Raw genomic sequence first — 141,240 nt, 5'->3', positions numbered from 1 at the left:
GTCACCAGTGTCACCGGTGTCCCCAGCCATCCTGCTGGGACGGGAGCCAGTGCTGAGCGGTTCCCTGCCGGCGGTGACCTGGGGCAGGTGCAAAATGGGTGCTGCGGGATGCTGGCAAGCCATCTTTGTCATTTCTTTCTTTGTATTTTTCACTCCAAATTAGGTAAAAATAGTAGGTGACCCTGTGAAGCCGTTAGTAACTACAAACCACCCACTTACTTAGGTGAATCTGACATTGGGAAACGCTTCGAAGAGCAAGGCAAATGCAAGGCGAGCTGCTTTATTTGGGACCATGTGTGCTAACCAGTTTGGCACCGCTCGATTCCCACGTCCCAGCCCCTGCAGCTCTGCAGGAATCACCCCCCAGCCCCCTGCACCGGTCTGGGGGCTCTCGGCTGCGGCACCCACCAGGGAGGGCGCCAGGTTCCATCTGGCCGGGAGCTGCGCGCGAGCACGGAAACCTACGCAGCGGTGTGGGAAAGGCTGGTGAATGATTCTCAGAACGTTTTGCTGCGACATTGCCCTGTGCCGGGTGGAAGGTCTCGTTTCAGGCAGGGTCTGTGTCCCCACCTTGTCCCCCGCACTCTCCTTGCCTGGGGCACCCCAGCAAGGGTCCCCCTTGCCAGGGAGAGTTTTAACTCCAGTTTCCTACTTGAGCGAAAGGCTACCGAACCGCCCGGGCCTGAGTTATCCTTGGTTTATGCCGGCTTGCAATGTAACTCTGAAATTAAATCACTTACAGGATGCACCTTACGCTTGCAGTCGCTGATCCTGAGCTGCTAAAATTAAAAGTGGTTTGTGCGAGCGGCCACAGTGCCCAGGCTCGGTCCGACACGCCGCAGTGGAGGGATGGGGGGACTTCGAGGACTTTGACAGGACTTGGAGCAATTCTCATAAAGAAATAAAAGAGCACACGGGTCTCCCCCAGCGCCCCCGACCCGGGCTGCGCTCTCTCCCTGGACGCTCCTGGTCATCCCCACCTCCGCAGGAATACACCTTTAAACCCATAAAGTCATTAGGATTTCCTAAGAAAGCTCTCCGGTTCATAAAACAGGAAAGCAAACAGACCGTTTCTTTATGTACCTGCAGGAGCGGAAGGCCAGCTGTACGCCTCATTCGCTGCCGTCCCCGCTCTACAGAACCGGGGGGTTGTACTGCGGTTTGCGGTGGCCCGGGGGAACCCAGCGAACCCCGGGGACTGCACGTGGGTGTCCAACAGGGGAGGCCCAGACCAGGGAGAGCCTTCCTCCTGGGAAAAGTACCTGAGTTCAAAGAAATAATGACGATTTTTTGTAATTTAGTGGGTAGAAAAGTGTTTGAATGAGCCCTGGCAGCTGCGGTAGCGATGCAGTGGGGATGCGCTTTGGGCTGGAGGCACGCGGCTGGCAGGATTCGGAGGAAGCACACGCTTCTGTGCCAATTATAAACAGCCAGTGGGCCAGACTTCCCCTGGTTTTATACAGAACATTGTCAAACCGTTTCAATTAGCGTATTAAACAAAATAAACCCATTATAAACCCAAAATAAACCCAAACCTTGCCATCTGACTTGCATTGCCAATGTATATTCCCTGTCCCTAAGGTCTCCCCCAGCATCCCCATGGGAAGCAGACAGAGGGAAACCCAGGACCACCCCCCCCGCCTCCTCTCCCCCCGCGTCCTGCGGCTCTGGGGGTGTCTGGGAAGGAATTGCACATTGTGGACAAACCCTGCCTGCGCCAGGACCATCCGAACACCATCGCCGGAAGGTGCTCCTCAGCCCGCTGCCACTCCCACTGTAAAATCAGGGGCCTCTTGGGGTTTAAGATTGTCTTTTTCCTTGACAGGAATCGAAATCCACATTTTTTATTGGATTTTGGCCTGGAAAGCTTTTCTCACAATTAATCCTCACTTTATATATATCTAAGGACATGCTTACGGAGCTGCCGCTCTCTTGTTTCTGATTAGTTGCTGTTGAGAAGCAAAGGTACCTGTTAACTCGCCCACGCAGCTCGTCACCCAGCTACAGCCCAACAGCCGCAGGAGATGCCCAGTGACCGCAGCACGGGTCAAAATCCTACTTAAAAGCAGAAGTGACAGGTTTGGAAAGTATTTTCCTCTACGAGTCCCCCTCCTCTGTGCCTGCCCCTTCTTTCAGGGGATGCTCCCATCCCCACCTCCAGGTGCGCAGACACCAGGAGGGGACACCAGCGCGCCTGGGAGGGAGGTGGCAGTGATGGACAGAAACGCTGGCCATCACACCATCCAAGCATGCTCTCATAAATAAATAAATTGCGTTCAGCAGTACATCCATGATGTTCTCTCCTTGCTTCCTCAGAGGTGGCGACCTCAAATTCTTCTGACCCTCGGTATCGGATCCCTGTCCCTGTGCGGAGGATGAGCCTGGAGAGGCGAGACCTCCACCTGAAAACACCGCAGAGTTCAGGCATGGCCTCAAACACAGGGCTAGAGACTTGGCATCGAATTCACATGCAAACCTCAGATTCAGGTAATTTTAAAGCTTCAAATGTGCTAAATCAAAAAGCCCTCGTGCTGAAGTAGGGATATAGCCCCGTGGATTTCACGTCTCCAGCAGCAGACGAGGGGTGAAGCCCGCTCAGGCTCCCCTTCAGACATTCCCATCTGCGTTCCCAGCACCGCGCCTCTCGAGACTCACCCCCGGCTTCGCACCAGCCACGACCTTTCCCGGACTGGGAGCTGCCGGCGCCGCTGCCGGTGTTGGGAAAGAGCGGTGAGAGTGCAAGGGCTGGCGTGCCAAGGGCTGGGATGCCAAGGGCTGGGATGGCAGGGCAGACAGCGGCGTTTCGCCACGGCCCCCAGCCATGGGAGCACCCACGCTGGCCCTCCTGGCTGCCACTGTCACCACCCAGCTGCAGCACAGCAGCCAGGAGTTTTATTCCCAAAGCGCTTCGGATTATAGTCAGTTTGGACCTGGTTATAACCACGTGTTATATATAACCAGACAGATGGAAAAGCCAGTGCTGGAGTGCCAGATGTCACTTTCCCATTGGATTTATCCTATTTTTGTACCCAGCAGCCACAGGCGTCCATCAAATGTCCCACAGCCAGATAAGGCACCACCAGATCCCACCTGAAGCCATCCAGGACATGCTTCAAGTGTCTCAATTCTCTGCTTCAACAGTGCACTTTATTTGTGCTTATATTCACTTCCAAAAGCTTTCCCGCCTGATTTTGCTGGTAGTTCAGCTGATACGGGTGACATACGGGAGAAGATTCAGGCACGTCAGCAAGGTTTGACAAAAGACAGCTGGAAGAATAACCTCTGTATATCTTTCATGGACGTTTGCTGGATGCCGGTAGAGCTTGTTTTTAATTTTAGCTGTTTGTCAGCAATCCTTTTTCTTTAGGACGCAATGTTACTTTGGCAATGCTCCTCAGAGGGATCTTTGCTGAAATACTGGAGATGTTTCCTAACAGAGCCTGGCAGGCGCCGTGGGACGCCCGTTGTGCAATGGAAAGGGCGATCATTAATTACCGTCCCGCGCAGGACCCGTCAGAGGTAAGAGCTGGAGCTTAATTCCTCCAGACATCTCTCGTACATGCCTTGGTGAGCAGGGGGGGACGGGGTGCCCTGAGACTCATTTACCTGTGCCATCCCCTCGCTCCCGAATTCCCTCTGGAATTCCCTGCCCAGTTCCCGGGGCTCGGCAGCAGGAGCCGGGGGCAGAGGCAGCTTCGTGCCCCGAGCACCGCCGCGCTGCTCAGCAGCAACGTCCCAGAAGCTCTGAAACCAGGGGGCTTCTGTTCCATTATTCCCCATTAAAGGGGGCTCTCCTTCCTAGAAAGTTGCTGCTTTACAGTAGAGGGGGGGGAAAAAGCATTGAAAAAAGCATTAATGGGGAAAGACCATTGAAAATGTCTGGATAGCACTTAAGTTTCAGATCTTTATTTAAATATTGAGCACGTGGCAGTTCAGCCAATGCTACTTGCAAAGAAAAGGCGGTAACTAACAGAGGCAGAGAGCGGGCAGCAGCCCCTGCTTTCGTACCCCAGGGAGCGGTGGGGAGCGTCTGAGATGGAACCCAGCCGCCTGGATAAATTACCTATGTAGGAAAAGTTCACCAGAAGAGCCATAAAGGGGATCTCAGCAAAGCAGTTCAAAGAACTTTTCATTAGGAAACTCAAAACTGAAAAGGCTTGAGCTAGTAGGGTAAGCCGTAACAACCGCGACATCAATTTTCACTGACGGGGGTCTCAGCAAAGTCCTGAAGGTCTGATTAATTTTCCTGCCCTCTCCTCCCAGCCTCTCCAGTTGCTGCCGGAGGGTGGGTGGGTGAGAGATGCCCCAAAGCCCCACAGCAGAGCAAAGGGAGCCGTGCGGGTCCCCGGGGCCGCGCTGCTGGCTGTTGAGCTTGAGGGTTGCAATGTTTTTGGAGTATTGAAGATACTAAGGACGTCTTGGGACACCAAGGCTGGTGCAGGGCGATGCGCAGGCTCAGCGGGGGAGAGGGGACCGAGGCTGGGCCATAAGCGCCGGGTTCCTGAGGCCACCCAGGGTCCCTCCTGTGTGGCCCCGCTTGGCCTTGAACCCCCCGATCTCCAGAGGGCTGAGGGTCTGAGCCCCCGGACTCGGCTCTGTGCAATACGCTGCGCGTCTCCACTGCGGTTTGGTGTACGACTTACACAGGCATTCCTATTTTCTGCCGAAGACCGGAACACCGTACACATGTATTGCACCATGCCGCTCGTCTTGGAAACCTTCTCTTGCCTCCCTTTGGCAGCGACACGGGCTGTCGTAGCCCGTGACAAGCTGAGGCTGCACCTTGGCTTTCCCAGAAAACTTATTGAGCACAGTAAATTAAGCACAAGAGCAACAATTTATTCCTTTTTTGGGAAGCTTTGAACAAAGGATTATTTTTTTTTATCTCCTTCAAAACATCTCTGCTGCTCACCGGTCAGTAACAAATCCTCCCCCACCAAAGGTTGAGGAGAACCCAACCCGTGGCGGCTGAGCCTGAGTCAGCAGAGAATTTATTCGTTCATTGCTCACTATTTATGGGGGTTTTAAATTAAGTTTTCTAATGTTACTTAATTTTTTTCTTTGTGTTCTTAATGTTACTTTATTTCTTTTCTTTAAGTTCATCAGTGTGCAAGTAAGGAGGATTTCCAAGGCAGAGCAGGCCAGCGGTGCCCAGTCCAACACACGGTCATAAAACGCTGTTCTCCAACACTCCGTATGGTCACACTGGATAAAAACATTCACGCGTTTTTTTCAATCCCATCTTGCTTTTTTTCCTTCCCCTTTGTCGTGCATTGTGAAGATACCTCTGACTTTTCCCACTCCAGTGCCTATTAAGAACTGCCTGAGCTGGTTGCCCGTTTCGTTTCCCCGGTGCTGGGAGAGGGAAGCTGCGGGTGGAGGAGAGGAGCGGCTGGGACACCCCGCCATCGCCTGGCGCTGGAGTGGGAGGTTTCTCCCTTCCACAATGTCCCACAGACTCGGAGCCAGCCGGGAAACAAAACAACTCCAGGCTCTGAACTTCAGGGAAACTTGAGTACCTGGAAAGAGCCTTATCTGGCTGCGGCTCAGAGGCACTAAATCGTCAGGGGCCGGCTCCTCGTGTCGGAATGCCTCGAGAGGCGGCAGCATTCAGCTGGGGACTGACTTGATCAGAGGAAGGATTGAACACACCCTGAAAAAGGAGAAAGAAAACCACAAAAAACCCGCAAAAAAGGAACAACAAAACCACCCCAAAATCAGGAAGTCTTATTTCGCAGCTGTGTCTAATTTCCAAATCTACCTCCGGTTCCAACTTTTGTTTTACATCCACTCAATGCACCGGAGCGGGAGAAAGGCTGGGCCTTGGTGAAGCCTTTTCCAGAGCCCTGGTGGGGATGAGCCCACCATTCCAGGGCGTGAGGCAGAAGAGGCTTCTGCTGCAGCCGCTGCGACCGTTACCTTCACCATCTCCCACACGGAACTTAGGGGCAGCGCTACCACATCTGGCATTTGTTTTCACACACAAGTATTGATTATTTTGGCTTCCACGTCCCGCATTAGAGCATCACATCGTTTTTTTGCTTCAATGGTTAATGTTTTAGGGCTGTCTATTGTTTTTCTGATACTTCTTCAAAGATTTTTAACGGGGGAGAGCTGGACCGGAGGGCCTGGGAAAAGCTGCTGACTTTTCCCGGGGGCCATGTGCTGGTGCTGGTCCTGTTCTGGTCCTGGCAGACCCTCCGTCCTCCACCCGGGGTGATGCTCCTCATCCCAGGATGGGCACCGGGATTCTCCACAGGGACCCTGCTCCTCCTGACCTTGTCCCGCTTTGGGAAAGACATCAGACTAACCCAAGGGAGGGCTACAGACATCGGCTTTTAAATTTTAACACTCACATGTTTTCAAAGCAACCTAATGCATTTGGGGTGGAAATTCAGACAGTGCTAAGCTGAGTTATTCCATTAGGCTGATTTCTACAGCTTCAGAGAACATAAATAGTATGTTTACCCATGTAAAGCTATTGCTAATTCCAAAGAAAGCCATCTGAAAGGTGTTCCTTTTATTCTAAGTGTTTGCAGATTGAAATTAAACCAGTGTTGTACACACCAAAGAAAGATAAATTAATATTATTTTTTCATTTTCGCTTTCAAACATAGCATTAAATATTAACCGAAGTGTATTTTTCAAAACACGTCTATTCATTTCCTGTGCCGTGCAGGAGGGAATGGCCTTTAGTGTACAAGAGGAGCTTTGATGTGTTTAATGAAGCGCTGCACTAATAAGACCCTGGAGCAGGGTCCAACCATCAACCCAGCACTGCCAAGTCCACCACCAACCCACGTCCCTCAGCACCACGTCTGCCCGGCTTTTCAATCCCTCCAGGGATGGCAACTCAGCCACTGCCCTGGGCAGCCTGGGCCAAGGCTTGACAACCCTTTCCGTGAAGAAATTTCTCCCAATATCCATCCTAAATCTCAGCACCCAGCATCCCCCCAGAGTTTCTTTCCAGCTTTTCTCAAAACCTCATCACTTTGATGATTTGCACCTCGCGTTAGCAGCTGCTCTGTCTACAGCTGGGGGTTAAACCTATTTATTGAGCTTCTCCCTAGAGAAGAGGGGGACACAAGCTGCTCCCTTTGCTCCTGGGGGCTCAGTCCCGTGGGGGTGACCGGCCCCATGAGCACCATCAGCTTCGACAGCCATCGTGTTCCTAACTGGCATTTGCCCATCTATTGCTCTCCCTCCCCACACCCACCCGGGAGGAGAGGGGCGGCTGCTGGCCATCGCCTGTGGACCCGGTTTTCTGTGCCTTCAGAGGCCTGCTGCGCACCCCGGCTCCTCTGGGCGTTAAACCATGGCCTGGAAACGCTGCTGCTTACCCCACCACAAACACCCGTGTAGGTCCACGCAAACAGTAAGTGAGCAAGGGACGCCCTGGCGCTCTGCTCCGCTCAAGCCACCCTCAGCAGCAGCTACAGTTATTCGCGAAGGTGCGCCGGAGGGGGAAAAATACCCCAACTCCGGCCATGGGGAAACTCATAACCGAGCTGGGGCTGCCCGTGGGAAACGTGGGGCTGCGGAACATTTCCACAAGCACCAGGAGCCCCTGCCCGGCACGGCAGCTCTGGGCCACCAGCCCCTTTCACTTGGAAGGGAAAGAAGTGGTTTGGGGTTGGTTTCAGAAGAATAGGGGCTATTTTGAGCAGGGGAAGTTTTCAAGATACTCTCTGTTCAAGAGTATTATCAGCCTGTGGGTTTTGCAGGGGGAAAAAAAAAGTTTAAAGAATTCATGTTCATTTTTGTTAATGCTGAGTTGCACGTATCTCTGCTATACCAATATTTCACTGATATGTATGTAAATTTATGCGTATGTGCTTATAGGTAAAGTCTCAATATCAAATAGAACAAGAATGGATCAATTAGCAGATACTTTCTTATTGTTTCTTTGAAAAACAATCATGATTTCTCACATATTCTCCGTATTCACAGCAGACTGGGGTGTGTGCTGTGGGGAGGATATATCGCACCTTCCGACATTCACAGGAGCTCGGTTCCTCCTGGAAGTGCAAAAGATCATCCCAGCGGGCCGAGGCGAGGTTCACTTCTTCCTGCGCTCGCTTGCCACGGCTTTTGCTAAGAAACCAACAAGTGCAGAAACAGCAACAGCTTTGGCACAGCGTGGTCCCGGGTTACCGAAAACAAGCCTGGCTGTGATGGGGCCACCCGGCAGCCCTCCTGCTGCGGGCTGGGTGCTCTGACACCATCCCATCCTCTTCCTCGCCACCGCGGCGCGATGCTGCAGGTGTGCGGCAGCGTTAGTCAGAGCAGTAACTGCATCCGGAGACCTTCATCTCCTAATTCAGCTCGTTTTCACCCTGCGGGGGTGATCCGGCTGCTGCAAACATACAGCGCCTGCAAACAGCGGCAACACGTCTAACGCCATGGCCAGCAGCCAGCGTCCCTGAACGAGCAGCGCGGCCGCAGCACGGCCCTGGCAGGGATTGCTCGGGGACAAAAGGCACATTGGCCGTTACCACCGCCCTGGGCTTGAGGTTTGCTTTTTTTAAAAAAAGAAAATTTAAAAAAAACAATAAAATTGAACCATGCAGATATGAGTAGGAGAGCCAATCTGGCCAGCTGGCCCCTAGAAATATGAAAAAACCCCTCAGAGCAGTATATTGTGTTGTGGCCAGCAGCACCCTGGCTTGGAGAGCAGGGCAGTGAAAAATGGCTTGATACCGCTGCCCCTCGTAACTCGACTGAGGTGCTGTGCCTTAAGCAAGTAACATAAAGTTAAGAGAGATAACTTCTGAGAAGAACACTTATATTCCTGAAAGACATTGCCTGGGGCAGAGCGAGCCCCCAGCCCCAGCCCAGCTGCAGCCCACAAAATCCCCGTTTCAGCAGAACTTTCCTCTGCGTCCCAAATACAAATCCACGGCACTGGGCAGGGGGCATGAGAGAAGTAGCGTCATGCTGGTGAGACAGGCCCTGGGTTTTGGCGATGAGATGGTTAATTAATAGTGAGGATGGGAGAGGTCATTGCCCGAGCACGGCGAGATGAGGGGCTCCTTGGCGGTGGCTCCCTTGCACAGCAGCTGGCAGCAATGCGCACCGAAACGAACGCTCCAAAGTGAAGAGATCACAGAATCATAGAACCACAGAATCATAGAACCACAGAATCATAGAACCACAGAATCATAGAACCACAGACTGGTTTGGGTTGGAAGGGACCTTAAAGCCCACCCAGTGGCACCCCCTGCCCTGGGCAGGGACACCTCCCACCAGCCCAGGTTGCTCCGAGCCCCGTCCAACCTGGCCTTGAACCCCTCCAGGGATGGGGCAGCCACAGCTTCTCTGGGCAACCTGGGCCACTGTTTCACACCCAAGCGAAGAGATAACGCCAAAGCGCTCATCCCGACTGAACGCCTCCTGGGGCCCATATGCCTGTGAGGAGAAGCCCAGACGTCACCATGGATGCTCCAGTGAGAATTTCTGACGACACAGCTAACATGCCACTTAGTTGTTTCCATGGACTAAAGATATGCGTAGAAAACACCGAAAATTTATAGTGCTTGTACAAAAGACCAAGGAACAACTTGACCTGGGCTACTAACACAATCCTCCAAAGCGGCAGACATGAAAGGGTCCGGAAACATGGTGGTGATTAATTGGATGTAGGACTCCCGTGGCAGAGAGGGTGGAGGAATGTTGCCCTGGGATCGCCCTTCCTTTTTCACGGACACAAAAACCACAGGACTCGTCAGCAACACGGCTGTGCCTCCTCCTGCAGGGATTCCTCCGGACCTGCCCCGACAGGGTTCTGGGTCCCCGAGGATCCGCCTGGGGCTGGCTTCTGTTTAACAGGAAACATTCCTGTTAAATCAGGCGAATCAAAGAGGAGAGAGGTCGTTCCACCGTGGCCGAGCCTGAGCCGTGAGTGCTGTGCGGAAACCCGGGCCAGCCCACGAGGTGCGGTGCTGCAGCGGCGTTACCGGCTGCTCCAGCCGCTCGCCCTTCATTCTCATAGCCAAAGCGATTCACAGAATTTTCCCCAATTATATGATTTTTCTGAAAAGAATTTTTAGGAAATAATAATATATTCCCCCCCGCACCCCCAAGAGCCCAGACTATTTTAGCCATGTATTATTTCTGCAGAACCCGACCATAAAACTTTAAAATGAGTCTCCTGAGGTTAATGAGTTACCCTAGCGCACATGGGAGAACACCAGATCCAAACATTCCCACTGCTCCATATGGGGCTGATTACATCTGGGGCCGCTGGTGCCCCCCCATCCCGCTCCCACCCGTGTTTCCCCATCTCCCCGTGACGGGCAGACCCGGGTACCGGCACCCAAACCATCCCCGGGGTTCTGGGCTCCTCGGGGTGCCCCAGCCCTGCCCGGGGGGAGCAGCCCACTCCCCTCCCTGCTTCATTCCCTCCTCCTAAGCTGTCTTTAAAGTGGAAACGCGCGAGCTATATCTCATAAAACACCAGTATTTGTGGTCCCCTCTGAAGCTACAGGCACTTTGTATCTGCATCCAGAATTTGAAATATTAAAGACCTTAAAAACCATCTGTCATGAATACATCAGCCTAGCATCAGTTCGTGCCGCTTCCACAGACATGGAAATACAAACGTATCTAACGAAATTATAACCGCCTGTCACAAGTATGCTGTGTATTTGTTTTTATGCAGTTTTATTTACCTCTTTGCACAACAGTACTTAAATCTAAGAGAGCTCAAGCAGAAAGTAGTTACGCACGTGTCTATGCGTTTGTTCACATGCAGGAGTATTGATTATTTAGCAGTTAGCCAGTTGCTATGACACCAAACATCACCCATCCACGAGCAAACAAGCGCTCTCTCCCGTACTTCATAAATACCAATTATGGTAGAGCAGCTCAAAATTTTCCATTCGGATAATCTCATCCAATTTCTCCCCCATCTTCCCTCTATATGACATTCTTTGCTTTCTATTGAAAATTTACCTTTTTTACCTACCTTTTTGCATTTTCCTCAGTCTCCAAAAAGCAGCCCATTTACAAATTTCATGCCATTTACAGACGCGTCACCATTTCATGGTGCATGTCCCCGGCGTCCCCTGCCCCGGCCACAGGGAGATGCAGAGCCAGCATCTCACAGGATGAACCTTTGAGCTCCCTGGGCTGCCCTGGCCCAGGAATTTGGGAGGGTGGGGAGGGCAGTGGGGGTGGGAAGGGGAGCCGAAGCCACAATGCAGCTGAAAGCCTTTAGCAATTTTCAAAAAGACTTAATTAAAACCAAATTAACGGTGCTTGGGTTAACACAATGCCGCAGCAATCTGAACCAAAGCTGCTACACCCTCTGGTTTAAGGCTTGCAGTAGTCTGTGCTGCCAATTTAAAGCCAATAAAGCAACAAAATGGACTAAAATTGCTAATTGGGGCATGAGTAACCTGGCTGGTGCTGCATCCACCTTGCTCAGCCCAGCCCAGCCCCACGGCCGGGGGAGAGCCGGGAACGCTGGCGGGGGCACAGCACTGGAAGCTCCCCAGACACAAGGGCGCGAGGCATCCCGACGCTTCTTTAAGCCAGACATTAAAAAAATGCACATACACGCACACGCTTTTTTTCAGAGATTATAAACCGCCCTGCGTGCGAGGGCAAAGCTGGCTGACGGGAGCTGGCTGGTGGAGCACCGTGGCCTTGTGATGGGAGAGGCCAAGAGGAAAGAGGCCAAGAGATGAAAGACCATCTCTGGAGTCCCAGGAGCACAAGACCAGGCGCCGGAGAGACTCACCAGAGACAGGGGAGCTGGAGGGAGACGAGGGCAGAAGGCGAATTTGGGAGACAAATCCCCAGCCCAGTGATTAGCACATGCACCTGGTGCTTCCACCGCATCCAAGCTGATGAGCTCAGACTTGAGCAGCACCGAGACGCTAATAACGGCGTCTGGGGAAGATCAAGCCAGCTCCACAGCTCCCAGCTGCTGCTCTCTAGCTCGGCGTCTTCCTCAGCTCCCGGCAAAAGCAGAATAGCTGCTGAACCTAACTTGAGCCTGGATCACATAGAGGATGGGTGGAAACTCAATCAATAGGTAAATAAATAAACCCCTACCAACTGATAGAGCTACACTGTCGTTTCAAAATTAATTTACTTCTCTTTCCTTTCCCCTTCACCTCATGACACTGAAGCCATGCCGCAGATTTGGCTCCATCACCGTGCTCGTACTGCAATCGCAGTCCTCGGGGGTTGGAAAAGGGCGACTTTTGACATGTAAGATTGTCTTTTGTGATCACTCAGCCACATGAAAACGGCAAGTTGGCAGATATCCCCCAGTACCAGAGACTGAAAAACCATCAGGTGCATAATCCCATCAATATCGGACTCCAACAGCGTCTCGGAGAAGCACCCCCTATGCCTTTTAACCTCAGCCCTCTAAGAAATGGTCTAACTTAAACTCAGTAACTTGAGATATCCTTTAGAGTTTATTTCTTCAAAGAAATGCAATATCCCTCTTTCTGTCCAGGCTGGAAGGTCGTTGCTTCTAATTTTACAAGATGCAGGATGGAGGAGGGGAAGTGAAGGGTCTGTTGACATGGGAATAGTTTAAAAGATATTCCAGAGCTGTGTTCTGGTGAGATTCAACTTATTTTTTAAGCACCAGTAGATTGGTTTTGTCATTATAAATCAACAACAGAGCATTTGATTCGGCAAGATCTGTGTACAATACTGGTGATGGAAAGCAGTGAAGAAAGTTGTTTAAAATAAAATAATAAAAAAAAAAAAATCCAAGTTTTTTCACACTGGTAGCAAGCCAGGTTATGTTCTCCTAAATATCCTGCCAAGACATACAATATATGACAGTCTCAGCTTCCAGAAATGCAGAAGACCGGGCAGCCTGCGGCACTGCTGTGACCTGAGCATGTCACGGAGCGTGTGAGATATGGAGGACCAACATGGACTTTGTGGTGGGTCTCAGCCTGCAGAAGCTGGTGGAGCTCGGATGCCGGGGGCCAGCATGGAGGAACGCCAAGGGGGCTTTCCAGTGGGGACTGTGGTGGTGCTCAGAGGGGACGTTCCCAGGGTCAGCGCCCCACACACGCTGCGCAGTGGCTGCAGGAGGGGCTGTCCTGCTCTGCTGGGCATCGTCCTGCTGCCCCCCAGCTGAGCACTGGCCGGGGCTGGGGCAGCCGTGGGAGAGCTGGATGAAGTACGAGAAGCATCTGCCAGGAACTGGAGCTCCTGGGGTTCCGGATGGCATGGGTGGGGAAGCCGAGAGAGCAAACATCCCCACGCAGGGCTCCTCCTCGCCTGGGAAGGGGCAGCAGTGCGGGAGCAGCACCGGCCTGACGCCAGCCAGGGGTGTGGGGAAGGGAATCTCCGGTTTATGAACCATCCTTGTGCAAACCAGTTCTGCCTTCCTCTGGCTCTGAAACCACCCCCCTGCTCCACTGGGAAGAGGACAGAGGGCAGCTCAGATCCAGGGCTCACATCAAGAGAAGGGCAGTGTTTACTTGCCAGAAGCACTCGCGATGTCATATAAGCCCTCCCAGTTCAGTTCAGTTTATTTAATATTTAATAAAGTCTGACTGTGCCAATTTTTCTCCGTAAATCACAGATTTTTGAGCAAATTTTCCATTCACAGCTGTTTACTTGGGGTTCAGCACGCCAGACCGAAGAGGTTGAAGTTGAACGTGTCAGAAAGATAATGCAAAGTTCTTCCACTAAACTGCTTTGAACAAGAGGCTTGACGGCTCCTTTCTCCCCACAGAACTTTGCTTCTTCACAAATGTAGAGAAAAATAGCTTTCCTTTGGAGGTCAAAGTATGAAAAGCCTTAGAAAAGCCAAAGGGGGCACAGCTCTGTATGTGTCTGGAACCTCACATGAGAAGAGACGTAGGGTTTGAGTTAGAAGTGGGTGTGAAGATCAGCACAACTCTGCGTTGGTGGCAGCCCAGGGCACCCTAAACCATTTTTAGGTCTAAAGACGCCCCACATTTAGGTCAGTCTAAAGAAGGCCCGTCTTTAGGTTTAAAGATGCAGGCATCTTTTGCCAAGAGAAACCAATGACTAAACTGGTTTGTAGCTTTACTCGCTCATTGGTCATTCCAGCTTCGTGCCAGGCACAGCCTGGGCTAAACCCAGACCTCACCTCAAACCTGAAAACACACTGGGTGTGTTTTGCTGCACGTGGTGACCTGGAGCGGTGGGAGAGCCCTGGCCAGTGGGGGGATGCTGCCCAGGGCCACCAAGCACCAGCACCGGTGGTCCTGGCCTGGACCTTGACAAAAGTTTTCCCCAATGCACAGCAGGAAGGGGAAGCTGAAGCAGTTCTGGCAATTTGCCATCAGCCAAAAAAAGTTCAAACTTGCCACCAATGGTGATGGACACCCTCCCCTCCCACACAGCTTCTGCACCAGGGTGGCCCTCATCTGGTTATTCACTGACAGAGCTTCCTTGGAGAATACGGAGAACATCTACTACACCGTGGGGCCAGCCCTTGCCTCCTGCTCAGCTCCCACGTCGCTATGGGTTTGAGCACTCCCAGCATTTTGCTGAAATGACACCAAACGCCCACCGTGAAAATAAATTTTTTCAAAGCGCTATCAGCTTGTTTAAACACGATAAATCTGAGCAAAATGTTGTTCCTCTTGAGACAAGCTGAGAAGAACCATAAACTTCGAGAGGCGACTTGTGAGAGTGCACAAGTGGGCAGGACCCAGGCAGGACCCTCATATTTCATCGTCCCCGGCCTCTTCTGCAGCCGCTGCCAAGAGCCGCCTCTGGACGCCGAAAACACCGAGTCTGGCTCACCAGGGCCAGGCAAGTGCTCAGAGCTCCAGACTTTTGTCCTCAGAGCCACGGATGCGTGCTTGGGCTTCTTTTTCTTTTTTTTTTCTTTAAAGATTTCTTTAATTTTAGCATTTAATGCGAATACATGCTATGGGCATAATGTCCCTGTGGAGCTGCAGTGCGGGAAACGGAACTCTGGATGCAGAGCGTTATGGACAGGCAGCCAAGCATCGTTGACTGCACTATTCACAGAGGAGGGGAAAAAGCACGGGTTAAAAAGGAAAACAACTTGTTTAGAGAGAACACTGTTCCCCCTGGGTGATCAAAGCTATAAAAGCACTCTGAACTGATCCGCTGGGCGCCTGCAAGGTCTCACGACAAAGCGGGGTACCCAAGCCTCTGCCATGGCCAGACTCGTCTCCTTCAGAGGGCAATATTTTAACCATTTCTCCTCAGAATTCGGCTCCTCCAGCTTGCACCAAACTCTGAAGGAACAAGTCTAAGGGGAGGGGATGACTCCTCTCCTCCCTCGCGCTTTCTCACTATAAACCTTAAAGAAATGAGCTGAGAAGGAACCAGCTGACCCCGACTCCAGCGTCCCCTGGGCAGGGTGTGGACAGCAAGCTCTGCAGAACGGACAGATGGATGGATGGATGGATGGATGGGTGGGTGGATGGATGGACGGACGGACAGACCTCAGCCTCCCACGCCACAAAGCTGAGTTTTCCATCGCCTGCCCGAAGCACCCCCTGTCACCCAGGGGGACATGCCCTGGGCAGGACTAGGTGTTGATGCAGACACTTTGATGGGCGTGGGGGTTAAAAAAATGATAAAATAATAATTTAAAGAATCACACCTGCCTGAACCCAGAGGCATGCAGGCTGCAAGTGCACCGTGTCACCATAAACGGGAGTCAGTAAATTTTGTCTTCATTATCGATCCATAAAAATTGAAAGCAGATAACTTGTACACGCCTGGGGCATTTTGTACATACTTGCTTTTGCATCTGTCTTTTCCAGGCAATATTTACTTCTACTTATTTGTCAGCAGAGTGAGTCAGCATTACCAACACACATTTGATGTTTAATGTGAAGCAACGTGTTTTTACAAAGCATTTGAAATACTCATTGGAGGAAACAGGACACCTGCTCGCAGGCAGATTGAAACAGGCACAAGACACCCCCATGTAACTACTTTCTCCACGTCTGATTTCTTGCATAACCATATATCTGTAAACTTGTATTCCCGGGCAAGTTTTACCGTCTGATAAAGACTATGTCTGTGTCCTGTTCAGGAGCACCAACTCCCCCCTTCCCGAGCACCAGCACCCCCACCCAGCTCCTCCCAGCTGAGGTGAACATCACCGGCCACCGATGAGGACGTCTGGATCCTGCTCTGCAGCTCTCAGCCCTGGGACTATCACAGAGATTAATTTCCTTGCTCTACAACAGACCAGTAAGAAAAAAACACCTACCCAATCTGGAGAAGAAATTTCCATGTACGAAAGTTTTCCAGATTTAAAAAAAAAAAATAATGTTAATATATGTCACTTCTCGCTGTAGTTGTATTTCACAGATGAAAATTTTCAAAACAACTCTGACTTTTACTGTAGGACAAACGTTATGAAGATATTTTTTTTAACATATTTTTTGAAAGAATCAGCTGTTCCATCTCCAGTCTGAGTCCGTAACCTCAGAAGGGAATCTATAAATACCTTCCGAAGATGACTTTGGGAACCAAGAACTGAGGATTGATTTGAAACAGTTGTTCTATACACTCAGGGGAAATGCAAATCCTCGGCTTACAGGTTATTTCACGTTGGAAGGGACCTCCGGAGGTCTCCAGTCCAACCGTCCGCTCAACGTAGGGTGCTCTGAGATGCTCAGGACCTCACCCAGCCTGGTCTTGACAGCCTGCATGGATGGAGACTGCACGCCGTCTCTGGACAACCTGTGCCACTGCCCCACAGTCCGCGTGGGGAGAAAGCTTTTCCTTATGTCCAGCCTGGACCGCTCTTGGTTCAACGGACACCCGCCCATGGCCTCTCATCCCCCCACGCACCGCGGTGAAGATCCTGGCTCCGACCACCCCCTCCAGGCTGCTGCGAGGTCCCCAAAGCCACCCCTGCTCTAAGCTTAACAAAACCCGCTTCTTCACCCCTGCTGGCACAGCCAGTGCTCCATCCTGGGGGCCTCCACTGAACCCACACCAGTTGACTCCCATCTTGCTTGTACTGGGGGCCCCAAAGCTGGCAGCGGTTCCAGATGCGGTCTGACGAGGCGGACGATCACCTCCCTCCATCCTGGCCATGTTAACACACACCGGGATGCCGCTGGCCTTCCTTTCTCAGCTCAATTTAATCAAAATGCAAATATATAAAGCCTTTATCTGACACGAAGCCTTTCTCATCTCCTTGTCCACTGCAACACGAGATGTTGTGCTGCCAATTGATATACTCTGAAATGTGGCTGATTGATAGGAATTGTGTGATAGGAATTGTGGAATTGTGATAGGAATCTGCTCCCCTGTGGCTTGCAGGAGAGCAGAGCTCGCTCCAAAGCCAAGTTTCTGTGTCGAGTGCTCGGTCGGGAATACGAGACGCTGCTCACACATGCTGAGCCATGATCTTGGCGCTGTTTCTGCTCCTCTCCAGCCACCGAAGCCTCCCTGATGCTGCAACATCTACAAGAGGTTACAGCACAACCCCTCTGCAGCAGAAGCTGCAAATACTAAACAGGGCAGGAACTCTGAGGCTGAAACCTGGGCCCTGAAAAATAAAACAAATCCCAGCAGTCTGTGCTAATCCTGCTTGCTTCAGCAGCTCTGCCGTGGAGAAAACATTCCCTGCCATGGACAGGAGCCTGGAGCTGGGCTGCAGCCCCGAGCTGTGATATCAGAAGGTGTCCAGACACTCCCATTAGCATTAGCTTCTCTTCTTTGTTGTATATTCAGAATATCAATCTTCCAAAAACCATAAATTTTGTATTAGCTTTTCACTAGAGTAACATGATGGGGATGTTTATGTGCACCCACATCTGACCCTCAGCCATCCCCAGCAGGCTCTTCCCCTCCTGCACGCTCTGGGAACGTCTCTCAGCACAGCCGGGAGCCTTCCGTTGGCTCCTGCAGCCCCGAGGAGCCCAGCCCCGGGGGCGAAAACCAGACAGCAGGAGAAATTCATGGGCTCTGGGGCTGCTCCAAGCCCCCCCCCAACTCTGTCCCTTCCCTGTTGTGGGGGCAGCTGCTCCTGCTCAACCTCTCTTGGTGGGTAAGTGAGAAAAAAGAAGGAAAACGGGGAAGAAAGGGGACGGGAGCCCTCCCCAGTGCCGGAGCATCACGGCAGAGCTGCCGGAGGGTGTCACCGCGCAGGGTGTCCAAGCTCCTCACCCCATCCCATCCTGCGGGGTGGCAGATGCAGACCGGGGGAGGAGAAGCATCCCCAGCGCTGCCTCATGGCAGGGGTGAATAGCAGAGCAAGCCCGGGGTTGGGGAAACGGCGGGGTGAAAGTGCGCAGGATCAGCCCACGCTCTTTTTGCTTTTCCTCTCTCCTCTCTGCCCCCGTACCCTGCAGTCCCAGGGGTGTTCACACAGTGGCTTTGGGTTCGGCTCTGTAAAGGCCGAGCATCGTTAGGGAGTGAAGTACCGGGAGCCCCGGCCGTCCCTGAGGCAGCCCGTGCTCCAGGACAGCCCGGGACGGAGCCCGACTCCGGCAGGGACCATCTCCTTCTCCAGCCAGGAGCGGGGGCCTGGCTCCTCGCCAGGCAGCAGGCAGGCGAAGGGAAAACATCCTGCCCCATGTCAGGAAAGTGTGTACACAGGCATGCAAAGGTACTAATTTATTTTTTTTTAAAACAGCATATTAACTGAAACCATAGTAAGTTAGCTTCTCTCTTATTTTATGCCAAACCCGGTGTAAAGTTACAGCTGTGCTCTTGTGGTGCATCTGGCCAACACGCTTTATGCCACATCCTTCCTCACCCCGTTGTTAAGGCTGAATTATTTTTGTGTCATCCCTGCAGCGAGTACCAGGAACAGCAATTCTCAGCACAGAGCTGTTGGGCACGACCCCGGCTCTGCTCTCGGCTTTCGTGCTCCCCCTCCCCAAGCACAGTTTTTCTGGATTCGGTTATGCATCAGGTACATAATTCACCAATAAGTAAAGGAGAAGATGATGGAAACATGTTTCAGGACAATGTTATTCTCTTCTCATTTGTAAATAACCATCAGTTCCCATATTTTCTTTTTATTAACATCTATATTTTCATTTTATTAACATCTATATTTTCATTATATGCATTTATCCATTTCCAGCAGTAAATTCATTTCCTTGGGTACCCCCAGACAACCAGCAGCAGGTAAGTCTCTTGTGATTCCACAAACTGCATATCTTTTGGAAATTCCAAATTCTATTTTTCCCCACGAACAACAGCAAGCACTTTTCATTGCAAACGAGGAGCGTCGTCACCGCAGCCTGTGCAAAATTATTCCACCAGTCTCAGCAGGTTTGGGAGAAAACCAATTTCGCCCAAATAACAGCGTAAGGAAAATGTTCTTTTGACTCAGACGGCACAAATGAGAAAAACTGCCAACGTGAGGGCAAGCAAGCAGCGGTTGCAAAGGATAAACAAGTAAGTTATGTGGCTGCCACCGGTGGCCTCACCCTGTCGGGTACATTTTAACATGCAGCAGGAAAACCTGATCCCGCTCCAGCCGGCGGCAAAGCTCCCTGCAGCTGGAGTGCACCCGGCGTGCACCCGGAGCGGCCCCTGCCCCGGGGACCCTGCTGGCCACCAGCCCCGCCACCTTTGGCCAGTGCCAGGCCTCCTTCCCGGCCCGGGGGACACGGTTGGCCACCCAAACCCTCCGGCGCCAGTGTTCCGGGGCGTTAGAGGGCACTTTCAAGCTGTCCCGGCAGCAGCAGCCGCAGAGTCTCACCTCCACCTTGCCCAGCTCCGCCGCAGCCCCAGCGTCCCCCAGCTGACCTGCACCCACGGCGGCGTGCCCAGTGGCACCGCTCGGGCGCCGGACCCCCCGCTGCACCCCTGCTATCACCACTCCCAGGGGCTCACCCCCAAGGCCGCCCACCCAGGGGCGAGGAGACCCATTTGTCACGCACAAGTCGGCCGGGAGCTGGTTTCGCCCTGGCGGTGCGCCTGCCTTTTCTGAAAGCACCGCCCGCAAAGGACAAATTATCTCCGCTTAATCCCCGGGAGTTTGGCGGGGGGATTAAGCACAGGAGGGCGGCCCCGTGCCACGACACCCTCCACGCCAGGACCCACGGCACAAGGGGCCTGAACAATGTCCCACGTGAAGTCGGGGGAGCCCTGCTGGGAGCAAAAAGGGACCCCAGGCCCCAGGTGTGCACTGAGAAATACCTCCCCGGACACAGGGGAGGTCTGCGTTTACTGCCTCTGCTTTGTTTTCCCTGCAAATTGAGGGATGATCTGACCACGAAAGGGTTTGTCCCCAGTTTGAGCACCGACAGAATTATAACAACTGTGGACCAGTTCAAACCCAGCTCCCGTCTGTGCCCTTATGCCTGGAAAAACACCTCTGCCTTCTGACCCATGAGCCACAGTTTAAAAGTATAGGTTATTAAACTGCATCTTTAATGACTAAGTCTGGAGGCCCTACACTAAATTTGTTGTTTTAAAGACTAAACCAGAGCAGAAGGCAAATGGCAGTGCCTTGGTGCTTCTTTTTTTGTAAGGCAGGGAGCCGTGAGAGTAAAACAACCGACTGATCACGAGACGTACCTGCACCCGTGGTCGGCAGCCTCAGGGGAGGCTGAGGCATCCCTGCGTGGCTGGAGGGCAGCAAGGACCGCCACTGCTCCCGGGGCTGCCGCGCTCACCTGAGACCCTTATGAGCCTCACCCCAGCACCCCCCCTCCCCTGCACTCCCTCTCTCCAGTATCCAACCTCTCCAGCATCCCCCATCCCCAGCATCCCACTCCCCAGCATCCCACTCCTCAGCATCCCACTCCCCAGCATCTCGCTCGCCAGCATCCCACCTCCCCAGCATCCCCCATCCCCAGCATCCCCCATCCCCAGCATCCCACCTCCCCAGCATCCCCCATCCCCAGCATCTCACTCCCCAGCATCCCCCATCCCCAGCATCCCACCTCCCCAGCATCTCACTCCCCAGCATCCCACTCCCCAGCATCCCCCCTCCCCAGCATCCCCCATCCCCAGCATCCCACCTCCCCAGCATCCCACTCCCCAGCATCCCCCATCCCCAGCATCCCACCTCCCCAGCATCTCACTCCCCAGCATCCCACTCCCCAGCATCCCCCCTCCCCAGCATCCCCCATCCCCAGCATCCCACCTCCCCAGCATCCCACTCCCCAGCATCCCCCATCCCCAGCATCCCACCTCCCCAGCATCCCACTCCCCAGCATCCCACTCCCCAGCATCTCACTTCCCAGCATCCCACTCCCCAGCATCCCACTCCCCAGCATCCCCCATCCCCAGCATTCCACCTCCCCAACACCAACCATCCAGCCCTTTGCTGTGGGCTCAGCAGACCACCTCTCCCCCACCCCAGCACCACCGAAACCCACCACCGTGATGGGGCTTTGTCTGTGGGCCGTGTTCCTCGTTAAAGAGCAACAGGGATTACCTTTAACGAGTCCACTGCAGGATCACGAGTCACGCCAAACAATTCAGTGTGTTAAACAAATCCAGCTGAAGATGTGCCAATTTTTGCGCAATATTGATAAAACAAACTTTTTAAAGTGAAAGGTATGTTTATGCAGTTGTTTTATGGAGACATTTCAATCAAAACACTGGAGCACGTCCCCAGGCAGGCTGTGACGTCCCCGTCATCGGGGATGCCCGAGCCACCTGGCAGCCCCGCTCCAGGAGCCCCTGCTGAGGCAGGGCTGGATCCAGGGGCTCCAGAGGCCCCTGCCCACCCCAGCCCTCCTGCGGTTCATACTTGGACACGTTTTCCTTCACTACCTCTCACCCAGGACCCCACACCAGCCCCATCCCCCCGCCAGGCAGGGTCCCCCGAGCCCCTCCAGCCAGCCCGAGGGGGCAGTCGGTGCCGCAGCCGAAATGCTCTACCACGTGTGCCACAAGAGGCACCCCGAAACCCACAGATTTTCCACACAGATTTTCCAACTCAGCTAGGGAAAGCCCAACGGGTATCCCACCTCCCCTGCAGGCATTTAGAGCCGTAGCTTTTATACTGCAAAAAGTGAAAGTTTTCACTGTGGAAGTTTTTATATGCCCTAAGAAGTGAGTCAGTTGGGTCAAAAGTTCAACAAAGCCAAGTGCAAGGTCCTGCACCTGGGTCCACTCTGGTGAGACCCCACCTGGAGTACCGTGTCCAGCCCTGGGGCACCACCAGCAGAAGGACACGGAGCTGTTGGAGCGGGGCCAGAGGAGGCCCTGGAGATGCTGGGAGGGCTGGAGCCCCTCTGCTGGGAGGACAGGCTGAGAGAGCTGGGGGGGTTCAGCCTGGAGAAGAGAAGGCTCCGCGGAGACCTTCCAGCCCCTGCCAGGCCCTAAAGGGGCTCCAGGAAAGCTGGGGAGGGACTCTGGAGCAGGGAGGGGAGCCACGGGACGAGGGGGAAGGGTTTTACACTGCAAGAGGGGAGACTGAGATGAGATGTGAGGCAGAAATTGTTGGCTGTGAGGGGGGTGAGCCCCGGGCCCAGGTTGCCCAGAGAAGCTGTGGCTGCCCCATCCCTGGAGGGGTTCAAGGCCAGGTTGGACGGGGCTTGGAGCAACCTGGGCTGGTGGGAGGTGTCCCTGCCCAGGGCAGGGGGTGCCACTGGGTGGGTTTTGAGGTCCCTTCCAACCCAAACCATCCTGTGATTCTATGACTCTCTGTTGGGCAGTGGGTGTCTGTGGCATCACAGTCCAGCGCGGCCAAAATGGGCACCCAGACGCAAGCGCGGTGGCCCCGCTCGGTGCTGAGCCCCCTGTGGCTGCGGGCTCCAGCTCAGCGCTGACCCAAAGCACCGGCACCGACATGGGCTCTCGGCACGTGCCCGACCTCTGGGAGAGTTCTGCAGGGGTATGGAAACGATATAAAGTAGAGAAATGAAACAGCTCCTTAAGCACGGATAATTTAATGAATAATAGCCTCTTGGAGGAGTAGAAAATAGCAGGAATTCGTAGTAGTGAAAATTATTTGCTGTTTATGGGAGGTGCAGTAAGGAATGTGACACAGCCCGGGAAAAACACAGCATAAAACACAACCCTGGTCATAACAACTGTCAGCACATCCCGCACCCCCCAAACTGTGGGGGCCGGGGGCGTCTCACTGCCCCACTGCCAGGGAGCGTGGGCAGCGTCCCGGAATTTCGGCAGGACTGCGGTGCCAATGAGGGCAATGCTTTGGCTGCCCCATCTCATAAAGTAATTACATGATTACAGCCGGATCCGGAACATCCTGAGTGGGATGGTACCTGAAAACCTCATTCTCTGATCTTTTCAACTCGAACCAGGCGTAACACAAAGACACGATCCAAATAATCGCTCTGCTGCGGCAGCCACGGGAGCAGTGAATTCTTCAGCGCTTTACACTAGTTTTGGGGCACATGCCATACCAAATTTAACTGCCTCATCTCAGCTGGAATACGTGAGGACAAGCAGGCAGGCAATAAAGATACATTATTGCTCTACAAAACAAGATAAATATCTCTAGGAATATATATGTGGCCTTTAACAAAAGTTAGCATCCATCCCGTCTGAAGTGCGCTGTAATTATTTTGTGCACGTCAAGAATGCCTCTCTCTTTATTGCATCCATTTTATCCTTCTTCTCCCACCGCTGTTTTTGTAACTTCTAACAATCCCTTGAAAATCGGAGTTTGTGTTAGAAACGAGAAGGATTTTCAACATAGCAGCAAGGAAAGGTATAGGATAAACACGCTGCTCCGTGGAGATTAAGTGCGGAGGACTGTCTAGACAGCTAAATTCCTATGGATTCCATTTATCGGGTCCGTCACGCCAAGATCTCTTTTGTTTCCAAAGAAGGTCTGGCAAAACCTTCCCCCAGCCTGCCCCACGGCTCCGCAGCCCCGGCGCTGGGGGAGCGGGACCCCTCGGATGCTGGCGGGGCTCAGGGCAAGGCATGTGCGAGCGGCGATGCCCGGGCAGCCCCGCATCTCCCCCTCCGCCCCTCCGGCCAGGGGCTCGTCCAGCCTGCCCCGCAGGCCACGCCGGGGTTGTCGCAGCGGCATTCCAGCCCGGCAAAAAGCCTTCCCAGGAAATCCCGTTTCACCGGTCTCCAGTTGCAGCTCCTCAGAGTGTGTTTCCATTGCAGCACGTAAACTCCTTTCTTTCTAATTTATGCAAAATAATCGAGGAAGTTGTTACTTCAAGTCCCAATGGTCATGAGATTAATGAAAGCCCATGATTTATATGCAGCCTTACGTCCATCACGTTACCAAATTTTCAGAGTTGCCCAAAGTCAGCTCCGCCTTCTGTAAAGCCGAGCAATAAAACGACCGTCATAATCTCACCGTGTTTATGTGTTCCAGTGAAGGAATCCTGGGGGCAGGGTCATGGTAAAACCCCCCCAGCCCAGGGCAGCAGCCCGGATGAGAGGGAGATCCTCTGTGTCTGACACTCACAGAAACGTCCAGAGAGGCTGGCACGAGAGCTTGGCACCCCGCGGGACCTAAAGGTTTTGTAGCTGCAAAGCAAGTCTGAAATGCGGAAGACCCTCCATGTGCCTATTGCGGACCCCCGCGGGCAGCCCTGCCGCTGGCACCCGGGCGCAGCAGGTCACGGCATCACAAACGCCGCGCTGCGTTCAGCAGCCGGAACCTCAGGAAAAGGTCAGCAAATGCAGGACTTCACTCTCAGTCATGTCTATTAAAAATGATTGTTAGTCTTCAGTGCTAGGGATCAATCAACAAGTCCATATAGAATTAGTAATAAATTAACTAGTTCGTTATTTGCCTGCAAGACAAAGAAGTCTACAGAGATACAGATGATTTACTGGGCCACGACAGTGTCTCACCTTTCTAATGAGCAGCTACTCCGTAACTCTGTATGTCTGCTAATAAAAGCAGTGAAAACAGTAATTCCGTAGCACTAGAAAACCAGTATTGCTGCTGTAGTCTAGGGATGGTCCTCCTTTCACATCTGCAGAAGTCGATTTTTAAAAGACTGACTGAAGAAAGGAAAAGGTCAAGTAAAGGAAAACCCCCACTGCTAGTTGCACTAAAAACATTTACTCACACACAAACCAACCAACCAACCAAACAAACAACAAAAACCTCCATTGTATTTGACCTGAAAGAGAAGCTGGACAAACCAAAGTCACCTAAAAATGATTTTTACGCTTATTCCGTTAGCAAAATTACTCCTGTTTGCACAGACTCGGGGGAGGCGGGGGATAGAGGAGCATCCTTGTGCCCACAGCAGCAGGATGGTGACCTGGAGGTCCGTGGGGCTGGGGCGGGCACCTGCGGCCACGCAGCCCCGGGAACCCGCAGCAGCCCCTTCGGCGGCGTGAGGGAGGTGTCGTGCAGATGGGGAAAGGAAGGAAGATGTCCTTTTCCCGCAGTAAATTAAAATAAACACAACTAACTTCTCCCCCAAGGGTGTCAGGGGAGAGCCGAGTCAGCAGCTTTTCAATATTACCGTAAAAGCCACCTGCAAAGTGTCGCCAGCCATCCCAAGAGCCTGACTCCATCAGCTCCCCCTGCTCATCCCTGCCCGTTCCTGCGCCTCCAGCGCCTCCAGCTCGCCGGCCCTACGCAGCACTGCCCGCTCCCGCAGTCCAGCTCCGCAGCGACGGGCTCTGAAAAACCCCAGCCATCACAGCGGCATTTTAGGTCCATCCCCGGGGTCCCCCGTGCCGCAGGAGGAAAAGATCCGGGCTAGAAACAAGCCTTTTCCCTACGGCTTCACACCGCTCGCTTTTGCACGCCCAGGGCCCGCTGGCTGCGGGACCACTGCGAGCCCCTCCTTGCACCCGACATCCCGAATTCCTTCCCGCAGTCAACATCTCTGGAATAAAATCCTGCTGCTATGGCAGCGAAGCCATGATAAACAGATTATCCCATCTGGAAGCAAGCCATATATCATCCAAATTCTGCTGCGGTGCTCCTCCCCCTGGGGTCCCTGCTCTCTCCCCTTCCTCTAAAAGAGGTGGATTTACGTCCTTCCAGGCGCAGGGGCAGAGGGAGCCGGGAGACGACCGGTTGGCTGGGTGAGGAATGCCATTCCTGCCTGCCATTGCTTTGCTTTTAACAACTTTGAACTTCTACGAAGCTCTCACGCTGGAAAGTCAAGCCACCCTCCCGGCTCCAGCCTGCCAGCTTTGCAACACGCCTGCTTGCTGCCAAAATCACAGCGTCTCTGCCTTGCTGTCCCTGCACGGTCACGTGCAGCTAATGCCAACTCTCTGTGGCAATTAACATCTGTATTAATTACCATGTAGCTTTTTGATGCAGCAGAGATGCACAAAAGTAGAGTCAAACCATACTCTTGTAGAAAATCCGCACAGGGGAGCAGGAACATCCTGTTTTCACTATTATGAGATGGTTATATTAAACAGGACATAATTATGTTCTCATTAGTTACGGTCATCCATGTTTATTTGTGGGATTAAATACCTCTATTCATACCACAAAACTCGACCTAGCCTAAAAAAAAACCCCAAAGGACAGTTTTCCCCTCTGAAATTGAAAAGTTTTCTGTCTGAAAAGTGCCAAAGAGCTAATAAAATCCACTAATAATCAAATAAGCAAGTAAACAAATAAGCAAAACTACGATGAGATCCCAGGTGCCACGGCCATGGCACGGTGGAGATGGCTGAGAAATGTCAGCACTTCCCTCCTGTCCAGACACGGGGAGGACTGGCTGGGCGACGGGAAGGAGCCTCTGGAGAAGGAGTCCCTGGAGAAGGAGGTCCCACCGGTGGAGCATCCCCCTGCACAGGGGGAAGAGCTCTGAACATCCCCAAAACCTTCCTCGCCCCCGTGCAGGAGGGCCAGGAGCCCCCTTTCCCGGGCAGGCGGGGGGTGGTCCTGCTCGCGGGAGGACCAGGGTGCTTCAGCGAAGCTGGATGTCAGCTGCTTCTGATCTCACAGCGTTGTACAATAACAGATTTGGTATTTCCTTTTCCAGAAAACACGTCAGGGGCTGAGGGGGGTTGTGGGGGATGACGGGCAGTCCCTAACCCAGCCGAGGGGTCAGTTGGACTGCTGGCTTCTGCTTGCTGCCGGGGTGGACGCTCTCCACTGCTCCGCCCGACCTGTTGGCTCCCATCTGCTGGACCGTCATCAGGAGGAAGGAGTAAAGCCAAAAAGAGGAGAAAAACAACTGTCACGGGAGGATAAATCAAGACACCAGAAGGTCTCAAGACGCCTTCAGCCTGAGCTCACCTTCTGTGCAGCCCAGCCACAGAGCTCACCGGGGCCAGAAGCAACCAGGGGTGACGGATGTGCAGCCACGGGGGCCTTGAGCCAGGTAGGCTCGGGCTGTGCACGGAGCCACTGGCCTTGCTCCCATTTTCCCCCGATGTTCCTTTTTCTGTTGCTTCATCCACCCGCGAGCAGCTGCTACGCGTGCGATCCGGGTGGGTGGCTCTCCCCTGCTCGGAGGCAGAGCCCTGGCAGGTCCCTCTCAGACTCACCCCATGGCCCACGCGCAGGGAACCGCACCACGGGGGCAGTCGCACCCACCACCTGAAATGGTATCTCTAAATATTATTTATTTTCTGATCTGCCTTTTTTCTAACGGAGGAGGAAAGCTTCGCTACCTTCCTCCTCATTTATTAAGGGCATTAAGTTAAACATTGTTTCCTCTTAAATTCAATCTAATCGAATTAATATCAATATTGTACTGAGTCAGGCTAATCTAATTAGTGTCGATATTTAATATATTTTCTGCAAGTTGTGCGGAGAATGAGCTTCTTGATTTCCATTATTGAGTCTGGAAAGAAGAAATAGCATTTTCCTCCAGTTCAGGAATCCGTAGCGAATACGCACAAGGACAGGCCTGGGGCATTCAGCGCTGTGCCCTCGGCTCCTCCTGTGCCCCGTCCGTGGGCACAAGCGATGCTGCAGGTGCTGCAAGGGATCAGCCACCCGGGCAGGGCGGGAGAAGGTTCTTGTGTCGTGGTTTCACCCCAGCCGGCAGCTGGGACCACGCAGACGCTCGCTCACTCCCCGGGTTGGGATGGGGGAGAGATTCGGAAGAGTAAAGGTGAGACAACTTGTGGGTTGAGATAAAGACAGTTAACTAAGTAAAGCAAAGCCAAGGAATTGATTCCCTGCTTCCCATCGCAGGCGGATGTTCAGCCATCCCCAGGACAGCAGGGCTCCAGCACGTGTGACGGTGACTTGGGAAGACAAACGCCATCACTGCAAACATCCCCTCCTTCCTTACTCTTTGCCCAGCTTTACACACCGAGCATGACGTCACATGGCAGGGAATATCCCTTTGGGCAGCTGGGGTCAGCTGGCCTGGCCATGTCCCCTCCCCGCTCCTTGTGCCCCTCAGCCCATCGCTGGTGGGGTGGGGCGAGGAGCAGAAAAGGCCTTGAGAGCTCAGCAACAATCAGAACCACCAGTGCACCACCGCACTATTCCCACCCCAAATCCGAAACAGCACCGTACCAGCTGCTAGGAAGAAAGTCAATTCTATCCCAGCTGAAACCATGGAATCTTGGAAACCAGCAGTGGTAACACAAACTCAGCCACTCGCACACAATTGCCCAGAGAGGTGTAGAGTCTCCTTCTCTGGAGGTATTCCAAACCCAACTGAATGCATTCCTGTCCAACCTGCTCTAGGGGAACCTGCTTTGGCAGGGGGTTGGACTAGAATCATAGAATTATAGAATCGTGGAATTGTCTAGGTTGGAAGGGACCTTTAAGATCATCGAGTCCAACCACCAACCAAACACTGGGGTCCAACCAAACACAAAAACCACCACTAAGGACTATTTCATTAGTCCTTTAGAGGTATAGAGATGAAAGAAGTCTCCAAAAATAATCGCCTTTATGAAGCACACCCTCCTCCTCCTCTCATACGTCCATCAAACCCAGTGGGAAAAGCTGACACAAGAGACTGCTGGGCAAACCTGATGCGTCCCTCCCTCAACACCTCCCAGCCGGGCGGTTCAGCGCCTGATGGCTCATTAACAAGCCAAAAAGTCTTTGGATTGCCTTCTGTTAGCATTAGCCGATTGCAAAAATGCAGGGTTAGCATTGTGAGTTACGATACACAATAGACACAGAAAAGTAAATAAAATAAATCCAAGATTCCTACATGCAGCTGTTGTGACGAACACAAAGAGCTCAGCGTTAAATGCTATAAAAGGAGTTTCATCCTTGATTACTCCAACAGAGTTACGGTCCACACACCAAACTGGTCTTACAAGTAGTAAAACCCGCTGAACACTGATGCCATAACTCAACTGGGCAGAAAAAATTATTCGCTGGTTATGTGACGGAGCAACATGCAATTGCCAGAGGCCAGAGAAAGGCGTTTCGAGCAGAATCTCACCGTATTTTGGTTCTAGTAATAGCAGCAAGTTAAACATGATTCCCTATTATTCAGAACACAATTCCCATTTTGTTTTGGACTCAGCAGCAAGTGAATAATCTCGTTTCATGTTAAGAGCTTGCAGAGACAACGTAATGAAAGCTACGCTGTTACCAACTCCAAATGCTCAACAGCAAGACGTGTTCCTCCCCCCAGATCATGAGACCAATCTTTTCTTTACAAGATCTAACGGATTTTAGGCTAGGCTACTTTTATTCAGTCTTTGATTCCTGAGGCTGCCTACCACATCCTGGCGTGTGCCCAGGAACACGACTGTTTTATCATGGGAAACAGCCTTATCTGTAACAGCGGTACCAGTTAACCTGCTCCTACCCTAACCCAGCTCACCTCTACAAGCCCATTTTCAAACCATTTAGTTTTGTACCTCCGTCCCCACGTTTTGCCCTGAGCAGCCACCAGCGTACCTGCAGCTTGACCACAGCTCTGGGCACCTCTCCCAGCATCGGCACCTGGGGAGACTTTGGCCCCACTTGTCGCACGAGGAGGACCCAGCACACGCGTTGGAGGAGCAACCAGAAGACTTGCAGAGAGACAGAGCCCTGGCCGCCACGGTCCAGCCAGCCGTGGTGAGAGGAGGGTTGGCCAAACCCTCTTCATGTCCAAGGCTGGGCTCATCTTACGCTCTGCCTTGCCCCTCAGCCCAAAATGACTGCTTTTTCCAGCTCTTGTGGCTGGCAAGAAGCAAAAAATGGAGCAGCAAAAGAGCATTTTCCCAACAGTGGTCAGAAGGCACCAACATCGCCAGACGATGCAGCTGGCTCCGGGGGTGCCTGGAGTTCACAGCCTCTCTGAACAGCTCACTACCACACACTTAAAATACATCACATTTTTTACTGAGCCTCTTCAACTTTTATGGACAAAGAAGGTGGATTTGTGGTGTTATTCCTCCCTCCTAGCGATAAGAAACCATTCCCTAGAACTCTATCTCGCACTGTGGTCTGAGAGTGCCTTCACCAGCAGCTGAACTATTTTTGTGGTCTTTTCTTCAAGGCTTGTCTCATTTATAAGAGCTTTATACACAATTAAGGTCAATAAATAAGGCACAGAGTCATTGCGCATATAATTAAAGTCAATACGTTCAGCTGCTCCCCTTGCTTCAGAGGGGGAAGGACCAAGCGTGTGCACGACTCACCGAGCCTTGGGCTCCTCGCTGGCTCTCGGGTGGTTGCTGACATGAGGAGGACCTGATGGGGACCGTGACTCCTCTGCAGGCTCCACACCACCCTCTGGCCACCCAAACCTTGCTTGGCCCTTCCCGAGGGTGATGGCGCCCACAGTGCCCACAGAACAGCTCTCCTGGGCTTCCCACCACTTTGCATCTGATTTTCCACATTTCTTTTGAGGTGTGGCATTCAGAACCAGACACGGTATTTTAGCTGAAGTCCTGCCAGCATCGCGGAAAGTAGAAAACAGTCCAAATTCCCAAGTGAAACCCGACATTTTTGCACAGTTACTTGTTCATGTTCAGTATGTCGTCCTCAAGACTGTAGCATCTCCCCTGATTTTCTTTCTGCTAAAGCCCTAACTTCGTCTGACTGATGGGCCTTGACTGGACAACCTCCAACTTTCTGAGATCATTTTAGGCCTGATCCTGTCAAATGCAATGACTGAAGCTCCTTCCAGCTTGATGTTATCCACTCTTCTTCATGTCCTGTAGAATGGTGATCATCATTGAAGCAACTAATTAAAACAGTAATTGGGGCATGCCTGGCACCAACCCCACCTGAAAGCTGTGATAGCAATCAGAAAAACTTTGTGTGTGTGTGTGTGTGTGTGTGGCTTTCCCACTACTATCTTCACCTGATGCAAATTCTTTCTTTTTTTCATGTTTTCTTCATGAAAACCCAGAAAAGACTCAGCCTCCTGGCTGCAGCACGTAAGCATCCTCTGCTGCCTTTCCTCGCTGGCTGCCTTTCACCCTCTTGGCTGTGTCTGTTGTGACATGTCATCTCCTTTCATTTTCTTCCCATGTTCGCCTGGGTTAAATTCACCGCGCATCTCTGAACTCCTTTCCAACCAGAGAGACCACCAGATCCACCACATCATTGCCACGTCAATCTCTGCACCCATTTCTGTGGCTCTTAACTCAACGACTGAGGACAACCCCACCATCCCGTTGGTAATTAAGACCCAGAACCTGATTGTCGTGTCTGGTTTGCGCCCCCAGGGACAGGAGAGGTGCTGTAGGAGGGGGTCAGGTGAGGTTGCTCCTGCTCAAAGTCACAAGCCAGATGACACAGCTCCCTCTACCCCCAGTGTGTGAGCTGCTCCTGCCGACGAGTTCGGGCTGGAAGAAGATGTCAAAAATCTGCAGGAAACCTCCAGACAAGCTTTCACAGCCAGATACAGAGAAGCGGTGGAAGTTCTGGAGTTATGTAAATATTTTTCTTGTACAGTTAAACACAACCACTTTATCCTTCCTCAGCACCGTGATAAAAAGCACATTTGAAATAAACACAGTTTCAAATGGATGTTTTGACTCTGCGTGCTTCACGCCTTTTTTCCTGCATTGGAATACGTTCTGGCTGGAGGTACTGCAGGTGAGACCCCCCCCCGCTCCCTTAGTTACACCTGGAAAAACCCACCATGTTTTTCAAAATCCTTTGATTCAGAGTTACTTTTAGACTATAACTTCGTGCTCTGTGGGTTTTTCTCGTCCCACCTGGTCCACAGCTCCCGTCCCCGGTGTGGGGTCAGCCTGGGGGGATCCCCCGCTCCACTCACCCCAGCATCCCCGCGACTCGGGCACAGGCTCCTCCTGATGCCCTTGCCAGTTTGACATTAACAGAGATGATTAAATTACAGAGCGTAAATTGGTTACTTGAGGAAATAGACTTTTTTTTTTTTCCCCCCCATTAAGGAGACATTCACAAACCGCCACAGATTTCTGAAAGTCTATTTATTTTCAATAGGTGGCTGGAAAATAACTTGCAAACAAATTTCAGCCCGGCGCATGTTTGGATGCTGCTCGGCGCCGTGTTGGTCCGGCGGCTCCGCGTCGATGCCGCGGTGCTGTGCGCTGCCAAGGCTTTGCACACAAGACTCCTACAGACGGTTCCGTACTTGCTCAGCGAGCGATAAACTCTCTGGTCTACACGTGAGCACGGCTGTTTGTGTGCAACGCAGCCGCGTCCCAGCACGCCGAAGATAAACAGCATGTACATGTTCCCCAGGCACAACTAATACGGGTTATGGGCAGAGGAATAAATATTATGCTCATCCCAAGCACATTTGCTAACCCCCTGTTCCTCTTCTCTGACCAAATCCAACCAAATCCGATTAAAACAAAGTCGGCCGTCATTGCACCACCAGCCCGCGAGGGAGGGGTCGGCGTTCCCAGCCCCTCTCCTGGAAAAACTGGGCATTTGCACCCTAGAAAAGACCAGAATTCAAGGCGTTTTGCTTGTCGCTGCGTGGCAGGGCTCAGCAAAGGGCTGGCGTTGGGAAACCTTTGTGATAAAGTGTGCTGCAGGTCTGCGGGGGAGTCGGAATTAAAACCTAAATGGCTTTAATAAATTTGGCGAGTTGATTTCAATTAAAAAGAAGTTATTACAACAGCCCTTATTTTCTTCTTAGGACATTTAAGCAGCCCCTATTAGAAGATTAGAAAATATTGAGCTTCTCAAACGCACTGTTTAGAATATTTCTGTTTAAAATTATTTCTGTTTAAATACTTCTGTCTAAAACCACCATTATTAGTACTAGAGGTCCGTGTCCAAACTTCGGACCGCAGGTTTGAGAAGCCCTGAGACCTTCCCAGGGGGATCCCCCGCCGGCCATGGAAAACCCACCTGGATTTGCAGAAGATGTTTTCATTCCCCTGAAACACAAAGAAGAAAAATCACTTCAATATTCCTTGATTTGCTAATACTTGTCATCTCCTGCAGCCCAGACCAAACCCAAGAGAGCTGCCAAGAACAAATAACTACTGTTTCCATAGATTAGGAGATGAATCATTCACGTTATTTTTAGCAGGTCATTAAGGGCTGGCAGCAAAATTTGCAAACTGACTTGTGGGGCTTTTGATTCGTGTTAGCATAACCTTTTAAAGAAAACATAAACTGGGATTTAGAACAAAGGAAATTGAAGGACTGGAAATAATATCTCTAAGTTTTAAAATGACAGTGAGAGATTAAAATAAAAAGACTTCATGTGAGTCCCCTCCTCGCTCACAGCTCGCTCATTTAGACACCATGTAGCTCAACAAATACAAGTGGGAGGTTTTATAGAAAAGATGCTAGGATAAGGGTCTCCTGCCCCGTGAAGTGCCCCGGGTAGGGATGCTGCAGCCGCTGGGAAAAGCAGGAGTTTTCCACCTCATCCACCGGGTGTGTGAGCCGGGAAACTGCCTTTGGCAGCGGGGCTCCGTGGAGGAGTCGCTGGGCCAGGGAGCAGGACCTGGGTACGGGCTCCGGAGCATCCGGGGGTGAAGAGCTTTCCACCCATCACTGGAGCAAAGCTTCCTAAGAGGTGTGTTTAATAAAGAAATAATGAGCTACATATTAAATATTCATCTTTTAACAGCTACTTCGCTTTTACTGCGCTATTGGCAGTATGATGAGTGCTGTTCTCAGAAGGAAATACGGGGAGGGGATTCTGCCCCTCTGCTCCGCTCTGGGAGACCCCCCTGCAGCGCTGCCTCCAGCCCTGGGGCACCAACAGCAGAAGGACACGGAGCTGTTGGAGCGGGGCCAGAGGAGGCCCCGGAGGTGCTGGGAGGGCTGGAGCCCCTCTGCTGGGAGGACAGGCTGAGAGAGCTGGGGGGGTTCAGCCTGGAGAAGAGAAGGCTCCGGGGAGACCTTCCAGCCCCTGCCAGGCCCTAAAGGGGCTCCGGGAAAGCTGGGGAGGGACTCTGGAGCAGGGAGGGGAGCCGTGGGACGAGGGGGAAGGGTTTTCCACTGCAAGAGGGGAGACTGAGATGAGATGTGAGGCAGAAATTGTTGGCTGTGAGGGGGGTGAGCCCCTGGCCCAGGTTGCCCAGAGAAGCTGTGGCTGCCCCATCCCTGGAGGGGTTCAAGGCCAGGTTGGCCGGGGCTTGGAGCAACCTGGGCTGGTGGGAGGTGTCCCTGCCCTGCTGGAGCCCTAGTCTGCCCGAGCAAGTCTGAGGCTGGACTTACACAGACCTTCCCGAATGTGGAGGGACATTTTGCAAACAGGATCCCAAACGTGGCTTTGACGGGGTGCCAGCCATCAGCCATCAGCTTCCCTGTATTTCACTGTAAAATGGGCTCAATCCTAAGTGCCAGCATTGCGTCTGCCACGCTGGTGTTTGCCAGCTGCACTGGCAGCAGGTTGATGTCCAAGGGCATCGCCTCCCGTCACCGGGGAGCAGGGAAAGGGGAGCTGTGCGGGCTGCACCATGGGGCATCCCCACATTCCAGCGCAAGAACGGCTGATGGGCCCCAGGAGGTGTGAAACCCCACACCCTCGGGCTGGCCACCCACCCTGGCATGTCAGCAGCTCCGAAATACAACTGCAAACGGCCCCTTGCTTCCACACCGGGCTCTGCTGCTCGCAGCAGCCCTGGGAGGACTGAATCTGGTTCCAGCTTTATCAGCTCCCGCAGCGGTCGTTAAATTAAAGGGCTCTGGTTGGAGCCTCAAAGGCAGAAAGGATGCTCTGCCGCGGCGGCTGCGCTTGCAGAGAGGTAAATGAGAGCACACGATGTGCGGGGAGATTATTGTAGGAGACGGGGTTTGACGAGATGAAGTTCGTGTCTTTTCTGAAGGGGGAAATTTAGTGTCAAAAAGGATCGGCGCACAAGAAGGTGGTAAAAAGCGATGTACCTGAATGCCCGGGGGCAGAGGAGAGCTGCTGCCTCATTAGCTGCTTCACTGCCTCCGAATAGAAAGCCCCATCTCCTTTGTTAACGGGATCAATACAACTCATTTCTCAACGGGTAATGAAAGAGCACCTGTCCCCTTAGAGTAATGCAGGTAATGGATGAAATCAGCTCTCGTCCTCCCCTGCGTGTCCCCTCACATCTCATTAACGCGTTCCCAGCACAGGCGCATCCATACGTGGTCGGCTCCTGCGAACAATACCCTGCGGAAAACACTGGAGCAGATGGCCCCGTTCCCAGCAGCTGGGCCACGCTCCCTGCTGCGAGGACCAGACGTGCGGCTGGACAAACGCCCTCCTCTGACGGGACGGTGGCAGATGCCTCAGGACGTGGGGAGCTGCTCCAGCCCCATGGATGGGGGACACGCGAAACGCTCAACACCAGTCGTTCGTGCTAAAAAAAATGCAGTGGTTTTGTTTGGGTTTTTCTTTGAAGAATGGATTTAATATGGACTAAATTGAATTTAACCTTTGCTGTAAATGGAGGCATTTGTTTCTTTGAGTCCCAGGGGGAGTTTTCGTTAATTATACTGAGCCCAATGGCCAAGTTGGCAAGAAATTTGTTTCCAAGGGAAAAAAAAAAAGCAAGCCAAAGATGGCTTGCTTGTATGGTTTTCACATACAATAGGAAAAAAAATATCATATTTCAGCATTAGGGATTACCAGTGAGTTTTGCCACCTGAAATATACCTCTGAAAATTATAGGCACCGTGGGCAAGCTGAGAGCAGAGGCAGGACCGAGCGCCGATGGGACCTGCCGCTGCTGCAGGAGGGCAGTGCCCGACACGGACCAGGCTCCATTCACTCCTGCTCATGGTCCTCCCAGCCCCACAGTGTGCCCACCGACTGCCCCCAAACGCACCAGGGCGCAGAAGCCTTCCTCCTCCCAGGGGCCTGCCCACAGCCTGGAGCTCCAGCCCAGTCCACAGCCTGGGGCAGAAAAGTCCCTTTCCCAGCAAGGACTGTCCAGATTTCTCTTTTCTCCCAAGCAACGCTGAGGTTGAGCTGAGTCCAACCAAGTGCTTCGTGGTCCTCCATCTTCTGGTTTGCTTCTTCGAGGGCTGGAGGTGCCAGGGCAGGGCTCCAGTGGCACCAGTTTCCTAGGAAACACAAGGACTCCTGCCAAGGGCATGCCTGAAGCTCCTTGAAGAGCTTCAGGAGAAGCTGCCCAGGGAAATCCATGCTGGACGTAGGCAGTAACGCTGCTAATTCAGAGCTGGGGACGTTGGCAAAGACACCTCTTTGGCTAAAGCTTCAGTGAATTATTTTTGGTGTTGAAGCCCTCATGTAAGATGTGATGCTAGGAACAGAAGCTATTTCAACATAAGCCTTTGGAAAAGGCAACAGCACCAACGAAAACCCACGTGTGAAGGAGAACACCAGCACAATTCTCCAAGTTCGGGTGTTTCTGGAAGGAAGGCAGGGAGAAATGGAGAAAAGGAGGGCAGCACTTTTCAGTGGACTTCAGTTCGCTAATTAAACTTTTCTTTAAAAAAATGAATTTCTTTTAGGAAAGCAGTCTTCCTCACGGGGAAGTTGGTGGATCAGTTTCTCCCCCCGTCTGTGGAAGCAAACATGCGAGATGAAGGACAAGAAGAAATGCTGCGCCGAAGGAAAACGCCGAACAGCCGGAGGCACCTCCTGATGCTGAAAGGAAGATGCAGGTGCCTTCGCACCTGCTGCAGAGAGAGCTCAACAAATCCGAAGGAATTTTCATAATAGCGCAACGCACGTTTTAGAGATGAGAGAACAGAAGGGATTTAACCAAGTTAGTCATGAAGTTCATTAGCTCGATTCTTCACGTGAGGTTGCAATGTGTGAGGCACCAGCGATGTGGCTGTACAGAGAGAACCAGGCAGAAGAATGGGCTCTCGGACCTGGGTCAGTAGGAACTCACCGTGCAGTTGCTATTCTGTGGAAGCGGTGAACGCAAAAAGATATTATCACCAAGCCAAATCTACCAAAGACCTCGGGCTGCTGGTCAGAACACGCCCTGTAGGAAATACGAGACCATGTCCCATCTAAAAAGCAACAAGATAAAATAAAGTTCAATGAGCCAAATATTTGGAATCTGGGGAAATTTTTAGGATTTGGGCTGTCTGATTGCTTTTCCTTTTACTTATGTCGTTCTCTAACTTTTCTTCTTTTCATATTCACTCTCTTTTCTGTTTTGCCTACAAGAAGAAGCATCTTAATTTGAGTTCCTGAGATACTTCTCACTGCAGACAAATCTCTCTTTGGATATCTCATACGGTAGTTTTTCTAAATTTTAAATCTAAACTTCCCACTTCCTCATCTTAACATGTTGCTGAAACTAGCTGTGAACTGCCTGCTTGGACGAAATCACTTCCCAAAAGCAGAAGTACCGACTCTGAACCGAAGCCTGGGAACAGAGAACACTCCTTGTGGCTGGGACCGATCTGTTTCGGCAATTCTCTATGTGTCCAAGTGAAAGAATTCCTTTTACATTCATCAGTTCTCAAGAAAGCCTGGAAGAGGAGAAGAGATAAATGATTAAAAGAATCTAAATATAAAGATTTTCTTCATTCTCAGAGCCTTTGTGACACACTCTCTTGGGAAACATTCCCAACTCAAATGGAATTTCGCTCTGTTCTTCACAGATTTCATATTGCTCTTGTGAAGCACATGAAGCCTTTCAAAGTCATTAATTACGATGTCAACAATTGCACCACGACGAGAACACAGCAGGCGTCTTGGAAATACAGGCAGACATGGAAATATTAAAAAAAAACCAAACCTAAATATTAAACTTTCTGACCCAAACTCTGCAGTGCTGCAAGAAGGGAACCACTTCATCCGCAGACACTGTGGTGGCACCAGCACCAATGGCCTCATCCCATTCCCCTCTCCCACTCATCTGGATGAAGGTACATTGGGGTGAAACATATATATATATATACACACACACACATATATATATATAAACTGGCGCAGTGGCCCCGCTCCAGCGGCAGGTGCAGACCCCCAGACGGCTTGAAGACTCTGCCAAAACTCCCGCTCCCGTATTGCAGCCAGGCACCGTGATTTCTAACGGGGAAAGGAGTTCCTCGCATGCTTGGGAAAGGAAATGCAGTCTGTGGAATTGCCTATCAAACTGATTTTGCCCAAATCAATAAATTGCCCTAAAGAAGGGAAAGCTCAACCCCTTAAAGGACTTGGCCACCTTCTTCCATGGTGTGCCAGGTGGTTTTTGAAACGCAGCTGTCAGACCATAAAATTCCTTAGCGGTGTTTCAATATCCTGTTAAGCAGATTATTTTAAGCATTGGACTTGTGCAAAGGCCGGGGTTTCCAGCTCCAGCCCATCACGGTGCCGTGGTGGCCGTTGGCTCCAGCCTGGCCCTGCTGGTGGGACGTCCCTTCCCATCCCTCTCCCGCTTCATGCCCGGAGCTGCTGAACAAGGCGGCGCCGAGGCCAGGTTCATGCAGTACACCGAGTGCTGCTGGTGTGCCGAGAAATACCCACGCTCCCTGAGGAGTTGTGAGACCAAATCGAGACCCGGAGTGTTTGTCACCCTCTTGGTAGGACCAAGAGAGTCCCCTCCCCTGCCCCGACCCTCTGCCCCGAGGCTGGTAGCACAGCGGGGTTGTGGGATGAAGAGACGCCAACGCAGCAGAGAGAGAGATGCACAAATAGTTCACGCATTCAAAGCCAATAAATACGTGATGAAAGGCTTTGCATGCGATCAGATGGTGGAACTGACCTGAACTTCTCTATTAAATGAGATTCGCAGCTGGGCTATAAATCGCGGCGGGGAGCTGCGGAGAGGGTGGACATTCCCAACCCTTATACGGGACCCTGGAGGATCCTTTCCAGCTCATCTGCAAAAGAATTCACAAAGATGCTCGTGCCAGTGTGATCATCTCAGCTATATATAGTGGTCTCCAGAGTGAGGATTTTGCAAATCCAAATGAACTGATCACGGACAGTTACTTGAAGTTCAGAAAAATGTATGTCTGAGAAACCAGGTGGGATTTGGTCTTGAATGTGGAAGACAACCTGAACTTCATACTGCGGCATCTTGAATAAGTATTACTGCCGCTAAGAACAGCAACATATTCCTAAGAGTAAAATGCAGTTTAGTCTTGGATTTATAGATTTTCCTCAGAAATGTAGGTGTCCAATTTCTCAGGGAATGGGTGATCTTCGTTTCCTTGTGCTCCTCTGGAAATGACAGATTTGGGATCCAACAAATGCTTCTACATACTTTGGAAATACTTTTAAATAAACGTTGTCTAGTTTTAGTAATTACAGTGATGATAAATCAGGAAACTTTAATAATTTAATTTATTAACGTAAATTTATTAATTTAATAACTGCAGTGATGATAAATCAGGATAAATCAAGAATTTTCTATGAAGGAGGGCTGGTAATTTAGGAATTAATCGTGTGCCGAGGCAGCACTGGACTGAATTTCTTCCCAACATCTCACCTAAATCTCCCCTCTTGCAGTGTAAAACCCTTCCCCCTCGTCCCATGGCTCCCCTCCCTGCTCCAGAGTCCCTCCCCAGCTTTCCTGGAGCCCCTTTAGGGCCTGGCAGGGGCTGGAAGGTCTCCCCGGAGCCTTCTCTTCTCCAGGCTGAACCCCCCCAGCTCTCCCGCGGGATCAGGACGGGCTCACCGCCGCGGGAGCTGGGCACTGGGAGACGCAGGGACCCGGAGCTGGGCTTGGCTGCAGCGAGGCTGGGGGGCGAGAGCCGCGGATCTGCTTCCATTTTACACCACCCGGCTTTTTAGCGAGGCATGAGACAATCAGTATTTTCCTAGTGGAATACGATAAAAGGGAGGAGCAAAGATTGCATTTGTAAGTCAGCTACTGCACACAATAGCAGATAAAAAAATTATGAAGCGCTCGTCAGGCTCAAACTCGTTTCAGTGTCTCACAAAGACGTGCCGGCAATGGTTGAGAAGCTGTACCAGTACAAGCCGCATCAGCTTCACTGGAGTTAATGCCTCCGAGGCTGCCAAGTCCATAAATGCCCAGGACCCCGGGCTGCCGTGTCCCAGCTCCGCCGCAGACCGCCGGCAGCAGCGCGAGATGCAGCAGCTTCACATTTCTGTGCTGGTGGTCAGCGGTGACAGCAGTGGCCAGTCTGCAAATCTGCACGACGGGCGAGCGTCCGCACTGAAACGGAAAGTATGCACAGTATCACTTGACGTTCTCTAGCTATACGAGTTTATACAATTATGACAAATAGCGTATTTCAATTACAGCAACTTTCCTGTAAGTAAAAGCTGGAAGTTTCTTAGAACTATTCTGACTAATGTGGTACGGCTCTTGGCTGCGCTACGGCTGGAAAACAGAAAAAGCCCTTCATCAAATGGTTGCAACTGCGACTGCAGCCGGTAAATGCCAAAAAAAGCTGAAGTGGTTTTACACTGACAGAGGGGAGACTGAGATGAGATGTGAGGCAGAAATTGTTGGCTGTGAGGGGGGTGAGCCCCTGGCCCAGGTTGCCCAGAGAAGCTGTGGCTGCCCCATCCCTGGAGGGGTTCAAGGCCAGGTTGGCCGGGGCTTGGAGCAACCTGGGCTGGTGGGAGGTGTCCCTGCCCAGGGCAGGGGGTGCCACTGGGTGGCCTTTAAGGTTCCTTCCAAGGTCCCAAACTGTTCTCTAATTCTAGGATGGTACAAAAGTCAGAAAGCAGACAGATGATGATCACTCTTGTGCAGAGCTTAGAACAACATCCCAGTCCCAAGTGTTTCAGCAGAAGTTGCAGAGGTGACGTTTTCTTTCAGCACAGGCCACTAGCTCCTGTAGCCAAGCCCAGGAAGGAGGGCAGGAGCCGTGCCCCATGGGGAGAAGGTGGGCACAGCCCCGCAGCAGGCAAGGCAGGAGCATCACTTGCGAAGCCATCTCCGCCATTCAGGATTCAGCTTTTTCCAGCAGAACCCCCTCGCAGCCGGCAGCGCAGAGGCTTCCCGAGGAGCAGGGAGCTGCTGCTTCTGCTCCCGAGTGGGGAACCGCACCTGGAGAAACGCCTCTGGAAGTGGCCACCAGCGCTGGTGGGCGAAGCACGCGCCCGCAGCCTGGTCTAATGGGAGGTGTCTCTGCCCATGGCAGGGGGTTGGAACTAGATGATCTTTAAGGTCTTTTCCAACCTGAATTCTGTGATTCTCTCGGGAGCGGCGTCTCCCCTGCCCCAAACGGGCTCCTGCATCGGCCTTTTGCTTCCCACCCTGGGCCAGCAAATCTGTGCACTGCCGACGGGGAAGGGCAGGCGCTGGCAGGGCTTTCAGTGTCCAAAGCCAGCTCTGCTCTCACGTATTCCTGAGACACCCCCTCCCACCAGTGTAAGGACAGGGACCATCTGCTGTTGGCATCCCCCGCCCCGGGGATTCGCAGCAGACCAAAGGGCCGGGGCAGGGACCAGACCTGGGTGTTGGGCAGGAGCTGGGGCACCACAGCTCTGCCGCTTCCCCCCGAACGCCATCAGCCACCTCACGGGCTGCGCTTTCTCCACCAGACACGGCTTAATGGGGCTTATTTCTAGGCTTAGTGCTACACAATTATTTTCCAGGGAACAAATGTAATCTTTATTCAATACAAGCCTGATCTGGGCCTCAACATAAGAAAGACATTCCCCTTGAAGTGTAATGCAATCTGAATCCACAGCTGCAAAATCTAATGAAAGGATGAAACGCGCCCTTTTAACTTCAGAAAGAATGTGATCTGTGAAAGGCGTGATGGATCTGGAGTCAGCGCGGGAGACGGGGCAGAGGGGATGACTCCAGGGAAGGCAGAGAAAGAAGGGATATTTAGGGAAGATCTCCAAGGATTATCTTCTGTTCAGATGTATAATCAGCCCGTTGCATTCTCATACCATTCACTTCAACCCCTGCCCATAAGGGGACCGGTTTCTGGCGGGCCCAAGGTGAGGCCAGCCCCCGGTGGTGGGGAGGACGATCTTAAGGCCGGCTTCAGGCCGATACTGCCCGTGTTAAGAAAATCACTGAACGACTCATTGAGAGCGTACCTGCTGGCAGTTTCATCTCTCCTTTCCCCAAATAAACATTATAAAGGAAATTCACGTCTGCAGAAGGCAGCAGCCAAAGAACTAGGAAACACGCAGGCCATTCATTTGATGGTAGATACTCCTTTGACAGAAACCAGACACTCGTGTCCCGTCGCCAGCAGCCGAAGACCAAGCGTTGGCAGCGCAGGGCCTGGGGCTGGTTGCACAGCGCGGTGGCTGCACACTTATCTGTGTTTTTCTGGTGTTCGAGAGACCCTTTGCGGCTGGGCTTTCACCGCTGACCTGGTGTGGGCGGTAACCAACATTTTGGAGAAACAAGAAAAACTAACCCAAAACGTTGCACGCAATGCCCAGCAACCCCGCCAGCCCCGCCACAGGCTGCAGCGTGTCCTGCCTGCCCGGGAGAGGCCGGTGGCTCCGGCAGGGCCAGCGGGTCCAGCACAGGAGCCCATGTCCCCAGCCCCCACATCGTGGCTCTTCAGAGGATGGTCCTCAGGAGTGGCCCGTGCAGACAGCAGCCGTGGCTCACAGAGTGCCCACGTTTGTGCGCTAGACCCGGGAAAACCTCAGCAGAAGGACGAGTATCCTGACTGTGATGCCGTTTTACATAGGAACACTTAAAATTTGTTGACTTGATTGCAAGAAGATAAATAATTCCTGAGCTGGAGCAAGGCTGAAGGGGTCAGCTCAGCCCCTGGGCCACCAAAACCAGCCACATCAAGAGCGCAGGTTGTGCCAGGATGGCAGGACCCAGCCTGTGACCACCCCGCTCCCTGCCCCAGGGCTGGTGGGTGTTGAGTTCTTGTGTCCCCCCCCGTGTCCCTGACCTGCAGCTGGGCCCCCCGGGGCTCCGCTCTCCCCCCTCCGCCCGGCCACCAGCCAGGCACAGGCACTACCGCAGCGCGGACGCTCCTGGATGCGACATTTCAGCGAAATCTTATTTTGACATTTGTGATCTAATTTGGAAGCATTGATCAAGGATATATTCAGACAAATAAAGAATAATGACGGGGAAATTACTTCTGGTTCCTGATCTCCTGGGAAGGGGGAGAAACACAAGCTGCTCACCTTGGACCGCTTCACCCTGCTCCAGGCGGGACGCGGGTTCCCAGCCCGTCACTGCCACCTAAGGGTGCGCATGGTCCCTTCGCGTCTCCCCATCAACCCCTCCCGGCCACAGGCACATCTTCAGTTTGTCCTTCCTAAAACCGCCCGCGTTCTTCACTCATTACATCCCTGTTAGGGAAGCTGCTACGAGAACCATCCGGACTGGGAACATAGAAATTAAATCAGGTATTTAGTCTAAAAATGTTGTAACCACAAACGCAAAAATTTAAGGGAGAGCTTAACGTGGAAGAGAAGATGGTTTTCGCTGGAGTGGGGAGAGTGATCAGTTCACACAATGCAACCACAGTGCCTTCATCACCACTTGTGGGCTTTTTGAAAAATAACACGAGCTCCTCATTTTCATGCCACCTACCAGCCCACAGCCTCTGCCGCAGCTTACGCATTTCACACCTGCTTTTATGGTGTACTCAGCCACGCAAACCGGGAAGCGAGGTGTTTGTTGGGTACACGTACCTTCATCTCAGTTTTCCCAGGATTTAATCATTCTAGATAATCAAGACTGCTCTGTTTGTGTGTCAATATATGTAATTGTTCGCTAGGCACGGTGCCTAGACAGGTTGACAGGATGGTCTTTGCACTCTGTACTTCTCACCGAAATGCAGTATTGACCCGCAATGGAAAGCAAAGTCTGAATTTTCGTGACAACAAATAGAAGCCTTTACCTGCTGGAGCCCTGCCGAGCGCAGAGGCTGCGCCGGGCTCGGCGGTGCCTGCGGGCAGTGGCAGTAGCACCCTCCGTGACGGTTCCCCTCTCCGCGACACCGGCTCCTGGTCCTTGTGCCACCACCGCCGCTCGCCAAAGCACGGCCCCATCGCTGCCCACCTGCCCCATCACCCCAAAGGCGGGCCCTGGGGGCTGACCCGCTGCCCGCCCCGCGGCGTCTGGAGCTTGCCAAGGTTTCTAAAGCTGCACTCAGAATTACATATGCAAAAGCGTACTTGCTGAAGTCCTTCCGCAGAAATTAACACTGATGCACTGCTTATGCTCAGAGTCGGAAACAGATCCGGACTGTACGGGAACAATATTTATCCTGTAGGAGTTAATGAAAAGCTACTTGCAATGTTTTGCTGACCGGCTAACCGAGAATGACTCAAAGGAACCGTTCTGAGATCAAAAACAGTCATTTCCATCCCGCGCTCAGCCTCTGCCCGGGCTGTGCAGAGCCCCAGGGCTGGATCCTGCTCCAGCAACAGCCGAGTGACGCCGGCTTGGGGCTATCCCCCCCCAGCCCCTCCGCTCAGCTGCACATGGCCTGGTTTGAGCGACACAGGACTCATTTCTCTTCCAATGCCGGGGAAAACCGCACTTTTAGCAGACTCCAGTGTCGGAATTTGTGCCAGTGTTTCCTTTACAGCCGGCTCTGGGGTGCGGGTTTCAAGGTCTCAGTGTTTCCAGCTCCCCAGGTGCGGGGACGAGGAGGAGCGAGACCCGGGCGCTGGCCCCAAGCTGCCAACGGGATTATTTCACACCGTGAACGGCACATCCCACAGAAATGAGACAGTTTGCTGAGGAGTTCTCTCTCTCTCTTTCTCTAATGGCTGCCACCCTGAGCACTCCTCGCCCCGGTGCCGGAGCCCTGAGCCCTTCCCTTCCTCCCGCAGCCGCAGCGCTCGCAGGGTCCCACGTTGGCTGTCCCTGCGGGGAGTGCACGGCTCCCTGTGGGGGAATGGGCTGGGGACGGTCCTTGTCTATGTTATATTGGTGTCGGGATCAACACTGGTTCTTTAGTGTCGTTAATTATCTAGTCTTATTCTACTAAACCTGTTTACATTTCAACCCTCGGGTTTCCTTGTTTTGCCCTGATTCCCCTTCCCGGGTGGGCAGGGGTCACTGTGTGAGAGAATAATTGTCTAAACGACAATTAATGGTTGTGGGTTCCTCAAGCCGTAACGACACCTTAGGGTGTTCCGTACCACAATCTACGGCAGCTTTTAATCAGCTGGCAAGTGAAAGTCACCGAACTGGCATTTCACATCAGCTCCAAATCTGAGAAAGAAACAAAACAAAAAGACACCCCCAGAAAGTCTAATTTTCATTTAGTTTGGGAAAGCGAAATGCTTTTACTGAGAAAGATCTGTGCAGTCAGGCTCGTAACAAATACCTGTCGCACTCGTGCCTCTTGTGGTTCCTCAGCAGAGACGTCCAGATGCGCCGCGGGGAGCGGGCGGGAGGGTCTGTCCCCAGGAGATGCCACCTCGCAGGGTGCTGCCCTGCCACACACCCCGAGCCAGCAGCGCCCAGAGGCCCCTGAATATTGCAATCCGCGTGGTAAGTTGGTACACATTAGAATTTAAATCTTTTGCTCTTGACAAAAGTAAAAACATCAAGGACATCATTTTCCTATAGGAAAACTCAAACAAATGCAGGGTCATTTTAGCACCTGATTTCGAATGTAAGTAGGTATATGCAAATGTCAAAACAAGTAATACATCAGGGAAATTCCAGGCATATTTTAATTAAAATGATTCCCATTCCAAATATAAACCAAATCATTACCGCAATTAACATTACATGATTTTTTTTTTTAAGGGAAAGGAGCCTCTTTAGAAAGTTACTATTGTTTACCGGGCATTGGATTTTGCTTCATTTTCAATACTCATAAAATAGCAACAGGTGAAAAAGCATTTAACCGCATTTCCAATCTAATTTAAGAACAACATCTAAGTTAAATCAACAGTTTTTAAGTTGGATCGTTGGATTAGAAGAGATGAGACAAATGACCTGTGCATGCTGCAGAGCAGTAACAGAAACCAGCCCTCTTGACCTGCCACCCTCACAGCACCACAAACGGGAAACACCGATGTCCGCTGGGATAATATTCCTGAGTGTGCACCATGGCTGCGCTCAAACACAACTTGCTGCCTCCAGGAATCCCAAGGGATTCCGACAGGACGGGAAGGGGCCCAGGGGAGGGCAGGGGCTGTGCGCCACAGGTCCACGTGCAGCCAGACGGCAGCAGGGTAAACGCACAAAGTGAGGACCCCCGGGCATCCAGCGTCGGATCAAACAGATTGCAATTCTCAAAGGCAAATCAAAGGAAAATCATTAGCGATTTGGCTTTCTGTGTCATCTTCCTCAGGCATTTCAACGTTCAGTTCCAAGTTCCAGTTTTAAACGTCAAGCTTTGTGGTCTGCAAACTGCAACGAGACGGGAAAATGAGAGATCGTTATGTTACGCACCTACATCAACCATGCACTTTTTTTTTGTCTTTTCATAAATAAGACACGTTTTAGCATTAGATTATCTTCATGCTCTGTGCTGGCATATAGAAATACACGCAGTTACTGTTGCTAATTTTCTCTATCACCAAATAAAAGAGAGAGAAAAATAGAGAGAGAAAAAATTTCCCACCCATACAGTACATCAACTACCTCTGTGACAACTGCTGCAGGACTCAAGCTTATGCCACCAATACCACCATGTTCTCTCTCACAGACAAAACCACTCCAAACACCTCTATTTTTTAATTCTTTTGGGGGGGTGCAGGTGCCCGCAAGGATGAAGAGGTGGCAGAGGAGAAGAAGGTAGCGCTGAACCTAGTTCTGCCTCGGCCATTGACCTGGACCTGACCCAAGGTCCACCAAAGCTCATGAACTCTGTCCTCGGTGTCGCAAGGGCTACTGTGGAGTCACCAAATCTGCAGGATTCCCACTCAAAAAAACCCAATGTGTTATGGTGCTCCTACAGGACGAAAGTACAAGTTGGGAGAAGGGAAGAAGGAAACTTGTGCTTTTTTAGTGTGGGTGTTTATTAAACTTTATTCCAACACTTGCTGAAGCCCCTCTTCAGCACGTTCCTCGCTGCAGACCTTGGCTTCTCTCCTTCTCTTTGACCCCTTGCCTACCCACGGCGCGGCAGAGAGCGTGCTGCCCTGATGAAATGTTGTCACTGCCTGCTAGCAATGTGTCCAATGCCTACATTTGCCTGTGCGGGAGCAACGTGTGACCAAGTGGGTACAAGCAGGCTAGGAGCACGTTTAGATTTCTTAAGTCAAAGGTTTTGACTTCCCAGGAGTGAAGTTCTGCATCGGGCAAACAGGATACTTGGGAACGGAACCTAAAGTTGTAAAGACAGAATAACATATCGTACGGCTGGGTTTGTGTGACTGTAGCGGGCAGTCCCTGACAACAAAAGCTCCTAAGAAGAACGAAAGATACAGTACACATCCTTGAGCAATGGGCATCCTGAGATCTCCAACGCCATTTGAAAGGCTTTGCTTGCAGCCATCCCATACCTCTGGGCTCTGTTTGTTGCCCGCCAGGATCAGGAGGAAATTCTCCTTCCTCTCCTCAGCGCATAATTATGCTTATGAGGGTTGGAAGAACTTTAGTCTTCCATTGAAGCTCTGGAGAACAGACAAAATTAGAGGTTGTGATGGAGTGTCTGTGTAGGCTTAAGGCATCTGGTTCACACGCCTCAAGCACACATTCAGATCTAAAGCTGCCACGAGATTTCACATCAAGAGGAATTCTCCGGTGTACCCGAAGGTCAGGGACCTCCTCCTGGGAAAAAGAAAGGTCCTTTCACACGACATGATCTGCTTCCTAGGATCATCTGGGAAACTCACCTAACAAGTTATCTGCAATTGAAAAAGCAAAGACATTGGCAATGCCTTTGATAAGTCACAGCGTGATGAATACGAAGTACAGTACGACACAGCACATTCTGCAATGAAATACTGGCACATCAAACCGCAAGTCCGCAGCTTCCAAAGGAGATCCATCAGACTGAGGTACTGGTTCAAAGTCAAGTGCCCTTACTATATATTTTTCAGCTATGACTAATCCTTTCCAGGAAAAATAAAAATGATTAAAAAAAAAAAAAGAGCTTGCAAAAAACCCCATTATTCCTTCAGTCACAGCATTAGCCCATCCAAAGCAAAGCACAACGTTGTGTAGGACCAAAAGGCAATACACCTTTAACCAGCCTCTGCCTGCACACACGCACGTGTGTATAGTCGCACTCAAACACACATACACCTCATGTATTTCAGCAAACCTGCCTTGAGATGAAAAGGCACAATATGGCACCACATTAATTACCACGTGTAAAAAACAATTTTAATCTATTGTCTTAAATCACAGAATGGTCTGGGTTGGAAGGGACCTTAAAGCCCACCCGGTGGCACCCCCTGCCCTGGGCAGGGACACCTCCCACCAGCCCAGGTTGCTCCAAGCCCCGGCCAACCTGGCCTTGAACCCCTCCAGGGATGGGGCAGCCACAGCTTCTCTGGGCAACCTGGGCCAGGGGCTCACCACCCTCACAGCCAACAATTTCTGCCTCACATCTCATCTCAGTCTCCCCTCTTGCAGTTTAAAACCCTTCCCCCTCGTCCCATGGCTCCCCTCCCTGCTCCAGAGTCCCTCCCCAGCTTTCCTGGAGCCCCTTTAGGGCCTGGCAGGGGCTGGAAGGTCTCCCCGGAGCCTTCTCTTCTCCAGGCTGAACCCCCCCAGCTCTCTCAGCCTGTCCTCCCAGCAGAGGGGCTCCAGCCCTCCCAGCATCTCCGGGGCCTCCTCTGGCCCCGCTCCAACAGCTCCGTGTCCTTCTGCTGTTGGTGCCCCAGGGCTGGAGGCAGCGCTGCAGGGGGGTCTCCCAGAGCGGAGCAGAGGGGCAGAATCCCCCCCTCGCCCTGCTGCCCACGCTGCTGGGGATGCAGCCCAGGCTGCGGGGGGTCTCTGGGCTGACAGCGCACATCGCTGGGGCATGTTGAAATACAGAACTCTGGGTAGAGGAGCAGAAGTAGTACTTATAAACGAAACAGCGTTACTCAAATATTGGACTTACTCCCTGATAGAGGCTATTTTCTTGAAGGTCCTTAATATATTTCAACCCCCTCTAAAACTATGACATGAAAAACCTGACACACACAGGAAGCACTTTGGTGCCTGTATGAGAGTCTCCCCTCAGCCCCAGGGACATCCCAGCTCCTGTGTCCGAACCCATGTCAATTCAAATCGTCACTGACAAGGGCTGTAAACCTTGCCGCACAGAGAATCCAAACAACAAAAGCTTTAAAACCCTACACACACTCTGCAAGGTACGCTAACGAGTAGTTTAAAAATTAAATGAGGTTAGAATTACCAGCAGGCAGTTTAGTGAGAAAGGCAGAGGACTGAAAGAGAAATTATTTTTAGAGCGACAGCACTAAGGTAACAGCCCACTCACGGCAGCTTTCAGAGCTTGGTCTAGGTCTTCCAGTAAATCTTCTTCATCTTCCAAACCAACTGACAGGCGAATTAACGTATCACTGATTCCAAGAGCTTCTCTATCTTCTTTAGGCACCGAAGAGTGAGTCATGATGGCCCTGGAGGAAAAAAATAGCCTTTTTTCTAAGAAGAGTTTACTTTTATCGGTAAAGATCAAAAAAAATCAGTTTCCTGCCAGCAACCCCTGAAATTTCATAAAGGCGTTACACCTTTTGCGTACCACCTGCTGGTTAACCCACAGATGGAAAGAGATCCTACTATCAGTTACTGGAAATTACGCGAACTGCAGAGAACTCAGTGACTTGTACCTCCCAGCGTTTCAATACAGTATGTCCAAGCTACAAATGATGAATAAGAAGTGGATGCTTAACAATCTGGAAATGAAAAAGGAGGGGAAAAAAAAATTTATTCCTCTTCCTTCCAGATACTATTTTCCAGAAAAAAAGCTAAAAAAAATTCTAAAAGCTTTACTTTAAGCATGTGGAGAAACAGCTATAGTATACAATCTCCAGCATAAAATCTCCAGGGTTTTTTTTAAACCTCTGTTTTCTCAGATCCCTTATCAAACTGTACCACTGATGTCGAAGGGTTTATTTTCCCCAGGTATGGAGGATATAGGTAAGAAGCTATTTCCCCCATATGCTCAGCCACTCACATCCACCAGTCAGCAATTACCTTTCAACTGCTTGAGTGCTTTAAGATGTGCTGTTATTCTAAATTGAGTAACTGAAATGATTTAGCACATTAGTCATAACTTCCCATGTATCTTTTTGAAAAGCAAATTGGATTTAAGTAAAATAACCTAATTCCATAAAAATCCTGCATTTAGCCTTTTAACCTAGACAAGGGCAACTAAGTATTTCTAAAATCCCCACAAAATGTACCTGGGATGGAGAGAGATGCGTTCGGTGTAGCACACCGACCGTGCCCTCTTGTGTGTGCAGGCAGAACGGCAGACCTCGTCCCTCAACACTGTGGCCAAATCTGCTCAACGCTACTTTTTCATACACAGGCTGATTTCTTGGATTTGTTATCATAGCAACAAACGGCGGCTCAGTCTCCCAGTTAAAACAAGGAAGCCTGGAAATTCTTTCATCATTGCGTTCTTATACTCACAAAAGTCACACTCCCTTCTGGAGCAGCCACTGGGGTTTGCGCCATACAACATACCATCCTGGAATCTCAATTATATGCAAAATATCTTAGCTTTGTGTCCTCGAAAGTTTTAGAACTCCCAGCAAAATAGAGCAAAGTTTTTTGTAGCTCTGCAGCTTTTTTAGACTTTCAAGATGAAGAATGACTTACGGATGCTCTGCCAGGCTTTCATATCCTCCCAGACTCTCAGCCAGTGCAAAAACCTATGGGAAAAATTAAACAGAAGTTGACATAAGAAGTGTAAAGTTATGAGTGTACTCCTGGATGCCAAAAAGGCTCTCTAGAGACGCAGCTGCACTCAAACACGGATTCAGGATTTCTCTGCTGTGAATGCGCTTACTGCCCTCAGCATCTCTCTACAGCCCTGGTTGCTCATATTGACTTTTATTTCCTTTAAAAAAAACCCACAACTAAACCTATCAACCAAAGAATCCTCTTCTCAGCCTGGTTTAAGGAAACAGCTTTACTGCTGTACCAACCTAGTGACAAACTGATGGTTATCCAGGTCAAAGGGCTGAAGTGAACATACTCGTAGGGACTACTTCTGGAATGTACTCTCTGATGCTTTTTGTCAAAGCTGGTAGATCTCCTGTGCCAGGATCAAACGCTCTCTCTCACGTAAAAGGATATTTTGTGGGAAAATCATATTTTTAGTAAATTCATTTTCAGTTGATGATACTAGCTGGCAAGTAAGTAAGACAGGGCGGAGAAGGAAGTTCTAATTTACCTTTGTCAAATATTACTGATTTATTCTTCCAAGAACAAAACAGCAAAAACACGAGCAGGATGGAAATTAACCAGAGATCGAGACTAGCAGACACATTAAAGAGCACAGGCAGAATGAATACATTGCAAAGACAAAAGCAAAAACCTATGGTTTAGGTAAAATAAACAAACAGCTACGCTCCAGACTGAGGGAGTCCCTCTTTGCTTCGTGATTCATGGCATTTCTCAATGGGTTTTTCTCCTGATGAATACTTTGAAGTATTACAACAGCGTTACACCGGCCACAGCTTCTCTGCTTTCAAATACTGCACGTATTTCTGCAACAGGCCCTTTATGAGAAGCAATGCCTGAACTAACCTGGATATACTACACCCTGCTGTGTAAATAAATACTTCAAATGAGCTGAGGCATCTTTTCTTCCCTCTCATTAGCCTCCCATTTACAAATAATCTATTATTTAGAGATGGTCACACCCAAAGACTTCAGGAGCTTTGCAAGTACAGAGAGAAACTCTCCCCGCCCCAAGACAAACCACTTCCTTTCATTATCACCCTCAGAAGGCTCAAGTCCCTCTAAGGTAGCACGTATTCACTGTCATTTACCTTTAAGTTCTTGAGAAAGGCAGCAGCATGTTTGAGATTTCCTTTAATGTAGAAGGTTATCATCCCAGGACAGCCAGTGCACTGCCGCTTGACCAACTCATGCTGAGGGTGTGAAGGCAAGCCTGAAATTTGTACAAGTTGCTCAAAGTTAATTACCATCCCTTCAAAGGGGGAAGCAGCTCACCCTCAGCTGCGGAAACAGCCCATGGCCCAGGTGGACACTGAAGACAGAGTGACACAATGGGAAGGGCGAGCAAACGGCACGTAGCACGACAGTCCCCAAATCCAGCCACACTCCAAGACGTCACCCGCTCGGAAGCCTGGCCAGCCTACCTGGGAAAATGACTTTCTCCACCCGGGAATCTGACTCAAGAAACCGAGCAACAGCTAACGCGTTGTGGAAATGCTGTTTCATCCGGATTTGCAGGGTCTTCAAACCACGATTGCACAGGTAACAGTCAAAGGGAGACGGAACAGCTCCGAGAGCTACAGGAATTGAAACAAAATTCCACTTTAAAAAAAAGGCATTTTTTATTTAGTAAAACTAAACACAGTCCTAATTTCCAAAATTTCTAAAGTTAGAACAAGACAAGTGGAAAGACATCTGATGTGATCTGTCTTCCTCATCTCATACACATGGGATGCCAATTAATGAGCTGAATTAACATGCTGAAGATCTTCGAGAACTAAATCTATTAGATAATTAAATTTATTAGATAATATGCCTTTACTTCTGCTGTAGACAGAAGGCAGACAGAACACTGTACAGAAATTTGTTACAATTAAGAGGCAGTAAAATTGTTAAAATCAACCTATATATGAAAATTCTACACTAGGCATATCCCCCAATGCATGAATGAGTTTAAAAACCCCAGATGTACTTGACGCGAGCGAGATGAAGTTAAGTAAATGCATACTTTAAAGGTTTGTATGCCTCTCTGTGTATGAAGTCAAGTGAATATAGGAAACGATGGTGCTCTTTCTGCCCGGGTCTCAAGGGTAACTGCAGAGAGGCTGCGAGCGGCCGTGCCCCGTGCAGCTGCGGCGCTGCAGGGGCAGACAGACGGCAGCCGCTCTGCCTCCCACGCTTCCCGGACGTGCCACATCAGGGACACGCGTCTTGGGAGAAGGCAGGGACAAAGGGGAAGGGCAGTCCCATGGTGTCCTGCATGCACGCACCCACCACCGGACAATTCACCCCACTCCCCGGCACCTGGAGACCAAACGCTGAACCACCCACGCTGCTCAGCATTTTTCTTGAAGCGGTTAGGAAGTGGAGAACAGTATCACTAACTTTATAAAGAGAAAAACTACAGAGGCATACCGGAAGTTATCGTGTTTGCATAAGCCCCCTCTACGTACCAGTGAAAGGCAGGGAAGAGAATTCAGGGTTCTTACACTTACGTTACCGCTTTCTCTCCAGTCATTTACACTTCTGCACATGGAAGTGCCTGAGCTACGTCTAAATAAAGCTAAATCTAAATAGATTTCATACCTGTGTGCATGCAACATGCTTCAAATTTACCAGCTCATAATGGGAACACAATTCATTTTAAGGTATTTCCTATATTGACTACTTACAGTTTTGTAAGAATTTGAGCCTTTCGTAGAGATCGTCACAGTTTACCGAAACAAGTCCCATTACAACATCACTATGCCCTAAAAATTCAAGGAGAAGACAAGAACAGAGTCAGCCACTCCATCTGCTCTGTTTGTTCTGCCACAAACCCTCATTTTCTCAGTCTTGGTGCTAATACAGTCCCATTTTTGTGAGACGCTGGGTTCCTTCTCATTGCTACAGCCGTCCCTCCTGTGCAGCACGTGAATCATAAGGCAGATTTCAGCTTTTTCTAAAGCTCTGGTCAGCAGGGTGCTCTGCCCCCAGACACTTCCCAAACACCAGCAAAGAACACCGCCAGAAAACTTCCACTTTTATCCCCACCACCAGGGACATGCAGTTACAGCACAGCTACAGTCACGTTAGCTCCGAGTCTGGGCTGTCTGGGAAACACCACGGTGAAGGTGCTTTGGGACATGCACCAACAGCCATATGAAGCCTCCTTTGAACCTTAATAGAATTTCTGGCAGCTACTGTCTACTGAAACCACTTGCTTTGTTGTAGCTAAATTAAAGACAAGGTGGCTATAAACACCTCTAGGTCTATTACCTGAAGTCAGGTCAATAATCCTCCTCTCGGGGATAGTTCAGGAGCTACAAAGACTAATGGTCTCTTCAATGCTCCATCTCATCTAATGGTCCATCTACGAATTACTGGCAGACACACTGGGTTTTCTGAACTGCCCGCAGCCAGAACGGCTTTTAAATAGCCAGCCTGCGCTGCTCTGAACTCGCATACTTACCGTTCATGTATTTGGTTGCAGAATACATACAAATATCAGCCCCCAGAGATAAAGGACGCTGAAATGAAATGAAAATAATAGGTCCAGTTAACGCTTGTTTGCACTCTGGTCCATTTGAAGCTATTCAGAAAGGCTGTGATCCAACACAGAAAATAACAGTAGGTGGAGAAACTAAAAAAGACACGAAAACTTAACACAGAACACCTTAAACACAAAAACCTGAGAATGAAGATAGATAGAATATGTGACAAAAACAGTAATACAGGAAAGCATTCTGAATTCAAGATAAGTGCAATAAAAAGAACCCACAATAAAACGTGATTTAAAAGCACTGGTCTAATTCCCACTGGCTTTAGGGAGAGGAGTGATTGAATACCTCCAACACACAGCCCGTTCATATTTGTGAAAAAAATAGTTATATTGCTTAGCTGAGGCAGGGATAAGTAATGGTGTTTACTCTACAGTGTATTTCCTTAGAAAATGAAGACCTCAACACAGTCTGCAAAGCAAAAAATTGCAGTGTTTTCTATCTATCAGTATTGGTGACACTGCACCGAAAGAGCAACAGAAACCTGAAGAAAGCGCAAAGGGTTCTGCTTGCCAGGTCCCTCTTCCCTGACCTCCCGGCTTTCCTCCCAGAAGCCTCGTTAAGCTGAGGCAAACTGAGATGTTGATGGGCATGAAGTAATGAACAATTTATTTTTTTTAATCAGTCACAAAGTAAAGGACTTTGCACATAATATAAACATACTATAAAGACTGAAGAGTATCAATATGTTAAAAGGTAACAAATCAAGCAGATTTGGAATAAAAGACTGCTGCTGCCAGATTAAACACGGATGTCTGTTCAAGGAACGCGGATAACGTGCATTCCCAGGGCGCAGCCAGAATGGTAGCATAAACCCCGGTGCCTTTTACATTCAATATTGCTGTGCAAGTCACTGTAAAATTATGATCTTTTTAGTGCAGTGTATCAGCAGCAGTCTGGAGGGGTTGAAAGACATTACCTGTTCTGCTTACTTGGAATTAATCGTTACAACTGACTTTCTCTTAGCACCAGGCCAATAAAAGATACATTAACTACCCCATATACCCAGATGCTCACTTCTCTTCTCTCACACACATCTTTCTGAAGTAATATACACAAACTCAAGTGCTGCTGCTTTAGCTAAGCATTAACACTTTCTGTAAAGCTTTCTTAATTTATTATAAAGATCTCAGTGCCCTTAACAAAAACAAAGACACCCTGCCTTTTGCACCTGTAAAAAAGTTTTACTTTAGATCTAAAATACAAGGGATTAGCTTAGTCACTCCTGGGAAATACATATGAATATTTCTAGCCCACGTTAAGATGAACAAGACTTTGAGGTTTATTATTCCAAAGCATTTTTAGAACTTAATAAATTGTCTTCTTCACGTACTCTAGTTATGAAAGCAGAAAAGTTATGCCAGTTGTTCGAGATCAAAATTACAAACTTCTAAGCCACACATTTAGCAACATACTGAAGAAAAAGGTAACTTGAATGTCTCAAAGAAAGATTTAACAAAGTTTGCCTCTTTTAACTTTTTCTTCCACTACCTTTTTTAGAATATCAAGTGTCTCAGAACAGATCATAAACAGCATATACAAAGGAATTAGTATAAAAAGGCCAAAGTCAGAAAACAGGACACTTTTAAATAGGCCTGTTATGATTTCCACCAATGAGAGCTAAAAATACATGGTTTTTGAATTACAGAGAAGCCGTTCTCCTAATGGCTTACCTCACTTGATTCGGTGTGTTTACTTGACAGCTGAGCCATACTGGCTTTGCTGGTATCATACTGGTATATGGCTAGCTGTACAATACTTTGCATTCCATCTTTACTAATGTAAACAGCAGCAGTACATGGGTTGTATTTAGAAACAGAACATAGATCAGAGCTACAGCTCCTTGGTGGTGCTTCCATTTTAAAAATGTATCTTTGAATACACTGAAATAATGGGGAAACGCTAAACAAAGGGCTCACCTGGAAATATGCAGACATAAAAGTGTTGTCCACCACGAGAAGAACATCTTTGTGCTTGTGTACTACATCTGCACAGGCCTGAATGTCAATGACCTTCAGCGTGGGGTTTGTGGGCGTTTCAATCCAAACGAGCTGCAGTAATTCAATAACAGAAAACAGCGATTTAAGGATTTTACAATGCTGGTGACGATACATCTGTAAGTCATAAGGGCTTTTAAATGTTAACTCGCTGATCGTCGGCTGCCCATGCAGGTTTGCAGACTGGGAATAAGAAAGGCAAGGTTTCTTGGGAGAGGTAACGTTCTCCACAAAAACAACTGATACACGGCAAGAACATCAAAGCTTTTGAAAACCTAAGCGCATCACCTCTGAGGAAGCCAGACATAGCCAGAAGAAGGTCTTTACGCCCAAAAGTTTGTAAGACTTTTCCAGCTGAATTACTTCCCACTAGAGCAGGGGAACATCTGCTCCAGTGCCATGGAGCACCTCCTCCTCCTGTTTCTCCTCCCTCTGCTGTTTCTCACCTTTTCCCTCCTCCTCTCTCTCTCTCTGTGATGTTTTTTGCCCTTCTTAAAATGTTTTCGAGGGACCACAAACACCACACAGTGGCCTGCAGTGGGGATGTGCTGGAGGCAGCTGTGCCCCAACCTGTCTCTGCCAAGGCTACCCCTGCAGCCCCTCTGCTTGACACATACACCCAACACAACTGCAAGAACAAAATTATTTAATGACATTAAGCAGTAAGTTCAGCATTTTCCCTCTCTCCTACCTTGGTCTCTGGTGTAATTGCAGCTTCCAGGCATTCCATTTTTGTGCAGTCAACAAAAACTACATTCAAACCCAGTTTCATGGCTACTTTCCTGAAGTACCTGTTTGTGCCTAAAAAAACCCAAAGAAAAGCAAACCAAACAAAACAAAAAAATCAGAGACACAAATTGAAACAACTTCCTTAACTTTCTTTCACTGATCTCCAGCCTCTTGTATGCATCCATAGCAAGTCAGGAGGGTGCAGCTTTACGCTGTACACCATAAAAGGCACATTAGTATTTTTTTTATTTCTGAAAGGTTTAAAGATTGCTGAAGATTGCATGATTTAAACATCATGGAAAAGTAATAATGGGAATACGGAATCAGAGTGATTTATGAAGTACTTCCAATTAATAGCTGTTCAGGGCTTTTTTAATCAGAAAATTAAAAAGACCCCTTTTAGTTTGCCTGCTTCTAACTTTTCCTCCAGCCCTTTGCCATGCACAAGCTAGTGGTTCCAGTTTTTATATCCTCTTTCCCCCACCCCACTCTAAATAACTTTTCTCCACCACAAAGTTTCAAATTCTTTTTTCTATTTAATAAGCTTAATTGAGAATCTGGGAGAAGAAGAATCAAGGGGAAGACTCCAGCTACTGTGTTTCGCATCATTCCATTAAACAAACATGCAGCAAGGAACACAAAAAAGTGATTATCTCCTTTCTTTCTGTCTTCGAAGCCTTTCCTTGGAAAGATTAAAAGAAGAACCGAAAAGCAACCAGTTGATCGCTAGATGTGCAACACACTGACTATGTGGCAACACTGCCTGGATTAAAAATTAATTCATTAGGTCTTTTTGCCAAGGTTATTCAGCATTTACTCACTTATGCTGAAGAGCAGTTTGCCATCTAGCCATAAAGTCATAGTATATGCAGGGTGCGATTCTGTGTGCGGAATGCTACGTCTGAATGATTTTTATTTTTCTTAAGGAAACACTTTTTTTTCTACAATATAGTATCTTGTGCTGTAAGAAGCTATTCGGGCGTGGGAAATTTTCACATAGGCTGTCAACTCTACAAATACACACCACAGAAAAAAAAAGTCTGATGTACTTTTAATAATAGCACACAGCAAAAAAACTTAGATGGAAATGAAAGATTACACTGAAAGTAGCCCTTTTGAGAAGTTACAGCAATAGCTCAGAACTCAGAGATGTCAACTACCCACAGCTCCTCCTCATGCCTCCCAGAACGCAGCATCTCTTAAACCCGTCCCAGGCGATGCGCTTTCCAGCACTGCCCGAGAGTTTTGCCCTTTCTTTCACTGTTTTTCTGACAACCTTGAATACTGCAAACTCACATGAGTTAGCAATCACAGTACTGCTGTCCTATCCAACCAGGCTTTTTAAAAAAAAAACATACTAAAAGCTTGCCAAAGCTAGTGTACCCTTGAGGGAGCAGGGACACACGCCAGCACTCAGCACCCAGTGACACAAAGGCTGCTATTCAAGGCCAGGTTGGACGGGGCTTTGAGCAACCTGGTCTAGTGGGAGGTGTCCCTGCCCAGGGCAGGGGGTGGAACAAAATGATCTTTAGGGTCCCTTCCAATCCAAACCATTCCATGATTCTATGATATCACAGGCCTGAAGTGTGCAAGGCTGCACAGGGCAAGCACAGTGGAGGAGTAAACCCTGCACAGCAAAAAGGAGTCAGGGTGGGCAACAGCGAGGAAGCAGCTGACAAAGGACCAGGCTGCAACGTAGGAGAACGCAAGCAGAAAAGATGAGTAGGAACAGGCGGAAGAGCACAGCCCAGGAGAAAAGCAAGCAGGGACTTAGGGGACAAAAAGCTCCTCATATCCAAAGGAGGAATGAAAGGGCTGGACACATACTGGCCACAGTAGCCAGTGGCAGATCTGTAGATGTACCACCTCATGGGCTGTGAACTCTACTGAACAAGGCTGGCTGTGGGGAAGCCAGTCTCTTTACAACAAAAGTATGAAAAAAATTCAGGGAACAAACAATGAAATTCAACTCTGCAGAAACCACCACAGGCTGAGGCTTTAATGAGCAGGTGAACTGGTTTGGCTTGAAAAATACACCTATGGGCCTTTCTGAAGTGAGGAACTGATAATACGCTTGGGTCAAATGACTTTGATTTACCAAGGTCTATGGTGGGAAGGCTGTAAATTAAAGGAGCAGATTACCAGTAGGGATTCCTGCTGTCTTCATTCAGCTTGGCTCCAGATGTACTTTGGAGAAGAGCTATCTGGCATGACAGAACTAAGACATTAAAAGCAAATGTGTGTATTTATATTTGATGTGAACAAGCATAGAGAACTGACTAGCAAACAGTAATTGCTCTTAGCGATGGGAAAGGTGATTACTCTTGCTAAAAGGTTTTCCAGCTATTGCTGGGGAAAATGCTACTTGTTGCTGGCCTAACCTCCCTTTGAAAACGAAGCAGATTTGATCTCCTGGTGTAAGGCCATGAAGATGGAGGGAGACATGCTCTGCCGATCAGGGAAACACAGGAGTTGGGCACTAAGGACACTGATTGCCACAGCCTATCCTGGCAGACTTCCCTGCTATGGGCTTTTGGGTGGCATCAACCTTTTGAAGGACTTCAGCAGAGGTGGATGAACTCTCTTTGTTCCCAGGGAGTTTCTTAGAAGAATGGATGAAAAAAAAACCCAAACTATGCATGATCAAAACCTAATAGTGGGCTGCAGCATCACTGAAGCATTCAGAAGACATGGGCATAACAGATGCAAGTTGTGCTTTCAGGGAAGATGACAGAATGGTTGTCTGAAAATGCCGGCTGGTGAAGGGTCAAACCTAGGAAAGGAATAGTAGAAATACCAGAAGCTGGAAAGCTTGGATACATTGGACTGCAGGGAGTCCTGCTCTGCAAACACACCTGAGCAAAGCTAGGATGTTGCTATTTTCCTGTCGTTCAAGCATATATTACTAGTTAGCTATATTTTTAAACCTCCACATAGTGCCGCAGAATGTTTCAGTGTTTGAAATTCTAACAGCAAAATCAGACATGAGTGCTCTGTGTCCTCATGAAGTGAAAAGGCTTTAAAGAAAAGTAAGGTCCTACGTGGGAAATTCAGAAAGTTCATGAGAATCACAATTAGGTACGTTTAATCATTTGCACAATGAAGATCAAAAACACACTTGTGCTTTACATACCTCCATAGACATCATCCATGCAGATAATTGTATCCCCAGCCTTTAACAGGTGAGTAATATTCAAAGTAGCAGCTAAGCCAGAAGCATAAGCTAAACCTAAAACAGAAAAGAAGAAGTGGCAGACAGACTGTATTTTAATGTGATACAACCTTGTCAAACTTGCTTTCGCTTTTAAAAGGAACCTGTTCTGTCACCCTCACTTACGCTATCTCACTCCTTTAGTGGATTTGGTAAAAGCAGCAGCCTGGTTTTGCGTGGGGTGGGACCCGGGATGAACACTGGTGACACAGTCCAGCAGCAGCTCCCGTGGGGCTCCCACGCCCCACTGCCCTCAGTGCTGCTGCCCAAGGGGGAATTCAGTTTAGCTTAGGCATCAAATGCAGCGAGAGGAAGTAAAAGTCACTCCAGAAAGTCCAATGATTGAGCTGAACTTGGAGTCAATGATTGAACTCCAATGATAAGCGTTGGACTCTTTTCACACTACGAAGCAGCTCTTGCCCATAACCAGTACTCAGCAGCTGTGAAAGCCTTGCTGTGATACAACTGCTGCCAACAACTCCGTTGTCCAAGTTCTTGCTCCCCAAGTTACACCTGTTGTAGACACTGTCAGGAGACACACATGCTGACATATTGCTTGAAGAACCTATTAATTGCTTACAGTATTTAGCTCCATCTAGCGCTGCCACAGCCTTCTCCAGGCAATTCCGGGTAGGGTTTCCACTCCGGCTGTATTCATAACCCTATTGTGAAAGCAAGAAAAAAATATAACTTGAGAGAGCATTGAAAAAGTTTTGTACGATAATAGTCCTACATTCCTTGAAAAGTCCTCGCTCTCAACACTGAGGGTACGCATGCACCTCCTCCAAGAACCACAGGCTGGTTTTCTGGCTACGTCACGCTGGTGTACCTGACATCCGACTGGCATCCCCAGCCCAAAAATGGTTTCTAGGGGTATACTGGGGGAAGTATTGTCCTGCTAGCCATGCTTTCCTACTTTTTTCTAAACATCCATCTCTGGTCACTGTTGGAGAAACGACCTTGGTCTGACACAGTTCACTCATTCTTACTTTATCAGCAAGAACGTGTCCCATCCCCATGACGTTCTGCTTGAAAGATGCCACAGGGCACTGGCCTGTGCCAACCTCTACCTATTAAAAGTTGCTGAAAGCTCAAAAGTTTCTGTGGTATGCAGTCAGGCCAAGTTCTACATTTCAGTGCAACATCTTTTAAGTGAATACAGAGAAAATTTAACAAGAAAAGAAAAACTCATGGATGCCTTGTTACACAGAGAACCTGGCTAAGCATCCTGGTATTTGCACACTTTCAGGATTTCTGCTTAATGACAACTACATCATATTCAGGAATGTGGCAGACTGCTCTCATGGAGCTTCTGGCAAGAACGTGGCCGCTCTGTCATCAGCAAGTGAATACAGCAGTGTGTGCCTCCTCCTTCTGTAGTCATCTTCAACAAAGCTTGCTACTTACAAGCATTCACAATTTTAGTCTCCATAAGTGATTTAGTGTGGAATGAAAAGATCACGAGGCAAATTCCTATTGCCCAACCAGTGCACTATGATGTTCAGACCTTGTCTTTGGAACATATACTGATTTATGAGTTGTCATTTCCCTCGTACACGCATGGTAGCCATCAGAAACTTCATGGCTGTTCAATGCAAACACTTCCAGTATTAATATATCCACAACGTACTTATGAAATATTATGAAGGACATGGACCTGCTGGAGCGGGGCCAGAGGAGGCCCCGGAGATGTTGGGAGGGCTGGAGCCCCTCTGCTGGGAGGACAGGCTGAGAGAGCTGGGGGGGTTCAGCCTGGAGAAGAGGAGGCTCCGGGGGGACCTTCCAGCCCCTGCCAGGCCCTAAAGGGGCTCCAGGAAAGCTGGGGAGGGACTCTGGAGCAGGGAGGGGAGCCATAGGACAAGGGGGAAGGGTTTTAAACTGCAAGAGGGGAGACTGAGATGAGATGTGAGGCAGAAATTGTTGGCTGTGAGGGTGGTGAGCCCCTGGCCCAGGTTGCCCAGAGAAGCTGTGGCTGCCCCATCCCTGGAGGGGTTCAAGGCCAGGTTGGACGGGGCTTGGAGCAACCTGGGCTGGTGGGAGGTGTCCCTGCCCAGGGCAGGGGGGTGGGACTGGATGGGCTTTAAGGTCTCTTCCAACCCAAACCATTCTGTGATTCTATGTTTCATTCAGTCAAGTGAAGCAGCCTCTTACACAATCTGTAAATGTGAAGATGTATTCTGCCTGGTCCCAGGGGGGTGAAGTAAAGCATTGTTATCCTGCAGCCTTCAAGGAAGTTGCTGGCTGCACGCAAACCTCCGGATGCAGGCCTGCGCCTTGGCGGGGTGACCATCGGTGCCCCGCACCCGCCACCCATGTGGCAGCAGAGCAGGGGCTGCCGAGGCCGAGGGGCATCGGGTGCCCCCCTGGGTGCCCTCTTCATCCACCTTTCACACTGAAAATTACCCAAAACCTGCCTTCCAGCCCACGGCGGGAGAACCCCCCTCTGCCAGTGAGTAAAAGGATGTTCGGGGTTTTTTTTTCCAGGATTTAGCACGAAGGAAAGTATTCCCACGGGATGCAAACCGGGAGCCCCCCTCCCCTTCCAGGGGCCGGCCGTCTCCCCGCGCCCCCGGCCGGGCCATGCCCCGCTCGCGCCCCCAGACCCCGTCCGAGCGCGGCGTCCTTCACCCCGGGCGGTCCGGCGGGGCCGAGCCCGGCTCGGCGCGGGGCCGGCGGCCGCACTCACCGCGTGCTGCCCGGGTCCCTGCTGCTTGAAGGTGGTGGAGAGGGAGATGGGTGGCACCACGGCGGCCGAGCGCCACTGCTCGGGCTCCTGCCCGGCGTGGATGGCCTGCGTGGCGAAGTGGGCGAAGGCCGGCAGGAAACCCCGCGCCCCGCCGCGATCCATGGCCGCGTTCCGACTGTCGCCGTCGCCGGTGCCGCCGCCTGAGGGGCCCGGCGCGGGCGGGGCCTCGCCGCCGCCTCCCATTGGCTGGGGCGAGGCGGGGCGGGGCCGGGCGGCGCCCGCGCCGCAGGGAGGGGAGCGGCGGCCCGCGGCGGCACCGCCCGCCCGACAGGGGGCGCCGCAGCACCGCAGCGCGGAGCGAGCGGCGGCGCCGGCGCCTGTTCTCCGCCCGCAGCGGCGGCCCGGCCCGCCGGAGGGTCAGGCCGGGAGAAGCCGTGCCCACCAGGGGAGAAGCGGCCTGGCAACCCGGCGACCCCTGGCCTTGGCGGCAGGACGAAGAAATGGCGGGACGGCCTTCGGCCGGGAGGGCGGCTGGTGACCGGGGCTCCGGTGGGCCCCACCGAGCCTTCACCAGGGAATGGCTCCTTACGGCCGCCGCACCAGACACAGGCTGGCGGGCCCAGCCGGGTCACACAACCGAAACCCAGATCCATGCGGTTAAAGAACTCTTCACAGCGCTTACAGCTGCTTGCGTTTCAGGCTGAATTTCAGGCAGTCCCAAGCGCCAATCCAGGCTGGGTGGAGAATGGACTGAGAGCAGCCCTGGGGAGAAGGACTCGGGGGTGTTGGGGGGTGAGAAGCTCCACACGTCCCGGCAACGTGTGCTGTCAGCCCAGAAACCCCCCGCAGCCTGGGCTGCATCCCCAGCAGCGTGGGCAGCAGGGCGAGGGGGGGATTCTGCCCCTCTGCTCCGCTCTGGGAGACCCCCCTGCAGCGCTGCCTCCAGCCCTGGGGCACCAACAGCAGAAGGACACGGAGCTGTTGGAGCGGGGCCAGAGGAGGCCCCGGAGGTGCTGGGAGGGCTGGAGCCCCTCTGCTGTGGGGACAGGCTGAGAGAGCTGGGGGTGTGAAACACTGGCCCAGGTTGCCCAGAGAAGCTGTGGCTGCCCCATCCCTGGAGGGGTTCAAGGCCAGGTTGGCCGGGGCTTGGAGCAACCTGGGCTGGTGGGAGGTGTCCCTGCCCAGGGCAGGGGGGTGGGACTGGATGGGCTTTAAGGTCCCTTACAACCCAAACCAGCCTGTGATTGTATGAATTTGAAATAATTTTTGTACCACTTGAAGGTAAATACAGAGCAAAACTGAATATGCTGATTATTTTCATCCATTTTTCAGCCTCAGCACGCAGCAGACACCTGAAATTTTGAACGGAGGAATTTAGCCCTAGGGTGACAAATCGCTTTCCTGTCGGTCTGTGGAAAATCGCTGCCTAAACCCCGTGGGCAAAGCTCTGCTCTGAACCCACCACACAGGCAGGACACCAAGTCACAAAGTTTCAGGTGGCCAGTGAATCTCAGGCAGTACCATAAAGGGTCCGCTTTCTTTTTATAATAATTTGTATTATGAAATCCAGGGTAGTCAAACTGAGAGAATGGGGAAAATGGAATTATTTCCTCTTTATACCAAATTTCTACCTCTACTTCCAGTTTCACGTTACGGTTATGTGCGTAGCCCACAAGCGTGTTCTGTGGCGCTCTCCAGAGAAGGCTGTCCCATCGTAAGGAAGCACACAGGTCTGCAGTGCAATTGCTCCTGACGCCAACACGGATCCTCACCCTGATATCCCCACAACGGGCTGCTGGAGCCCTTCACCAAGTACAAAAAGGACTCCGCAGCTGCTAGTCCCGTGGAGCAGTCTGAGCAACCCGAGGAAATAGCTTGTGGTTTTCTTAATAAAGAGATCTAAAAATTTCTGAAGTGCTTCGGGACAGCACCAGCTGAGAAGAAAATTAATACTTCCACTTGAACAGAAGCCATTGAGGCTACGATGTCTTAAAATTTCTTACATACTTTTTCCTGTAATTTACTTAAATGCTCTTTGTCACTTTGAAAAATGTACTGCGCTGTAGCGTCTCTCGAGCCAGTCATTCTGGATGCCCGGGAGAAGCAGAAGTTAATTTCTCCAGAGCTGGTAAATTCCATTCACTGTCCTCCAGGACCTCATTTATTTTTGTTTTGCCTTGTGGAAGAAAGGAAAAAGGCAAGCGGGAGCATTCCTCTATAGTCGGGTGCTTTCAATATTCTATTAGGTACGCTTTGTAAGTTTAAATGTTACCGTTAGACTTACAGGTGGAACAAATGCAGATGCACACTCACAGTATATCATTTTCATTTACTGCCTGCCTTTGGGTTTTGTACAAATTTAGTCTTTTATGCCTCTCTATTTTTTGACCTATTCATTTATATACTAAAAAAAGTCAGCATCCTTCCTGGAGGAATACACCCATGAGAAATTACTCCTCCATTATTTATTTCCAACTTCAGGAATTCCGTAAGCAAAGTTTCCATCAACTCGCAGCCCAGTAACTAGAAAATGCGGTTCCACGTTGCCACAATATCTGATCCTGCTACTTTTATCTAAATTGCCTAGTGCTTGGAGGAGAGCAACTTCAGTAATTTAAGAAGATGGAGAATATAAACAAGACAAAAGTTCCATTGTTAGATGGTAAAAAACCCCAAAACATTCTCAAGAATTTGTGGGTGTGTAATAATGACGCAGAACAGTCCTAGCGCGGGAGGACACCTGGATTCACTACAAACGCCAGTTTTCACAGCGCGGTTCCCATTAGTAATGCGTGCATTATATTTCAGGGCTGAATAAGGAACTCCATAATAAGCTGGTAAACAGTGACTTCATGGCTCTCTCTCCTCTTAGGTGGCCTCCAGTAATTAAAAATGCAATGTGAAGCTCCCAGCATCAGCTCAAACCCGAGCTAGTCCATCTCCTGCACAAGACTAGCTGTGCACCGTACATGTTCCCAGAGCAGCACCGGGGCAAACAGCCTCCTGCATGGAACGAACAAGACACATCGGAATTCCTATTATAACAGTGTCAGCCTCTCAAATTCTCGTTGTAAATGGGTTCTAATTTTCTCTAAAACCAAGAAGAGCCGGAAAAATCTTGTCGGAAAGACCAATGGAGTATAGAGCAAAGGTGCCTTTTTTTCCCCCCTAGAATTATTTAAAGTTCCGTATTAGAAGTGTAAACAGCTGTGCGGGAAGCAGCTGGGCTGTCACTCTGAAGACAGCAGGCACAGAAACCGTACTTCATAGTTCCCATCTCTGCCTAGAGTTCTTCGCCACTTCGTATGGCAGAAGATAATGCAAATTGGGTAAAGAGGTCACCCCAGAAAGGCAGTTTTTTTATCACAGCAGATCTAATCTTCCTGACAACTTGTAGGTTGTTTCCCCTGGAAGCATTAGTAAAAAATCCAGTTTACCTGGAATTTGACACATCATTTTTTAAATGATTCATTCCACTGTTGTAAGTAGATCCTTGCAGAACTAGCGCTAAAGAAGGAGCTCCTGCAGGGGAGTCTGGAGCTCTGAACCCAATGCATCTACAAGGGCGGACATAAGGACAGGCCAGCTGTCTCTCGTCTTTCCCTCTTCCTGCACGTGCTCTTGAGGAAGACGCCTTGGACAAGTCCCATCATTCTCCAGATAACTTTGTGTTTCACAGTCAGGTACCACGCTGGGGCTTTTCCTTCTATTGCCCTTTTCCTTGGAGAGTGGAACAGCCACGCAAATGAGGGAACTGGATGAATAGTGAAGGGACTGGGCAACGTTCTGTTCAGAACAGCATTAGCAGCATGGTTCTTTTCCGTGGCTCGCAAAGGGATTCACAGAAGGAGTGCCGCAGGAGACCCAAGAATGCCAATTTAAGACCGTCTTGTCCCTTCGCCTTTCATGACCCGGGAAGTCACCCAGAGCTTCTGTTCTCTCAGCAAACGAGGGGAAGTGGCTCATCTCATTTATTTCATTGTTGTGTGGTTTGTTTACACCCCTGGCACGCAGCAACGCACAGAACACACGCCGTCATCTCTACAGTTGCGTAATGAAACCTCAAAGCAAAGCACTTTGGGATCCACCTTGCCACTTTACAAATGAATCCGAGAGGAATCCGTAAGAGTCATCACAGCAGTTTTGCAACAGACTGGGTCTCTGTGTCCTTCCCTTGTGATACGCAGCACGGGAGTTGGTGTTTCTTTCCCTTGGTCAGCCGAGATCCGCCTGCGTAGCCAGCAGCACTTCCCAACAGCCGGAGCCTGTGCTGGAGCCAGTACGGATGGGAGATGGGACACAAGGTCTGCAGGGAGCACAGCCCTCTGTGCAGTGCCGTCACCTCAAGGGCAGAACGGCGAGCTGCCTGGCACACAGCATCTGTGCCTCTACCCGTGAGACAAGGGCAGGCCTGCACTGCCAGTGTAAGAAGCAGCCGTTTCCCTAGAAATGCCAGATATATTCTTAGTGCAGACACATTACCATGTGCATAAATCCCTATAAAGGTGTTATGGTTTGAGGAACCCACACCAGTTAATTGTTGTTTAGACAATTATTCTCTCACCCGATGACCCCTGCCCACCCGGGAAGGGGAATCGGGGAAAAACAAGGAAACCTGAGGGTTGAAATGTAAACAGGTTTAGTAGAATAAGACTAGATAATTAACATTAACGACACTAAAGAACCAGTGTTGATCCCGACACCAATATAACATAGACAAGGACCGTCCCCAGCCCATTCCCCCACAGGGAGCCGTGCACTCCCCGCAGGGACAGCCAACGTGGGACCCTGCGAGCGCTGCGGCTGCGGGAGGAAGGGAAGGGCTCAGGGCTCCGGCACCGGGGCGAGGAGTGCTCAGGGTGGCAGCCATTAGAGAAAGAGAGAGAGAGAACTCCTCAGCAAACTGTCTCATTTCTGTGGGATGTGCCGTTCACGGTGTGAAATAATCCCGTTGGCAGCTTGGGGCCAGCGCCCGGGTCTCGCTCCTCCTCGTCCCCGCACCTGGGGAGCTGGAAACACTGAGACCTTGAAACCCGCACCCCAGAGCCGGCTGTAAAGGAAACACTGGCACAAATTCCGACACTGGAGTCTGCTAAAAGTGCGGTTTTCCCCAGCATTGGAAGAGACCTTACTGAAAAGTAAAATTACTGAAAGAGAAATCAGTCCTGTGTCGCCCAAACCAGGACAAAAGGAATCACCCCAGCCCTCACCCAAAGGCCCAAGGGCCGCCCGCGGTGCTCCTGCCCCGGCCCGCTGCGAGCCCCGTGCCCTGAGGGAGCCCGCCGGGCCGAGGGAGGGGCGGTGCGGGGCGGTCGGGGGCGGTGCGGGGCGGTCCTGGCCCGGTCCCGCTCCGCCGCGGGCTCCGTTCCGCCGCCGCCGCCTCACGTCAGTCTCGCGGTGCGCGGGGAAGTCTCGGCTGGCGCCGCGCCTCTCGCGGGAGCTCCGGCCAAGATGGCTGCGGCGCCGGGCCGTTGAGCGGGGCCCCGCGGGCGGGCGGGCGCTTCGTGGCGGGGGATGCCGGCGGGACGGGACTGAGAGCGTCCACCCTCCGGCTGCGGCGAGCCTTCCCGGCGGGGCCCCGCCGGGCGCGGGGCCGCCGCTGGCGATGACCGGAGAGAAGCTGCGCTCGCTGCGCAGGGACCACAAGCCCAGCAAGGAGGACGGGGACCTGCTGGCGCCCGGCGAGGAGGAGGCGGCCGCCGCGCCCGGAGGCATCTTCACCGGGGGGCGCGGGAGCAGCGGCAAGGGCGGGCGGGCCGGGGGCCACCGCATCTTCAGCAACCACCACCACCGGCTGCCGCTGAAGGGGGGGCCGGCGGGCGGCGGGACGGGCCCGCCCGCCGAGCCCGACAAGTGCCCGGCGCAGTTCCCCGTCCATGAGTGCGTCTTCAAGGGGGACGTGAGGCGGCTCTCGGCCCTCATCCGCACCCAGGGCATCGGCCAGAAGGACAGCCACGGTGAGCGGCCCGGGGGGGCGGCGGGCGGCCGCCGCGCCGTGGGGAAGGGGCCGCTCGGGGGCCGCGGCCTCTCCGCCCGCCCCGGCCCGGCCTGAGGAGCCGCCGCCGGCGTCCCGGGGGCGGGATGGGGTCTGCAGGGGGGCGCCTGGAGAAGTCCTGGGGGTTTTGGTGCTGTGAGTGAGGACGGTGCCGGCTTTTGGAACGACGTGGTGCTGGGAGAGCTGCCTCTTACCGGGGCTGCTTCATGCCCCCAAATCTACCTCATTTTAAAAAAAAAGAAAAAATTATTTTAAAATGCCTGAACTGTCACCTGTCTGCTTTCAGAGGGGAGAAGCTCAGGAGTGGGTTCCTTTGGCTCTTGGTGGAACTATCTTTGATTTTCCCCCAGGCTTAAAAACAAACCCAGAACATTTTGTTTCTCTAAATGCTTTAGTTCTGTGGTTCGAAAGAGCCAACATCTTGCTCTGCTCCTCTGCAAGCCTGGGCACAGAAGGGGCCTGCTCTGGGCACAGAAGTGGCAGCAGCAGAGGTAGAATTACGAGCCTCCTGCTACTCTATAATGCATACACATTTAAAGTCTTGTAGGACGCTTTAAAATAATATATATTTAATTTGGGGAATATTTTACACTGCTAAAAAACAAATCGGTCTGTCAAGTCATCGTTAGTTTCATGGTTAGTTTTCATCTCTGGGTTTCCTACCTCTTTCAAGAGTAACATGATGCCTTTCTGTTGGAGAATGCTAAGTTATACCATATGTGGGATCTGGAGAAGTTGTGATTAAAGGGTACAGTTACCTTCTTTTTCTGATTAAGAGATAAATGTTCCCTTTGTTTTACTTAATTGTGTTATGTAAAATAAAAAGGAACATTAAGGTAGAGCAATCTTTGGGATTGGTACGATGGGAAGAATAATGTAATTGGAAATTAAAGTCACGTCCATGGTAACATTAGGCACTCTAAAATACAAACCAATGTATGTGGAGTAATATACAGCTCAGTTTTCTCAGTCAAGATGGGGAGGAGTATTCCTTACAACTGTCGTAACATTTTTCTAAGTATGTTGTTATAAATATAGCTACAGATATATTTATCCAGCTATCTTCATTCCAAAGGTTGCAGCAAATACTGGTAGAATGAAAGCAACAGACTCGGGAAGAAATTTTCTCACTCAGTGTATTCCTTCTGCCGACTTCTCCCCTACACCTCCTCCAGTTCCTCATCAAATAACTCATCATCATAAGCTTTGATACCTTTACTTTGAGAGCCCTTCCTGATCCCTCTTTGCTGCACTATCCTCTTCGATGTGTATCACAAACATTGATACCGCCCTTTTTTTAATATATATATATATACACCTGCATGTTAATGTGTATATATATATACATAAAAATTTAAAATGCACGTCTTTTTGCTTTCTCAATGCTGTAGGAAGTAGAAAAGCTTTAGGGGATTTTTCTCATTATCTTCCCCCAAAAGATTAAAAAAAACCAACCCAACAACGAAACCCTCAATGTCTTGACATACCAAAGGCCTGACTAATATTTCCTTGTTATTGTTTTCTTTCTGCCTGAATCCATCTGTCACTTGTTTACATATTTGAATTGTGAGTTGTTTGGGGTAGAGAACTTCAGCTCCCAATTATACTCAGAAATAAGCCAGAAGAATCCTAGTACATGATAAGGAAGTGACAGAGGGGAGAAAGAACTTCTAGGAACAGTTATTGTTTATATTTCAGTCCCATTTTTAGCATGCGGTTAAGTGCAGAAAAGCCAGGTCTTGTAGAATGTTAAACTCCTGGTGTTCTGATAAAACAAGCACTAGCTGTGTCTGTAAATTGAGTGCACCCTGCTGCGCTCTCTAAATTAACCAGAAAAAACAACCCATTGGAAGGCCAGTATCGTTATTCCAAAACCGATCAGTTTCTTGGGGGAAGCTTGTATGTATACCTATTAGATTACTTTTATTTTTACTATAATGTGCACTTAAGAGCTTAAACATATATTCAGAATAAAAACACGTTACGTTCTGGAATAGACAAATAAATCTTATTGCTGGATTACTCTTGGAAAACAGGGTCAGCTTTCCTGTACATGTGCCAGGTTCCTTAATGAAAGGTTAAAAGCTACACATGCACGTGCCTGCGGACAAATACTTTATTTTATGTGCATTTTATGCCCTGGATGTGCATGTGTGGGACTTCAGGTCTCTTGTATTGCTTCTTTCTTGGAATAAGAGCCTGTAGGTGTGTGATTTGGGGAGGGCAGTGTATGTGCTCATTTCTCAAAGCTATAGATAGTCATGAAGTTGCCTTTAGATGGAAGGCAAAGGTGAGATTTGTTTATATGGTGAATCAAGCTGTTGCCAAAAGAGAATGAATTTGATTGCAGCTGTTCAAGAATGTGCCCGTTCATGTTCTAGTCAGTGTCTAGAAGTGATGATATCAAACACATTATCATTATGATTAAATTGCATGGAGGTCATCAAAACTACACTTCCACGTGAGCCACTTAATTATTTACAGTGCCCTCTTTCTTACAGCTCTCTTCCATAGGTAAATGACATAGTTGTATATTTACACCCTTCTCTGTCTCTCCAGCAGCTGTCTTGTGTAAGGCTACTTGTTTTCATGGAATCTAATGCTTACGGTTGTGGCTTGTGCTGTGGTTCATTGAAAACCTCAAGCTGTTAGAACCGTCTGTGCAACTGGAAGAAGTGAAACTGCCCTCTCCCGCCCTCCTGCCTGTCCTGGCAGAAATGCTTAGTTGCACTGTGCACTGGCTAGGAAAAATTCATTAGTGCTGGAGTTCACCATTTTTTTTTCATCAGGCTGATTTTTACCTGGAATTATTCTGTGTGCTCTGGATAGTAAACGTTCCAGAGGAGCCGCAGCTGTTCTTGCCTTGGTGAAGCAACTAAGCATGGTTTGTATTTTAGGATCGGTGGAACTTGAGGTTGCAGTGCGATAGAATTCCAGCGGAGTGGTTCCTTTTGAGTCCTGTAAATACTGGTACTAATTAATTTATCGGTCTGTGACTTTTATCATCCAAACACTAGTAAGAGCGTAATAGTGTGGCTCTGTTTCGGCAGCAGCTGCTGGGGTTGGGTTTACATTTTCAGATCCTGCCTCTCCCAAAGGAGCAGAAGTTAGCTTGTCCCATAGTGACAGCCAGGTTTCTGAGCTGCAGCGTGTGGAAAACCTTTGGCTGCTGCCGGCTTCAGCCCCTGATAAGTGCTGCCGCTGCTACTCGGTACGCATGGTTGGCAGTTGTTGCTAGATGGGAGACCGTGACAGCACTGGTCTTGTCTTTTTCAAGACATTTGTCTTCCCTCAGTTTTTGTGGGCAGAGCGAAAGCTTACCTCTGCTTAAAGACTACGACTAGACAAAAGCAGAGTCTTTCTGCTTGAACAGCTCTTCCCTTTCTCCTGCTGGGGGGAAGAACCTGAGGATTGCATGAGGCATTCTACGAGCCCAGTGATTCCTCACCATAATTCCTTCGTTTTGTGACATAGGGCCTTACACAGTTTGGATGGCTTATTTTGATAAGTCAGGAGTTAAATTTGCTACTGATAAACCCCATTTTGTTTGGCCCAAAGAGCATCAAGACCCGCCAGATTTATCAGATCTTAAGACAGATGATTAGTGATGGAAGTTTGTAAAATGCTGTTGCAGGTTTGATTTTTGGATGTGCCAAAGCTAGGGTTGTGTCTCGGCTCTTGCTGGGACTGCTTTCCTTTGGGGAGGAGGTCAGGGAGGTACTTTTGTAGAGCAGCATCGGAATTTTGATGGAATAAAAACATATGTGAGATTACTGTGGTGCTTACAGGGCTTAGTGTGCTGTGTGCCTGCTGTTAGACCACTCCATCCCCAGTCCTGTCCCCACGCTCCAGCTTTCCAGAGGAGCTGTGTGCTGCTGTGTCCATGCTTGCTGGTCCAAGTTAAGAGTTGTCTGGAGAGGAGTTTATCAGGGACAGTGAGAAAAAGGCCTGACTGGCCAGGTAGTCCAGAGGGATAGGAACTACAGTCTTTCTTTCTAACTCTCGTAATGTCCCTCTTCTATGTGTTTGCCTTGCCTCTCCTCCTTACCCCCTTTCCTAAAGGTGCTTTCCTGGATTACCTGTTAGTGTGGCTCCTCTCCTGTTAGTACAGTGGCTAACCTCTTATTTCATCTTCCTGATATTTGTTAAACCTTCCTTAGACTCCTTGCCAGGGACTTGCTGGCTAAAGACCAGCAAGCAGGAGGTTGTTACCTTTTTTCAGCTTCCTCATAAATACTTTTTAATTATTTTTTTTTTCTTCTGGAATTGATAGATTCTAGTTTCTGTGCTTTATTGCTTATTGTACTCAGTTTTTCTGCGTGCTCCTCTTCCTCTCCCCCTTGTCTGCTGTGTCCAGGTTTCCTCTCTAATTTTTGAATTGCATGCTTTTTGGTGTGAAGACAATCATAGAGTCAAAGAAAAGTCTGTGCTGGAAGAGCTCTCTGAAGGGGATCTAGTCTGACCTCCTGCTCAAAGCAGAGATAACACCAGAGTGAGATCAGGCTGCTCGGAACCTGGTCCAGGGGAGTTTGGAAATGATGCGTCTTATCGCACAACTGCTCTTTCTGCTTTTTGGCTGAATGAAATCCAACGGAGTTCTCAGGAAAGCTGTCAGGGGCCTGGTCATCTTTCGTTTTGTTGTTTCTTGCCATTATAGCAAGCTGGCGTAGCTGCTGGAGCTGTCTGGCTCTGTGTTACTCACCGTTTGAAAGGTGGGGTGTTTTTTTTTTAAATTTAAGGTTTATTAATTAAGAGAAAACTTAGTGTGGAGCTATTTTTATCTATATATCCCACTGAGGTGCTTGATAAGGTGAGGAAGATGTTTACCCCTGGCTTGTATAATTTGAATTTTCTGGGTAAATGGTTTGGCTCTTTCTCAAGTTTGTTCCGCAGTAACATTGTTATTTCAGTCACTTAACAAAGAATGGCTGCATCCATTACTCTAAATTATGTTTTGGCTCACAGATGTTACAAGAATCTATTAATAGAAAATGTGAGGTTAGCTTAGAGTGTGCATAATGAACTAGGATGTTGCTGTCTGTGATGTTGCTAGTGACCCGCAAGAATAATTTGTACTCCACGTCGAATGGCTCATTCAGAACCACTTAGGAACTCTGCCTTTGACTGCTCGCCTATCTTGATCGGAGATTGCAGGATACGGTAGCATGCCGGCAATCACGCTGTACAGCAGCCTCTCAGTGTTTTGCATTGCATCTTTTAGATGTACAGGACATCATCCTGTGCATGTAGCAAGTACTTACTGCTAACACGATACTGTAAAATAACCCTAAAAATCAAGTGCGTTTGTTGTAATTGCAAAATAAATTTGTTTTCCAGCAATTTTTCCGTTAACTCCACTAAGAAAATGTTTAAACATATGAACAGAGCAATACAGTTAAATGGAAGAATTTTGCATCCTTAAGCTACATAAATAAAATGTATCAGAATTATGGTAGCAGCATTAATCCACAAAAACAGCTTACAGTGCCTTATAGTGCCTATTTAAGAACAGAAGTACAAAATGTGTCATATGCATAGCCAGGAAAATAGTCATGTTTGTAATATCTGCTAATAATCTCGGAAGCTTTCTTTGGAAACAAGGCTTTAAAAAAACCAAAAGGCTTTTTTGCGGTGAAGTTACAGTTACTTTGCAATCTGTCCAACACCGTATTAGTAAAAATTCTGTACTAAATTAATAAAGTGGGGTCTTAAAATTTTAATCAGTATCATATCTTTGAGTAGCTTTTAACCTAGATATGTCATTCTTTGTAAACTATCAGACTTTTCAGACCATGATAAGTGTAGAGGTTTGGGTTATCTCTTGAAGATACAATTGGACCTCTCTGGCGGGAGTAGGTTTCAGGATGTCATTAGAAAAAAAAACCTCTTGGCCCATGAAATGTGTTTCAGTTACATTTTTCTAAGCAAGCATTTGGATTAAATTTGTTAAAATAAATATAACTGCTCTGGTGTGTTTTAGTGTGTTCCTTTGTTAGGTCGTGTAGCTCAAGTTTCTTAACATGTAACATTTCAGTCGTATGTGCAAAATCCTGAAGGAATTGCAATGGATTCTGTTACGTTGAAGCTAATATCTTCTTATTTCTATTACTTATTTTAGGAAACACTCCTCTACATCTTGCTGTGATGTTGGGACATAAAGGTAGGTAAACCCATCAATTTTGTTAGCTCTTAAATTATCCTGAAGATTTAGGGGTAAGAGGAAAACAAGATTTTTCATTTTTCCTGAATGTGATCTTGTGTTTCAAGCTAGTTCAAAGCTGAGGTTTTTCTGGAAAGAAGGTACGTGCAGATTCAGGAGAGAAAACTTGGAGAGGAAATCAGAGCTGTTCTCTGGGCCCAAATCAAGGAGCCAGGTAGTGAGTGGGGTAGGGCAGAAGGGAGTTGTAGCAGTTGGAATCTTTATGAGCCTAGAACAAGAACGGTGGGTGGACCCAGCTCCGCTCTTTTTGCAGAGTTAGAAGGGAATTGGGAAAGTTGGAATATTGTAGAAGACCGAGAAGCAACTGGAAGCACTGGAGGCAAGCATATGCATGCCTGCTTCCCCTGCAGTGACTGAGCAAGGAGGGAATACACTCCGTATGTGTAGGCAGGGGACTTATCTCTGTTTTAATGTGCAATTAATTCATGGTACAGAAGAGTTATTAATTTCTGTTTGTGTGACAATACCCTTCCTCTTTGTCAACCCTTTTCTGGTTATTAGTGTCGCTGTGTTTGTTACTGCTCACTAGGTGATGTTGAACAACCCTGTGTAGCTTTTTCCCAGTGAAGTGAATCAGAATAACATCCTCTAGAATAAAATGACTCCCGTTTGTGGAAATGTAATTGCTTGCCTGCTTTTTGTGTAGTCCCTCATTTGCTGGATTTGAATTTCTGACTTGGTGTCCAGGCTGCCCAGTGCGGGGTGCCGGACAGCCTCCAGGACTCTGCAGCCTCTTGGTTCACGATGGCTCTCCTCTTTCCAGATACCCTTTGGGTGTTTCTTTACAGCAGAATTTCAAGGCACAGGATTTAAATTTCTACTTCAAATGGAAAGTATAGAAGTAGACATGTTTCAAGGCTAGGAAGAAACCTGGAGCTTGATTGTTCAGTCTCTGCGACAGTAAAATTCTTTCTCACTACTGAAACACGAATGGCTTGGTTCCATTCAGCCATGTGAGTGCGGTGCCTGGTGCGTGGTGCTGCTCCATGGGAGAGCTGGTAGCTGAATCGCCTGGCAGATCTGGAGAGGGGAACGCAGGAAATGCAATAACTCGTCTTAGGATGCTTTGGTAATACGTGTGAAGTGATCTAAGATAATTGAGAGTTAGAGGGGGAAGCAATTTTGAAGGAAGAAGGGAGAGAGGTGGCTTACACAGAAGAGGAAGCAGCAGAGCTTGCTGGAGTCTGCCAATATTGGTCCAGCCTGTGAGACTTCTTAAATTAATAAAAAAAAAAAAAAAAAAAAGACGAAGAAGAAAAGAAAAAGAAGATATGCAACAACTTTTAGAGATAGCGGTGCAGCAAATATGTTTTACAAGTGCCTGCCTGCTAGAACTCATGGATAGGAGGTTTTTTTCAACTTGCAAAAAATGGTGTTTAATCAGAACTGCTGTTTGCCGGTGAGGGTCCAGAGTAGAGGCTTGGAACACCAGAACGAGAGAGAGGCAAAAGCCTTTCTTTAATTTCTCAGCCTTAAATAAGGTGTTTTTCTTTCTAAGACAGATTTTCATTTTGTAAATACTCTGTGTTTTCAGGCAGCGGTGCTCAGCTGTGTACATGGCTCCAGTTGTGCCTTATTGCAGTGTTTGTTTCAAGCTTTACTTTGTCACAGTCATTAGTCAATATTTACAAGTTTTACACTGTTGGATGTAGAAGGGCTTGGGTGGTTTTGCTTAAACAATGATTAGCTGTTGTGAAGGGACACTTTCCATACAGCTACGACAGTATCATAACACATTAATAAATACAGACGACTTCGGTCAAAGATGCTTCTTATAATAAAACTGATAGAAAAGAATTTACTAACTTTAATTCAGTACGGTTGAACATTTATTCTGAGTCTCTCGTGAAGTGTGGTTATTTTATCTTTCAGCTCCAGGATAAAAAGCAATCTGTTCAGCACTGACAGATTCCCAGGATATGAGTTACCCTCATGTATAGCATAGCGAGGAGAGGAGAGGCATTTCTTCCCTCTACTCCTTTTCTTGTTGGTGCATGTTTTCGATGTCAGTTTGCGGTTCACCTCTTGGCTTCTTTCCATATAGTCCGTCACCCTGTGTGTAAAGCCCTAAATCCTTTCGGATGTTCGTGGTGAGCCTTTGTCCAGCTTGCCTGAAGCAGGGCCATTTGTGCAGGACATCCAGCACAATACCCGGTTTTACTCTTTTGATTTTGAGTCCTGCCTGGTCGTTGATCCACCAAGAGCCCCAGGTCCTTTCCTACCTCGTTAGTCCGTCTCGTGCATATCAAAGGTCAGTTTTCTGTCTTTCCGGGGTGATGCGTACAGACCGTTCAGCTGGATATAGCAGCGTTACAGCCAGTCTTTTCTGAAGCCCGGGGTGCATTTACATCCTGTTTGTTTAACTGGAAATGTAATCTGGCTGGTAAATGTGAGCTTATTTGCCTGCTCGCTGTACAGCGTTGTTCTTGTGTTAGGCACTATATTTCAGCAACCATAAAAATACCTCTCTGTGTTTGCTGGCAAAGCAGTCAGGGCTTTTGTTTATTTACCAGAAAAGATAGTATATTCACCAGTGAAGTATCTCTTCCTTTCCAAACACTGTGCTTGCCAGTGACTCATGGTTGTTGCATCTGGAATGACTAGTGCGGTTTCCTGTAACACCTATAGCAGGAGAATAATTCAGGAAGTTCCTCTGTCCGTCATGCCTGCCCATCCTATTCGTAATGAGACGTTCCTTCAGCCTGCAGCTCCAGTGTGCTACTGCGATGGGTCAGGTTGATTTTAATGAGATATGGAGAGGAAACTTTCTGTAGTTGGAAACCGAAGAACCGTTTCAAATGAGGACAGCTCATTCAAACCATGGAAACGCTGAAAGCTTTCTTCTCTCATTAATTTTAAGGACTCTTCGTCATTCCACCGTCACCTTTTACCTGTAGACAGAGAAGGGAGCGCAAGTTGAGCTGTGACTCGGCTAGGAACTTGTGTGGCTTTGAGATGCTAGCGTTGCTTTATCGGCACAGCGTGTGCGTGCCGAGCATCGGGGACAGCAGTGACGCACACTCTGACTGATGCTCTTGGTGAAAAATGTAGCGCATGGCAAGCGTACCTCTCTGTTGATGGAGCGCAGGACCGCGAGTTGTGTGCTCTATTATCAGTGCCCCAGATAACCACCATGTTAGTTCTACAACCCCTGTTCCTTGCTGTACAGCCGGTTATGCACATATTCAGAAGTTTCCTAGGTCAGAGTGTGCTGGTTTGCTCGCTTTAGATGCCATCTCACCACAAGATGCTGCAGCACGTAGAGATGTGTTGGTGCCACGGCTTCATCTGCCTCCCATACACGTGATGTTCTCGAGATGCCTGAAGTCTGTATCTCCATGCACATTTCCAGCAAATCGGTTCATCACTCACCTCTGGGCAACGGGGGCTGAGGTAGAGAGGGGGAAAACCGTGCACAACTTCCACGTGTGGAAGACCATGAAGTGTTTCTTGGTCTGTGGGGTTGTGCATGAAGTAGAGAGAGCTGATGTAATGCTTTAAAAAGATTTGTTACATAGTTGTGTGTGTGTATATGCACATACAGATGTGCAGCTTTATAAAAAGCAAAACAGAAGAAGCAGAAATGGTTATGTGATTGGTGTTTGATCTCCAATTATGTTTTCAGTGCTAATGTTGAACAGGGAAGTGCTGTAAGTATTTACATAAATGTTTTTCGTTTGTTTAAAGTTTGAGTCAGAATCCAGATATGTATTTTGATAAACTGTTTAATATATCATCAACTAATTTTGCTTTATTGTTTCCTTTATTATGAACTATATTGCAATATCCTTGATGTTTACTGTAAATAATTATTACTCCTTTGTTACAGAATGTGCCCACTTGCTTTTAGCCCATAATGCTCCAGTAAAGGTGAAAAATGCTCAGGGATGGAGCCCTCTTGCAGAAGCCATCAGCTATGGAGACAGACAAATGAGTAAGAACCTCTGCTCGCTAACTAATCAGAAATTGAGGTCTCATTCAGAACAGGAACATAAAAGGTTTTCAAGCTAGATTTTTTTTTTATAATACTCTATCTCTCTGAAGAGTTTATCTTAATCAGCTGAACTTTTTTATATCTAAATATGATACAACAAGCTGTACATGTGTCCATTTCCTTGCTAAGAAAGGAATTGCATTAGGATACATAATGCTAAATAGAGTTAAGATTTTGCTTAAAGGGGTTGTAAAAGCTATAAACTAGCATTCTGTATTTAAAATTGGAGTTACAAGGTCAGAGTGGATTTTAGCTGCATGGGATCATCTAATTGGAATTGCTGCTCCATGTGGTCATATGTATATTTGATATATCAATTGGCAATGGTAAATTGCTTTTCTGTTGCATCTCAGCAGGTCAGTAGGCAAATACGGTGATTGCCTACGGAATATCTCTTTGGTGGGAAAGTTACTCTACTGCTATTCACTACTGGATGGTAGTAATAGCTGGTATTACCATGTCCCATAGCAGAAAACTCACTATATATATATACACACACATATATTAAAAATAAAAATATGTTAATATATTAATTTATTATTAATATATTAACATATATATTATTTATATATAAATAAAAATCTGATAATATATTAATTTATCATTACTATATTAATGCACTAGTTTGTAATATACTAACAGCATCCTACACGTCACCTCCTCAGTACTAAAGAATTTTTGCAGCGGGAGTAGACATTATGCAATCTGTAGCTTGTGTTCAGTAACATACACGTGTACCCACATGTTTACTAATAGACATGTAAAAGACCTCTTGACATGATTGTGTACTTTATATTATACATAATTATTGAGCCTTTTCTTCCTGTTGTGATCAGAGTAGGCTATGTATAATTACTAAAACTTGCAGTGAATTTCTCCAAAGTCTGATGAAATGTTACGTTTGCATTGTTTTTTTTCTTTAAGATGTTAAGTAATGGTACTAACATGTAATTACAAACAAATAGAATACATTTACCTTATAGTTCATTTCTGTTTAGTTACAGCACTCCTAAGGAAGCTCAAACAGCAGTCCAGGGAAAGTGTTGAAGAAAAGCGACCTCGATTATTAAAAGCCCTGAAAGAGGTAAGTTCAAGGCAGTTGTGTTGACAAAACCAGCCTGTGCTGGGAAGCAGCGGCTTCTGTTCATAGTATGGACGCTCTGGCAAACTGTAAAAGAGTTTTTCACTTGCTTTTGCAAATCTCTTTTGCTCTTAATAGCAGTCTTGGCTTACAGTGTCTGTTTTAAGGGGTCACAGTTAAGTGTATTTTTAAGATAATACTTTCTTCTCAACTTCTAGAAATTTAAATAGAAAGGTTTGTGTAAGATAAGCCTGCTAGTCGTCTTTGCAATCTAAAAGTTAAAGTTTTAATCTGTATTTATTTCATTATATTCTTAAGGCTTTCTTAAATCCTTTGTTTTAGTGAACAATTTACTGGTTTTGTTTAGTCACCAGTCATGAATGACACTTTCTTTTCTTGGTTAATAAGGAAAGAGATTTTTGGTTTAATTCTCCTCCATCTACACGCAGCAGCCGATTCTTCGCGAGCACAGTGAAACATTCCTCAGCTTAGGGAAACCAGGAAGGAAAGCCCTTTCCTCCGTTTCAAACTGCTGCTCATGTGCTAAAACTGTGGTTATAAAACGCAGGTGTTTATTTCCCTTTGGGTGGGGTGAGTTTCTCCTGACTGGTCAAATGGTAAAATATGAATGAGTTTGCAGAAATTGGGTTTGAGTATAAATTCATGTACTAACAGTAGAGAAAAAGTTTCCTTTGTTTGGCAAAACACAGCTTCTGCCTGTCTTTCAGCAAATTTTACAGTTGTCATTGTGACTAAAAAGCTTGTTAATCTATTCTTCTTTTCATCTCAGCTAGGTGACTTCTATCTAGAGCTTCACTGGGATTTTCAAAGTTGGGGTAAGCGACTGCATGTTCCTTTCATAGGGAGATAATATAATCAGCCTTCAGCACGCTTGTTCTCTCAAGCTTAAATTCTCTTCTGGTTTGCGTGTTGGAATGTTCACAATCCAGTTCTCGAGGTGCAAGTTATGGAGAAAGGACAGCCAACTTTTTTGCTGAATTATTTTTGCTTATTCATTTTAGGAGCTGAATTCTCTTCTATAATCCAGTGACACAGTATGGGGGGGAACAAGCTGTTGTTTACTTTAAGGTTATTGGAAGAGTGAAATGTTAAAGTGTCTCTGTCTGGTCGATTGGTGTCACTATAGATCAGTGGTTTGAACGCTTTAGTTGAGTGACTGGACTTGGGGCATTTAATCTCCTGAATTTCGGGCTGTACTCTGAACGGTGACTGTCAGTTAAGTGCAACTGTGTGGTAGGTTCTTCAAACCCAGCTTCATTTTAGTGTTTCTTTTTGTGACTCAATAAGGTTTAGCATTTTCTCAATTTCCACCTCCTCTTATATGCAGAAGAAAAATCTAAATAAATTAGCAAAACTGTGTTAGCAATGATCAACATGCCTGAATCATGTCAAAATATTGGAAGTGATACTTTCTGTTACTGGTTGAACTTTAAGTTAGTAATTTTATATACTTTCATACAGGCATAGTCTATGTATTTGTTGTGATATACGCCTCTTCCAATGTTCAGAGGAGGAACGAGCAGCCAGGCTGCCATCAGACTTGAACAGATCTGGAACACACACCCCATTTTTCTAGGTGGCCTACTGTGTGCTGTGCGTTTGATGAGTGGCCTTTTCATGGAAGAGTCAGCATAAAAAGTAGCTAGGCTTTCGGTTGGTACAATGTATAAGTAAACTATCAAATCATAGAATTAAAATTTCAAACAGCTAGAAGATGAGTCATTAGAATTTATAAATGAATTAGCTGTGGCTGAGGACATTCTAAACTGTCCTGATGCTGCAGGTAGTCAGTACAATTACGAAGAAGTTTTGCATTTATTGAATAGAAACAGCCCTGGTATTAGTCAGTTGTCTTTGCATTGGGATTCTGGTGGAAAATGGGTATGCTGTATTTGCAGTAATATACATTGAGATTCAAACTGATGCATAGTTTTAATAGAAATACACTCGATGTCCTAATTGCACTCTCTCTCCTACCTTTAGTGCCTTTACTTTCCCGAATTCTGCCTTCTGATGCATGTAAAATACACAAACAAGGTATAAATATCAGGTAAGTACTGATTGTACAGTGTGTTAATCTGCACGTTAGGGAAAACGCTGGACTCCAGCGTGGTCTGAAAGAAATCACCGAGGAGCCTGCAAAGGTGTGGAACGGCATCGTGTTTGTACACGGGTGTTAGAGGCAAGGGCCGGTCTGAGCTTCAGACTCTCTTTTTTCTCTATTGATCTGAATTTAACTTCCGCTCCCAAATCACTTAAAATACAAAGCAGAGGCACTCAAGCTGTATAAGGCGCTATCTACCAGACATGACGATGATTTATTGAAAAAGAGGAATTTGGTATTTTTAATGCAATTTCAAATAAATGAGCTTTCCGTAGTTTGTGCAGAAATGTTGCTGCTCCAGTCTATGTAGTGAAAAGAGTGGTATAGTTTCTCTTTTTGAAGTGCTTAATGCAACAAATTCACAAACTCAGTAGAGTCACAAGCTCAGTCTTTTCTGTCTTTTTCTTTAGGTTCCAAAGTTTAAAACAAACAAAAAGTCAAGAATATGATTCTGAAGATTCAATCTGTAGAAAATTTTGTTCTATGAAGGCTGTTAGCAGGTGTCAACTGACTTTTTAGGTCAAATCTGAGTCTGAGACTATTTTTGTTCCCTTCTCATTTCTGTGTGCTCGGCTTGTCCGAGTCTGGCACTGAGTGGAGATAGCTGCGGATTCTTTCTTGACTCTGAGGCCAATCTATGCGGAGTGTTAAGCAGTCACCCTTAGAGCTGGAGCAGTCGCTAAATTCAGGTTCTTTAACACTCTTTGTTAAAGAAGTAAATGTGCAGTGCTGGGCTAACGGTTGGACTTGATGATCTTAAAGGTCTCTTCCAACTGTAACGATTCTGTGATTCTATTGCTGGAGATGTCTTTGTCCTTGGCTCCAACTCCGAGTTATTCAGGTCAGCAGAAGCATTTCTTGTGTTGGTGAGGGGAAGAAATAGAAATAGCAACTAAAATTAGTCAAATAAAAAGAAGATCAGTCTGTTTCTTACTTCTCTTCATAATTCGGGTCATGTCCTAATATTGATACTCAAATCAGTGGCTGCTTCTCGTAGAATAGGGTGGTTGTATTTCTCAATGTGTTTCATGTACTAGCTATATAAATTCTGTCACTTCCTTGTGCTGGCAGCTTTGACATAAATTTTTCTGAAGCAAACTTTACCTTTTCCTATGAAGTTTGGAATGCAGTTATAATGGTAGAGATGTTATGATGTGAAACTCTTTAATAGCAATTTTTTTTCTTTCTGCATCCAGGCTTCACTTGTGAAATATTCTATGAAAACTTAGGCCTCAGTGTGTTTGGTTGTGATTTAAAAAAAAAAAAAAAAAAAAAAAAAAAAAAAGAAAGCTTCTGCTTGCAAACTGAACTTCATGGTGTAGTTGAGTGTTTATGGGTAGCTTCTTCTAAAGTATTGGTATATTTTCCCAGGCTGGACACAACTCTCATAGACTTTACCGACATGAAGTGCCAACGAGGGGATTTAAGCTTCATTTTTAATGGTGATGCCGCACCCTCTGAATCTTTTGTAGTTTTAGACAATGAACAAAAAGTTTACCAGCGAATACATCATGAGGTAAGGATCTGTGTGAAGTACCTCGAGCGTTTACTTTACATCAGAAGTCTGACTTATTTTATTTAACTAAATGTGCTTCTCAAAAAGACCCAAACAAGCTCCAGAGAAATGCAAACCAAAGGCTTTTTTGTTGAGCTGTTATAACTTAAGCTGTAGAGGTGACATAAAATTTTGTTATGAAAAGCAGTGCTTTTGAATACAGACTTCTAAATGAGGAAAAAGCTAGAATGTGAGTCTTTTGGGAAGATCTTTTATCATTCTGAATAGGCAAATGTATAAATATGTTTTATGTCATGAGGCATGCTACTTTTAATCTTTGCAGTGGGCTTAATTTAGGGGTCCTCGGGTGGGTTTTCAAACTTGCTTGTCGCTGCTTTGCATCTGCTTACTCACTCTGTGGCCAGTGTAGTTGTTAACGACGCAAGGGGATGACTCACTGGACCCCTTGTATTGAGTCGACTTTTTAGTTATGGCTTTATCCACCAATCACTTAAGCATATGGATCTTTGCCTGTGGAAAGGCTGTCGCTGCTGAGCTGATGGATAAATCGTGCTTGGATGCCTTATTTGCATTAATATTTAATATTAAACTATTTAGTAACCATTTGGACAGGGCTTCTATAGAACAGTTTCAAAATGCAGGAAATGCTAGTTCTGGGAAAAGTTCCAAAGGAAAAGGTTTATTGATTTTTTTTAATTTTTTTTTTTAAGAAGTAATCATTATTATTAATTTCTCTTCCGTATTTGGGAATTTTTTCTGCTAGGAATCTGAGATGGAAACAGAAGAAGAGGTTGACATTTTGATGAGCAGTGATATTTACTCAGCAACATTATCAACCAAATCAATTACCTTCACACGTGCCCAAACGGGATGGCTTTTTCGAGAAGACAAAACAGTAAGCCTAAAGAAAATTTCACAAGCCGCATTACTGGAGACAAAATAGTTCAGACAGCCTTTTGATGATGTGGTTGGGAAGAAATAAGGAGAAAAAGAGTAAGATGTTCAGGACAGAAGAAGAATGTCTCCCCGTACTCCCCCCAGCTGTCACTAGTGTGAGCACATAGAGTACATATCACAGAATCACAGAAACTTCAGAGTTGGAAGGGACCTCTAGAGATCATCTAGTCCAACTCCCCTGCTAGAGCAGGATTGCCCAGAGCACGTCACTCAGGGCTGCATCCAGGCGAGTCTTGAAAATCTCCAGAGAAGGGGACTCCACAACCTCCCTGGGCAGCCTGTTCCAGTGCTCTGTCACCCTCACCGTAAAGAAGTTTTTCCGTGTATTTGAATGGAACTTCCTATGTTCCAGCTTGTGCCCGTTGCCCCTCATCCTGTCACTGGGAACCACTGAAAAGAGTCTGGCACCATCCTCCTTCAGCCCACCCTTTAGATACTTATATGCCGTAATAAGGTCTCCCCTCGGCCTTCTCTTCTCCAGCCTAAAGAGTCCCAGCTCTCTCAGCCTTTCCTCGTAAGGGAGATGCTCCAGTCCCTCCATCATCTTAGTTGCCCTACGCTGGACCCGCTCCAGTAGTTCCCTGTCCCTTTTGAACTGGGGAGCCCAAAACTGGATGCAGTATTCCAGTTGTGGCCTCACCAGTGCAGAGTAGAGGGGGGAGAATGACCTCCTTCGACCTACTGGCCACGCTCTTCCCTATGCAGCCCAGGATGCCATTGGCCTTTTTGGCAACAAGGGCACATTGTTGGCTCATGGGTAATTTACTGTCTACCAGGACCCCCAGATCCTTCTTCTCAGAACTGCTTCCCAGCAGGTCCACCCCTAACCTATACTGGTGCTTAGCATTCTTCCTCCCCAGCTGGAGGACCTTGCCCTTGCTTTTGTTGAACTTCATTAGGTTCTTCATTAGGTTCTAATCTTAAATTGCTTGAATCTTAAATCTTAAATTGGCTAATCTTAAATTGATAATCATATGATAGACTGCCTTCATAAGGAAAAAGTAGCCTGGAAGAAAGATAACAAACTCTAGCTATTGGGCAGGGGGGAGAACCAACTGTACTGAAAACTACTTTATTGTAGAAATAGCATAGAATCACAGGCTGGTTTGGGTTGGAAGTGACCTTAAAGGCCACCCAGTGGCACCCCCTGCCCTGGGCAGGGACACTTCCCACCAGCCCAGGTTGCTCCAAGCCCCATCCAACCTGGCCTTGAACCCCTCCAGGGATGGGGCAGCCACAGCTTCTCTGGGCAACCTGGGCCAGGGGCTCACCCCCCTCACAGCAAACAATTTCTTCACAATATCTCCTCTAAATCTCCCCTCTTGCAGTGTAAAACCCTTCCCCCTCGTCCCATGGCTCCCCTCCCTGCTCCAGAGTCCCTCCCCAGCTTTCCTGGAGCCCCTTTAGGGCCTGGCAGGGACTGGAAGGTCTCCCCGGAGCCTTCTCTTCTCCAGGCTGAACCCCCCCAGCTCTCTCAGCCTGTCCTCCCAGCAGAGGGGCTCCAGCCCTCCCAGCATCTCCGGGGCCTCCTCTGGCCCCGCTCCAGCAGCTCCGTGTCTCTCCTGTGCTGATTCATTGCAGGGGGTGCAGTAAGGATTCTCTGTGCTCCTGTGTCAGAGAATGTGGGAAGATGGGAGCGCTCTGGGTCATTCTTCAGGAGTTCATTCCTGCGTCAGCCGTCTGACTGACCTGCAAGTTTTCAGCTTTGCGAAAATGGAAACAGCCACCATCGTAACTTCTTTGAGTACGAAGTGGCTAGCTCTGAAGGACTTTGGTTTTATCTGGATCTGTTCATGTAGTGCCAGTTATCTCAAGTTTGCGTCTGAGCTAGCGTTTCAGAACTTTTTTCCTTTAGAATACCAAATCCTTATTCTACGTGTGTAAATCATCCTTTAGCACAGCTTGGTGCTGAAGGGGATTTTAGTCAGATTTCCTTTGGCTAATCTTAAATTCTTAAACAATCTTTTCTGTCTTAAAGTTTCCATCGATACGAAACATCTGTTCTGATGGAGTTCTTGTGTTCGTGCTGTACATACCTCACTGGGATTGCCCACTGATAGCTCTTGTGATTGGTTGTGTAAACTATAACCTTTCAATCCTGAAGGTATCTTACTGCACTGAAGTGCAATTATTTGGATGTACAAGAATTTAGATGTGTTATTTTTATCTTCTGTGGGTCATTAATGTCCAATTCCTTCTGCAGGAAAGAGTAGGAAACTTCTTGGCAGATTTCTACTTGGTTAATGGACTTGTATTAGAGTCAAGGAAAAGAAGAGAACATCTCAGTGAGGAGGATATTCTTCGAAATAAAGCTATCATGGAGAGCCTGAGTAAAGGTGGCAACTTAATGGAACAAAATTTTGAGGTATACTGAAGTATTTTTTCACAGTATGTGAAGTTTTGCGTAGAATAATCTTTAACGCCAGCCATGTAGCAAAATCTGTAAATAATGTTTTTATTCTACTTTGATTGTCTTAATTTCAAAATAATGAACATGGCCTACAAGTATAATCATGGTGATATGTTAATGAATTACCCTGATTAGTGCACACATTGAGGAATTTCCGTGATTATACTGGATGTTTCAGTCTTAATTTGTCTCTTAGTAGAAGATTATGGGTTTGGCTGTGGCAAATCACTTTAACTTCCTTTAGACCAAATCTCTCTTGTGTAGAATGCCTTTCTGGTTTTCTTTTCAATCGTGTTTTCCTTTGGCGTCATTATAATGGACTAAGCCTGTTATTACCACCATGAAATCAAGAGCTATTCAGAACGAGCCAGACATCATCTGGGAACACGCGTACAGCCTTTTAAAAAAGATTAATTTATTTCTGCATTAGCTTGTGCTTTGTTACTTGTCATTCAGACGCTTGAATTAACTGATTAACCGATGTATTAAAACAGACAACTTCTATGTAAAATGCAGTTTGAGGCCAAATACCTAAATGGAGACTATGAGAGCAAGAGCAGGAGATGGAAAAGCCCAGTGAAGTATCAGCTCCAAACTGGACAGACTTTATTGCTGTTCTTCGTAGAGTTGAAGTACAGTTGTATCTTTTGAATGGCAAAATTCTAAGAGAATGTGAGGAAAGATAAACATGTTTTTCTGAACAGCCTGTCAGACGGCAGTCGCTTACTCCGCCATCGCCCAACACAATTACATGGGAAGAGTACATATCTGCGGAGAACGGAAAGTAAGTGGTTTTGCTTTATTAACTTCCTTAGACACCTTCAGATTATTCGTTTGGGGTTGCGGGGATTTTGGGGGGGGTTTCTCTAGTTTGTTGGGTGCTTCTTTCTGGGAAAAGGAACACAGTTTGATGTCCGGGATGTTTACCATTCCTCAGTAGGCTGGCTGGGAAGCTGATACCTGTATACACAAATAGTAGTATTGCATCAGCTGGCGATAAAAATATTGGCTGGGCATCTACCTCATACCCATGGCTGACATCTAAACGTTTTGAAAATACGCACGTCTAAGCTGGCGCTTTTTTTAAAGATTTTCTGACAAATTCATTTATCTTTACTTATGATAGTAATCAATAATCCAATTCACCGTGTTTTAAATAAAAGTTTATGATTTAATGAGACTCTGGTAGCAGCGTACAAAAATGCATACTTCTGGAGTACAAGGACATACCCATCTCCTAGTACTTTGCAGGGCGCTTTCCTGTAGGTGCGTAGCTAGGTACCAAACAGCTATAATTTAAATTAATTTACATTGGTTTCATTCGTAGGCGATGCAGGCAGTTGAGTGTATTTCCTAGGGCTGCGTGCTGTCTAGCTCCTCAATGTAGAAGGACCAAAAAATGTACCAAGTGTGTCCCATGAGTACCAGTGATAAAAGTCCTTTGTCCTTTCCCTAAAGACGTTGGACTGGCCTAGAGTCAGATCTTACTGGGGAATATGACGATATTACAGTACAGGCTTTCTAAAAAGGCACATGGATCTGGTTTGGTTTCATTTGGTTTTTTAAAACTAATTTAATTTTTTATCTATTTGAGCTAAAGTGAATATTCAAGGAGAATAAATAGGTTATGCTTGAACAGCTGTTACTATTGGGGCAGAAATAGGTATGGATTTCGCTTTGGTTAATAATCTGATTAACTGGAGGGAGTTTAATGGGAGATGGGGCTTTCTAGCTAATATAAGGCGAAAGAGGGAAAGATTTGTTACCTTACGTGTTACCTGTCTGTTCCTCTCCTATAAGACAACTTTCTGCCCTGTGTTTTCCAGCATTGCCTTCTAGTGATAGCAGAGTAACTCTTCCGCTTTCTCCGAGATCGTTTCATATTTTAGGCTGAAAGCAAATTAACCTTTCTCCAGTTCAACTTGGCACTTTGTTCACATGCAGACTATTAACATCTGAAATCAGCTGTATATATTTCTGCGTAGTTGTCATGTCTTTCTATCGTGTTTATTAATATAATGCTCACGAGGAATTATTTGAAGATTTTTCTGAAGTCATTTCCCTGTTTTTGTCTTGTCTCCTGGTTTAGCAAAACTCATGGCTGGTTCCTGACTCATCTTTACTATGCACAACTTTTAAAGTATTTGCTTTATTGTAGAGATTCTTTACTGACGTTTTCAAACCTGAGTCTTTCTTCCTTCCTTTAAACCCAAGGTTTCAGTGAGAGAAAAGCTGACTGTGTCTTTCTCCGCTCCCCCTTGCAGAGCTCCTCATCTGGGCAGAGAGCTGGTCTGCAAAGAGAGCAAGAAGACCTTTAAAGCCACCATAGCTATGAGCCAGGAATTTCCCTTAGGAATTGAATCGTAAGTCAAAATTATTGGCCGTGAATGTAGCTTATGTGTAGGAAATGTTTTAATGTGGTTATGAACTGCAGAATTCATCGTATCTTCAGATACGGAAATTGGAGGGTTTAAACCCCATGACAGAAGCCGTGCCGTTAAGCACGTAAGCTGTTAACGTTAGAGACCGCGGTGCTGGTGTGCGTGTTACTGGGAGAGCCAAGCGCTTATCTCGCTTGATAAGAGCAGAGGTCTGGCCGGGTTTATCATTAACTTGTCGCAATGACAATGTGCCTGATTCCACAGAATTCTGAAACGTTTTTGTCCGTAAAAAGTTATGTCCTCTAAACCAGTACAAAACCACGTCAGGTCCCTTATGCCCGTGGGGAAGAGGGTGTGCTACTATATGCTTTCGTCTCTCATGTAAAACGAGGACAAGAAATTAATATCTTGATGTTTATTTGTACACTTACGGTAATACAATATGGACCACTAAGAACTGAATGTGAGGGTGCCGATACTGAAGCCCTAAGGAGATCGATATCTAAGCGTGATGTAATTTTTCAACTCCTTTTTTATCACCTTGCTCTTTTGGTCATTTTTATCTTTTCTAGAGGGAAAGCTTGTGAAGCAAGAATTTGTAATGAAATCTGTTTTCCTTTTCAGATTGTTGAATGTTTTAGAAGTAATTGCACCCTTCAAGCACTTTAACAAACTTAGAGAATTTGTTCAAATGAAGCTTCCACCGGGCTTTCCTGTAAAATTAGGTAAGGTGACTACAACTCCTGTTGTGGCTTTCTATTTCCAAACAGAAGTATGTGCAAAACTGAGTTTTGGAAATAAACTCTCTTAGCTAAGAGTGTGTTGCTGTAGATCTCAGGAGAAATAAGTTAGTGGAAGTAACGATAGTTGGAAATCTGCAGCTGAAAGGCGGCTATAGTCCCGGTCAGGAAGAGAGCTCTAATTTACGTTTTCCTAATGCTAGGGTCTTGCTCCGAGTAACGTAGAGATGCTGAATTGTCCTTTCAGGAAAGGGTGATCTCAGTCGTGAGTTAAGTATTTTGTAGCATTTTTGTATTTCTTTTTCTGCAAGGATTACTGGCAATGTATTTTTTCACCTACAAATAAATAGAGAACTGTTACACTTCAACAAATGGAAATGTAGAAAGCAATTTATTTGCGGTATAATATAAACTGCCAAAAAGTCATAATGCCTTTTCTAAGTGTTACAGGATTTTTTGCGTGCCAGTAGGCTGTTTCAGCTAGACAGCTCTGAACAGACTCCATCCTGCCTCCTCTCGTGTTTGCCCAGCTCTGGTTATTGAGGACTGAATTTTCGCTTAGCTCCTGAAGTTAGCTATGGGCAAGCCAGTTTTATTGAGCATAACTCTTAAGTGTTCAGCCTCAATTCAAAATGGAAAAGGGTTATATTTAAAGCAAACATTAAAAAGATTTGCTCAGCCGAAGCCTACGTCGTCTTGTATCATCTTCAAGCCAATGTTCTCTATTTTAACAAGTTAATCCGTGTGTTCACAACTCCTTGGTTTCCATGTCATCAGTCTGCATCAGGAACGGAAAACCACTGAATTAATAACATGGACAGGTTTTGACTGGTGTCTTGAGTTGGGTATTGTTTCCGTGCTCAGGGTATCTCAGTATATTCTGAAATAACTTTCTTTAAACCACCTCCTTCTTCAAGAGCTCTGAATCGCCATGTGCAGAATACCAAACAAGCTTCTACGTCTTTAGCAAGTCTGAAGTTACAAATCTTTAGGTAACTATTGGTAAGCCTCTCTTGCTTTGCTCTTCATTGTACCGTTTTGCTTCCTCTCTAGATATTCCTGTATTTCCCACCATCACAGCCACTGTGACGTTCCAGGAGTTCCGTTACGATGAGTTTGATGAATCCATCTTCACTATTCCTGATGACTACAAGGAGGACCCCAGCCGTTTTCCTGATCTTTAACGAAACTGGAAGGTTCATGGTGAATAACGATACCAGCGTACCACAGTGAAAGCCAAGGGATGCACATAGCCCACAGATAGAGATAGAAAAGTGGGCCGTAAAGGAAGGGATAAACTTAATAATCCAGCAGAAAAGGGAACATGTGACAAATGACTGATGTACTGATACTCACTGTAATGGGCATCTAATCTAGTTCCTGATTTACAGCAAGTCTCCTGATGTGTCGTTCACACTTTTATACATCCAGTACTGCAAGCGTGGTAGTCTGACACCTCGATGACCTGAGAATACTTAACAGCTGTGAGGACTATCATTCGTTTTTAAATTTTTTACATTTGGTGATACAAAAAGCACTCTTGGACCATTAGCATAAAAGTTGAAATGTCTTAGCTGGATATTAGCCCTATAAAACATCCCACCATACTTAAGATGACCATATTATATTCTTTCAAGCTTTGTTTTCATAAATTGTAAACTATGTATCATTATGTATAGTTCCGTAATTTGAATGTTAGTCGAACGTATATTAGAAGGAATGCGTTTTCTGTAGAGGAATGAACCAAATGGTAACCATTAAACAGTTGCGTTTTCATACTGCAGTACACTTCAGAAGCAGCGTTCGCTCTGCAGGGAATAAGGTACCTCCTCCAGCGCCTGGGTGCAGTCCGTGGTGGTGCTGTCCGTGTCTCGGACCCTTCGTTTCCTCACCGAGCCCCTCGTTAATCCTCTTTTCCTTGGCTCTGCGCTTCCCTGCCCTCCATCCCACTGGCCTGGCAGTCCCTGCCGCATCCCTGCCGTGTCCATGAGCCTGCTCGGAGGTTCAGTAGCTAGAAATTGTCACTTTTTCCTTCTTTTGTCGCATTCATTTAGGAGACTTGCTCCATAATGGTTGAGCATCGACTAGGTTATCTTGTATTCACCCACTGGAAAACATGGGATGCGAAGGGATTAGAACAATAAGCTCAAGCATTAACCCTTCACATAGGAGAATTTTTCTTGAAGTTAGTTTAATTGTAGTGCACATTGAATAGGGCTCACCTTGGGAGGCTTTATTTGCAAATGCTTAGGATATTTCCAGATTAATTTCCTTCCTCTTAGTATTTGGAATAGGTCGGCGTTTCGGCACTCTCGCTTCTTCAGCTTATTCTCACTCCAAGTGGTTCCAGTCTCCTAATTTGACAATAATCCAGCTTTTTGGTCTGTTAGGAAGAATTTGTGCAAAAGGCTAATGGTGCTATTTGTTTGTATTAAGAAATTTAGATTAAAGTGCTGTGGTGTAATTGTACAAAAATGTAAATATTTTCAAAATTATATTCTTTGTGCACTGTAGTTAAAACTTTTTTCCTGGAAATCACTAGAGTTAAGTATCAAACTTTGTAACGAAGAGTACCATCAATGCTTAGTGAAGGTAACCAACCGAACTGACCCTGCAGGTGGTGGATGGAGGTGGCTCAGCACAAGGCAATAAAAGCTGACTCGTCAGGCACGTCCACAGGGCGGGGAAATACCTGTCCGAAGCAGACCTTCTCGCAAAACCTCTGGAAATCTGCGTAAACCCCGGGAGGCTGCTCTGGAGAAGCTCAGTGTCCGCGCTGGAAGTGGGTCCTGGTGAACCGCTGTCAGCAAAGTCCGGATAAAGTGGGGCTGATCCTCTCCCAGCGTCCCGGGAGACCTGCAGTGGGACGGGTGAGTGAGGCTGAGTGTGCAGGCTGCGATTGATACACTGGAGTTCGCAATTCAGAATCAAATGGAAAATAAAACTATGGGGGGGGGGTGGGGAAAGCAAAGGGAAATGTGGAATTGTAATTACTTTTGAAGTACTGTATCAGTAGCAGATGTTGAACCTTCACTAGGAATGACAGAACTTGTTCTTTCAAGTCATTATGAATTCCCGAAGCGTTCTCCGTCTGTGCTGTAAGTGGGGGCCCACCTCGTGCTCCTCAGCAGCAGCTGAGATCGGTACCGTGGGAGACGGGGGCCGAATGAATGTAGGCGGGCACCGAATCGCCCTGTGGGTGCTGGAGGTGGGGACTGAACATCAGCGGGGCCAAGCCCCGGTTTCGGGGTGGCTGCTGGTGGCCGGGGCTGTGCAGCGCTGCGGGGTGGCTCGGCCGGGGCAGGAGCTGCTGGGCAATCCCGGCCAGCGCAGGGAGCCTCTCTGCACAAGGTGAATGTCAGAAATCCTTTTTCTCAATATTACAGGGAAAGAGCCACGTGTTTCATATTATTTTGCCTTTTCGGTTTTTCCAAATTACCATCCGAGCGTGCTAACGTGGGAGGGAGCGTTCCCAGCTGGAGCCGGGTGCTTTGGGCCGTGTGGCGCTGCCAGGGACTGGATTCCAGATTTAAAAAAAAAACCCAAGAACAAAGCTTTTTGCGTCGCCTCGGAAGAAAAGGGAGGTTCTGTGTGTCTGCCTGGAGAGCAGCCCGTGTCCTCTGGTGGCAGACGAGGCGCCTGGCTCAGGCCACTGCACGTCCTGGAGCCGTTTTGGGTGGTTCCCACGGACCCCGGCTGCAGATTTTGTGGGGTTTTTTAACCTTCATGACTACACAGCTACTAACTTTGATACATTTTAAGATTTGCAGAAACTTTTTATAGCGGGTTGCTATATATTAAGGCTTGCTCTAATTTGGAGTGTCAGCAGAGAAGGGCGGACACAGATTTGGTGGACTTTGGTAGTCTTTTTACATTCGTACGGTGAAGGTACCCTGCTGCCGCTTCTCTTCCTGCGATGGAGCTGAACGATTCGGCTCCGGCCAGTTTGTCCTCCCCGGTCCGGTGACCGTTCTCGGGTTCCTGTGGATTCCCGTGGCAGCCTCGCGAGGCTCGGCTCGGTGAGCCCTTTCTCGGTACGGTTCTTTCCAGCTTTTGATGATGTGTTTTCTGTCAGAAACATTCCTAAGGATGAGTTCCGAAATGCAGGGCCGCTTGGGCGCGCTTTCCCGGTGGATGCGCTGTGAGCTGCGGGGATCCGCGGTAGCCAGAGGGACGCCGGGATTAGGGATTGTGTCTTGGGGGTCCCAGCAGCGCGGCTGTGCTGGCGCCGTTCTTCAGCAGTGACTGTGTCACGCCGATATCAATGTCTTACCCACCAGAACTCGTCGTGTGTTGTACGGACACAAGGCGCGCGTTGGTCGCTCCGGGTGCGCTGCAGGAGGGCGAAGCGTTCCTGGCGCCGAGGGAGCCCGCGGCTGCTCTGGGGCCACCGCTCTCCTTCACCACCCCCCATCTCCCCCCCGCATCCCTTCTGGAAACATTTCTTCTAGCAGGATTGACCAAGAAGAACTTAATTTTGGGTTTTCCCTCCTTCTCTTCTTAAGAGCGTGTCGGGTGTCGAGGGAAGGTCTGGTCCCCCGGGGAGGGAACCCATCTCCCAGCGGTTTTGCAGAGGTGTCCCGTGGCTGCCGCGCACCAGGAGCGGGGCGGCCTTGAGCTGGTCCTTTGAGCTGGTCCTTCGCCTCGCGCACGCGTAGGGACTGCTGTGGCCATGGGACACCACGGGCTGGAGGAGTGTCCAGGCCGGGGATGCTGTTCTGGGCACTGCCGGTGGTGGTGATGGCGTCCCTTCGGGATGGCCAAGGGTCAGAACTGCGCGGGTCGGGTCAGAATCGGGTGGTAAGATGCTCGTTGGCCCCGTGGTGGCCATGGAGGTGCAGCTGTGGTGGGGAAAACCTCAGTGCCGGGAGAGGCCACCCTGGCTCACAGTTTGGCCACTGTTTCTTTCTGGTCTCACCACTTTATTATTATTTTTTTCCTTGATGGCCGTGGGGTTTTTTTACAAAAAAGTACTAAAAACCAGCCATTGATTTTGGTAAACTGAAACAAGAAATCGTTGCAAAAGAATTCCCAGGGTTGTTTCTTAACCAAACTGTTTTACTGGTCTTCCAAAATACTGCTTTAGTTGGTGGCAAAGGGAATGTGTTTTCTTTTTCCTTTCAAGGAGCTGCTGTTGCAGTCACTGTACTCACTTTACTGCGACTCTCGATTTATGTAAGGAAACGATTTGTTACAAAAAACTCTGGATATATTTGTGCTGGAAACCCACCTGGTTAAGTTGATATTCACAGCAACTGTCTGTTTTTTTTAAAATGTATTTGTTCTTGATTTGTAATTCATGGGAGGATAACTGCATTATTTAATCTGTATTAACAAATTTCCTGTAATGCTGCAGTTTCATGTTTATTTTCCTTACAATTTGTAATTGTCATCGAAACAATGTCACTTTTTCGCATTTTACTAGTTCTCTGGTCCATGTTTTTAACTTACCTTCACTAATGGTAATTTTTGGTTGTATCATTTGTTAGAATAAAGACCAAAACATGCCGTTGGATGCTGATGCTGTTCCAGATGTGAGACCGGAGGTTTGGCTCCGCGGGCGCCGGCCGGTGCAGGGTCTTTCTGCGCCGTAGTCGTGTCTCTGGGCAGGGACTTGCTGTGAGGGGCCCAGCTCACGCTGCTCCCTTCTGCAAGGGGATTTTGTCGGTCGTTTTTAAAATAAAATCCTGCATTTTCATTACAGGCTGTTCTTTCCCCTCTGTAAAGCTCCAGATTTCATGGGCCTGGGCGGCAGAGAGGGAGGAGCGGCGCTGGAAGGACACAGAGTCGCTTCCAGGGCTTCCTGGAGCTGAGGGGTGGAGGTTCGGAAGCAGCCGCCGGGGAGGAAAAAACCCAGAAGTTTCATCTCCCAAATCCAGAAATGGACTCATTTAAATGAGACGTGACAATTGGTCATAACAGCAGCGTCTCGGAGGAGCTGTGGATGACGTGGAGAGCAAAGCCTAGAACTTCTAAAGCTTCAGTTTGCCTTTTAGAAGCTTTTTTGGGGGGTTTTAGTTGGTTTTTTGGGGGAGGTTTTGTTTTTGGATTTTTTTGGGGTGTGGTTGTTTTGTTGTTTTGGTTTTTTTTTGGCTTAGAAGTGCTCTCCTGCCCTCCTGCAAGCCTGGGAAGTTGAGCTTGCAGAGCAGAGGCCGAGACATTCCTCCGTATAAGGATTTGCTAACTAAAGATCTCCTATTTATAAAGAGTGAGGAGAACTCATGTTTGGAGTTGCAGAAAGTGCTTAAGCCGTTACCCGTTAAAACCTAAAATGTCAGTAAACGGGGCCATGGTTGTAGCCTTTTTGTTGCTACAAACAACAGGCGGTTAAATACCGTGTGTCGCGACAAGCCTGGCTCTCGCCGGGCCGGAGTTTGTCTCACGCGTGTGTCTAAAAGCACGTGCTCGGGGCTCTCCAGGCTGGTTCGGGGGAAGGCACGGCCGAGCAGGACGGTTTGCTTTTGCGTACGGCATCGGCCGTGTGTGACGGGCCAAGTGTGGGAAGAGGAGTCCCCAGCAGCACCAGCGGGACGGAACTTCTCCCTCTGGATTGTGGCACTTTGCTGTCATTTAACACGGTCATCGCATCCGGCTGTTCCAAATGAAATCCTGCAGAACGAGCCGCATGCCAGCAGGACACCCGCGACCCTGGAACAGTACGTTTAGTTTGATATTAGAGGAAAAGACGCCTCGTTCCTCAAGGTCAGTGGGAACACGCTTTGGGCCACCTTGATGCTGATGTGCAAAGGGAAGGGCTGGCCGAGCGGGGACCCGAGCGACAGCTGGCAATAGCGAAGGTGACGCTGCCGCAATGAGCGAAAATGAATCCTACTGGGTATTAACATGGTTTGGGTTTCTGGCAGCAGAACCAACAGCCACTGCGTGGTTGCAGAGAGCTTGGACACGGCCCGGGCTTCAGCCCCTGCAGCCCACAGAAGTGTTCTCCTCGCCCGTGGTCCCTCGCTGCGTTGTCCAACTGGTTTTGATCTAAACAGCGTTGTCCGTCTGGCTGGAGCTGCCAGCAGGCGCTGGGACAAAAGCAGGACCCGCTTTCCTGCGCCCTTCAGTTTGCAATTAGCAAGTTACTCCGTTGCTGAGCTTCAGCCCAGCCTGTCCATTAAATCCATCTGGAAGAACACGGGAGGCTGGGAGCAGCTGCTGCTCAATCAGGATTAAAGTAATACCCTTCCATGGCCCGGGGGGGGCCTCACCTCGAGAGGGAGGAGACCTACGCTCCAGAATAATTGACAAACCAACTTGAAATTCCTAAAATAAAGCTGTTGTGCTGGCTCACACCTACACCTGGGAGAGGAAGCTCCTCTATGGGTTCCAGCAGTGCAGGAGTGGCACGGCCGTACCCCAAGGAAGGCGACAGGCTCGTCCCTGCAGCCACCAGCAGCACCCTACGGGCTCAGCCAACGCACCCCCTTCCCCTGGAGGCCATAAACCAAAGGGCTGGACAGTGATTAACTATTAATAACATTATTATTACTAAGCAGCTGTGCTCTGAAACCACCCACGTTCCTCCAGTGAAGCCCTGAGCAGCCGGGGGTACAGCTACCCCCCAGCAGGCTTGCGTTGTTAGTAAAATCAACCCAAAGCATCACTCAATTACACGCAGGCCTCGATCGATCATCTTGAGGTCGATACCCTGACTCGGTCCTTCACTCCAGCACGGGAATGACTTCAACAACACCAAGGTCCAAGGATCAAGGAGGTTTACTTTATTACTATAAATCAGTTTATGTTCTTGTACTTCACATATAAATATCGTGACGACAACAAAAAAGGCACATCTATGAAGACATCATGCACCTTGTCTGTGTCTATTTATATTTTATTACAAGAACTATCACTCTCTCCACTAGAAATAAAAGCCTAGAACTGGTTGTATGACATAAACCTCTCTGTATTGACAAAATACTCAAAACAGTTGGTAAAAATTTACATTTCTACAAATTCTAAAAATGACACTGCGTATCTAAAGGGCAAGTTCCCCTTTGCTCGGGGCGAAAGGACAGTTTAAAAAGACGATGGTTTGACTCGTCAGATTCAAGAAGTTCAAGCACCACTTACAGTTTCATTCCAAAATCTCCCGTTGAAGCCAGGAATTTGTGGCTGACACGAAGAGCTACTTGACCCCCCCAAGGCGCTCGCCGCTTCCCCTTTCTGCCACTCCCACACCAGCCTGAGGAGGTGAATATTCGTATTCCAATGGAAATACAAAAAGCTTTTACAAATACATATTTCTTTTAAAAAGCACTTGTCCCGTAATACCTCTAGGTTCCCATTTAAGCCCATTCCCTTCATTCAGCATAAAGTAAAATAATCCTTTCTTTAGCGTAACGTACTTAGCGAGAGTAAAAGGGCGGCCGCTGCCCTCGCTGCAGCTCCAGGTTTTGAAGAGACGGAGTCGTTACGGTCGTCTTAGCATAGGTGGATGAAGAGAAACACGTACTCCACAGGGCTGAGGTAAAGTTCCATACATTACATTCAGTGGTGTAAATAAATACCAGCAGAGTTTTATAGGAACGTGAGTATAAGTTTAAGGGTTTTATTATCAAAGTTTTGTAAAACAATTTCAGAAACTGTACATCAACATGGCACAGACTGTAGCCTACTTTTGTCTTTTTACCTGCACAAAAGTAAAAGCTCTGGAACTTGTGTAACTAAGAAAACAGCTTGTCTAACTACTCTGCGTATACCATGGAATCACTGTGTGCATAAGATTACTACTGCAGTGACAGTAAACACAAATTTATTAGTTTATACAACTTGAGATCAAGTAAAAAGTACATTATCAAGTAGACTTGCTTTTAAAAGCATAGGAAGGTCAATTTTAAAATGCACTACCTTTTTGCCATGTGTTCAGCTCATTAAGAAATAAAACGACCTGGATTAGGAAAACTGCACAAATCAACCTTTAATCACTGGGCACCGATCAAGCAGAGAATTTCACCTCCCGAGGCTCCGGAAGAAAAATTAAGAACCATTACAACTCGCCTGAGATGGATTTGAACGGACAGATTAAAAAAAGCCCTCAAAAAGGTCAGTGCATTTTAACTTTATCAAAGCCAAAAAAAAAAAAAAACACGGAAAAACAAAACAAAACAAAACCAAAACCAACCCCAGCCACGTGGCTTAAAAAAAAAATATCCAGAAACAAAACCCTATCTAGATCAGGATGCTTATTTTCAGATGTACTGCCATTTGTTTTTTTTGTGTAGTCACACTTAAGACCCTTAAGTAGATCCAGCAGAAGCTGTAGGAGTTGCGAACACTGCGGATGTTTCTGCCACAAGGACCATGCAGCCAGTGCGTTCCCTACGCTGCTCTAGTTCTGCCAGGAATCGACGTCTAGCAACACTAGCGTACGGGAGCTGATGTACTACAGGAGGTCAGACACCACACAGTCCATGCCTGCTGGAGATGCATGCAGCTTTTTACTCTTGCTTGAAGCATCACCAAGTTAGTAAAAATGGCTTGGCTAGGCCGTCCCTTTGGGCCGTAGCAAGGCTGGTTACCTTTCTAGAAAGCTTTTGATGGGAGTTAGTATCGGGAGATTTACAAACCGGGTATAGCTCAGAGCTGTATACATCTAGATTTAGGATTAACAAGTACAGCATAAAAGAATCACACAGGAATGACACTGATGCACGTCCGCAGCGGTGCTCGCTGCAAAGGCAAAGTTCAGTCACTCATATCCATGTCCTCTTCGTGATGATCATCCCCGTTTACTTTGGATTCGCGGGCTGAATCTCCGCTTCCTTTATCAGCGGCAGCCTCCTTTACTTTCGGGGAGGAAGAATCTGCCATTTTCTTTTCTTCCTTTTTCTCCTTCTCGCTGTCATACCCCTGTTCTTCTTCGTCATAATCCCTTGTGACCTGCTTTGCCGAGATAAAAAAAAAAGGTAAAACTTGCTTTCAAAGCCCCTGTTTCAGGTAAATACTACAGTAGAGGCAGGGAAGTTAAACAGGTTTTTAAACATACTTTCACATCTTTATCGCTCTCGGATTTCCGTTCACGATCCTTCTCTTTGTCTTTGCTTTTTTTTTTCTTGCTTGTTGACCGCTCCCTCTCATCTCTGCTTCTCTCCTTGTCTTTATCCTTCTTTTTTTCCTTTTTGTGTCTGCAATGATAAAGTATGTCGAAGAATGCAAACTGCGATCACACCATTCCGTACGCAGGACACGGACCACGCCCAGACCATTACCCATAGGTCATTACAGATCTAAAGGCAGAATCAGCTGCGTGCAACTAAGGCACAACGTCCGCTCGGAGAAAATAACCAAACAGCCCCATGTCTTAGCTCCGGATCGAACACAACCACCACAAAGGGAAGTCCAAGGAACAGCAGGCTGGGAACAGCAACGCTATAGTGTTTTATGAAGGAGCACCTTGAGTTCGAGGATCACAAAATGCCCAGTTGACTCCTACTGCAGAGAGCCAAGGGGCCAGGAACTCTGGGTCTCTCCTGCCCCTCACCCTGGACCAGCTCCCGCTTGGGCACTCCCAGGGAAGCGCTACGCCTGAAGCGGATTAAACGATGCCAAACGCGGTAGCAGCCAGCAGAGACCCACCCTCTCTCCCTCTCTCAAGAAGTCAACCTACGGGCTAGGTGTAAGACAAGCACCGAACACACACCATCTTCAGAAGAACCCCACCGAGATCTTGGCCAGAGTTCACTTCTGGGGAATTTTCCGCCCAGACACCTTTATTATTTTTTTAGGGAAGAGGGTCACTGACCTTCTCGGAGATGGGGACCGGGACATTTTCCTTTTTGGAGACCGGGGTTTTTTAGGTGACCGTGATCCACTCCTGCTTCTCCTACGTCGTCTTTCTCTGCAGGAAAGACGGATCAGAGCGGTTTTGGTTTGGGGTTTTTTTTTTTTTTTTTTTAAGCTGCAAGTCCACCTCTGACTCCAAAACCAGCACTGCTCAAATGGTAGTAAATACGTGTAACTGAAAATGGATATTTACTATTAGCAGCGTTGCAAAGCCCCCCCCCAGCTGCTGACCCACAGAGTAACTTGTTCCCTGTTCTGCCTCTACCTTCACGGTGCCTTGCCAGCTCGGACTGCGGCAGGGATGCTGACTCTTTTAGCAAACAGAAACAGAACAGCTTGTTCTTGTTAATATTGCAAGTTAATTTTAGAAGATTTTAAAAAACAAATGGCACATATTTTGCACGTATATATTCCATAAATCAGGAAAGAGTTTCACAGTGACCTCAAAGTATCATACTGTCTTTGATACGGAGTAAGCAGAAACTCTTCTAAGCCCAAACAATACCCCCAGAAAACTACAGTATCGGGGGAAAAATAAAGCACCCTGTAGACACAGGCAGAGCGAGTACACACACGTTTGTGCGTATACCCAATACAGCCACGACGGGGTCACCACCCTGCTGCATACAGCAACGTTCTTTGTCACAGCGGCTAAAGCACACGAGAAACAGAGACCAAGGAAAACCAGCATGTTACTGTACCTGCTTGTGCTTCTTGATCGTCTAGTTGTGCTGTAGCTTTTGGGGGGAGTTTTAGAGCGTTTCTTTTCTTTCTCTTCCTTCTTTTTATCCCTTTTAGTAAAATACAGATGTTAAGTTTAAGTTATTTTCAAACTAATGAAGACATGAGAACTACATCGGACGGCAGGTAACGGTTAGTGTTTCTGGGGCCAGTCACGTTCTACTAATGGAAACAAAGATTACAGTTATCTACAGCAAAATAGAAGAGCGGCTCATTTAGAGCTTCCCTGTATGAACAGCACAAAATCTGCAAGCGTAGATGCCGAACTTCCTGCTTCCCAAAGACAGCTCCTGAGCGATTCGGCCAATGCCGGCTGGAGCTGCCGATTCTCAGGAAAAGCAGGTTACATGTTTTTACGTCACTAACTCTGCACATGTACCGGGCAAGTGTAATACAATCCTGTAAGGTGTTGCAAGAGACTGACTTTAAAAAGAGCCACTAGTTCATTTTGCCCTAGTTTTGTTTGTTTGTGTGGTTTTGGTTTTTTTTAGATTAAGCACCAAAATTTAGTAATTTAATTTCTAGCAAATAGCACAGATTTACTGAAGCAATTACCTGGTTTTGGATGTGCTCCTAGACCTTCTGCTTCTCTCTCTGGAATGCGATCTCCTTCGCCTTGGACTTTTAGATCGCCTCCTACTTCTTGATTTTGAATGGGACCTTCTCCTCGATCTGCTTCTTGACCGCCTACCAGTAACACATTGTACACGGCAGTTAAATACATGAAATTTGGATACACTAGTCGGAATTCGTCTGCTCAGTGCTAACGGTACTGTAACGCACAATGACGCACTGTCTCACTGCTCTTGGCATCAGAGCCCTGTGTCTCTCCAGTGGGTAGGACAGTTAGGATCTCTAGTCAGGACAGCCAAACACACCTGGTCTCCAAGTAAATCATAACCTAGAAAACGTTGGAAAAGCTTCCGTCCCAGATACCTCCACTAAGCTGAACCTGCTGCACATACTCGAAACAAACAGCCCAAGAGGTAAACATCTACGCACATAAATAACAATGCTCAGAGAAACCTCCTAGTACTTGGTTTTAAGACAAATTATAATTACCAAATGAGCCACTGGAAAGAGGCTGAAGAGAGGTTTAAGGAACTATTTTAAAATGGGCAGCCTACGAGGGCTTAGGAGTTCATAGCAGTGAGGGCTGTGTAAAACCAAGGCTCTGTGCCAAGGTATTTCTTATCTGACACAAGACACAATTTATTGTTAAATGAGAGTCCAAACGCTGCTAGAACCAGGTGTCCTCCAGTTCTTTCTGCAGCAGTGTAAGGTATTTTTGAGGTATTTTTTTGCTCTCATCTCTCTCCCACCCTTCCCACAAAAGCAGAGGTGGGTCTCCATCCCACGCTACGCTCCAGCCAAATCCCAGCCTCAGCTTTCCTCGGACCGTTTCCATTCTTCCATCTGTCGGCCTCCACAAGAGAAGTCTCACTTCCAAGAAGCATTTCTGAAGGAATTGTTTCAGCTATGTGGGTTTGTTTTTCAAAGCAAATAAGCTAACTACCTGTGTCTAGATGAAGAAGGTGTCCTCCTCCTCCTTGAGCGCGACCTTGACCTTGAATGCCTTCGTTTTTCATCTTTTTTGTCTGGAGTTGAAAAGGAAAGGCATAGTAAAACACCCAATGTTATTTCAGTATTCAAAAAGGTTTTATAAAGGAAAGGATGTTCAGCTTCACGCTATAGATAAAAGATAAAGAAAAACCTAAGGAATATTTTGACATTTGAAATTAAGCCTTATCTGTCCTTTTCCTCAAAAGACAACACAAAGGACGAACACACGACAAAGACGTGTATGTGGCATAAAGCCAACAGAAAGTTTAATGCAAAACTGAAGAAGTCAAAATGCAGGAAATATTTAAGTTAAGTCAGTTAAAAGAGGACAGCTGCAGGGCAATGGAAAGTCTTGTTAAAATCTCAGAGCCTCTGCCATTTTGTGAAAGGCTAAAGAATCTCTCAAATTACTGTTTTGAATTTCCCACAAAAAGCCTCAAGCAAAACAATCAGCACTTTTTTCTGGTGTAATAAAAGAACAGGAGCTCTATTCTTTCCTGAGAATGATCAGGAGGCTGCAAAACTGTATTTTCAGTGTTCCAAGTTACTGTTGCTCAGATTTGGTGGATCTGAGATTTGTGGATGAACTGCTGCATCTTGTTCTAAAAGAAAATCTACTGAAATAAGCTACAAAGAAAAAAAGAATTATTTACAAACTTCCACAGATTAGGAACGACAAGAAAGGAAATCATTCCCAAGAAAAACATCACTAGGATGTGAAGTGGTTAAGGCACTTGCTGTTTCCAATGAAATCTCCAGTATGAACTTCCATCAGGGGAAGCTCAAGCATTTTGCAACCTTCAAATCAAGTGAGTTTTGGGAAAACCAACAGATGAGTGATTCCCTGCATCATTTCTGCAGAACAGATGCAGTATTCACACTGTAGGACGATTAAGAAACTGTCCACTATAAATTAAGTCACTGTAGAACATGAAAGCATTAAGCCAATATTTTGCAGACCATTAGCTTTTATCACAGACTACGTCAAAGCTCCATCCTGAATAAGGTATTCCACGGTTTAAAATTACCTGGCTCTATAGCAGCAGAGATTAGTGACTGTGCTTCTCGTACTCTTTTCATAGCTTCTTCTATTTCTTTACTGGAGGTATCTGATTTCAGACTTGGTGAAACAAGGCCTGCAGCTACATGGTTCAACCTGGTAAAGAAAGAAGAATTTTAGAAGGAATCCAAGAAATAGGTGCCTCCGTTGTCAGTTTTCAGCCTATTCAAAGTGACTGATCTAAGTGAATCAGAATCTGCCTGTGTGTTGTCACCATTCAGATAATGGAGTAGTAAGTCTGAGATGTGACAGCTGTGCTGGAAACGGTGTCACAAGATGCTAGCACATACGGCTCTTCGAATTCCAGCAAACTGTAAATAGCAGGAAAGATCTATTTAGCTAATCCCGCAGCAGGGCAAGCACACATTGATGTGCTTTCCCAAAGCTGAGAGTTAGAAGAATTCTCCCCAAAGCTTCCTGCAATTTGCAGTACAAGGGCTTTCTGAGGCAGATGCGGGTTCTTTGCATTTACTGCATTTTTCATCTACTAATTTGTCTAATTGCTTTTTTCCAATGGCATATGCTTTCATCATCCTACTGCAATGTTATCAATAGGTTAACGGCACACGAATACATTAAATGCTCTAATCCTCCCCTACTTGCTGTCCCCATGCCATACTATCTTCACTAAAATTATATTTTTTCTGTACACTGAAAAAAAATTAGCAAATACTTGCGCTTACTGTTACTTGCTCCCTTTTTCTACCAAGTAATAAGACATGCTGTCTTTTGTTATCTTTCCACAGCTGTAACATACATAGACTCTTTTATTGTTGTCTTTTACAACAGTTGCTGGTCTCGGCTCATTCTCAACCACAGAATCAAACCACAGTTTGGGTTGGAAAGGGACCTTTAGAGGCCACCTGGTCCAGCCCCTGCCATGAGCACGGCCGCTCCAGTTCAGCCTTGCAGGATGGAAAGTGCTGGCTGCACCCTTACGTTACAGACACAAGTGACAAAAATGGCATAAAACCCCCTGAACTTCTGTCTCTAGCAAAACAAAATCCCAGAGATTAATTGGTGTTATTCCATAGAAGCAAAGCTGAATAATCTTAGTTTCCTCCCCTCCTTCTTTCTACTACAGTAAAAAGAGCCTGCGCAAGATCCCCAAGACGCTAGTTTTCTTAAACCTTAATCAGATCCAGCAGGACAAAAATTGGATACTGAATCCAACAGATATTCCCAAGATCAAGTATATTGCGATATAAATATTTGTAAACACTGATGCTTACTTTGGATCCACTGTGCTCATAAGTTTTAGGAGTTGATCTGCTGCGAGAGACTGTGAGGGGGAAAAAAAAAAAGTTAAGATCACGTTAGAAGACGTGTGTGCTTGAGAAGATTACCTTCCTTGAATGTACCCTCAGCACTGGCTACAGCAAAAAGTCTCTACAGATGAAAAAACCAAAACAAATCACACCCCAAAGAAGTTACAGACAAAAAGGCATATTGTTCTGTTTTAACGTTTGTGGGTAGCGTGAGGGTGTGAACCTCACATGTCAGTGGTGCTCAGGTATGTTTTTTTCCACAGCGGCCAAACATAAGCCCTTACCTGGACAGAATCAAAGCACTTTAAAATAAAAATACTTCTGGTATTTACAGGTTATTTCTCTGTTACTTCAAGAGAATAGAGACCTCATTAGAGAATCAAGCTGCCAGTCCATGGGAAGTCCTCAACGTCAATTTACGAACAATAAGCAGGAGCTTCTTTACTCTAAAAATTCCACTAAAAATATATTTTAAAGCTCTTAGGAAAAGCCAGATATTATTACAATTGGTCTCCTCCTCTACCAGTGTGACATTAACAACAAAATGTTTAGTTCCCACTGATTTTCTTTATACAGAGGCAGCCACGTGCTGAACCCAGTTTGTTGCAATGAGCTTGCTTAACGGACAAAGGAAACAATCCTTCATCCTAACAAATGTGTATTTTTCTAATATGCATTTAGAATGCTTTTTTTTTTTCATTTGTTATTTCTTTATCACCATTATTTGCTTGTTAATATACATAGCACGCATAAAGAGAAAATGCTAAATGATGGATGCATTAAATTATTACTACTTTTCGTACCTGTAAAACATGTTCTCTGTACAGTATTTGGTTCTTATATCTTACATATTAACTCACTATTCTACTATTACTTAGTACTTAAATTGGTTTTTTATTCAGTTTAAAAAACGTCTCCTCAGTCTAACAAAGTCTCCTCAGTATTTTCGTCAAACAATATTTTTTTTTTTACTGTAAGTACAAGACAGGTTCATAGCTTGATAATGACGCATATTTGAAACATTTCATTACTAGTCCTACGTTATTTTTAGGTCCTTCCAGCATTTGATACTCCTGCAGATACTATTTATTCCACATAGGTGCTCAGAAAAATCAATCACCATTTTTTTCAGACAGTGGCTGTCAAACTGATACAAATGAAAATTACTTCTAAAACAGAAAAGAGCAAAAAAAAAAAAAAGTGTCCATATATAACCCCGCTATGCCAAGAAACGAAGACTGCATTCTGTAACAAATTCTAGGAAGTTCAAAGCACCAGCCACCTGCGCAGGCTACACTGAGACAAGCCTTTAATAAAATGTCTTATTTTGTAACACTTCTTAAAACCTAAGTATAGTATTTCCAGATCTTCAGCTTGTTATTTAATGTGCTGGTGAACACCAAGAGCACCGTGTATGCTAGTCAAACTACACACGTGCTAGAGAAAAGAGAAAATTTTAGACCGTGTGCCGTACCTGAGAGTTTAAGTTTGCTCCAGGAAGCCCGAGAGCAGCTAGGGCAGGATCGAGAGCAGGAGCTCCTAAAGCAGCTAAAGGAACAGCACCAATCTGTAACAGAGACAGCAATTAAACAAAGCCACACTCAATTGATAAAAAGCTGTTAGATCAAGATTCCCAAGCATTAGATGTGTGGAAATTTGAACCGGGTTTTACTTAGGCTTCTAGCTACAGGAAACATCATACTAAGGTCAGGGACAGTATTTCAGTTTTCCTTATTCAGATATTCCAAAGTTTAGTATATGAAAGATTTTTTCCCTATAAATATTCTAAAATGAAATTCTGTTTCCTCTTCATCCCAACAGGTGTGCGTGTGTGTGTGCAGAAGAAGTAAAGCATTTCACTACATTCAAGAAATAGTTTAAAGCGAAATTATTTTCCAGTGTTAAAATGAAAATTCATATATAATACGAATATGTAAGTTTCCGCGCAAACTACCACATATCTAACTCAATTTAGGACTGAAATTAACATGTTTTATGTTAAAATACAATGTAATATTATTACATCTCTGCAAATTTCTCAAGTTTGGTTGAAAAGCTTCCAGAAGAATAAGTAAGATGACACCATAGATCTGAATTCCTTAAATTAATCTAGAAGCCTCGTAAAAGAACCTAATTTTTTGGCCATTTGAAGTGAGAATATCAAAATGTACACTGAAACAAAACACACACTGTGCTAAAATCCACATGATTTTATGTTAACCGAATGCTGTGCTGCTGCGATGGCGTCTTGCTCTCCCTTCTCCCTTCTGGCTGCTCTGGCACCCGAGACCCATCTTCAACCAATTCAGCCCAGAGGGCCATCAGAAAACTTAGCTTGATGCAGACAGCACAAAGCTAACACGCTCCTTCACAAAAGGGCCTGATGAGCTCCAGAGCCAGAGCAAAAGCGGCAGCAAGAGCATGTAGTCAAGGGCAAGGAACCTTCCACTTTTTGACACTGACTTTTTCAGTTAGCCGAGCTCTTGAAACGGTGCAGGCTTCTCCCTGCACTCTCTAAAGAAAAAGCCACGTTCCCACACACTGATTCTGTGAACATAAACCACAGCTCCAAGGCGTTTTTACTGAGTTACACGCCCAACTCCTAGTAACAGTCCAAAGGAGCTACATAACAAACTTTCAAGATGTGTTTGAAAAAAATGACCTTTCACTATAATTTTCCACAAAATGGGTGTTGAATAAATTCTACTATTAAGCAGATTGGGAGCAGGCTGCGATCCAGTGACAGAACTAAAATTAAGATGGTTCAACAATCATTTTCAGGAATTTATATACATACAGTTTTTGGTGAAAGGAATCTTTAAGACAGTATTTGTTTCTTCCATCCCTTTCCTTGAGTTTCAAAGTTAAACTTCAGATTTTTTCCTCTACATCAGGTTAACGAGACCTTCTGAACAACTCAATGGCAAGTACGTTTTTCATGCAATCACAAATCATAACAGAAGATACATACAGAAGAAAGAAGCACAAGCTGAAGAAGGAGATTTGAGAACTGCAGAATTAATGAGCTTTATTCTTATTAATTTTCCTCTTGTACTTCGATTCTCTGTTCTCCAGTAAGATACGTGCTTTGACTGAACTTTCTTCCACAATGTATTACTCTTACTGTTCATCTTCCACGTGAATTCTTGTGTCTTTAGATAACAACCAAATACAGGCTACAATTTTTTCCTCTCAGTTGCAGTATTAACAGAAGGTATCTCCACAGCACGTCAAACTCCTTGAACTTTACGGATTTTAAATCTACAAGATCTCTTACTGCTTGTCAAATCTGTCTGTGAGTGTACAATGGATAAAAGAGGGATGAGAGAGAGATAAACCCAGGGCCCCGAGATACCGGAAGCATTATATTAGGGAAATCCAAGTATCCCATCTGGCAACTTATCACAATTGGTATCAGAGAGCTGTAACGATCCATCAAGGTATATAAATTATAATTTTATAGGAATAGCATTAGCACCTCAGTCTATCTGTCCTGAAAAAAACCATCAGAAAGTAAGTTAGAATGCAACAGAAGACACGGAATCGTTTCCCTTGCCTGCAGTCCAACTGGGAAACCTACCTGAGAAAGTGGGTTGGGAGTGGGCAGGAGTCCACCTCCGGGCAGCAGACCTGCCACTGCATTAGCTGGTGCCAAGAGAGACAAAGCCTTAGTCTCATCAGGAATAACTCCTGCAGAGAAACAGCCTCGCATTAGAACACATCCCATTTCAAAGGCAGAAAATACACAAATACACCCAGAAAAAGTCTCCCTGATACACCACCTGAGTTTGTTGAAAGTACTTATGTTGGCTAAAATACAAAGCTTGATGTCTATTAATATTTATCATTAATTTTTTTGTCAGAATGAAACTTCAATGTGTGAAAATTTGACTGTTCCTTTTTCTCTACAAATGGTTAAGTTTCTAGAGCAAAAAAATAGCACAATACACACTACTTTTTTGTTAACACTGCCAAGATTTCATCACCTGTACTCGATTTTTAAGTCATGAACCAAACGTAAGCAAGCACAGTCGGTTCTCCAGGGGTGTGCTCTCAACTTTCAAAAGCTGTTTTATGAACAACGACTCGTGTCGGCTGCTTCACTATAAAGCACACAGAAAAATCAAGATACACAAGACAAAAAAAGTTTGATTTAGGGGTTAATAATATGGTACAGTTCACTATGTTTTCTTTTACACCTACCATATAAATTTTGTAAAACTTAAAGAGAAGGTATGGAAATATTTTTTGTTGAATCAAGCGTAGGGCTTTTGCTGACTTGTCAAATGAAAACGAAAAGTCTCTGCAGATCTTCAAATACACGCTGTGTATGTGTGTCTGTGGCTGGACAGGTGCATACATACAGTATACTGTGGCACATTCCTTACCTGTGCAGTAAAATGCAATTGTTCCAGTATGTGCCATGCTTATTGTACCAAGAATGCTGCTACATACTGCCACTGCAGAAGAAACTTCTGGCCCAAAATCTTGCAGCCAACTAAGACAAGCGTCTTATTTTACTGCCTGCTCTGCACATAGAATTTTAAGGGTCCTACTATGAAACAAGTAATTAGGTAGATATTTTTATTCTATCCAACAGCAAAAGCCCTATACAGATGGATTAATTTGTTAATGTGCCCAAGCCCCCAAAATGAGAGTTCAATAAAACAATTTTACTATATATTTGCAAATACCAGTAGTGTTTCTGTAATACATATTAAGAAACTGCATCTCATCATAAAACATACAATATGTACAGGGCACTTAAGAGAAACTGGATAAGCTGCAGAAGAAAACTGTTGGGTGGTATTTTCAGCAGGGCCTGGTATATAGTTCAGGCTGAACCAGGGAAAAGAACTGTAAAACACAACAACAAAAAAGAAAAACCACTGTTAAATAAAGGTAATGGTTCCTTCCACCTATACTGAGAAGTGCCGATAATATAAACAAATGTATAATACACAGCACTGTTATCTTGCTTGTGTCATTGAGCTGTCATCAATTTAGATACCAAAAGTTATGGAGGGAGAGGGGGGAAAAAGGTCATTTAGATAAAGGGCATTAATGCATAAATATATTAACATACCTACAGAGAGATTATGGGGTAATTTTGCATGCAAAATTATGTCTCAGAGGATATTTATAAATTATAGCTAAACATTTCAAATTAGTGCAACTACAACATTTCTGGCATCTAAATACAAATCCTCAGACTTATCTTGAGACACCTCATAGAAGATCTGCATCCATTAAAAAAAAAATCATGCATCTGATCCTCTAATTGTTTTTTAAAAAAAGTATTTAGAAATAAATAAACTACAATTTTAAAAAAAGCAATGAGGCCCCTCACCAGTTAATTTTCATGCTTCAAGAGCTTTTTTTACTGCTGCTTTGTTAGAACCATGAAATACTGCATGAATGTGTAGAAATGAAAGAAAAAGAAACAGACAAAAGAAACAAACATTAACCAAAGAACCTAAATACCCCCCCCAGCCATCTTTAATCTTAGAGTTCCTTCCAAATCTAGGAATATCACAGTGAAAATTACAAATACTAAACCTTACCGTAGACTTTGTGTATAGTTCTATAACACAAAGCAACAGCCAACAGCAAAATGTCTGTGTATGCTAAAACTGGAGTGCGCTTGTGATATAGGGGATAATTATTGCACTAAACAGATAATAAACATTTGCTTTAGTGACAGGCAATATTAATACAGAATTATCACAACAGAAAATAAAAGACAAAAGGGCCCAGTTCAGCACAGTAGTTAAGCATATGCCTGGCTTTAAGCACATGAGCAATTTCACTGCGGTTTTAAGAATCTTGCTGTATCGTGCTTAAACAGCTTGTTAAATTGGGACCCCGGCAGTATGCATTTGCAGGGAAAACTATACTCCAGTACAGGGACAAAAGCATATGATTACAAACCCAGGGGCATGAATTTATTGGCTGTGATACGCTACATCATTATGCCAAAAACATCAACATTCTGAACTGCTAGGACACCACAAGAAACAGCCCATGAGGAATTCCTTAATTTAAACAGGCCCATTAAAATATTCTACTTTATTAATTTTGTTTTCTTTATGCAATCTGAACCAAAACTACTGGGCAGATTTCTCTATGTGCCAGATTTATCCACCATCAAGCACAATGGACAAGTCAGACTGACAAAGAGAAAAACGTTTTTATCCTTCTTGGAAAAGTTAAACACTACCATTCTTCGCCATGGGCCTTGGAGAATCTTTCAGGGCTAACTCAGAAGGACTGTTGCTATATCAGGCTTTAATACAAAGAGGAGGACAAGACGCCTTTCCACTATGCTATTATACCTAAACTGGCGAAAGCAGAAGCAGTAACTCAACAGCAATTTCAGAACGTGTTCTGTACTCTCAAAAAGCAGCATGTCTCAATCAAAGGTCATGCTGCAGATTCCTACGTTCCAGAAATTAAGTTTTCGTATCTTTTAAGTTTAAGGAATACAAAGATAAGACAGCTCCCCAGGCCTCAAAAGACAGCCTACAGCATCACAATGTCTAGATTATAGCTCTGAACCCAGGCCATGTACCAAATTTATTACTGTAGTATGACTTAATCTGCAGAGATTTTTATTTATTTCAAGCGATCTGGGAAATTCCATTATTTCAGAAGTAAATCAAGAAACAGTACAATGGAAATCAGTTACTTCTAAAGCAAGTCTAGAAGAGTTTAATAAGACTTCTGTAAGAAGAGGTGTCTTCTCAGCACTTTGTTTTTAAGGTAAGTTCCAAAAACCCTGCTCATTGCCTTTCAAATTACTGTAACACCCTAAAATGTAAAAATAAAAAGAAGAAGAGAAAATGTAGTTAACAAGTGGTTACACCAGGAAAACACTTGGGGACTTGAGTGCTTGCTGGCCTTTAGTTAATGTCTAGAATCCCCTGTAGCTGCAGAGGACCCACTGTTTTTCAGTCATCTGGAAGGGCTTTGCATTTGCCTTCTCCACTACAAAAATCACACACACAAATAACAGAGAGAAGAGTTTATTATTTAGTGAAATTCTATAAAATATATCAAGGATGAACAAGAAAACTTGGAATAAAAAAAACTAGTACCAGTGCCCATTTGGCACCTCTTGGAAGATCTCACTTTCAAATTAAACCATAATTATTCAAACCCTTGGTATACTGGACCTCACAATGAGAGTGAGTGCCTTTCCAGGGAAGCTCCCAACTAAATGCAGCGGCAGCATATCTCAAAGAAATGTTAATCTACTCTCCCGTGCACTCTCAGGGAGGGAGAAACCATTCTCATGAAGAGATTTACACATACATGAAAGTGGTAAACACTTAATTATTATGGGGAAATTTCCTTGAAAAGTTGACCTGTTTGCATAAGTCTGTTCAGGAAAATGTCTCATTGAGACTGATACAGAGCAAAATTTGCAAATAATTCTGCCTAAAACGTTAATATTCTAAACTTACAGACACATAAAACCAGTAAAAGGTAAACTTCCCACTTTCATTCAGTGTCACTAGATAAAAATTATTTAATCCATGGGCCAATGGCAATATACCAAGGGTTTCAAAATGTTAATATCTTTTGACATTTTACTAATCTTCATTTTTGTGAACTATACTGGAATAAAATGCCATCGTATGGTGGCTTCATAGGCCATTAAACAATTCACAAACCTTCTGCATACGGTACGACTATCAACGCTCTGTCAACGAATACAGTGTTTGTCAGATGCTGGGCCACAACTGCCGAGTCAGGATCATGGAACTTTACAAAACAGACTCGCGATGAAACAGGCAAAGGAGAATCACTGAAAAAGAAAGACATAAATTACTTCGATGGAAGCAAGTCTGACAGCACAGAACTTTGAACTTTTATCATCTCCCCACTTTCAACAAACAGGAAGTCACAGGGGACTATGGGGTACTTCTACGCAAGAACACGATTTCAGGTTTTGTATCAAACACCATTCTGCATGACACAGATACGAAATTACACTGAATCAGGCCAATTCACTATAAAATTGGAGAAATAGTTTTATTGCCTCATTTGTCACTGGACATTAATTGTATTATGCACAATATATCTATGACCAGTCACCTAAATGCAAATTAATTTTCATGACCTGTCTGTGAGAAGGGAAGGAGACGAAAACCTTTGCTCAAGCAGAGCTGTGTAAAAAATCCCAGACATGGAAAATCCAAACAGAAGTTTTGAGTCACTTGAAAAAAACCAACCACAGAAATATCTACTTCCTACAACAAAAGGAAAGAATCGTGGCCCATATAACTGTGCCCCCCTCCCCTTCTCTGAAACAAAACCAAATCCCCAAAAACCAGAGGCAGAATCAACCTAGTAAAGGTCCATAATGAGTTTTGAAAATCCATATATCCTGAAAATGGATTTAATCAATGTATAAACTAAAAGACAGCATGAAAAACTGTTATGCAGACCCAACTGTGCAGCAGATGAGTTAAAAGCTGCCTCCAGAAGGCACAGGACAGGTACTGAAAACAGTAGCAAGTCCGAAAAACCAAGTTCCTAAACAAGGCCAGGGTACATGTGCTGTTCAGTTCTGCCCTCAGGTACCAGAGGCAGAAGTTAGCCTAAAGAGGTAGCTCTGAAAAATACTCAGTTCTTCACGACAAAGATTCACCTTTACTAATTAGATTCCCAGAAACAATTAAAAGACTAGCTCTTCAACATGCATCCCACTGCCAAAACAATTGGGTTGGTCTGGGTTGATCAAGTCTTTAAGCACTGAAAGTGCAGGGAGAGTTGTCAGAATTCAAGATAAACAAGAATGACTTTGACAGCAACAAGACAGACATCCAAGATCTATTTTTGTTAGTGCAAATGCCAAAAACTATCTAACCTTCACCACCGAGCACAGGCTCAGCCCAACGGGCAAGTTACGCAAACTCAAGAATTGCCTTAAACGTCTCTCAGATCACACTTTTAATATACTTTAAATTTAACCTGGTGTTAAAAACCAGACTGGAGCCAGCGTACTGCAGCTTTTAAAATATTAAAATTAGAAACATCCACTTCATCCAACGTCTTGCCAATTTAATACACTGGAAAGTAACACTGTAGTAATAAATGGCACAGAGCTAAAAAAATTGAAACTCTTAGCTCTTTTGTATCTACAAATACATAGTAGCTTGCCAAAATGGTACCTTTTCTTAAGCCATTTGCATAAAAACATAAAAACCAAAGAAGCATTAGCAGACAGTGTTTAACAAAATCACAGTAGTAAAATTTTAAAGTAAAGTAAATCAAGGAGTTACGGCATACCTAGATGGTATACTAATCTAAGTTGTAAAAAAATTAGACAATTTATTACATAAATGCAATACAATACTTTCAAGCATTCTTAAAATGCCTGTGATGACATGGGAAGATGAAACAGAGTAGATACTGTTTATATACGTAAGTACCACTCCGTACTAAACTGTACAGCTTGCTGAATCTACAAAACCAACTGAAAGTACGTAAGGCTATGCTTACGCAGCCTGACAACTGATATAAATCAGTGTACTTCTGTTTTAAAAATGTATTTTCAGTCACTCTAAAATCCAAGCTGTGGCTGAGTGAAATTCATCAAGAACAGAACGTTCTCAACAGTTACCAAAAAAAGGCCATAATTATTCTAATTCACCAGAGATTGAAAAATTTAGTAATTCTCTCTCAGATATGTTGCCAATGGATGCCAAGACACACGACCAGTTACTGTGGTTGGCGTCTGAACAACGTACCCATTCTGAAGTATAGCAGAAACCCAACCTTCCTATCATAACCTCTAACTACTCGCTCCAGTAAAGTTCCCTCATATTGCAACCAGCATTTTAAATATTAAATCTGGGTTTTTTTTAAGGGATATTTCTGACACGTACATAAACATTATCACTGGCATTATTACTGACATAAAATCAGGCTAGAATCAGGCTGGAGTGAATAGATTGTCCATGCAAGACATGTTCTTCAACATTACCATGTTCAGTGGGCAGAAAGAAACTGAGTTAGCTGCCCCCTCCCCTCCTACCCCCCCCAAAAAAACACCAACCAAAAAAGAACCAACCCGTATGCTTCACTTGGGAACAGAAGTTGCCGTCCTTTTCTCAGCAGACCAGCTACCAGTGGCAATTGCAAGTAAAGCTGGTTTTCTGATAGAGTCCGTGTATAACTTTCATTGACAAGGCAAAAGATCTTGCCAATTACTATACCATCCAACCTAAGAAATTATTGTAAAGTATGTGCCTAACTTTATCAGGCTTTCACTCTGTAGACTGTATTTTCCATGAGATGTGCTTTTTCTTGGTAAAATTCTCTGTCCATAAAGTTTGACTGGATCATTCATATCTAAAGAGCAAGACCAGAGAACACACTGGTTTGTCAAACACCAGTGGCATAAGACCTTTTATGTCCAAGTTTCAGAGCAGAAATTTAAGTTTTGATGGAAAGTCAGTTTTCACACACTAACAGAATATGCTGAAATCAGCTTATACATATACGTGTGTATGTGTGTACACACTCCCCCCCTTTTTTTTTTTTTAAAGAAAATAAAAAAAAAAAAAAAAGCTTTCAGAAATCCATTCCCTTCACTTTTCAGTTTTGCCTACCATGGAGGATGAAGCTATACAGAATACAACAAAGACAAGAACCATGCAATGGAGTTGGGGAAAAGCTGGAGGAGGAGGAGGGAAGAAAGGGGAGGAAAAACAGAAGAAGTCACAGAGATGGTTGTGGATTAAAGATAAAGCTGAGGTATACATAAAACATGTAATAGCTGATTAAATAAACTTGGATAAGGAGATGGACAAGGGGAGAGAAATGGAAACAGAAATGTAGAGAAGCTCGGGAAGTTATATCTGATCTGGAAGCCCAGGAGAATAAGGAACTTCTACAGGGGACAGCAAAAATCAGAGTGCCCGTGAGAAAGATCAAATAAGAAGGCAGAGCAATGGAAATGGGGCTGGTTACTCAGAAATATTATATTCAAGAAAGAATCCCAGTATAATGTGGGACATAAAGAGATTCAGATTATGGAGAGAATTTACAGATTATAATTTATATCCTGTACCCCTCAAAAAAATGGATGAATGCTGTGGGTAGGGAAAAGTCAGGACCCATTTAAAGGAGAAGGAACATAAAAGCCTTTGGAAGAAACAGATAAAAGAATCTGCCACTCTTGGAAAATACACCCCTCTTTGGTGTGAAACTAAATTGGAAACTCTAAAGCACCCCAAGATAGATCCCTGAGCACCCCAGCAGAGACCTGCAGTGGGTCTAGAGGCGCCAGAGCCCTCGGCATCCCCGTATGGACAGCAACACGAGGAAATGACAAAAAACCTCCTTACAATAGTAAGGTTAAACATTAACCGCAGTCTGAAAAAGCAGCTGGTCTAGTATCAACTGCACAACCTTTATATAGTTTTCAAAAATGCTATTTTTCCACCAAGATGTACATTCTAGAATGAAATGATATGATAACTTTCACTTCAACAGCTATTCAATATTTTCTACATTTTCTGTGCAAGGCCTATTCAATTACACTATATTTCCCATTCTGTATGAATTTTTTCAGTGGCTTTTCTATAGTTACAACTTTTTCATAAATACTAAGAAATCTTCACAACATCCTTAGAAGGTAAAGAAGTATTATTCTCCTCTTTCATTTAGGACTTCGAAATACAGAAGAAATTTAGGCCAAATGTTTTAAGTAATTTTTGGTGATCTAATTTGAGATATCTGCCACCTGGGTTTGCGGAGTTATTTGCACCTTGTTGTGGTTTCTCCCCCGTGCATAGCTGTAAAGGCAGTCAACTCTGTATTCTTCTATACCAACAAAATGACCCAGCTGAAGTGAGAACACCACCAGCGCCAGAACAAAGGGGGCAGAAGTCAGCAGACTAATACAGGAGCCCTTTTTGTAGAAACAAACTTACGCCAGGATACAAAACCAGTAACTTTGCCCTAAAGACTGGTATCTACTAGTATCAGACATTACAGACACAAGGGTACAACGCAGATATCCCTGAAGCCATCTCTCCTTGCCCCACAGCCCAGCTCTACAACACATCCACCACAGACTTCTCTCCGGCATGCAACCTCAAGACTGATCCAACGCTTGTACCGAGTAGGGTCCTGTGGGGCTTGTGTTTCACTACGCATTTGTGCAAAGGAGCCAAATTCAGACAGAACAGACAGCCTGGGCTATGGTAAAAGGAGAGTGGCTGGGCTGGGCTTTGAATTTGGGGATTTTTTGTAGAGCACTTCATTCAGAAGCCACAAAAGTAATCTTTTAACAGACTAGTTAATACGTATCTAAAACTACAGAGTTACAGAAACAGAGTTCACCTATAATAACCCTCCCCAAAAACTGGGAAAATATTAAAATACAGAGCAGCACATCAAATAACTGCATGTGTTTAAAGGTGATTTACTTTGCTGGCTGCCAAGCTTTAATGGTTCTGACATTTAAGGCTAGTTATCCCAGCTATTAACAACCCACTCTCACATCTGGAACTATCCCTCAATTTCAGTTACATATACATTACATTTCCTTCCATTTCCAACATGAAATTGCTGAAATCCAGCCCAAAGTAAGAAACTGCAAGAACACCAGAAACACTGTTTCTGAATTTGCACATATAACCAGAGCGCAGGATAGGTGAATTTTCCTGGTTTTGCACTAGCAGGGATTGAAGATTCAATGACAAAAAGAAGAATGCTTTGTGATAGCTTTTTTTTTTTTCCCCCTAAAATGAAAAAAAACCCAAAGAGTCTTGGGTATTAAAAATAACTGACTGTGTTCTCGTTTGATTTTCCTCCAATCAAACAATCCTCGTTCATCATGGCAAAAAGAAACCTTTTTATTTACATAATACCCATGCAAAAGATCAACATAGAATGACATTAGGTTCTGTAAAACAAATCAAACTGACAAGGCCAAAATCAACGTTACCGCCTAACTAATGTAATAAATGTGTATTATTTATATATTAGTGATTACCTGCGCATCTTGCACAGAAATCTTTGCAAGGAATGTGTACTTAAATTAAAATTCTAGTTTTATGGCCAAGTGTCCATAGAGTGCCTGCAATCAGAATTGTCTGGGTTGGAAGGGGCCTTTCACGTCATCGAGTCCAACCATCAACCCAGCACTGCCAAACCCCCACTGCCCCGTGTCCCTCAGCACCGCGTCTGCCCGGCTTTTCAATCCCTCCAGGGATGGCGACTCTACCACTGCCCTGGGCAGCCTGGGACAAGGCTTGACAGCCCTTTCCGTGTAGAATTTTTTCCTAATATCCAATCTAAACCGCCCCAATAGTTCTGGAGATTAACCAGACCGCAAAGGAACAAACAGCTCCTAGAGAAAAATGGGCGTTTGACAGGAGAAATCCCGCGTGTAACTGCATGCCGTAAATGACTGCCTTTTCCCCCCGTACGTGCATAACGTAATTACGTGAGTAATTACAACTGCAACAGCCACATGACCTCTTACAGCAGAGCGGAACGGAGGCCGCCGAGGCCTGCGAAAGGCGCTGGCTCCGCCTCGGCCCGCGGAGATCCCCCGAGCGCACCCCCACGGCGCTGCCCGAGAAGGCCCAGCGGGGATCCCGCCGCCTGGCGAGCGGCCGGGGGCGGCCCGCGGCCTGGGAGCCCGCCGCCGCCGCCATGGAGGCGGGAGGGGCCGGGGGAGGGGAGGGGAAGGCAAGGCGGAGGCCGGGCGGAGGCGGGGAGGGGAGCGGGCCGGCACTCACTCGGGGGGGAAGAGGCGCAGCTCCTCGATCTTTCCGAGGAAGCCGAAGAGTGTCCGCATCTGCTCGGAGCTGGCGCTGGGGGAGACGTTGGTGACCTGGATCACGTCGGTGCCGCTGCTGGAAGCCATTGCGCCGCCGCCCGCTCCGCTGCTACAAACACATCGGGGAGGGGGAGAGGAAGAGCGCGTTAAGCCCGAGCGGCTCCCGGCCGCAGCTGCTGGCTCGGCCGCGCTCAGCCCGGCCCCGCCGCGCACCGCCGGCCGCCCGCCCGCCTCACCAGCCTGCCTGGGCCGCAGTATCCCACAATCCCCTGCCACCGCCCCCACGGCGCAGGCGCACTGCGCGCGGCGCGCGGCCCCCACGCAGCCTCACGGCCCGCGGCTCGCGCCCAGCGGCCGCCCCCGCGCCTGCGCCTGGCCCCGGCCTCGCCCCCGCACGGCGCCTGCGCGGCCCCGCCACACCGCGCGTGCGCACAGCGGGGGCGGGGGGGGCGGCCCCCCTCTCGCCTCAGGGGTTGAGGGGCGTGAGGGATCGTCACGGGTAGCGCTGAGCCCAAGCTGTCCTTTGTGCCGGTATCAGGACAGCGCATCCAGCTGGCGGCTGGGGTTCCAGGGTACTTCTGGTGCAAGCAGAAATCGAGACTGGGTGGAGAATGGACTGAGAGCAGCCCTGGGGAGAAGGACTCGGGGGTGTTGGGGGGTGAGAAGCTCCACACAAGCCAGCAACGTGCGCTGTCAGCCCAGAAACCCCCCGCAGCCTGGGCTGCATCCCCAGCAGCGTGGGCAGCAGGGCGAGGGGGGGATTCTGCCCCTCTGCTCCGCTCTGGGAGACCCCCCTGCAGCGCTGCCTCCAGCCCTGGGGCACCAACAGCAGAAGGACACGGAGCTGTTGGAGCGGGGCCAGAGGAGGCCCCGGAGGTGCTGGGAGGGCTGGAGCCCCTCTGCTGGGAGGACAGGCTGAGAGAGCTGGGGGGGTTCAGCCTGGAGAAGAGAAGGCTCCGGGGAGACCTTCCAGTCCCTTCCAGGCCCTAAAGGGGCTCCAGGAAAGCTGGGGAGGGACTCTGGAGCAGGGAGGGGAGCCATGGGATGAGGGGGAAGGGTTTTACACTGCAAGAGGGGAGACTGAGATGAGATGTGAGGCAGAAATTGTTGGCTGTGAGGGGGGTGAGCCCCTGGCCCAGGTTGCCCAGAGAAGCTGTGGCTGCCCCATCCCTGGAGGGGTTCAAGGCCAGGTTGGCCGGGGCTTGGAGCAACCTGGGCTGGTGGGAGGTGTCCCTGCCCAGGGCAGGGGGTGCCACTGGGTGGGCTTTAAGGTCCCTTCCAATCCAAACCACGCTGTGATTCTATGAATTAATTGTATTCACACAGAGATGAGTGGGATAGGTATTTTGCTGCCTGGGTTCACTGAGATGAATGTTCTTTGCGTGCCCTACATTTTCTGCTCTATTGCTCGTGGCATTGGATTGTGAATAAAGCAATCGGTTATTTCCAAAGTCCATAAAAGCAATTTTTAAATAATGAATATTAATGATTCCAGGAAGTTCAGCCCTTCCCATCCATTGTCGTTGTTTATGCCTGTTGTGAACTGGCTTCAGCTTGCTTAAATCCTGCCCTTCCAAATAAATCTTCCTCTTACGGGAACAAGCCTGAAGACTTCATACAAAACGCTGGGATTTCCAGCACTGTTTTTTTTAAATACTCAGGTGAAATACCCAGCATTTTCTCAGGGAGTGCGGCCTGGTGACTCCCAAAGACAGAGGACACAGAAAAAAGGAGTTAAAGAAAAGTGGTAAAAAACTAACGAGGCCAAAACCCTTAGCCAAGAGCTAGTGCCTGAAGTATGACAGTCTCTTCAATCACATGCTTCTTTACCTAACGTGGTGTTTGGTCCTTATCTAATTATCTTTACGTTCAATGGAACTACTAGTAGCAGCTTTTTTCAAAAAGGGTAGTGTTTGAAACACAAGCCTGGTGTTTGAAAGTGGAAAGAGCTACAGATAAAAACTTTGATGATAAGGGGGAAATGTACTCCTTTTTCATAATTTCCGTCTCGGCAGGAACGGCTGGTGGGATCAGGCAGGCATGGGTCCCACTCGCAGATTACACCGTAAAGCGGTGACTGGTCCCTGGTAATCTCAAGTACTGGTAGGCAGCCAGGATTTTTCAGTCTCTAATATTGCTATTTAGTTTGTAAACTCTGGACTAAAGGGAAAAGGAAAAAAACAATAAGTTGATGTAAAAGTGGCTTTTACCTCGTGTGTAGGTATAAGATATTTTCCCAGGTTATTTGGCCTGGATTGACACTTGTGACAAAGGTGACGGCCTTAGCAAAAAGAATCGGGGGAGAGGAAGGGTGGAGGTGAGGTCTGCGCAATACGGCCTGTGCAGCTGCAGCAGAATTGTTGATGAGTCTCCTTTGTAATAATTAGTAAGAATTTGACGTCCTTGGTTGTGTCACCAGCTACGGTTTCTAGTTGTCTTCGTTCACAGGCCCATTTACTGAGTGTTGGGTTGCTGTCGAGGGGACAGGGTTTCTCCTTTGGGTTTTGGGGGGTTATGGCCAAAGCTGCCAGTGGATCTGCTCGGTGATAGCTGTATTGACCCATTGGGTCTGGAAATGGCCGTTTCCACCTTGCGCAAAGGTGACAGCCTGGCTGTTCTGCAGGAATCCCGGGTACCAGGATGGAGGGGGGTTTGCCAGTCCCCTGGGCCCCAGGACAGAGGGGGATTTGGTGGTCCCCTGGCTCCGGGTACGAGGATGGAGGGAGATTTGATGGTCCTTTGCCCCCGGGTACTGGGATGGAGGGGGGTTTGCCAGTCCCCTGGGCCCCAGGACGGAGGGGGATTTGGTGGTCCCCTGGCTCCGGGTACGGGGATGGAGGGAGATTTGATGGTCCTTTGCCCCCGGGTACTGGGATGGAGGGGGGTTTGCCAGTCCCCTGGGCCCCAGGACGGAGGGGGATTTGGTGGTCCCCTGGCTCCGGGTACGGGGATGGAGGGAGATTTGATGGTCCTTTGCCCCCGGGTACTGGGATGGATGGGGTTTGCCAGTCCCCTGGCCTCGCAGCCCCAGGATGGACGGGAGTTTGCCGGTCCCTTGGCCCCGTGTACCAGGATGGAGGGGGGTTTGGTGGTTCCCTGGCCCGGGGTACTGGGATGGAGAGGGGGGAGAGCAGGGGGTTGGCAGTCCCCTAGCTTCGGGTACCGGGATGGAGGGGGATTTTGCCGGCCCCCGGACCCTGCAGGCCCGGGATGGAGGGGGCTTTGGCGGCCCCCTAACCCCGGGTGCCGGGATGGAGTTGGGGGGGGGTTGTTGCCGGTCCCACTTCGGGGCACCATTTCGCCGCCGTGGCTTGCACCGGGCGGGAAATGGCGGCGGCGGGGGAGGCGGTGTGTCCCGCCGGGCGGCTGCCAGAGCCGGGCCCCGCCGGAGAGGCCTCGCCAGGCCCCGCCCGCTCGGCAGGCGGCGCCGGCCCGGCTGTGGCGGGGGATGGCGGCGGCGCGGAGGGCGGTGGCGGGGGACCCCCGCGCTGGCTTCAGGCGGGCGGCGGAGCCGAGCCCGGCCGTGCCGCAGGGGCTGATCCGGGCGGCTCGGAAGAGCGGGCAGTTAAACCTGTCGGGCCGGAACCTCGGCGAGGGTGAGCGCGGGCGGCCGGGCCCGGGGGGAGCCGGGCCGGGGCTGTGCGGGTGCGCTCGGTGCCGGGGGCGGCACCCGGGGTCGGGTTTGTGTCGGGCTGGCGGCCGGAGCGGCCCGGGGAGAGCGGGCCCCCCGAGCCGAGCCCTCGGCTCCCCTGGAAGCGGCCCGGGCAGTCCTGCGCGGTGCCTCCCGCGCCCGGGGCTCCTGCTGGGCACCGCCGGCCGGGCAGGGCTGGGAAATGCAGAGCGGGCAGCGGCCATTCCGTGCTGTGATCCTGTGAGTAACGAGGGTTTCCTGCCGTCCGTTTGCCGCGCAGCGTGCTTTTGGCGGTTACTGGCAGATTGCCATTAGGTTGTTATCGTCAGCTCTGGAAAAATGTCTCCAGAAAACCAGTTGACTGTGTGGGGCCTGCAGGAAAGCTGGAGGCCAGGGACTTTTTACAAGGACATATAGTAATAGGATGAGGGGGGAATGGCTTCAAACTGCAAGAGGGGAGATTGAGATGAGATCCGAGGAAGAAATTGTTGGCTGTGAGGGGGGTGAGCCCCTGGCCCAGGTTGCCCAGAGAAGCTGTGGCTGCCCCATCCCTGGAGGGGTTCAAGGCCAGGTTGGCCGGGGCTTGGAGCAACCTGGGCTGGTGGGAGGTGTCCCTGCCCAGGGCAGGGGGTGCCACTGGGTGGCCTTTAAGGTCCCTTCCAGCCCAAACCATCCTGTGGTTCTACGTATATGTGTGTATGTATGTAGGAAAAGCACTACGATGGTGTGAAGTTTGAGAGTAAATATCATCATACAGTTAACACGTGTATGTTTGTGTATGCAGTGCCTCAGCATGTGTGGCGGATAAATTTGGATACCCCAGAGGAAGCTCATCAAAATCTCTCCTTTGGCGCGGCGGATCGCTGGTGGGAGCAGACAGATCTGACCAAGCTGATACTTGCCTCAAACAAACTGCAGTGTCTTTCAGAGGATGTCAAACTTCTGCCTGCGCTCACTGTTCTGGATGTAAGTACCATGATCACGTTATGGCAGGGCTGTGCTCTCCTTGTAGGAGGTGGGAAAACATGGATTAGATCTTTGTTTTCCATTTCCCTGCAGTGGTGGATGTGTAGAAGTGGCATCGGTGTATTCTCAGGATAAAGAAAAGCTTGTTGCAGATCGCTGATAGTATAGTGATTTATACGCTGGTAGTGGGTACAGTTCTGTAGAAAGATCCAGGAAGTTTTATTATGGACACTGAAGGAAGAGCTATTACTGGATGCAACCACCTTTCCTGCACACACCCCTCTTTCATATCTAATCTCTTAGCATTTATCAATTCAGTAGAATTTTCACAGATTGGCAGTTGCAACACTGCTATTAGTAATTGCGTTAAGGCATGGACGTACCTATTACTGTGTACAAAATTATTCTGCTATTTGTGTACAAAATTATTCCGTGTATTAGGTTAGCGTGAGTTGTTTCTAGGGTAGGGAAAGAAAACCTACATGGTACAAATTAGTAACTGTATTCTAAAAACTTTATTTTCCAGGTGCATGATAATCAACTGACATCGCTTCCTTCTGCTTTAGGACAATTAGAAAATCTTCAGAAACTTGATGTCAGGTATGTACATGTTACAGAACTGGAACATGAGATCCATTGCAGTGACTTCCACAGTGTGAATAAGGCATTGCAGTATGTCACGTTTTCTTTCAGAAAATTAGTTTCAGATTTTTAACTAACCTATAGTAGCATATTGAGAATCGTAATGTTTTGGATCAAAACTGATGGTCTTTGGTTTGTTAAAATTATTTTCACTGATACTCAAAGTCACAGTCTCGCTGTGAAAACAGTGATCTTTTGAATAATTACACAAAAGCAATGTCTACATTCATGTACCTCAGTCTGGCAATTTGGTTCTAAAGGAACAAAAATACGTTTTGTCATGAATAATATACATTGTAAATAATTGCATAGATCTTGTTCGTGCTGGAAAGTTCGTATTCTTCTGTTTACTGGAGTAATTTTCTAAGTTTGTGCACAAGGCGAAAGCGGCTGTGTTGCCACTGTAGGTGTGAACTACATAAAACAAATGTAAGATCCAGCTAGAATATTGTTTAGTTGTTCAAGAATGCTTTTCATCATCATCTGAATTTACAAAGATAATTAATTTGTAACTCTAGTTTGGATAGCAGCACCACATGTAGCAGAAGCGTTCTTTATGCAGTTTTATTCTCAAAACTACTTGGTAATTGTTTTTTCCCTTTGTGTTCCATGTTTTAATACTAGCCACAACAAACTGAAAGGTATCCCAGAAGAGTTGATGCAGTTGTCTCACTTGAAGAGCCTTCTTCTTCACCACAATGAGCTGAGCTGCTTGCCAGATGGATTTGGACAGCTTGTCAATTTAGAAGAACTAGTAAATTACAACTTTTTCAAAAATATTTATTTTTGCAGAGAGGCTGATTTATCCATATTTTGCTGCTGCTAATTAAAAAAACCCCCATAGCTTAGGTGGCAGAACTTTGTGAATATTCTAATGACTTATGTAGGTTGTCAGTTACTACGTGGTGGGGTTTTTTGTTTGTTTGTTTTGTTTGAAATCAAGTTTTGCTCTTGGTTTGCCAAATATTTTAAGAAAAATCAAATCCCTTGTGATCTGTCAGTCACGGGAGACTTGTTTCTTCCATTCGCATTTCTACCAGGGAGATCCTGAATATGTCAGCCATCTAATTTTAATGTTCTGCCAGTAATTAACTTTGCAGTAGCAGTACTCATGGGATATTTTAAACATCTCTATTTCTAACCCCTCTCTCTCTTTCTTTTTTTAATCTTCAGGATCTGTCCAACAACCATCTCACAGACATTCCAACAAGTTTTGCTTTGCTCATTAACTTAGTGCGACTCAATTTGGCTTGTAATCAACTCAAGAACCTGCCTGCAGATATCAGTGCGATGAAAAGTAAATTAGTTTCCTCAGATTATTAAATGCCGTACAGCCAGTTCTGTAGTTTGTTCAGAAATGGAGTGCATATTATTCAGAATTTAAAAAATATATTCTTAAAGGGTTACTGTATTCTCAAGAATACTAGTTCAGAATTGTTTTAAAAAATCAGCTAAATCTGCTGGATATCAAACTTGAGTCCTCTTATGGTTCATATTTCTTGATAAATGGGACATGGAATGATCAGAAAAGTGTAAGTATTAATAGAGTTAGAAGCTGTTAGCCTTAAGACTGCAATAAGCAATTTGGTAATTTTTTTTTCGCTTTATTGCATAGTTTGAGTGGCAAATAAAGCATAAATGAGAGAGAGTTTAAATTATTGGAGAGAAAAACCCCATAAATTAGAGAATGATAAAATTGAATTCTAGTATTCGAATGTTAAATATCAAGCTGACTGGTGGTTGATAGGAAACACCTAGTTTAATAGCTGTGGCAGATCTCCAGGAGGAGTGGTAGACTGCCAGCTTTTATAAATGCTCTAGAAATTCCCTGCAGATCTGTCTGAGTCGGTCTGCAATATTAGGCCCTTTTTTGTTCCCTCCAGTCCCGTACTCTAAACAAGAGCTGGTGTCTGGCAGCGTCATTGAAAGCATTCCAGAGTGTCCCCTGAAGAGCAAATGAAAAGCAGATGCCTTGTTTTCAGAAATGTTGACGCTAACTGATCTGATTTCTTCAAAAATTCCGATTGGCAAAATGTAGTTTTATTTATTTCAATACCCGGGATATTTATGCTTCTGTAGAAAATGACTTTTACCTTCTCTTTTTCTTCCGTTTGTCACTTGCACGCTTACTTCTGTAGGCTTAAGGCAGCTGGACTGTACTAAAAACTACCTGGAAACTGTACCTTCTAAACTAGCAACTATGGCATCTTTGGAACAGCTTTATCTGAGAAAAAATAAATTGCGTTCCTTAGCAGAATTTCCCTCATGCAAATTACTGAAGGTAAGGTTTGAAATGGTTGATACACTGGTATTTGCTGTAAAGTTTTAAAATAATAGCTGTTACTTTAAACACAAATTTTTGTGAATTGCTTTGATCAAAAGTTTATACATCCTCATTTGCAATTACTGTCCACAGTGGTCAGTCTTAAGGTCATTTGCAAGACAGATTTGCAGCAGTACACTTCAGATTTGGAAAATAAAAGAAATATTTAGAAAAGTGACAGAAAAACTAGATCTAATGTTGCCTGCAACAGTTTTTTTTTAATCTCTAAGAACATTTTCTGGATAAATTTACTTTGTTCACTGTCATTTTTATTTGTAACTGCAGAGAAAGTATACTGTTTATTTTTCCTTTCAGCATAATCAGATCTGCCAGGTCTTTTGTAGCCTTAATTCCCAATACATTTAAAATTGAAAATTGCCTGCTTCAGAATATCAGAAATTTGTTATTCAACTAATAGAAAAATGAGTGGGCCAGTTGAATGCCCACATCACTGTGTTGTTTCCAATCACCAAATCCGTCAAAGAATGCAGATACCTTTGTAGTTCCGCATAACTGAACTTGGCAGTTAAAATCCCATGCTATTTCAGCATTTTCTAACAAAATCCGTATTGATATGTGAAGTTCAGTGGCTTAGTGTGTCCAGCAGCATGCGTGCGCTCTCATTAGTGTGAAGAACCATTCGATTTTTCCATTGTAAGTGAAACATTTCCAAATGGGAGATGGAGAGCTGCCCTCCCCATTTCCTGTGACTTGGAACTGAAGAAACTTCTTGAGCAAAGAAGTCATTGACAAGTTCTTGACAAATGCAGAGAAAATTTATTCCTAGCTTGGAAATGGAATTCAGAGCCGAGGGTTCTGTGATGGTTTCAGAAAAGCAAAGTTCAAACTCATGTCTCTGGATCTTTGGAGGCTTTGATATTTCATACGCAGATGAAAAGGAATCAAGATCTGTATTTTCTCCACATCACCATGTGTTTTTTCCAGTGCCATGATTTAGGAGATCAGAGTAATTTTGCCAGGGTAACATAATTGTAGGTGATCTTTGTTTCCATAGGAGTTACATGCTGGTGAAAATCAGATTGAAATATTAAATGCAGAGAATCTGAAGCATCTGAATTCCCTCTCTGTATTGGAACTTAGAGACAACAAGATAAAATCAGTTCCCGATGAAATTGCTCTGCTTCAGAAGCTGGAGCGACTTGACCTCGCCAACAATGATATCAGTAGGTAATATTAAAAACTGCATTATGTCTGTGATGAGGCATAGCTAATGGCATCTAATGACAACTAATTCTATAGCTGATGTATTTCACTTTGTAAAATGTAATTAAAAAAGGACTCAATCATAAAATGAAGGAGCCCTTTCTGTATTATGTACATGCTATGATCAAACCATGCCCTTCTTAAATGTAATATATTCTGTATCTTTTTATTTGAACCTGAGCTTCAGAATACCGGTCCATCTGAGAAACCATTGTAAATTCTTCAGAATTTGTTTTGGAGCTGCTTTGAAATGAGGTGTTTCCTTTTGCAGATTGCCTTACACGTTGGGGAACCTTCCTCAGTTGAAATTCCTGGCATTGGAGGGAAATCCTTTGAGAACTATTCGAAGAGACCTTCTGCAAGTAAGCACTACAGACAGTATATAAAGTTTAGTTATGTTACATACGTACGTTATCCAAATTGTGTAGCCAAAACATTAAAATAAGGAGATGTCAAGTAGCCCGTGCAAGTTTAATGCATCTCTTTTGTGTATGTTGTGATTTGAGCACTCTTTTCACTGGAGCCTGGTGCAGTGCAGAAGATCATGAGGACTGTGCAATGAAGGAGGTCATTGCTTTATAGGACCTGTTTCTCATTTGCTGCAGTTGTAACATATATTGCAAATGGAGCACTGGGTGTCTGGGAAAGAAAGGATAAGGCAGCTGTCTGCTGCCTAATCCTGCTGCAGTCACAGTTCATTGCAGCGCCAGGCAAGTACTTTACATCAGGCTTTACCTAAACGAGCACGGATTTCTGTTTCTCACTTCCTACTTGCCTGAATTAAGGATCTAGGATTCAATTTCCACAGCGTATTTGATGGCAGCTGCATTTTGAGCAGTGACAACCTGATGCACTACCTTTTCTTAGGGATAACCTACACCTCACATCTGCATTCTCTCTGGAGGTAACCAGCAAAGCGAAGGTGTGAATTGTGCGTGAGAAAACAAGTAGACAGGCAGCAGGGAGGCTGGAGCACGGGCGTTACTGCTCCTATAGAATTCCCTTTTATTTTTAGCCCCAGCGTGCCCCACTTCTCATTGGTGGTATACGTTATTTCTTTCCATGCTTTTGCCAGTGTTACAAAATAAATAAATGTTTACAAAGCACTGGGACTCTCTGTTGAAATGAAATTTTGTAATACCTGTCCGAAGAGGGAAAACATCACATATCTGATTAAGTGAGCATCGTATGCCCTGAATTAATGAGCAGGGGTTCTGTGGATGGAAGTCGTACGTGATTCCAGAGTTCAAAGTTGGCTTGAAACGTGCATGCGATGGAGTCTGAGCGAGGGCTGCCTGGCTGCTTTAGTTCTGGTGTTCCCTAACTTCAGAGGATTTGTTGTCTTTCAAATGTGGAAGCATAGATGTATGTAATTTCTTGCTTATATTTCAAATTTGTAGCACAGGTAGAAGGATTCCATTATGACATTTTATACTTACACTGTCTTGGTCCATTACTAGCATTGTAAATTCATACACCTGGAATTTTATATGCCCGTCTAGATTTTTTTCCAGTTGATTTAGAGGAGTTATTGATCAAGCTTGTAGGGTTCCCCAGGCACTTGCTAGCTGCAGGTGAACACGGAGGTGAGGATTGGCAAGGACTGGGGGTAGGTACTGCCTAGCGGGCACAGATTCAGATTCTTCTCTTGTCCAGCCGTGCTCCCTCTCATCTCCTCCTGTTCCTCAGGCCTCTCCTCCTACTCCCAAACCTCTTCTTGTTTCTTGATGAATTTCCAGTCAATCTCTGTTAAATCCCAGTCTCTCTTTTTAGCATAACGTATCATCACCTGGCTGTTGACCTTTGTCTTATTGTCTGCTTTCCTCTGGGCGCAAGCCATGTGCTTGTTCCTCAGCTTTCTGTTTGACCTTTGTCTTTTCCTTAAAAGTTTCCAGGCTCTTCCATAGCGGCTTCCCTCGTCTCGCTCAGCTCGGCCCATGCCAGCCCTAGTCGTGCCTGCCGTCAGTCCCGATCTCCTCCTCCTCTTTTCTCAGTCTTTTCTGTTTCTGTCATCTCACCAGATTCCTCATGAGACATCGTTCTTTTCCCACTTCCACATTTGCTTTAGCCCCCACTGTGTTCAGATCAACCAGTCTCTGATTGTGTGTAATACAGATGTCAGCTGGAATGAGAAATGTTAATTCGTATTCAGCACTTTAGTTCAGTCCCTGGTTTTAAAGCATCAAGGAGAAGCATGTAAAATGGTAAGGAGAATCTAGCTTTATCTAAAACAAATGGGATGAGATTATGCTTAATTACTCATCGGTTATGCAGGCAGTTACTGTGTTTGACCAGTACAAGTTGCTATAAGAGGATTGAAACTCCAGTCTTTGGAGAATTGAGCTGTTAAAAATCCATGCAAATTCTGTAAACTGCAGTGTTTTTCCCAGAGTGTATAATTTCGGACATACAAAGTTAGCAGAACACTGAACAGTCAGCTTCCTTGACAAATTTTAAATGTCTTCTCTAAAGCATAATTGTGCTAGACCTTTTTAAAGAGAACATTAAGTTAATTTGAACTTTTTTCCTTGCTCTTGGAACTGGCTAAGTACTTTAGATAAAAAGCTAAAAATGTGGATCTGAGGTAGTGCTATGGGATCAGAAATTTTCAGCTGGAATAAATAAACAAGGTTGTAAATAAGGAAGTTCATAAGCTGCTGCAAAGAGGAGTTTTCTCCAGGAAGCCTTTGGCGGCTTTGGCAGTCATCAGCGCTGTGGGTTCCACCCGTGTGACTGGGATTCTCATTCTTCATTGCCAAAACAGCTGCATACACACTTACTGCCTTTTCTTTTTTTTTTTCTTTTTTTTTTTAAAGAAAGGCACCCAGGAACTTCTGAAATATCTGAGAAGCAAAATCCAAGGTATGTTGCTCTACTGCATTGCATTTTAAAGAGAATCTGAGAAATTAAAATACATTGGAACCTACGGAGGGTAGCTGTTTAAATCTGGGTTCCTCCAGTTCACCTGCAGTAATAGTTTTCTTTACTCAACAGTTTGCTCTTGTATTTCAGTGCTGTTTCTTATTCTATTGGATAATACTGAATAACAAACATTCCTTATTCAAGGTTATCAGTTAGACACATAATCTTAAGTATTTTTCCCCTGGTCCCTTTATACGTTTTGCGTGGGGAATTCCAGTAGCTTTTTTATTTTTCCTCTGAACATCACGGGAAGTTTGCGTAAGGGGTTCATCTTTTTAAGCGTGCCCTCCGTCTGCTGGCTCGGTCACTGGACTGTGACTGTGGGTAGGCGAGATTTTGCAGAGGTGTTGTGGATTATTCGTTCATGTAATAGCAAGGGCAGAACAGCCCTGTGATTCCCAGAAAATACGTACAGGAAAAGGTCTGCCTTAAAGTCTCGGTGATGCCATGAAGTCTACCACCTAGCTGACTAAGGAAATGAGAAGTTTTGGGGGAGAAAGTAACTTATTTTAAATATCATTCTAATCCTGGCCTGTTAGAAGTCATCTTTCTACTCTCTAATAGTCTTGATCCCAACTTTTCCCTATAGAAATAATTAAAAAGCCGTAAAGCGGAAAATCAGATGAAATATTTCAAGGGGATATCTTCTCTGCCCAAATGCTGTATGTTTTTTGCAGAACGCTCTCTTGGATTCAGAGCTCTGCCTCTGTGGATTAAAAAGCACTTAGATGAGTCTGTGTCACGTTTTTCTGTCAGATACAGTACTTTGGAAAAATGAACTGAAAGTATTAAAAAAGCAGACAAAAAGTTGTTAGCTGCTTCTGCGCACTCAGGTCACTTCTCAGATTGATAGCTGGGCTTCTAATTCACTGACATATTTTGGCATGTGGGGTTTTTTTTCTTTTTATTCTGTTTCCTAAACAAAATAGTGGAGACAACTGTATTTTTTATTATATAGGAAACAGGCTGTCGGAGTCTTTAAGTAACTTGCATGCTGAAAACATGAAATCCTTTCAAAACAGGACTTCAGTTTACTGTCTTTGTAAATGTTCATCTTCTAAAGTTTTAAAACATAAACTAGGCAAAATGAACAAGTTCACCGGTCATGTTAAATATAGTATGGAAATGATTATGCCACACTTAAATGCCAAAAAATGCTTAACCTCTTAATTTGGAAGGGACCTTGATAATACACGCAAGCAGCCGTTACTGAGAATGGCATGTGTGCATTTTCCTTTTTGTTACGTGGGTTTCTCTCGGTCTGCCAGAGGATGGCAGTATTAATTAGGTTACTGCAGCGTGTAAAATTGCTTCAAAATGTCAGGTTTCATGCAAATCTGACATATTATTAACTTGACAAAAATTAATTGGATGCTAGAGGACATACTCAGAAGCTTTTCTGCTGAGCTATAATAGATGATACAGTTGTGGATAATAAAATTAACTAATGTCTTGCATGTACAGCAGTGCTTATGATTTTACTCAGCTTGTTATGGCATCTAAGTGGGAGCTAAACCAGTAGCAGTCCTATTTCTGTAGAGGCTTAAACTGGAGAAAGTCCTCTTTTTTTTTTTTTTAGCTTGTTTTTGGCCCTTTTGACCTTTCTTAATGACAGGATCACTAGCTGCGGTGAGGTGCAGTTGTTACTGGACTTTTATTCATGAATGCTGCTGAATTTCCATAGAGTTTTGTTTGATTTCTTTTAGCGGAAGTTGGGTTTATCCTATATTTGGACTTTTAGCTAAGCTTCAGCCTACTTAGGTGTATGTGAGGGCCCAGGTGTGACGCCACACCTGGGATGGGCAGAACAATGCTTTTAATCTGCATTTCTGACACATTCAAAGTAGCCTTGCGACATCCAGAGCTTTTTCATGTGGATTGTAGATAGTAATCAAAGGGAACTCTGCAGAGGAGGCTATGATGAAGGTCTATAAATGTTGATGTTTGAGCTGCAGTTGTGGTGAGGTTTGCTGCTCTGGGTGTAGATGAGCTGGGTCACCACTTCTCGCCCGGCTTCCCTGTTCGTGGTTGTTCCCAGCTCCCCACCCCTTGGAGCCTGCTGCCCAACAGAACAGCCAGCGACCGCGAGCGTAACATCTCTGGCGCTTCCTCACCTCCTTTTTCAAAATCTGAGCCAACTTTCTCCTCCCTAACCCCCCTAAAGAAAACCCCAAACAAACCAGAAACCCAAGACTACAAAAAAACCCAATTACTGGAAAATTCTTGGAATAATCTGAATCATTTTAGATGCGGTTGAGCCCGAATACAGGAAGAATTGGAAAGGGTGATGGCTGGTGTCTGGGACACTAACCCTGCCCATCCGCGTCGTTCAGAACAGCCCAGCCGACGGCAGCCTGGAGTTTGTGTGACTGTGTGTGTTTGTTATCTCTAGATGATGTGACTAACCCAAATGAAGAGCCTCCTGTGACAGCCATGACTCTCCCGAGTGAGTCAAGGGTTAACATGCATGCCATAACTTCACTAAAATTATTGGAATATAGGTATGTCCTTTGAAATACTGCCTACTTCTAAAGTTGTAAGAACACTTTCCTGTTACTTGCTTTTTTTTTTTTTAAATTTTTACTCCATGATGTATACTAAACTGCCTGCAAATCCTGCTGCATTTGTGCATTTTTCACTTCCATTTGTCTGCTCAGGAATAGGCAGATTTGAATTGCAGGTTTTTTCAATTATTTCTTTGTACTATCAAATATTCCGCAGTAACATTGCTTTTAACTCGTTGAAATGCTTAGTACCTTTAGGTGCTTTTAGTACCATTTAACCTTCTTTAGCAATTATCATTAAGTCTCAAAACATCTTGTTGTAGGTGAGTATCTCTTCAGTTATTTCTTAAACCTCACCAGCAATGTGACTTGGTGGCTTTCTGATTAACAGTCCTTGAGGGACTTCAAACTGTACATATTTATATATCTGTTCTACTACTCATCTTTTTCATAAAGAAAGGGAAAATGTCTTGTTATTAAGTAGGAAATGATGAACTTGTTCGCTTTACTCAGCGAAATGCTTTTCATTGTTCAGTGAGAAACAGGCAGCCGTGATTCCCGATGAAATGTTCAATGCGGTCGGAAGCAATCCCGTCGCCACCGTCAACTTCAGCAAAAACCAGCTGAGTGAAGTTCCTCCAAGGTACTTGTGTAAAGGTCATTCTCTGTTTGTAACTTTCCTCTCTACTTTTGTTCCTCAGCATCTTGTGTTTTTCCTCATCAAGTATATTTGCACTTCATGCTACCCATATGTGTGTATACGCACACACACAAATGGAAGTGTAATTGAGACGCTGACTAGGTCGCTGGCATTTCTAGTATGAGTAGCACGCGGTTGGTTCCACTGATTACCGTGACGATGGCGGTAAAAAGGCGCTTGGCTGCGCTCAATGGTGCTTTCACCGCGTGGCGTTTTCCGTCGTGCTTTGCCAGGCGTTGTTGAACTGAATGAGGGGAGACTTCTCACGGTAATGAAGTGCTGCACTTAACTACAGTGCGGTATTGTTTTCTCTACAAAGCCATCTTTTTCCCATATGAAGAGAATCCGTGTGGATTCACCACTTGCTTGGGTGAGAGCGTTGTACTGTAGCTGAGGTTCTAGTTAAATTCCGTTTCTTCAGCTAGAGTAATTGCTTGTGGGTTTTTTCAAGGAGGCCTGAACGATTCCCACGAGTCCTTTCTTGATAATTTTATGTCCCATCACAGCGTTTGATACTATTGCACTTGTTACTTCATCCACAGTCAAGGAAAAGCTTTCTTGTGACACTAATGGCAATAAATAGTCTTTTTGTGTATGGAGGAAGGTTACTGCATCTCCGGTAGCCCAAGAAAATCATGAAAGCTGTTTTTTAAGGATGCCCCCAGATTTGTGAGGGTGACTTACTTCCATTCTTGGACCCAGGTGGGCCGAGCATTTAACCTTTAGCACATAGAACTTGAAGAAGTGCTGTCTCCTGTTCACGGGAAAAGATCTCTCTTCAGTACAATTTCTAGAAAATCGATTTAGCGAGATAACGCTCGTGCCTCCCGTGCGTTTTCACGGGGCTGTTGCATTCTCTGGGGAGGATGGTGTAGGTGTGCGGCTGCTGGGTGCTGGGGAACTCAGTGGCAGTCCAGGTAGGAGGGACAAGTATTTTCTCATTCAGTTGCCTTTTGGTTTTAGGGCTAAAACAGAGGTTCTGTGATAGGGATTCAACAGCTAACTTTTTGAGCTGTTCAATGTTTTACACCAAAGCATCTTAATGTAACACCCTTTTACAAGAAGCAGCGGCTGCTGTGTTCCTGGGATTCGTAATAGCAGATCAGTGGCACAGAAATGAAAGATGGAAATAAAATAACAATCTCTTTCCAAGGGTTTGACTGCTGAGGAAGATCAATGGAGTTGTCTTGCTAAAACATTTACAGGGCAGGAGGTGGAGGTGATGGTCATCTCCGCCGTAGTTTCTGAAATACCTCTTAACTGCGTTTAAGTGAGTAGGCTCGGGCAGTAAAATTTACTCTCCTAATCCGCAAGGGAAAATTTACTCTCCTAATAACTTTAGAAAAGGGATTCTGAGCTTTGTCTTGATGCGAAGTGTAAGACGCCAGGACAGGCGGCTTTCCCAGGTGAAGTTTTTGTTATCTTCATCCACAAAATTGCTTCTGAAATGTCAAGCAACATAGAGTGTCCTTGATTTGTAGGATAAAGCGGGTTTTTTTTCAATAACTTAGAAAATAGAATGCAAACATGAGCTTACATACTAAAGGTGTATTCGTATTGGGTTTCAGGATTGTGGAGCTGAAGGACTCGCTTTGTGATGTCAACCTTGGCTTCAATAAAATCTCATCTATCTCCTTGGAGCTTTGCGTGCTCCATAAATTGACACATTTGGATATCAGGTTCGTGACGCGTGTTGGACTTCCTTTCTCGGTAACTTATTTTCATGCCTCTTTTAAAGCAGCCATCTGTTACAGTGGAATAGTGGTGCTGAAATAATTCTTCATTTCCCAAAATGCCTCCCTGACAGTTGAATGACCGGCAGATCTGAAATAGCAAGTGGCCTAGATTTAGGCATCGGTTAAAGAAAAACACAAAAAACAAGTGGACAAGCTCCGAGACTTGCTGTGATGAAAGGTCTTGCCTCAGTCATAAAAGGGTCTCAGGGATGTTAAGTTGCTATTTAAAAACAGTCTCTCTTCCTTCCCCCAAAAAACCCCGAATCCCCCCCAAGAACTCCTGGAGGATAGCTGGGGAGTGGTACAGCGAAGGTACAAATCTGGTTGTGCTGCCTGAAACTGAAGCTCTCCATAGGTATTTTATTTGCAGTAGTTACTTACTGTCATTTTACCTCCTCTGGATCCTGAGAAATGCTCATTGTGTTTGTTCAGACGTCGGGAACAGCTCGCTGGCATTTGTTATCTTTGGTCCTTCACAAAATGGAACGTAGCAACACACCGTTGCAGAGACAGGTTTCCACTTTGGCTTGGTTTTAAGTAATCTGCCGGTGGCACGAGATAGTAAATTAATTGGCCTGTGACACAAGAGAGTCCAGCGAAGGGCCACCAGGATGCCGAAGGGCCTGGAGCATCTCCCGTGAGGAGAGGCCGGGCGAGCGGGGGCTGCTCCTGGAGCAGGGCAGGCTCGGGGGTCTCACCCCTGGTACAGACCCCGCAGGGAGGGGGCTGAGATGGGCTTGTCCTGGGTGCCCGGGGACAGGACCAGAGGCCACGGGCATGAACTGACACACAGGAGGTCCCTGGACATCAGGGAACGCTCCTCCCTGTGAGGGCGACCGAGCGCGGGCACAGGTTGCCCAGGGGGGTGGTGGACTCTCCATCCTTGGAGATACCCGGAGCCCAACCGGACGCGGTCCTGGGCCACCTGCTCCAGGGGCTGGGCCAGAGGAGCTCCAGAGGTCCTGCCAGCCCCAGCCAGCCCGTGGTGCAGTGAGGTACGTGCTGCTGGTGGAGGAGTTAGGCTGCAGACTGCAGAAATGGGTGATAATATGAGATTGATGAGGGAATGAGGTCAGATATCTCAGTGATTAAGCATTTAGGTCTAAGTCTGGGCATCTTTTAGTGAGCGGTCTTTAATTTCCTGTGGTGGCTCTTTGTGTCACTCTCAGGAAATACCTTGTTTGTCCTTTCAACCCTTGTCTTCCTTGTATTTGAGAAGGTTCTGAATGGCCTCCTGTTGTGGGAAACACTAGGGTGGCAGTACCCAACAATGAGCATGTTACAGCAAGTGGATCCCAGACTAAATTAATTTTGAGGAGGTTTAGAGTTATCCCGCGGATTTGCTTTGCACCGAGCTCTGGGCAGTCTCGGAACCCCACGGAGCTGAACTGCCAGGCGGGTCGAGGGGTTGTCAGATGCTCTGAAATACTTGGGAATCTTTAGAGGACAGACTTTAAATCTCCTGCTGGCAGAAATGAGAATGCAAACCTGGCTTGCAGGAGCAAGCATCTGTGCTTGCGTGTGGTCTTGACCCATTTATGAAGCAATTAATTGGTTTAAGACAGCAGGTTGGCACTGATAAATACGCGTGTTCCGTCTCTGTGGATTCTTAACTAAAGCTTCGTAGAAGTTAGTGATTATTGTTTGTCTTCGTGTGATACACAGAAATAATTTTTTGACATCTCTACCTGAGGAAATGGAGGCACTGACGAGACTGCAAGTAATAAATCTTTCCTTTAATAGGTGAGCAACTATTTAGATTTTTTTTTTAATACAATAATAAAAAGAACTAGGCCGAATTCAGTATGGTTTTCCTGTCACGTAAGAATGAGGAGGCACTTGATCGACTTGCTGTGAGCTTAAAACAGATGAAGTGAATGGACTTTACACAATGGGTGGTGTATTTTTGGAATTTTCTGCCACAAAAGTTTTGGGGAGAGACAGTAGCAACTGGTTAAAAAAGGCATTAAACAGCCTTGTGAAGGATATTTCAAAGAATGGATACCAACAGGGGCGCCCTTTGGCACCCCCAGCGCAGCAGCTGGGAGTGATGGAGCAATGGGATTCTAAACGTCTGATTTTAAAGGCTGCTAATGTTTTGAATGCCCTGTTTCTGACTCTCGTTGGTTTGCCTCCTTTTTCTTCTTGAAGATTTAAAGTATTTCCCAGCGTCCTTTATCGCATCCTCACTCTGGAGACCGTCCTGCTCGGTAACAACCAGGTTGGGTCCATCGATCCTCTGCAGCTGAAGAAGCTGGACAGGCTTGGGACGCTGGACCTGCAGAACAACGACCTCCTCCAGGTGCCACCCGAACTTGGGAACTGCGAAACTCTGAGGTGGGTGCTTTAAGCGGGGGCCCGTTTTATAAAAATATATCCCGACGGATTCCTTCAGGGCACGGGTTGTCAGAGGGAAAAGTACTAAGCGGCAGCGTGTTTGTTGGTGGGTCTCGATGCACAAAAAGGGTCTCCCTCGCCATTTGTAAAACAATGCAGTTTCTTCCGTATTTCCTCAATATTATGGAGAATTGGGGGACTTTTTTAAAAAAATGGAAAGGGGATGTTGGTTTGTGTGAATCTAGTGTTGGAGCCTGAGCCAGTGCCCTCGTGGGTGTGCCCAGACGCGCTGCTGCTGCGCGTATAGAGGAGCCAGGAGGCGAAGCGTGGCACCGACTGCCAGTTACTGCACGTTGCTCCTCCGCCGGGCGTGTGAGTCGCCTGCTGCGAGAGAGACGGGGAACCTCCTCTAAATAGCGTACGCTATCCCCGCATGTGCGTATCCCCGCATGTGCGTATCCCCGCATGTCGCACCTCAAAGACGACAGTTAGGCCAAAGGAGTCTTCTCAAAGACATCACGTTCCTGGGCCCTGTGGTTCTCCCCTTTAAAGGGCACTTTCCAGGGAGACTTCAAAAATACAAAATAAACCACCGCCCCCCCAGGCAAAAACCTCCACCGAGACTTATGCAGACCAAATAGCGGGCTAGCAGCTAAGCTAGAGAGCGGAGGGTTACGATTTAACCGAGTTTTCCCCTTTTATTGTGCCATTTCTATATTTCAGAAGTTCTTTTTCTCACTCTTTCTTCTGGCAGAGGCTTGCTGAACAAGTGTTGTGTGTCTGCAGTAATAAACCAGCACTGATTTCTTAGCATGAATTAAAATTCAGATGGCTCTACAGAAGGTAGGTTAGTGTGAACCAGGGAAGCAGAAACTAAGAGTCTTTTAGTAGAACAGAAGAGGAATTACTTACGAATTTCAAAAGATTCAAAAATCTATATACAGTGTATGGATGTGTTGGTAGAAGGAAAAACCTTTATAGGAGTGACTCAAACTCTGTTTTCTAGGACGCTGCTGTTAGAAGGGAATCCATTCCGCACTCCGCGGGCAGCCATCCTGGCCAAGGGAACGGCCGCGGTGCTGGAGTACCTGAGGAGCCGAATTCCTGCGTGATTCCAGTAGCCGGTGTCCTTGGCAGACCCAGAGTCAGAGTCCAAGCAAAGCCTGACCCTGTCGACCAAATGCCGTGGGGTTTTACCGCCTTCCTCCTCCTTCGTCAGCCGGCTCTTCAGCGGCCGGTGCCACGAAGCGTGTGTGACGCTGTTTGTAGTTTGCATGTTAAGGAAGAACTCGCCTGTGAAACATTTTCCCCTCGAGGCTGCATGTGTCAGGAGTGCATTTTACAATACCACAATACACGTTTACGCTTTTTGGAATAAAGAATGCCAGTGCCAGCTGCCTTCAGGAACAGTGACAATCGGTTTTCTACAATTCAGCTGATTTTTAAAAGGAATTGTCGACGTCAAAGTATTTGAGCAAAAGGCAGAAGTGAACACTTTGATTTTTGTCTGCCTGTTTTCTAATCTCTCGTCAGGTATTCAGCCTCGTCACTGCTGCTCCCTGGGTGGCAAACGCTGGCGCCCTTGACCTGCGTGCTGGGGAGACGCATTCGGTGCGAGATGTGCCGCGGCCGTGCGCGTCTCACGGAGCAGTGACCAGAACGTGGCTGGTGTTGGTAACTGCACTGAAACAATAAATGTTTGCTGTCGGATGGATGTTTTGGGGTTTTTTAAGCATATGCTATAATTAAGTTTTCTAGCCAGTAACCTTAGATACCCTTTCATTTTTTATTTAAACTCACTTCTGTGTCCTGAAAGTGATACTTTTATTAATACTAGTAACGCACGATGGCTATTAGTAATACAAAGGGCCGTGCTGCCTGCTGCCGCCCGGTGACCGCAGGGCCCCTGTCCCGCTGTGGGGCTGCTCCGGGACTGGGAAGGGGATGGGAGCAGGGACCCGCTGGATCCCGCGGGCAGGTGCTGTGGGATGGCTGCTTTGCTTTTGGGACTGCCCCAGCACGCTGTCACCGCGGGGCACACGGTGCGTCACCCAGGGCAGCGCTGACCCCAAATGGGTGTCCTTCCCGGGGGATGCGTGATAAGGAAAAAACAGGTGTCGTGAAAGGATTTTCCTTTCTCCTTTCTGTAACAGCAAAATTTAACATGGGTGAAAGTTAAACTCTCCAGGTTTTGAATGTGTCTGGAATTAACACAAAACGCACTCGCTCATCCCCAGGGTCTCCACATTTAGTGAGCACCTTTCGCAGGAGCCGGGGGCAGCTGGTGCCCCTGGGGAGGGACCAGCAGGGGCCGGCGGCTGGAGCTCCGTGCCCTGGGGGCTGGCAGGGACCTGCTCCAGCCAGAGCGGGCTGAGGGGTGGAGGGACGGGGAGAGGGAAGGGACAAGGCCTCTCCTGTTAAAAGGTGTCTGCGCAGAAAGCCTGCTGGCTTCTTGGAGCTGGAACACGTCAAGAGCTGTTTCGGAGTCACTTGCGTGAGGGAACTGCTGCTGCTCTTGCCCCCCCCCCCCCACGACCCTCCCTCTTGTTTCCCCGTCTTCCCTACATTATTTGTACCCAAAAAGCAGCAAATACCAGCTT

At 47.0% G+C, this 141,240-nt stretch overlaps 4 protein-coding genes across 12 annotated transcripts; 2 read left to right on the top strand and 2 right to left on the bottom strand.

The window, feature by feature from the left end:
* Window positions 1-45,473: 45,473 nt before the first annotated feature.
* CTH (cystathionine gamma-lyase) lies at window positions 45,474-63,214 on the bottom strand. Its single transcript, XM_054212194.1, has 12 exons — window positions 63,010-63,214; window positions 60,904-60,985; window positions 60,246-60,341; window positions 57,075-57,184; window positions 56,306-56,437; window positions 54,299-54,356; window positions 53,520-53,597; window positions 52,272-52,424; window positions 51,939-52,060; window positions 50,761-50,813; window positions 49,415-49,553; window positions 45,474-46,386 (listed from the first exon to the last, which is right to left on the bottom strand). The coding sequence occupies exons 1-12, from the start codon at window positions 63,169-63,171 to the stop codon at window positions 46,366-46,368; spliced, it is 1,206 nt and encodes a 401-aa protein (XP_054068169.1). The 5' UTR covers window positions 63,172-63,214; the 3' UTR covers window positions 45,474-46,365.
* A 5,185-nt stretch (window positions 63,215-68,399) lies between these two features.
* ANKRD13C (ankyrin repeat domain 13C) lies at window positions 68,400-95,936 on the top strand. Its single transcript, XM_054212183.1, has 13 exons — window positions 68,400-68,966; window positions 75,123-75,164; window positions 79,054-79,158; window positions 80,217-80,302; window positions 81,090-81,135; window positions 82,304-82,370; window positions 83,796-83,940; window positions 84,704-84,835; window positions 87,101-87,262; window positions 88,012-88,091; window positions 89,572-89,670; window positions 90,313-90,413; window positions 91,482-95,936. Exons 1-13 carry the CDS (start codon window positions 68,615-68,617, stop codon window positions 91,610-91,612), a joined length of 1,548 nt encoding a protein of 515 aa, XP_054068158.1. The 5' UTR covers window positions 68,400-68,614; the 3' UTR covers window positions 91,613-95,936.
* Window positions 95,937-98,968: 3,032 nt separating this feature from the next.
* On the bottom strand, window positions 98,969-120,012 carry SRSF11 (serine and arginine rich splicing factor 11). Of its 9 annotated transcripts, XM_054212185.1 has the most exons (13): window positions 119,892-120,012; window positions 119,615-119,764; window positions 113,525-113,658; window positions 109,429-109,538; window positions 107,323-107,415; window positions 105,813-105,862; window positions 104,549-104,676; window positions 103,474-103,555; window positions 102,513-102,644; window positions 101,918-102,007; window positions 101,176-101,271; window positions 100,420-100,558; window positions 98,969-100,316 (listed from the first exon to the last, which is right to left on the bottom strand). In XM_054212185.1, exons 2-13 carry the CDS (start codon window positions 119,740-119,742, stop codon window positions 100,119-100,121), a joined length of 1,380 nt encoding a protein of 459 aa, XP_054068160.1. In that variant the 5' UTR covers window positions 119,743-119,764; window positions 119,892-120,012; the 3' UTR covers window positions 98,969-100,118. The 9 variants fall into 9 exon arrangements, with proteins under 9 accessions (XP_054068160.1, XP_054068159.1, XP_054068161.1 ...); XM_054212184.1 differs by lacking the exon at window positions 119,892-120,012 and having other exon boundaries at window positions 119,615-119,862; XM_054212186.1 differs by lacking the exon at window positions 119,892-120,012 and having other exon boundaries at window positions 98,969-100,313; window positions 119,615-119,862.
* Window positions 120,013-123,086: 3,074 nt separating this feature from the next.
* On the top strand, window positions 123,087-140,350 carry LRRC40 (leucine rich repeat containing 40). Its single transcript, XM_054212543.1, has 15 exons — window positions 123,087-123,251; window positions 124,071-124,252; window positions 124,779-124,852; window positions 125,519-125,648; window positions 126,068-126,191; window positions 127,033-127,175; window positions 128,233-128,405; window positions 128,713-128,803; window positions 131,258-131,303; window positions 133,756-133,864; window positions 134,403-134,510; window positions 136,136-136,246; window positions 137,969-138,046; window positions 138,455-138,640; window positions 139,647-140,350. The coding sequence occupies exons 1-15, from the start codon at window positions 123,104-123,106 to the stop codon at window positions 139,750-139,752; spliced, it is 1,809 nt and encodes a 602-aa protein (XP_054068518.1). The 5' UTR covers window positions 123,087-123,103; the 3' UTR covers window positions 139,753-140,350.
* The last annotated feature ends 890 nt before the right edge of the window (window positions 140,351-141,240 follow it).

The sequence above is a fragment of the Rissa tridactyla genome, chromosome 8 (assembly GCF_028500815.1).
Source record: "Rissa tridactyla isolate bRisTri1 chromosome 8, bRisTri1.patW.cur.20221130, whole genome shotgun sequence".
Taxonomy (NCBI): Eukaryota; Metazoa; Chordata; class Aves; order Charadriiformes; family Laridae; genus Rissa; species Rissa tridactyla.
This window is presented reverse-complemented; position numbering and strand designations above follow the sequence as displayed.

What these genes read in the sequence shown, in the direction of transcription:
- SRSF11 (XM_054212185.1), bottom strand. Translation starts at nt 119,742, where the DNA reads ATGGCTTCCAGCAGCGGCACCGACGTGATCCAGGTCACCAACGTCTCC. An exon ending in CTGCGCCTCTTCCCCCCCGA is followed by an intron (nt 113,659 to 119,614) that starts GTGAGTGCCGGC and finishes TTTCTTTTTCAG; the next exon opens with TGATTCTCCTTTGCCTGTTT. An exon ending in GAGCAAACTTAAACTCTCAG is followed by an intron (nt 105,863 to 107,322) that starts GTACGGCACACG and finishes TCCCCCTCACAG; the next exon opens with TCTCTCGCAGCAGATCAACT.
- CTH (XM_054212194.1), bottom strand. Translation starts at nt 63,171, where the DNA reads ATGGATCGCGGCGGGGCGCGGGGTTTCCTGCCGGCCTTCGCCCACTTC. An exon ending in CATGGATGATGTCTATGGAG is followed by an intron (nt 57,185 to 60,245) that starts GTATGTAAAGCA and finishes GGGTTTTTTTAG; the next exon opens with GCACAAACAGGTACTTCAGG. An exon ending in TGCAACCAAATACATGAACG is followed by an intron (nt 53,598 to 54,298) that starts GTAAGTATGCGA and finishes TTGAATTTTTAG; the next exon opens with GGCATAGTGATGTTGTAATG.
- ANKRD13C (XM_054212183.1), top strand. Translation starts at nt 68,615, where the DNA reads ATGACCGGAGAGAAGCTGCGCTCGCTGCGCAGGGACCACAAGCCCAGC. An exon ending in TATTAAAAGCCCTGAAAGAG is followed by an intron (nt 80,303 to 81,089) that starts GTAAGTTCAAGG and finishes TTTTCATCTCAG; the next exon opens with CTAGGTGACTTCTATCTAGA. An exon ending in ATATCTGCGGAGAACGGAAA is followed by an intron (nt 88,092 to 89,571) that starts GTAAGTGGTTTT and finishes TCCCCCTTGCAG; the next exon opens with AGCTCCTCATCTGGGCAGAG.
- LRRC40 (XM_054212543.1), top strand. Translation starts at nt 123,104, where the DNA reads ATGGCGGCGGCGCGGAGGGCGGTGGCGGGGGACCCCCGCGCTGGCTTC. An exon ending in TTGTCAATTTAGAAGAACTA is followed by an intron (nt 125,649 to 126,067) that starts GTAAATTACAAC and finishes TTTAATCTTCAG; the next exon opens with GATCTGTCCAACAACCATCT. An exon ending in GGGAACTGCGAAACTCTGAG is followed by an intron (nt 138,641 to 139,646) that starts GTGGGTGCTTTA and finishes TCTGTTTTCTAG; the next exon opens with GACGCTGCTGTTAGAAGGGA.